We start from the raw sequence: 141,550 nt of genomic DNA, 5'->3' as shown, positions 1-141,550 counted from the left end.
AGACAATGGCGAATGGCGGAGCGCGACCGGAAGGCGACGACGAGCTCGTTTGACGGGTCGTGGCACGTTGGGGAAGACCGGGGCGACTCGGCGACGGCGGGCTTCAACAGTGGACGTTCGGCGATGATGAAAGCTCGGTGTGGTGTCTGAAACTTGATGACGAACGGTCGCAAACACGGACGTGTGGACGGAGAATACCGACATGCACTCGGACGGTGTCGGAGAGGCTTGGAGAGGCCCGACAACGACGATGGGATGAGGTGAAGCTTCGGCGAAGGCGCAAGAGCTCACAGGTGGAGAAAACTCAATGAGGTTTGAGGGTTTAGGAACGGTGGAGTGCAAAGAAGCTCGACCGAGGGATGAATCGAGGTTTTAAAGAGGGAGGAGGGTGAATTGGGCTGGACAGCGGGGATTGATGGCAGCGGCGGAAATTTAGGTTCAGTTTCCATATTCCTCATCCACTTTCCTTCGCGATTGATCTCGTCTTGATGGCGGTCTTCAACGCGGGCTTCAATAACCAAACGAATGTGGCCTCCTTCCTTTTCTCGAGCGCGAAATCAACGGATTTTTGAATGGGTGGGGCTATGAAGACGGAGAGAGGATTTGGGAGGAGAGGGAAGGAGCTGACAGGCGGGACTCACAAGACAGAGAGAGAACACAGAGAGAGATCAGCTGGAAGGGAGAAAAGGGGCGTGACAAGTTGTTCACGATTCTTCAGATGACTTACTTATAGTTCAATGTATTGAGAATCGATTGTAAAATAGACAAAACAATGTTCAAACTCTTCCTTTTCTCATTGATTGACGCTTGTTTATAGACAATGAATAGGTGCCCGTTCGGGAGGCATCCCTCCCAAACGGGTGTCTGATACCCAACGGGCACAGAAACCATCGGCAATTGGTCACATTTGATTTCTAACTCTCCCCTTGATCAATGCCGGTCCATATATATATATATATATATATATATATATATATATGGGGCGCTGCTATTCTTAGCGCTGCGCTAAGAATAGTTATTTAGCGCCCCGGCCTACCCGCGTCCCGATGGTAGTAGGGCTTTCGAGATCACTCTGACACCATACAAATATTATCCGCAACCGTAAAATTGATGCCAGCAACCGTAAAAATAAGGTGTTAGTCTAGATTCAACACCTCCAACCGTAAAACACAAAAGCCCGCAACCGTAAAAACCCAGTGTTATCCAGATTCATAACCGTTAAATTAACAACCTTTTTTCTGCTTAACAAATCTGGGTTGTACATGGATTTTGTTGTTGGCTCAGGCACACCTGTAACCATAAAAACGTATCCATGTGACCATAAAATAATTAGAGTAAAAAATTCAGTGTTGGTCCAGATTTATAACAAATAAAACACATCCATGTAACCAAAAAATAATTATGGTAAAAACACATAGTTGTAATCATAAAAACGCATCCATGCAACCATGAAATAATTATGGTAAAAATCAGTGTTGGTCCAGATTCATAACCATAAAAACGCATCCATGCGACCATGAAATAATTATGATAAAAACCAAGTGTTGGTCCAGAATCATAACAATAAAAACGCACCCATGTAACTATAAAATAATTATGGTAAAAATACATTGTTGTAACCATAAAAACGCATCCATGCAACCATGCGTTTTCTGTTTATGACTGAGGCACAGCTATAACCATAAAAATGCATCCATGTAACCATAAAAGAATTAGTGTCTTCTCGATTTTATGGTGGTGAGTCATTGGCCGTTAAAAATAATCAATTAAAACCGTAAAAGTGTAAGAATAATATGGTATGGTGGTTACAATAACTAGATGCATTACGGTTGCAATAACTAATGCATTACGGTTGCGGACCGGGCTGGTGAGCAACGTGTCTGATGGAGGGGAGGTTACATATGTACAGTCGTAATGAATAAGAATTTACTTATAGGAGATGATGCGATTAATGGTAACATCCGATCGTAAAATAAGAAACAGATATATAGTTAAAATAACAATTGAATTACGGTTGTGGGTTGGGTGCCTGGTTGGTAGGCAGGGTGGTTCGGGCCTGGTCAGGGTCGGAGGGGTGGTGTGACCGGGGTGTTGAATAACTATTTTTAGCGCAGGGAGTAGAATAGAGAATATATATATATATATATATATATATAATGAGAACTCCTCCAAAAATCCTATGGGAAAAATATGAGGAGAGTAATAGTGATATACTGTTAAAACTTCTTTAAAACTCAGTGAGAAAATAAGGAGAAAATGATACAATATATATTGATTATTGTATCTTTGTTAACTCATATGAGAAAAACCTTGTAAAAGAAAAAATTGATAAGCGAGTTTATAGAACAATAGATATGTCTTGTATACCTCCTTTAAAAACCGTGATAGGAAAAAAGAAAGAGATATGACATATGATCTTGTGTAGATATCGCCTCATTAAAAATCTTTTATGAGAAACTTTATAAGTAAAACTCATAAAGGGAAAAGAGTACAATATGATGTATGAACAAGTTAAATTCAGGAGGAGACTCCCTCTGATTCTTGCAAATCTCGAAGCCGTCGCATACAATTACCATGAACATATTTTTGTAATGTCGCAGTTGGTAAGGAGTTTGTCAATAAATCTGCGAGATTATCATAAGATTTAATTTGCAAGATGTTTATCTCCCCACTTTGTTGTAACTCATGAGGATAAAACAATTTAGGGGCAATATGCTTAGTGATATTGCTCTTTATGTAACCTATTTGCATCTGAAAAACACAAGCAGCATTATGTTCGTAGATAATGGTAGGTGATTCAATAGAACCAATACCACATGACTGTTGTGTGTAGTTTATCATTTTGCGAAGCCACAGGTATTCACGTGATGCCTCATATAATGCAATTATTTTAGAATGATTGGTGGATGTAGCCACTAGAGTCTGTTTGGAAGATTTCAATGAAATAATATGTATATGTTCATATATATTAGATGGACTAAGTATTCCAAAATTTCACTAAATTTATTTCTAAAATAGTCTCTGCGTTAGATTGATTCATGTGCTGGGTTTGAAGTTTTTATTGTTCTTTGTGTGGAGATTTGAAATTGAATGTCTCTCAATTTCAAATCCACTCTTAGGTTCTATGAAGCTCAAATCCAATTAAAATTCAAATCCCTTGATTCAAATCATCTTAGGAAGCTCAAGATTCAAGTTAAAATCACAATTCAAATATGTTTAATTGAATTGATCTCAATTCAAAGTCAAATCCAAATCCAAATCACACATTTGAATTTAATCCCAAAACCAAATTTTCTTTCCTCTTCTCCTATTTACCTTGGGCTCAATCTCTCTCTCACTCTCTGTTTTGGCACAAGCGTAGCCGGCCCGGCCTTCTTTCCTCTCTCACCCAGCTCCCTCGCTCGTTCTCCTGGCCAGCTTGCTCGCACCGCACTGGCTTGCTCCCACGCCGCGAGTCGCGTGGCCGTCCAAGTGTCGGCGATCCGGCAAGCGTCTGCGCCTTTCCTCCCTCTCCTTCAGCGCGACCCAACGCCACGCCTCGCTGTCTCTCATCATCGTGACAGTCGGCGAGCCACTTACCTCTCTCACCCATCCCATCACACGCTCCCACTCCCTTCCCCCTCTCTCATCTCTCTCTCTCTCCCGCAACCAAAAGCCCCTGGCGCCCGTGACTTTCACGACCGTGCACGCGCATGGACGCCGCAGGCCACCCATACCGCGGGGAAAATGGTGGGCGCCATCTGCCACCTCATCGCGACGTTGCCCGTCAACGTCCACCCGATGTCACATGCCCACAGTCTCTATGCTCACTTCTCTCCTCTCTTCCGCCTATAAATAGCGCACCCGGCTCTTTCTCCTCCCCCTTTTCCCCTTTCACCGCCGTCGTGCCCATTCTCTCCACTGTAGCTTTGCTGTCACCGAGCCGCCATCGACGTGCTACCAAGGAGCTCTAGGAGTCCGCCGTTGTCCCTGTGCCGCCACTCGTTCGTTGGAGGCCCGACGGGAGCCTCTCGCGTAAGAAGACCAAGCTGCTCCACCGTTTCGACATCGTCGCTCCGATGGCCACCTTTGAGTTCTCATCGTCTCAACGCCGGTGAGCCTTCCATTTCCCCCTTAAGGTCACGTAGATAGCATGTAGGCATCCCCGTAGCTCCTTCTCGTGCATAGCCGTAGCATTTTGCCTCTACCACCATGAAACCATCCGCCACCAGCATGCTTTTGCTCTGTGTTGTGGCAAGCCATCGTGTCGTGATGCCTAGAGGCACTAAGCCTCTTTTCTTTTCAGGTTGGCACCTCCCAGTGCAAGGGAGGTGCTGCCCAAATTTTCCCGAGCCACTGTCCCCTCTCTAGCCGCCATCTGGTGTTGATCTCGTCGCCGGCCGCCATCGACGAGCTCCTCGCCGCATCTGCGGTACCGCGTAGAAGCCCAATGTCGACTTCCCATCTTGAAATCCCGTTAGAATCCTAACTGTAGTGAGCTTCCCAGTGCGCGCTTCCGTGGATTCCTCACCGCCGGCTATTTTTCCCCTCCCCTCCGTCACTCACGTTGCACCAACACGCCCGCATGCCCGCGCGCTCGTATAGACCCGCCTTGGGCTATGGCTCGGCCTGGCTGAGTGGGCCATGGCTCAGCCCAGTGCGCCGCTGGCTAGGCATGCCAGCCCAGTCGCCAAAGGACGTGCCCTAGTGGGTCGGCCTAGCTCTGCAGCCCGCTATGCTAGTACTGTACAACCCAAAGCCCGGCTCGGCCCATTCAGGCATGGACTTAGCCCATCTAAGACCAGTTCGGCCCAATCCAATACTATTCATGTGGGCCCATCGAGGTACTGTTCATGTGGCCCAGACTACTGTTCATGTGGGTCCCACCCGTAGGCCCCACCTATAAATAATGCATTTTCATAATTTCCCGATTTAATTTTAGATTAAATCTTCTGGGAGCGATAACTTTTTCTCCGTTCTTTTTCCGATTTCAACGATTCCTTTCGGTGAAATTCATCTAAATTAGTGATCTACCCATCTATCATAATGTGATATCCATTAGGACTCATTTTTCTTTCCATTTGGTGTTAAATTTAATTCTTCTCTAGCATAGCTCATTATTGATCATAGTCGCAATTACAGAACAGCCAGAATTTTGCAAGTGCTACGCAGGAAGCATCAGGAGCGAGGAAGATCCTGACTATAACCAAGACTTTGAAGAAAACATCGAAGAAGGCAAGTCCTATTTTCTTGATCATATTGAACCTATATTTTCAAATAATCTACATCATCAACCTAAAACTAAGAGGAGCCAAGTATTTCTCCATGATAGATTTGAGGTCGGGATACTATCAATTGAAGATTAGGAAAAATGACATTCAGGTGACCGCCTTTATAACAAGGTATGGATTATATGAGTTCACAGTCATGTCATTTGGATCGACAAATACCCCGACATACTTTATGAATCTGATGAACTGGACCCATTTGTGATAGTGTTTATTGATGATATTCTCATCTACTCAAGGAGTATCGAAGAGCACGAACAACATCTGAGGGTGGTTCACACCAACTCTACACTAAATTCAGCAAGTGTGAGTTTTGGCTTCAAGAAGTGGCATTTCTTGGACATGTCCTCACAGCAGAGGGAGTATCGGTGGACTCTTCGAAAGTTGAAGTAGTGGTTGAGTGGATTCAACCAGTAAATATCTCAGAAATCAGAAGCTTCCTTAGACTGGCGGGTTATTACCGCAAGTTTATGAAAGATTTTCAAAATTGGCTAAGCCAATGACCAAACTTCTCCAAAAAATGCCAAGTTTGAATGAGATGAAGCTTGTGAGAAGAGTTTCCAAGAACTTAAGCAGAGATTGACTACCGCCTCGGTGTTAAAGTTGCTCGATATCTAGAAGGACCTCGTGGTCTATTATGATGCCTCACGCTAAGGTTTAGGTTATGTATTGATGCAAGAAGGCAAGGTTGTAGCTTATGCATCCAGGCAACTGAAGTCGTATGAAGAGAATTACCCAACTCATGATCTAGAGTTAGCAAAGGTTGTGCATGCACTTAAGATATGGAGACACTACCTTCTTGGAAATAAGTGCGAGATCTATACGGATCACAAGAGTCTGAAGTATATTTTCACTCAGTCAGAATTGAACCTGAGGCAACGAAGGTGGTTAGAGTTGATAAAGGATTACAACATAAGTATCCAATATTACCCAGGTAATGTTGTGGTTGACGCCTTGAGCAGGAAAGTTTACTGCAATAATCTACAAGTGCAGGAGTTAAGGCTAGAACTTCTTGTAGGGATGCAACATCTGAATCTGCACATAACACAAGGACAAGTTCACACTCTAGTGGTACATCCAACACTAGAGGATAGAATCCGTGAGGCCCAGTCAGAAGAGGAAGAGATTCTAGAAGTCAAAAAGAATCTTGGATTAGATAAAGCACTAGAGTTTAGAATAGATCAGCAAGGAACAGTGTGGTACAAGGATCGATTATATGTGCCAGATCGGGAAAATCTTAGGGAGTTAATTAAGGATGAAGCCCACAACTCCCCTTATTCTATTCATCCTGGATGTACCAAAATGTTCACAGATCTGAGGACCAAATACTGGTAGATAGGAATGAAGGTAGACATAGCAGGGTTCGTTGTTCGGTGTGACACCTGTCAAAGGGTCATGGAAGAGCACCAAAGACCAGTAGGATTGCTGCAACCATTGCAGATCCCAACTTAGAAATGGGATGAAATTGGTATGGATTTCATAGTTGGATTACCTAGAACTCAGAAGGGTAACAATTTTGTATGGGTTATCATGGATCGTCTAACTAAAGTGGCTCACTTCATACCTGTTAAGATAACCTATAGTGGAGACAAGTTGGCTGACTTATATATTGATAATATCTTGAGACTACACGGAATCCTAAGCAGGATCGTCTTTAAAAGAGGCCCCTAGTTCCCCTCTAGATTCTGGAAGAATTTGTACACAACCATGGGAACTAGATTGGACTTTAGTTCTGCTTACCACCCACAGACTGTTGGTCAAACTGAAAGAGTAAACCATATCTTGGAAGATCTTCTGGGAGCTTGTGTGATAACTTGCAGAAAAGACTAGGAGAAAAGTCTATCATTTGCAGAGTTCTCGTACAACAACAGTTTTCAAGCTAGTCTGAAGATGTTGCCTTTTGAGACCTTATATGGACGGAAATGCAGAACACCATTACTATGGTCAGAAGTAGGAGAGTGTATGCTCTTCGGACCTATGTTAATAAAAGACACCGAAGAAAGAGTTGCTAAGATCAGAGAAAATCTTAGAGCAGCTCAAAGTAGACAGAAGGGTTATACGGATAACCGAAGGAGAGACTTGACCTTCAAAGTTGAAGACTACGTATACCTCAAGGTATCCCCAATAAGAGGCACCCGAACATTTCAGGTTCATGAAAAGTTGGCACCAAGGTATGTGGGACCATACAAGATTCACGATAAAAATGGAGCAGTGGCATACAGGTTAGCGCTTCATAAAGAAATGTCCGATGTGCACAATGTGTTCCATGTATCACAATTAAAGAAATACTTGAGAGTTTTAGAGGAACATGTTCCCCTGGAAATCATGGATCTACAACAAGATCTTCAGTATGAGTAGAGACCCATCTAGATCTTAGATGTGGCAACTCGTTAGACAAGAAAAACAACAGTCAGGTTCTGCTGAGTACAGTGGAGTAATCACACAGAAGCAGAAGCTACATGGGAACACGAAGAGGATCTGAAGAAGGAATTTCCAAATCTCTTCGACGAACTTTCCGAATCTCGGGGTCGAGATTCCGTTTAAGTGGGGTAGGTTTGTAACATCGTGAGTTTTAGCATGTAAATTAATTACAAATTTCACTCCAAATTAAAACTTTATGTTTAATTAAGCTAACTAAACTCAAGGAAATATGTATATGTATGTATGTATGTGTGTATATATATATATATATACATTCATATATATTAGATGGACTGAGTATTCCAAAATTTTAGTAAATTTATAGTCTCTACGTTAGATTGATTCATGTGCTGGGTTTGAAGTTTTTATGGTTCTTTGTGTGAAGATTTGAAATTGAATGTCTCTCAATTTCAAATCTACTCTTAGGATCTATTCATCTCAAATCCAATTCAAATTCAAATCCCTTGATTCAAATCATCTTAGGAAGCTCAAGATTCAAGTTCAAATAAGAATTCAAATATGTTTAATTGAATTGATATCAATCCAAAGTCAAATCCAAGTTCAAATCACACATTTGAATTTAATCCCAAAACCAAATTTGCTTTCCTCTTCTCCTATTCACCCTGGGCTCAATCTCTCTCTCTCCCTCTCTGTTTTGGCCCAAGGGCAGCTGGCCCGGCCTTCTTTCCTCTCTCGCTCTCGTGCGCTTGGCCCAACTCCCCCGCGCGCTCTCCCAGCCCAGCTTGACCGCGCCGCGCTGGCCTCCTCCCAGGCGCGCTCCCGTGCCGCGCGTCGCATGGCCGTCCATGTGTCAGCCATCCGACGAGCGCCCGTGCCTTACTTACCTCTCCTCCAGCGCGACCCAGCGCTGCGCCTCACTATCTCTCACCACTGTGATGGCCGGTGAGCCACTTGCCTGTCTCACCCGTCCCATCGTGCGCTCCTGCTCCCTTCCCCCTCTCTCAGCTCTCTCTCTCCCGCAACCCAAAGCCCCTGGCGCCCGCGACTTTCACGACCGTGCACGTGCATGGACGGCTCAAGTCACCCATATTGAGGGGAAAATGGTGGGCGCCATCCACTACCTCACCGCGACGCTGTCCGCTGATGTCCGCCCGACGTCACGTGCCTACCGTCTCTCTTCTCACTTCTCTCCCCTCTTCCGCCTATAAATTGCTCACCTGGCTCCTTCTCCTCCCCCATTTCCCCTTTCACCGCCGCCACACCCATTCTCTCCGCCTGAGCTTCGCCGTCATCGAGCCACCATTGACGTGCTGTGAGGAGCTCTAGGAGTCTGATGCCGTCCCTGTGCCGCCGCTCGTTCGCTGGAGGCCCAACGAGAGCCGCCCACACAAGAAGACCAAGCTGCTCCACAGCTTCAACATCGTCGCTCCATCGGCCACCTTCCAGTTCTCACCATCTCAACGCTGGTGAGCCTTCCATTTCCCCCCTTAAGGCCATGTGGATAGCATGTTGGCATCCCGTAGCTCCTTCTCGTGCGTAGCCGTAGCATTTTGCCTTCGCCGCCGTGCTTTTGCTCTATGTTGTGGCCGACCATCGTACCATGATGCCTAGAGGCACTAGGCATCTTCTCTTTGCAAGTTGGCACCTCCTAGTGCAAGGGAGGTGCTGCCCAAATTTTCCCAGGCCACTATCCCTCTCCAGCTGCCATCTAGTGTTGATCTCGTTGCCGGTCGCTGTCGACGAGCTCCCCGCCGCATCCACGGTACCGCGTAGAAGCCCGGTGTCTACTTCCCGTTGTGAAACCCTATCAGAATCCCAACTCCGGCGAGCTTCCCAGTGTGCGCTATCGTGGATTCCTCACCGCCGATCATTTTCCCCACCCCTCCGCCGCTCCCATTGCGCTAGCGCGCCCGCAAGCCCGCACGCTCGCGTAGACCGACCTTGGGCCGTGGCTCGATCTGGCTGTGGGCCACAGCTTAGCCCAGCGTGCTACTGGCCAGGCAGGCCGGCCCAGGCACCAATGGCCACGCCCCAGTGGGCTGGCCCAGCTCTGCAACCCGCTAAGCCAGCACTGTGCAACCCAAAGCCTGGCCCTGCTCATCTAGTCTCGAACTTGGCTCATCTAAGCCCAGTTTAGCCCAATCCAGCACTGTTCATGTGGGCCCCATCGAGTTACAGTTCATGTGGGCCCAGATTACTATTCATGTGGGTCCCACCTATGGGCCTCACCCATGAATAGTGCATTTTTGTAATTTTTCAATTTAATTTTTGATGAAATCTTCTGGGAGCTATAACTTCTATGTTCTTGCTCCGATTTTGGTGATTCCTTCGCCGAAATCCACCTAAATTCGTGATCTACCAATCTATCACAGTGGGATATCCATTAGGACTTATTTGACTTTTTATTTGGTGTTAAATTTGGTTCTTCTCTAGCATATCTTGTTACTGATCGTAGTCGCAATTACAGAACCGCCAGAATTCTACAAGTGCTACACAGGAAGCATCAGGAGCAAGAAAGATCCTGACTACAACCAAGACTTTAAAGAAAACCTCGAAGAAGGCAAGTCCTATTTCCTTAATCATATTGAACCTATGTTTTCAAATAATCTACACGATCAACTTAAAACTGGACTTATATCACATTGCACTTTTGCAAACTGCTTATAGTAGGTAATCCTATTAAACACTTGCCATGCTATAAATGTTATCATCCAAAATACTTATCACCCTAGGATTACCTATTTTTATCTATATTAATGACAAACGACGTCTTGATATCTAGCATGTTTAGGATTGAATACGTCTCCTCAGAGACGTCGCTTTTAAAACACTTCTTCTCGGAGATAAGATTTACTATTATCAATGATAACTCATATACCATGAATCCTTAATGGCTATAAATTTTGTGATGGTTGTAAAATCCTTGATGTCGTGTGAGATGTGGAGGGTGGTATGTAAAAATAGATGAAAATTGTTTTGGCGGGAGCAGGTGGAGTAGTACTTTGGATGAGGATGCTCTCGGGGGCTTGAGTCAAATCTGTGGTGTTCATTGCCAGAAGATACCTGCTCTGGCCACTTGAGGACAGAGTCATTGCATTGTCTAGCCTAGCCACCCCGTTCAACCATGCATCCTGAATGGGTAGGACTTAACCTCTCCTTCACCGGACCGAGTTGGACATCATACTAGGAGGCCAGGAGCAGCGAGCAGTCAAGTGACCATCTATCCTTCTATTTGGAGGTTTCTAGTACCGGCCTATGCTTAAAAAGGGAACTGGCCTTCGGTACATAGACTCTGGTGCTTGTGGGTAAATCTCATAGAAAAGCCCGGCAAGAAAGGTATTTGGAGGGTCTCGGTATGATTCCCTCCTCCGCTTGCAATGGTTGGAGGCTGGACATATCGTGTGAGTAAAGTTGTACAACCTTTGTAGAGTGTAAAACTATTCGAATAGCTGTATCTACAGTCATGGATATGCGAAAGCAGCAATCGCGTTGACTAGACTCTAGGTGTGTGTGTCTTGATGAGTGAGTGTGTGGACTAGATGTCCGTTTGATGAGGTTCCTGACTTAATCCACCAGAAGCTGTGTGGTACTAGAAGTAAACCAGATGTGATGAAAAGGACTGCGAAGTGTGGTGCAGCCCCTCCTAGGATCGAAAAAACCTAGATATAGCTTGTTACTTAGTTTCGAACTATTTAAACTATTTTTAATTCAATCCTAGATGATACAATTGGATACTAGTATAAACTGCTTTATGCTTAAAACTAAACCATAAAGCTCTATCCTTGAATTACCCATTTTATGCATCTATCAACACCTTGAGGTAGACTAGGGCTTACTGAGTACTTTTCATACTCATTCTTGCTATCATTCAGATGAGTAAGTCGATACTGACTTCGTCATAGGTGAAGATAAGGATGAAGAATAGTCTTAGAAGTCGTGTCCGCACCTTAAGCTATTTGTAGCTTGGGCTTTTGCTTTCCGCTATGTTTTATTGGTCTCCTGACCATGATTGTAATATATAGTATGAGTTATAATCTTTTATACTCTGAACCTTAGTAATTATGTACGAAGTTTAACTGTGATATTACTACTGTTATACTATGCATATCAACTACTTGATCCAGGGACTGATACTAGAAGTACAAGAGATTTTGAATGTCGGAGTCTTACAATCCTCTTCGATCCCAATCATCTTGGTTCTTGCTTGCCCTTGCGGATCCAAGAATCACAGATAACCTCTCGCAAATCTTGAGCCTAGATCGAGAGGAGCACATAAACAGCTGAGGAGAGAGGGGTGATTGCTGTGCGTGAAGCTGCTGTGTTAGCAGTAGCATAACGTGGGGAAGAAGAAGAAGCAAGGCATAGAGGAGGATGAAGGATTCTGGGTTTAGGACAGGAGATAGTTCACGGCATTGCCGCTTCTATCTATTACAGCCTCCCCTAATGTCCCTTGAGTATTTATCAATCACACACGGGCCAACCCAAACATCTTGTCGTCACCCACTCTAGTCCGAATACACGTAAGTTCCTCTGCGTCTCCCTCTTAGAACGCCTGGGCGTGCTCTCGGCGCGCCTGTCTGCCTGATCTTGCCGCTCCTGCTCTTGCCACGTCTTGACATGCTGCTGGCCTGCTGGCCGTGAGGGATGGAGTAGCTGACGCCATCCTGTGCTGGACGTCCTGCTGCTCTGCACTAGTTGCTGTTGCCACAAGCTATTGTGCTGTACAGCCGCGGAGAGGAGGCAGGAGCAGTAGAGAGAGAAGACAGAGGAACAGAAGAAGGATGATGCGGCGGGGCTCGTCAGGAGGCCAATGGCCACAGTTCCTCAGGAAATAGCAACATGCTGCAGGGCTCTTGTCGATGTCGGTAATCTCATCAAATGGCCGGGCTGCTCTTACTAATCGTCGGGAGCCAGTGATTGCTGCAGTTGATAGGTATGGGAAAGTAGTCAAGCTCAAGGATAACAATAATTTGATGACTGAAGAAATCGAGATAAGTTCAGATTCTGAGAATGAGAAGAAAGCCACAGGCGGTCAGAGATCGCTGGGAGGGCACCAATCCATACTCTTACATCAATCCTGATAAAATGCAGCAGGACTTCTGATGGGGTGATCTCCAGCCCGAAGGAGATATAGGCATATAACATTGGTACCCCTGATGCTCCCAATGAGCTAGCAATGGTTGGATATGTCGACGACATAGAATCTACACTTTCTACAAGAGCACTGAAAGTATCTGCCTACCTCTCAGAAGCTATATGAACTCGCAGGTTGAGACCAATAAACAAATTAGAGCTATCCTTATTAACTGGATATATTTTTGATGCGAAACACAGGCTTATACTAATGCCAGAGACACTTTATTTGGCTGTCTACCTAATCGATCGGTACCTATCCATGGAGAGTGTGCTGAAAAAAGAGCTGCAGCTCGTCGTCAATATAATGCCTGCGGTAGAGAGCAGGTGCTGACCAAGGAGAAGGACATATCGAACAAGCTATACTGGAACTTGACGTTCGGTTCTAACAATGTACATGTTCATTATTCGCTATTCGGCATCTGAAAGCTACAATGGGTGGCAAAGAGCCTGAGAACATGGCATTCATCTACACTGAACTTGCATTGGTTCAGTACTCGGTGCTTGTTTACTCTCCGTCATTGGCTGCAGTATCCTTTGAATCATGGTGCCGATCTTGATAAAATTGATGACAAAGGATTTATCTCTCTCCATTTTTTGCAGCTGAAGAAAGTTTTAATATTTCTCAGTTTACACAATCAAGGTCATCTAATACCTCATCTTGGTAAAAGACAAGTAACATAGGGGTGTGACTAATGTTATGTTTAAATCTATGTATCACGCCATTTTAGTTAATTAAAATGGAGTACATCTCATTAAGAGAAATAGCTTGTTTACTTTTGGGTTCACACTTGGTAATTTTGGGTGGTCGATGATTATACTTATGTTAATGTGCTTATGCTTGTGCTAATCTTTATTGATTCTAATACGGAGATTGTCGTCGTGAGGTGAAGTATGGCGACCGACCGATTGTATTTATGATTTTTTTTTTCATAATACTTGGTGCACTTGCTTATTGGTGTATGATATCGTTTGCATATACATGCATAATATTGCAATCATGCTATTTCATGAGTATTATTCATGCTTTTCGCATAAACTTGAAATCAGTGATGATTAAGACGTTATGGGAATGTCATTTTGTTGTCATATGCATATTGTAGGACCGAGATTGGTGACTAGAGAGGGTAAATAGACGTCTCAACAAATTTCTTTTAAAACTGATGGTCTTGATCACCCAACGTACCTCAAAACTTCAACGGAAGCAAAAACACTAGAGAGACTATTTAAGAAGGGAAATTCTGAGGTAGCATGACTCCACAGATGTTATATGACCCATAGGTACCATTCAAAACCATTACATGTGTCTTTGTGCACAAAAATTTACAACTTTGAATCAACACGAGCTACCTAGAGAAGAACCCCCCCCCCCCCCAAGTTGATGGAATAGAGGTAAGTGAATTCAATATCCACTTGTACATATATGTGTGTAAATTTTATGTCTCTAACAATAAAGAGAATAACTTCATAAGGTGTTGAAATTTCAGCCCAAAGACCAAAATAAAAATCGCATCCAAAAGAAAAAACTTGCAACAAAACACGGAGCCAATAGAAGAAGACTAGAAGAAGATAAACTCGAACATGTGAGAAAACTTGCATTTCATTTCAACAAGAGGTCAGCCCTATTTTAGATAGATTACAAAGTATTTTCCTCTTACAAAAGCTCTAACATATTACAAAAGGCTAAGCATATCCTCCCATCTCCTCTAAAACCCTAGCTCTCAAGCATAAGTGGCTAGCTCAAGGCTCCCTTACAGCTCTACTGTGAGGAACAGTGACATCCTAAGGAGGGTGAATTAGAACACTTAGAAACTAATGGCTCCAAAAACTTCACAAGATAAATCTATCTTAATTTCTATCTAAATTTGCTCTAGATTTATCTAGTGTGTCTATTCTACCGCTTGAAAGGATTATAACTTACTCTAGCAAGGTAACTTGCAAGTATGTAAATGCGAAAATGTAAATAAGGTAGACAACAAACTCGACATAAGGGATTTTTATCCCGTGGTATCGGTGGCACACAAGCCACCCCTAGTCCACGTTGGAGCTCCACAAAGGATATGTTCTCGATCGCCAAGTCTCTTCCGATCACGGCTCTTGAGCTACCAAGTCATCAAGATAAGGTCTTAAGCACGATGAGCCACCAAGCCACCAAGATGAGGTCTCATCACTAACCTCTCTTCCAATCACTTGTACGCCGTCTTTACTCCGAAGCTTTAGTTACAAAGACAAGAGCCCCATGTCTCCACACAATCTTCTTTCCACCACTCCACACCAATTCGGAGGATCAACAAGTTACCGGCGAGTCACTAAGACTCTAAGGCACCAGCGTACCTCTCGGTACACGGTTGGATCACTCCTTGATCCACTCTCTAGATTTCAGCATCTAGCAACACTTCTCTCTAAGTCTATAAGCACTAATCACTCTCTAATGATGTGCTTAATTTCCTTGAATGAACACTTTAAGCACTTTGGTGGCTTGGATGTCTTATCAAGTGTATATGGACTTTTTTGAACTCTAGCACCTTCAAATAGCTGAGTGAGTGGGTATATATAGCCTCAACTCCGTAGATTAGCCGTTGCTCCAACGGCTCAACTTTACTGTGAATATTGGATGATCCGGTGACAACAGTAATATAATCACCGGACCATCCGGTGTGTATATCAGTGGATACTAACCGTTGGAACTACACTCAAACTTCTTCTGAACACCGGATTGTCGGATGTATTCTTCACTTTCATCATCAAACTATCTGGTGAGTTTACTTAAGCCTGAGCCAATCTCTTCACTTTTGGAAAATACTCCGGTGTTATCATTCCTTCATTGCCAGACCTTTCGGTGTGTACAACACCATCTTCTGTGTATTCTCATACACACTGTTAAATGCTCCGATGTACTTACTCTTCTAACACTGGATCATTCAGTGTACTTAACTTCAGTTTCCTTCGAAGGTCAACCCTTATGTTAAGTACTCCGGTGTGCTTCTGCTCCCATCACCGGACCATCCGGTGAGTATAACACACCCGAGAGGAATACTCCGATGTGTACAAAGTTCTAACACCGGACTATCCGGTGAGGCTAACAACCTCTAGACAAAATGCTCCGATGAGTTTAAACTTCTCTGCACCGGACTATCTAGTGAGAATAATTTCTCTGGGACTTTTCCAATTTAGTCCAAATTTTATCCCGGTTTCGGTGGCTTCTTCATGTATTGCATCCATGAGACTTACTAATATATATTCTTGACAAAGATGTTAGTCTCAATAACTATAGTCATTAATCACCAAAATCATAATCATAATCTAATAGGACCATTTTTGCTACTTCTACCCCTCTATTTATAGGCCTAGGGAGGTGCCTTAGCCCTTAAGTTTTCTTGTTCCCAGAATACCCCTCACTTACCATGGCCTCCCACTTACCACTAGGGTATTTTGGTATATTTTCCGCTCCGTCCATCGAACGGTTGTGACACCTTCACGACTTAACTTTGCCTCGACGCTTGCTTTGTGATGATGCCATGTGCACTTCGTCCCTACATGGTTTTGAGGCTAAACCGCGAAGCTGCTTCGCACGCTTCTCAAAGCGTGACTCACTGCTGCTAGCTTTGACCCCAAGCAAGCATCCCGATGTCAACGCGTGTACTCCGTCTTGCGATCTTGATCGCCAGCAAATCTCTCCCGCTCCCACTCCCTCAGGCTGTCTTGTCACTTGCACTGACATCTCCTTCGCTTGATTTTGTCACCACGTCATCTTCATCCTTCCTTACATGCTTTGCTTGACCTCCATGTACACAGCTAGGATCACCCTTGATTCTGCTTGGTCTCCTTGATCATCTAGCACCAAACTCCCTGCTTGGCCCTGATCATCCCACCATCGACCGCCAAGTTGTACCCATCACCTGCACAACATTAGAAAAGCAAACATGTTTATCTAAACCTCCAAAAACATCTCCAATTAGCCCAACTTCAAAATCCCTATCAAAGGACCAAAACCACGGAAAATTATGAACACCGGATGTTCTAGTGTGTACAACCTTTGAACACCAGACCATCCGGTGGGTACAATGATTCCTTCTCTGGAAACCTCTTGGAAAACCCTTCGATGAGTACAAGATGCATCACCGGATCATCCGGTGAGTATAACTGCATCATACCTCATTTTGCAATATCTTTGTTAAATGATCCAGTGAAGCCTCCGGTGTTAACTTTGCTCATCGCCAGACTATCCGGTGTGCATCTTCTCTCCGGCACAAAAAACAAACTTCTCTGGAAAATTCTCCGGTGTTTATATCCCCTAAACACTGGACCATCCGGTGAAATATTCAAATTTTGCCGCCAAAGAAAGAATATTTTGGCGTGCACTGCATCTACACACTGGATTATCCGGTGTGTACAATTTCCTACATACCGAACCATCTGACGAGTATAATTTCCCTGGACTTAGAAACAAAAATATAAACTCCATTTCCTTTTCACTTTAGGTCAGACATGATTATATTTGCAACATATAGACATGATCAAGCAACCTAAAACTTATCAAACCAAGACTACAATCTTGTCAATCACTCATCATAAATAAACCAAGGCATATTTTAACTTGGTTTCTCACATATCATATAGAGATAAAGTCCGGTCACCGCTATCGTGTCGTGACTTGTACCGATACCTGGAGTTTCATGAAAGGTTGGCATTGTCCAACATTAAACTCTCAAATGAAGTTGCATCATGGTATTCATACATTCCCATACCGTTTGAAGAATATGAAACCCTAGAGAATTGGTACTATGATGTATGGACACTTTGGGTGTTTGTTTGGCGGTCACCATGTCGAGGGATTGTATTAGCAGATGTTGTACTATATGGAGGAGTATTTTTTTTTAATTTCCCATGTCTTGACCCATCTTCGAGAGTAAGCTTTTGCTTTCAAGTTAGTTTTTATTCAAACCATAGATGATATATGTATTTATTTATAGCCGTTACTTGTTGAGTTTATCTCACCCCGTTAATTTTTTTTTTACAGGTGTGCTTAAGTCATTTTGATGAGCATAATGGGCTTAGGGTTAGTAGCTTACACGACCCACACTTTGTAATCTAGGTCACTATGAATTTACCTAAGAATGCGACGCCTTTGCTTGAGATAAGCTCCTGGTGTAAAGGAGTTTCAATCCCATATGCATTGTAAAGAGTTGTGCGGCTTGTTCAAGTCGTAAGGAGTATTATCGCTGCTTATTTCATATTCATGTTGCTGGGTCAGTCATACCTCAACATACAGAGGAGTTGCTGTCAATTTTTTTAAAAAAATATGCTTTTATTGAAGAGTAGGGTGTTACAATCGACCTCTAAGTACCGTCAGATCAAAGATCGAATGGCTCAGATGAGTCACGTACCCAGGCAAGGTTGTTGTTCCGGCGGATAGCGTATGGGGCTAGTTCTCCAGCTCCAAATTTAGGTGTCTATTGGCTCATCTGGATCTGAGCATGCAATGAGCTAAAATTTCATCTCCATTCACTTGCTTCATCGCTTTGGAGTGTCACATTCAGTCATTCACACACACTACCAACTCACACGCATGGTCTCCAAGTCTGTGGTTAGCTGCATGTTACTTGAGATTATGTATGTACTGCCTCACTTGTTTTTGGGCATCTTTGTTTGGACCACTTTCATGTACATCTTGGGTGTATAGTAGAAGCTTCTGATTCATCAACGACATATTGTCAATGATTACAGGTTGGAATGGAGTGTGATGGTTTGTAACTGAAGAGTTTAGTTTCATTTTGTTAATTGCAATTGCATGCCATCTGGAGGTTTACTATATCTATATATGGGTCTCAAAGTTTCCACTAAATGTAGTGGTCACAGTGACAAAACAAGAAATTCAGATAAACTCTTCTTATTGTTAGACTATATTGTCCCATTGTTGGCTAGCTTATTCCAACAGAGAAGATGGGCTATTAAAGATCACAGTATTTATAGCTAGAAAATGCATCTTTGAAGTTTGGATGTACATAATCTTGTTCCTCTGGAAATATAATGCTGTCGTCAGTTATCTGTGTGTGTAGTGATGACAAAAATAGAACACAAACACAAGGCAAAAACAAAGGGTTATATTTTTCCATACTTGAACCATCATATTGTTTTTTAACTCAAATATTATTTGATTGAAAAGAGAAAATGAATAGTACAAACAGGGGGCTGCTGCAAAAAGTTGGCATTGAACCCTCTCCTTTGGGCCATCACATTGCTGGACAGATTCTTGTTCACCTGGGCCAGCATACTGGGCTCATTTGTACAACAGGCCTGTCAAAAAAGGAAAAAAAGTTCATATCGCCTCCATCAACTATTGCTCGAGTCTGTTTGTCTCCCTCGAACCGTAAAATCATATATCCCACCTCTTTCAACTATTCAAACTGATACAATTTAACTTCTTAACTAGTTTTGATGATGGTTTCATTTTACGTGGCGATAACTCAGTCTACCATGTTGGCAACGTTTCATCGATGCGGCATCAAAAAATTCAAAAAAATCATAAAAATCATAAAAAATTCTAAAAATACTAGAGATAATTTTAAAAACTTCTGTTATTTTTTTAAAAATAATATCATTTGCATCATATTTCATGAAGAGGAAGTCTTGAAAAAAGAAAAAGCATGCTTCAAAAAACGTGCAGCTCATTTATTAACTCACATCATGGAAAATATTAAGATGCAAACACATATATTTGTGTGCAGGATGTACCTTAAGAGGATCTATAAAATTAGTTTCACTTCATTTAGAGTTTTATTAATTTCTCCATGATTTTTACAAAGTTCTCAAGCATAAAATGAACATATTAAGAAACAACACTGTAATTAATTTTTTTCATGTCTACCATTATTTTTTCTACACAAATAATTGTTTAAGTAAATTAATAAAAGTGGTTTCACTAATTTTAGGAGTGTGATGGATTAGTTATGAATTAATCTAGTTGTAATACATTTACTCAATTCTGCATGTTACAATAACTATTTCATGATTTTATGTATTTTTAGAAGATAGAGTATCTTGTAATAAGACTAAAAAATCGGTTTCATGATTTTTGAATTAGCAAATAATTAATTATGCATTTAACTAGTTTTAGAAAATAAATTTTCTGGTAGAAAATATAACTTTTTCATGAGTATAAATACGTTTATCCCGTGATTATGTTACAAGGAAACCAAAAAAAAAATTGTTTCACTTGATTTGAAGCTCAGATGAATATACAAAATTTGTTTTACTCGATTTTACATGGAAACCAATAAAAACCAACACGTTCATTTATGCTTATGAACTTTGTAAAAATCATGGAGAAATTAATAAAACTCTAAATGAAGTGAAACTAATTTTATAGATCATCTTAAGGTACATCCTACACAAAAATATATGTTTGCATGTTAATATTTTTCTTGACATGAGTTAATAAATGAGCTGCACACTTTTTAAAGCATGCTTTTTCTTCTTTTTTTTCCAAGCTTCCTCTCCATGAAATATGATGCAAAGGATATTATTTTTTATTTTGCACATAAGGTTTTAGAATTGTCTCTAGTATTTTTCAAAAAATTTGTGGTTTTTATGATATTTTTTTTAATTTTTTGATGCAATATCAGCGAAACGCTTCCAACAGGACAGACTGAGTTATCGCCATGTAGGATGAAATCATTATCAAAATCAGTTAAAGAGGTAAATTACACTATTTTTTAAGATATCTAGTTTTGCAGTTCGGTGAGGGGGAGAGGGGAACAAACAAACTCGAGCAATAATTGAGGGAGCAATATTGACTTTCTCCTTAAAAAAACTTAGAATGCTTGATCCAAATAAGTCCTTTATTTCTTAAATAATACTCCCTCCAGTCTTAAGATTTGGATATCACAGTCTGTTATACATAACTTTGATCTCTATTTTTAATTAGAATATATTTATAAAATCTAATAAATTATGATATTAAAGTATTTTTCAAAATAGATGCGTAACTTTGATCACTATTTTTAACTAGAATATACTTATAAAATCCAATAAGTTATGATATTGTGAAAGTATTTTTCAAAATAGATCCACACATATAATTTACATGTTATGAAGCTAAATATTTTAAAAGCTACTCCCTCCGATTGCAAATGTAAGTCGTTTTAGACTTGTGCATAAGGATTAAGAAAGTAGATCAAATGACCTTGTTGCTCTTTATTTATTCTGTATTAGAAAAGATAACTCATTAATTTGTGAGAGTAGTAGTATTCATTGAACAAAGGCAAGAAGGGAATAAAAGAGAAAAAAACGCATAGAAGTTTGAGAATAACTTATATTTAGAGAATAATTAAGGAGGCTAAAACGACCTACATTTACAATCAGAGGGAGTATTTATGATCAAAATTTTGAAAGTTTCAACGTATCTTGTCCAAAACGCCATGTTGTGAACGGAGGGAGTAGAGAAAACTTTCTTCTTCCATAAAAGGAACCCATATTCTCTTTTCTGCCATTGCACTTCCCTCTTTTGCCACTAACTCGGTCTGTGCATTTGTTTCTTTTTGCCACTCCGTCGACTCAAGGTCATTTGACATCAAGAAAAATACTAGAAAATCATGTTAAAATGCGAGTTGCACATGGAGCTAAAAAAGAAACCAAGAAAAAAATACTAGAAATTAAAATAATAGAAACTTTCAGCAGAGCAGGGACTACGCATCAAGTTTATAAAAGAATAACTCCCTTGTCTTTTATGTAACACATGCTAAAATATTTACTGGTGTAAATTTTGTTCAGAAGTACCTACACATATTTTGCGAATTTTCTATCATTTTCTGGTTTTTATCTTGAAGTTTCGAGCTTCCTATTTTTTCTCTTGTGATGGTTCATACGTTGTAGAAGAGGGAAGGGGAATGCAAGTTTTCTATGGCAAAAGAAATTTCTCTAATTAATTTGTGTTAGAGTTTGTGCTTAATTTTCACTTATATTTAATTATTTTCCCTACTAACTTTTCACTTATCTTGAAGCACATGAGCACTACTTAGCAGAAGTATGAAGTACGGTAATATTTACAACAGTTACTCGGATCAAATCAGAAAGAGAAAAAAAAAGAAACTTTAAAGGAAGTGGGAACAAAAGTATCGAATTAGACTGTTGAATTATCGAAAAGGAGAATGGGAAGTAGAAACTCGACACGTAAAGGCTCATGTTGTGCGTATTTAATTCAAACTAGGCGGATTGACGCGTCTACGCCATACCTATTTTTTTTGCACAGAACATGACAAAAGAAGTCTAAAACAGTTATGTTCACCAATTTTGGACATCTCAATATTTATTTATGAATTTATTAATATTTAACACATTCATTTAATTATGGAGAAAACAATATTATTTTTATGCATGCACATAATTTTAATATGTAGACGACAGTAATACGAACATAACAAAATTTGTTTCATATTTTTTTTGAGTTTTATATATTTTTTTCTATGCATTTTAGATTATTTAATCGATTTATCAATATAACTATTATACCTTTCGCTATTTTTCTGAAATTTCCCAAAAAATTATATTATACATGTAAATATATAGATACGTATATACATACATACACATATATGCACACATATACATATACGTATATACATACATATCGGTATCTATATATATACATATATACATACGTAGGACCCATGCAAACAGTAACTACAGTGCCGTGGACTCTAGAATCACTCCAATTTTTGGAGCTTTAATATATAGTATTGATTGATTGATTCCACATTCCACTGTCAATCAAAATAATATATATGCTTTTTCGCACCTTTACAAGTATTCATTATTTAGACTTTTAAATTTCGTATTTTTCCCGATAAAATGGTATATCTCCACCCCTGCTTATAGTAAAGCACGAACAATAATCCAAGAACAACAAGAGAGGCAGCTCAAAATTCATATCTCATTGGGAAAACTGGAAAGGGAAGCTAGGTTACAAGCCCTTTAATCATTCAAAGACACGGACTGGTCATTCCTAACCCTTTTCAGCCCTGCTAGAGTACACTAGCGGCAAAGCAAAACAAAACCTCTCACATATTCTTGGGAACTGCCTTGATGTAAGAACTTGGCTCGTCACCGGTCAACATCCTAACCGTCCCTTTGTCATCGGACGGTCCAGATATGGACCTCATACTTGTGACTTGTGAACACACTCTATATATAGCATGTACCATGCACGTAACGTACATGCATGTGTATACGTAGCTAGCTCTTTTAATTTTTAAGCACATGCAAATAATTAATTAGTTTCATGCATGCAAGGTGGTTTCTATATAGACTCACAACAAAATTAGGGGTGTGAGTGGTTATAGTTGTCATCGATGGATTGATGGATGAATGGATTCAGAGCCATATGGCGCCGGCGCCCTTGAGCATAGGCACGAGCTGGCCGGCGAGGTGCAGCGACATGACCCTGTCGGTGGAGCCGACGAGGTTGCCGCCGATGAAGACAGCGGGGACGGGCGGCGAGCGGCCGAGGCGGCGGACGAGCTCGCGCTCCATCTCGCGGCCGCGCGGATCCTTGTCGAGCTCGTGCACCGCCGCGCACGAGCCGAGGTCGGAGAAGAGCCTGTCCACCGTGTGGCACATCGGGCACTCGCTCCACGTGAAGATCACCACCGCCTTCTCCGTCGACAGCTTCGCCACTCTCTCCGCCATCGCCGTCTTCTTGACTTCTGAGGATCGAGCTTACTAGCTAGTGAGTTATTAATGAGTTAGGCAGCTATAGTAGCTACAGCTAGTTGTGTGTGTTGAAGTGTTTGTGGTTGTGTGCTTTGCGAGTGTAGGGTGTGAGGTCCTCTTATAGTGTTCATCCGATGGAGGAAGAGGAGAATAGTATGTGCTTGTATATATGAGAGAGAGAGAGAGAGAGAGAGAGAGAGAGAGAGAGAGAGAGAGAGAGAGAGATTGTGTCGGCATAAGAATCTTCGACGTGTGCATCACGCTCAAAATGAGCAGTGCTGTAGGGAATAATCATGTCTCTGTCATTTGGTTTCTTTTTTCATTAATATTTAGAAAAAAGATAAACAAACAATTTCTTTTTCATTCTGTTTTATTATTTCGGTGGCAGGTCGGGTTGTTAACTAGGTGGTACGTATCAATACTACTCGCACAATTAATCCGCTAATTTTGCATATGCTAATATATAGTTTGGTCACGAACTTGATTGGCTAATTTTCTTTTGTTTCAATTATTTTTGTTCACAATAGTGGAGCTAGGAATTACAGATAATTAAGGCGAGCCAAAAAATAGACCGATAATCCAAATAATTAAGCTATGTATGCAATTCAATACTAATGCTAATAAAGATTGCTGAAATATAGAGTGGTAAAAGGAAAACATTGGGACCAATCACATATGCACCCTCCATCAGTCTTTTTGTTTTTAGTTTTCTTTTGTTAACTTAATCGGTTTAGTATAAATTTTGCTACCTACACTACTACAAAATAGGCTTTCACTGCCGGTTTCAAACTGGCTTTCACTACCAGTTTTGGAACCGGTAGTACGCAAGCGATAATGATAGTTGAGTTGCTATTATTGACGATAGTTATCGACCGACAGTAATGGTATTTTTTGAAAACCAAAAAAAGAAAAAACGACTACATCCGCTCGGCCCTTGCCCCCGCGCCCGCTCCAACACCGCTGGTTTCATCCATGAGTGCTACAAGATCAAACATTCACATCATCGAAAATGAAGTCACAACAAGAAACAAGGGACCCTTATTGCAAAATAAAAACACAAAATCAATGAGAACAACTATATATTATGGAGAAGGAACTTATGACAGATGCTAAATATCCTCAGTGCCAAAACTCTACTACATGTACAAATACATCAATAGCAAAATGAAGTGAGTCCCGACGAAGGGGACACTAGTTGCCGCCGCCCGGTCCCAAGCCCCGCGCCCGTCGCCCGCGGAATGCCGCGAACACTGAGACGCACCCCTGCCACCCGCTGCTAGTCGCCCTCGCTGTCAGCCACCTGCGCATGATGCCAGTTGTGCTCGTTGGTGCTACTTGTGCCAAAACTCTACTACATGTACAAATACATCAATAGCAAAATGAAGTGAGTCCCGACGAAGGGGACACTAGTTGCCACCGCCTGGTCCCAAGCCCCACGCCCGTCGCCCGCGGAACGTCGCGAACACTGGGATGCACCCCTGCCACCCGCTGCTAGTCGCCCTCGCTGTCAGCCACCTGCGCATGATGCCAGTTGTGCTCGTTGGTGCTACTTGTGCTTGCCGCGTGAAGCCTGCACCCGATCTACACGTGAGTAAGCTGTGAATCACACCCATTTGCACGCCTATAGGAAGAGGATTCGAATAAAAAAAGAAGAAATTGACGGACCTTGGAGCGCCGCCTTGCCATCGCCCCCTTGCAACGTCGCCTCACTGACGCTGGCCCCCTCCGCCTCCCCATGCTGTCTTCCTATGGCACCCCACCCCTTCACACCCACCTCCCCATCCAGCCTCCTCCTCCTGGATCTGGAGGAGATAAGGTTGAGCGCTTGGAAGAGAAAAGGTTGTTGTGGTTCGCAAGGAGCCGCGCGAGGTGACTTAGAAAAAATAGACAGAGCCAAACGATGAAGTGAGTTGGATAAAAATTTCCGACCTAAGCTTACCTTCATTGCCGGTTCAAAATAACAACCAGCAGTGATATTATCACTTCTGATTCTTAATATGAACCGGTAGTGATATTTAAGTATCACTACTAATTCTTATTAACAATCGGCAGTGATACCATTTTTCTGACGAACCGGCAGTGGTATTATTATCACTGTCAGTTCTAGCAGAACTGGCATATAAGGTCTATTCTTTAGTAGTGCTAGCTTTTGCAATAGTATTAGAATTTACAGAAACCGTTGTTCATCGATCAGAACACTTTCTTGGATATATTACCGTGTGAGAATCGGGTTCTTATTGTATTAAATATATGTCAATGTTCCTGACATGAAACTAACATATAAACTGTTACATCATGCAATCTCCACCGGAAAATAGACGCATATTTCTCCATACATGAATGTGTCCATGTCCATTTGATAAAGTCGCTAGCTGACATGCATACTGGATAACGTTTAGAACAACTTTAAATGGGGTCGAGCAAGATATATGGGGAATATTGGATTTTTTTATGCCAACCGCTGCAAAAATATGGAATCTCTCCAAAGCTTGAAAGATCCCCATGTTTATATGATAATGTTTGAACCTGCCATTTCTTTTTCAAGACCAGGGCCACAAACGACAGCATTGATGCTGATGTATATATGTCAACATAATGGTTACTCTTCAGCAGTATACATGCATGGATTAATTACTTTTAATTACAAATGTTTATAACGAATATATATACATCGAGAGACTTGATGTATTAGGCTATATTGTCAATTAGCATAGAAGAAACTCATTTAGAAGGTTAAGAAAAGGGTGCAATTAATATACTCAAGAATTATTTGATAAGAAAACCTACCTCATAAAACAAGAAAAAGTACATGTCTTTTGGAAAAATATTTACTCAATGTAAAATATGAAATATGCGCTCATGTGCGTGTGTACGCCAAGTAACATCGAAAAGTACTCTGGCTTTCCAAAGTTGGAATATCTAATGTTTGGTTGAGTGAATATCATCTTATTGCTTGTAGCAATCCCATAGAATCATAGACATCAAAGAGCAGCAAACTCTTTCTCAACAGAAATACCTATTATGTACGTCATCTCAAAGTAAACAATAAATTGCTACACATATTTTTATATATATATAGCCAATTAACTTAATTTATTATGCATATACTCTCATTCTATTAGTAGATACTATGATGCAGAGATGTGTACTATTTAAGTAGTGCGAGGCTAGGTGGAATTGCATCTAAGGCTGTGTTTGTTTGCTGCTTCTGAAACTGCTTCTGCTACTGGCAGAAGCCAGAACAAACGAGGTTCTGGAGAAGTGGCTTCTGGAGAAGCCAGAAGTCTGTTTCTGAGGAAAATGAACTAAAGCTGAGAAGCTCGCTGAGATGTGCTTCTCTGAGAAGCTATATGCTGAGAAGCCAAAAATTTATTGTAGAAGCCAACAACCTATTTCCAAAAGCAGCTTTTTAGACAAACCAAAAGCACAGCTTTTCAGAAAAGCTCAAAAGCAGAAGCTCAAACAAACACGGCCTAAACCTGCTTTTGTCTTCTTCAGAGTTTCGTATAATGGATTTGAATTCATTTTGGTTAGGCTGTCAAAACATATTTTACATTCATTTTATACGTAATATACACCATCATATTATATATATAGTGCCTACACATATTTAAAAATGAAAAAGTAAAAGCACTGAAATGATCACTGATTATGATATCCCTCGAGAAGTCGAAGCACAAATGGAATCGATCGTACACGCACGTAGCATGACACAACAATCAGGTATCAGTACCAATTGATCAACGGGTCGTCGCATGTAAAAGCATAGAATCAATTTAGATTCCATGAGGAAAAGGAAATTATAGAAAAATACAAAAGTTATGAAAATACAAAAGTCAAAAATAAAGTTATTCCATATGAGGAGATTGAGCCCTACCCACCATATGGGAATTGAGCTCTCTCATAGCTCTCAATGTGGCACCCAACAAGACACGTCTTTGGCTGGCTTGCTCTCAGAGTACACATCCGATTGTGGTTTTCGAATCTAGAAAAATAAAGCGATGAAGTGGTCACCAAGCATCTCTCTCTCTCTCTCTCTCTCCCTCCACTATTACCTCACCGGGATAGCGAGCGTATACAGTGCATTTATGTGATGCCGCGATCCGAGACCGATTGCAATATATTATCCTATGCATGCATGTCGCCTTTATATCCATCTGTCTATCAAATTACTAGTTGCATACTTGCGTATATATCCATGTGTACGCAGCTGGGTTTCTGGTAAAGCATGCACATAATTTCAAAAATCTGCATATATATAACACCTGAGGTTAATAGCAACTTGCTAGCTCTAGCATTAACCATTCTTTTTTAGTATATTTTTAGTTCAGCTGCTTTCATCTAATTAATCAAATGACCCAAATCTAATATATTCTTAGTTATAGTAAATTAAGCATGCAGTCTTTTCTTATGTATATATTATGCTTCTTTTGCTGAATTATTGACCAATTGAATTTTGATTTGACTAGGATTTCATTAAATTTATATGGTGTCTTGTGATATTGAGGATCTACCTTAACCAATATCGATGATATATGGCTCAGCATATATATATATATATATATATATATATATATATATATATATATATGATCCTTAGTTAATGCGCATATTAGTTATTACCAGTCTGATCCAACATAACAGAAAGATCTCTTACCACTCGCAAAAAAAAAAAAAAGATCTCTTGCCTTTGAACGTACTTTAATTCCATTGGTGGGAAGAACTATAAACCTATATCTATGTGATTCGAATAATGAACTAATGAAATTAAGACTATGAAGCAACTAATTAACTATTTAGATATTTGTGGACAAGAAACAAATAGATGTTACTTTTAAACACAATAATATCATCTTTCTTTATTCTTAATATTATTACCTTTTTTTTTCAAATTTTGATCAAGAAATAAATAATGCAATTTTCCATATAATAGTATTTTTTTTCCTTTAATACTGATTTTAGTATCTTTTCTTTATATTATAGTATTTCCTTGAATTCAACTATTGCTCTGGGCTTTGATACAGAAAATGGATGTTTTGCAATGCCTCCATTTTGTGTTAATTGCTGATTTCGTGATGATGAACTATGTTCTGTGTTCGTTTAAAAAAAAAAGGAGAAATGCTATACTCTTTTTAAAAGACATTGCTTCACTAAATTGCTGACATAAACAGGAGTGGAGATTGTGAGATAAAATCGTTCTTCATGCTTAACCTTGGTTTTAATTAAGTTAAATATAGTCCCCAACCAAGCAACTTATGGAGTGCCTCACTGATCGATCTAAAACATGTTGGAAAAAATTAATATATAGGTTCATCCTTGTGTAATTTTTCAAGTTTTCAAGAAATTAAATTGCAGTTATTAGAACTACATAGGATATATATGCAACCACTATGCATGACACAGTTAACAGTAGAGCATGAAGAATTTATGTGCCACTCTGAACTCAACTCTCCTCAAAATTTTAATTAACCCTGCTGGTTTCCATTTCACACGTAGATGCAGCTCAAGGGCTTTCTAATTGAAAATGCTACGATTGTTACTACATCCATCTTCGTGATTAATTATGATATATAGCTAACTTTGTGAGAAACAAAATGGGAATGCAATATATTGCTATAACTTCCTGGGTAATTATGATATATCCATATAATTTTGTTATCAGAAACACAATGGTAATACACAGACCTGCTGTGCATCATTATTTGATGAGCAAAACCAAATTAGTTAACAATAAAAGATCACCCGAATGCATGCGAGCAATGCCAAAAATCTGCAGGAACCAGGTAGATACACATTTCTTCACAAAACTAGTTCTCACAACTACAAAACTAAAATCACAATCGATTCAAAATCAGCCATCACAGTTGGTTTCTAAAATCTGCATATAAAAACAGTTATCTCAGTCGGTTGAAAAGGTATCATCCCAGTCTGTTGGTGTAATACAGTGCATTATCCTAATCGGTTATTGCTCTCAAACGGCTGGGATAATACCTTTTTTCCAGTCAGTTGCACTTACAAACCACATCTCCGAGTCCTCAATTACGCATTTTGTTTTGACTCGGTCTTCAAAGTTAAACTTTGATCATTGTTTTCTCACAACATATATAGTTTAAAGATACAAAACCAATATAGTGTTAATGCGTTTTGAAATATGAATCTAGTTGTATAATTTTTATACACTAAAAATACCTATAATTTGACTAATTGTTGTTCAAAATATATAAAGTTTGACCTTTTCAAATTAAAATATGCCTTGTATTCTTGAATGGAGGGAATAATACTTATGCATTTTACTCTCAATTTGTAATGACAAAGACTTCGCAAATTGATGATACTATTACTACATTATGTGTAGTGCAACAAGTAGCCACCAGGCTCCCTGCACTGTGGGTTCTATGTGTGCTACTGTATGAGTAAAGTGAAGGGTTTCTATGATCTTGAGGAGATTTGTCACTGCACCAATATTTATACCAGTTTCAACTTCTTATGTGTTTACTTAATGTAGCAAGTTTATCATTTCCGCAGCGCCGACTCATGTCTCAAAGCGCACTTTAAGAGTCAGAACTCAATAGAATCTACAAAGCATGTGTTATTTCATCTTGAGAAACATCATCGACACGAAATGCTTGTTTTATGATAATAGCAAATAATGAATGTGAGTTTCGAATGATTGTATATTGTATATATCTTGCATTCTAGAATGTAACTTGTAATTTCTAACTTACTGTTATCATTTCTTTGCTTTCTAGGTGTAGCAAGGAGAAGGAAATGAGAGAAAAAAGAGGCGAGGTGAACTTCGAATTGTTGTTCAAGCGATCTTTATTTCAAATGTAAACTTTGAATATGAATGTCACAAACTTTGAATATGAATGTCAATGTGAATTAAATGAACCGTGAATGGAACCTTGAATGTGAATCTGAATACATATAAGTGATCTTTGAAATGTATATGTTGGCTATATTATGTCTGATGTGGTGAAATTGTTGTCGGTTCAATAATTATCATAGCCGGTTCATGAATAGAATCGACTGGAATAATAAAATTATCCCAGACGACTGGTGAAAAACCGACTAGAATGGCCCTAATGAATCGACTGGGATTTTGTTTTCTGTGCTAGTGCCTGTCTATTTCTTTAGAGAGTTGGCTAACTCAATAATCAAACTAGCAAATGCAACCATGCGAGTTTGCACACACATAAGACATTTCATCACTGGCTAATTATTTAACTCTCATACATATATTCATATTCATAACCCGTGGAAAAAGGGCGATCGTACACGCACGCACCGTTTCAAAGTTAGAACAAAACAGAAACAAGAAACAAAATTACATAGGCCGTCTCTCTCTTTACTTGCCAGAAGGCATGAAGCAAAGCGAATTATTAGCCTAGCTAGCTTATTCCTGTCAGAACCCAGAAGAACAGGACTGGAAAAAGCTGCTCTTGACACACACTATTCTCATACTCTTCCATCGGCTAAGTATTAGCGTCTCTTTATTTTCCCGCGCATGCATGCATGCATGCATGGCCATGCGTGCACGTATACGTACGTGTACTTAGGCCGGCCCCTTTGATCTACAGCCAGAGCGCGCCGGCCCTCTTGAGCATGGGCACGAGCTCGCCGCCGAGGTGGAGCGACATGACCTCGTTGGTGCCGCCGATGTACCTGCCGCCGATGAAGACGGCCGGCACGGCGGGCGGGCCCCGGCTGCCTCGCATCTTGAGCAGCGCGCGCTCCATCTCCTTGCCCCTGGGGTCGCTGTCCAGCTCGTGCACCAGCACGTTCACGCTGAGGTCCGCCAGCAGCTGCGTCACCGTGTGGCACATGCAGCAGGAGCTCAGCGTGAACACCACCACCGCCCGCTCCGACGCCAGATTTGTCACGCGGTCCATTTGTTTTCTTTGGTTGCACGGCTCTCGAAGCAGCAACAAACTCTCTCTCTCTCTTTCTAGATCTCTCTCTCAAGCTTCTCTCTCTAGCTCTCTCAAGCTGCTTTGTTTTTCACGTAGATGAGTGAGTAGGGATGGATGGCTTGGGAGCACAGGGGTGGCTGCCTTTTATAGAGTTTGCAAGCAAGTTGCTAGGGTTTCCTCAACGGGTTTGGGTCTAGCATCTAGTACCGCAAGCAAGAGCAGGGAACACATGTACTTTTTCGAACAGGCCAGCACGATCTAGCAAGTGATGATGAGTGAGCTGATCTTGGTGTTTCTAGAAAAATTGAAAAATGTTCCAAGGAATCTATAAGCTTGTAGTAGTGGCAGTTCGCAAGGACCATACACGCAAGCAGACACATCTTTGACTTTGGACGATATATTAAAATAAGTTCAAGGTACCATATTTGTAGATTTAGATCCAAAAAGCTCTGTGGTTTGCCCACTGTTTTGCTGAAAAGGATGGTATGCCGTATGCATGCATGAGATCAATAGGTGTTTGGTTCATGCATCGAGCCGTCTTTTCAAAAGGGCCCAAGGAATATATATTGCAATGTTTTATTGTGTTGAACTGCTGAGAATCACATATGTATGCACACACATGTCCTTTGTATGGGCATGACTACTGCCCCGTTTTCTTCTCTTAGGCTATCTTCAACAGAAACTTTAAAAATTTACTTCTATAATATTATTATAGCATCCTTTCGAATCTACGTGCATACGCTGTAAACAGTGATATGGGTCTCAGAACCAGCGGCAAATATGCCCCTCGCGACCTCAAAAAACTGTCTCCCGCAACACTGTAGCGGGAGATACAGTCTCTGTTGGAGCCGTCGCCAGACGTTGCCGAGCGGCAAACTTGCCGGCACAATATTTCCTCCTGCCAATGCCGCTCTTGTTGGAGCTGGCCTTAGATTTGCCTATATCATAGTCATTTCAGTCTATTTGTAAAACCAATCAAAATTTTTGACTTCATCATCTTCTCAAAAATATTTGTTTAGGCTGATGGGGAGTGCCTTCTCTGGTGAGTGGCATGACGAGATTTCAATGAGTTAGGGTCTAGGTTCACCGAACCGACAAAACCCTACAATTACTATGGGTAACACTGGTCCTATAGTAGCGCTGCTGACCACCCGCAAATATAACTGAACACAAGATCATTGGTGTGGCCAGACCGACGGATCCAACATGACTGGTGTAGTGAATATGATCTCCTTAGAGTATATATATACATATATACATATGTATATATATGACTTTTATGATTAATGATAATATAGTTAATAGAACTAATATGTTTGTTAAGTATATGTTTTAGTAGGTCTTATGGATATAATACATGAAGAAGCCACTGCAGCCGGAAGAAAGATTGATTGAATTAGAAAAGTCCCAGGAAAAATGACCTCACCGGATGATCAAGTGTTCAGTATAGCGCACACACCAGAGCATTTTGTATCTAAAGTGATTTTGAAGTTCAATACACCGGATGGTCTGGTGTTAAGGAGAAGTGAACACACCGGAGTGTTTTATAGAGAAGTGCAGTTCTCAAAAGAAGAATAATGAACTCACCGGATGGTCCGGTGATCACTGAGGTAGTCTCACCGGAGTATTTTCCAGGAGAAATATTCTGGTGCAGGAGATTTGTTCATACCGAATGGTCCGATGCTTAGAGAGAATATATACATCGGAGCATTTTCCAGGGGAAAGTCTCAACGGATAGTTTGGCGTGGGAGTACTTGCCGAATGGTCCGGTGTCCTGAAGATCTACACACCGAACAATAAATAGTGAAGAAGATGTGGCTCGGTTGGCTCAAGTATACACACCATATAGTCCGGTAATATAGTTCAAGGTTACACCGGGTTCGACACTTGTATGCACACATTTAGGGGAGCATATCATATAGGTTGTGATTTTGAGACTAACATGTGTTGCAAGTCATATCTTTTGTAGTCTCATAAAATAATCTATAAGTCTCGGGAGATATGCAATGCTAAAAGGCTTCAACTGATATAATTATCAAATTATTTGTATATTTAAGCTACCTCTATACATAATATGACTTAAACTTCCTATCTTGGTATATTGTTTAGTGTGCAAGTATTATCACGTACCTACAACTGATTCATCGCAAGTGGGTCTAATCATATGCATATATATTGGAGGAGTTTATACCATATTATGTGAGTTTCGTGAATTGTGATCTATATCTATTTCTACATTCCTCATTTATTTCTTGCAATCTATCATTGCATGTTTATCTTTATAGAGTAGTTTGTTAGGATTGACTATAGGTTGCAAATCTTTTGAACGGTAGAATAGATACATTATATAAATCTAGAGAACATTTAGATAAAAATTAATATAGATTTATCTTATAATTTTTTTAAAACTGATTAATTTTGAGTATTCTAATTTACTCCATTTTTATGATACCAACTATCCTTTCAAGTGTATCGTCCAGAGCTTGAAAAAGGAGAGGTGGTTGGAGGAAGAGTACTTTGATTGGACTGGGGCACAACAACAGTGAAGGGGACACTAGTGACTCGGTGAGCCACACTCACACTAGGGATGCAGGATTGGCACGTGAGGCGGCAGGCTGAGTACGTACGTGATAGCGCTACAATTTTTCTGGAAGACTACTCGTGGTAGCACAATAAGGAGTGGTAGCATTGGATATGTTCTCATAGAGTGATTTCGAATACAATTTGCATGTTAGTGATTTCGAATACACTATGTTGAATCCTGTTTATGGTAAATTTTATAAGTAAAAGTACATTAAGTTATAAGGGTCATGTTAAACAAAATTTGTGCAAGGTTGAGGGACCTAATTGAAGCACGTGTTACTCTGACAATAAGTTTGAACTTTCATTTTTGAAACGGTGTGTGTAATTACGTACTGTCTTTTCTGGCTCGATTTGGAGTTTATATATCAAACCCCGCTAGAACTAGACCCTATGTAATCTGGTAAAGGACACATTTTGGATACAGGAATATGAATATATATGTCAATTTCGTGTCAACTCCAGATGTGCCTAGCTACTGCTATCCGATAGATTGAAAGCAAGCACAATCAAGATTCTGAAGAGATAGAAAATAATCTACCGACGAAATTAATTGAAGAGAAAAAAGGGAGTGATAAGGAAAGAATCAATTGATACGATTTGGCCGTGTCGTTAGCTCGTCATTGCAAGGGTGCCGAGGCCACCTGTGCAATGTGCAAATCACATTCACAAGTGCCGGTCGGATATAGATCGATTTGGTCGATTAATCTCAGAGGATAATTTAGAATAAAATGTTTCAGATAATCTCATTTTTTGTCATCTCCTAGAACACCATCAAAATTCGTACACACTATGTTTGATCAGTTTCTTAGAATATTAGTTATATAAAGAATGGTATTAGTAGATAATTAAGTTTCTAAAAACTAGCACAAAATTAAGAGAGATGCGATCAAGGTGTGCTAAGAGACAATTTCAAAAGTTTCCATGACCTTGTTAGGAGCCACTAAACCCACCGGTTCCTTAAGGCCACTTATTTTTCTTCATGCAGCAACGTTTAAATTTCAGTAACACTTAACTAGCAATTAGAGTCCAAAACAACAAAATCAACTCAAATTCCTTCCGCTATCATCAGAATCACTTGATCGGGTACCCAGCGGGATTTCTGCCAGTTCCCGGTGGTAATCGGCGGAAGGAAATTCTATGAGATTCGGTCTCACAGAAAGGCTATTTTCTTGTGTATGTCACGTGTCTCCTCATTTCTCTCAATTGCATATGACAGCTATTGAATCAGGAAAGAACGGTATAGATCAGAGTCTCATAAAAGTCTTTTAATGAAGGATCTCATAGAATTTTATTCCATAATAGTGGGTCACCGCTGGGATTTGATCCCTGAATTGTGATACCTTAGATGTTCTTCCCATTTGACAAATGATACATGTGAATTAAAGAGTGTTAGAGAACGTACAACTGCAGTGCGGGTTGGATTGCGATGGCCGGAATCCATAGCAGCAAGGATAATGTACCGGACGTGACTACGTGTCGCAGATGCTCAATCTGATGGGATTTTAACCTCTGGAATCTCATCACCTGATGTCTGCTGATATTATTCTCGAGTCAATAGGAAAAGGAATTTCATCATGAAACTCTAAGGCAGATTGGTTCTCTTTTTACATCTCTTTGGTTACGCAAGTGGAGCTGCCAAACAATCGACAGTTACGGCCTGTCTGAAACATAGGAATTCTGCAGGAATATCAGAGTCGTGAAAGTTTCCCCATTCCAAACGGGAATTACATTTTTTTCTTTTTGTCTCTCAGTTAAATCAGACAGACCTCATCAGAATGAGCTGTTAGTATAGAGTTATAAGGATGCACAATCGTATCGACTATAATTCTGAAAGTTGTATTTACTGGCACAGCAAATTGCAGTGATGAAATTTCCTGCATTCTCCACCTGCCACAGGCCACAGTGCACGCCTACCTCAGCCTGAAAAACACCACAGACGCCGCTACTCCCAACACAACTCTACAGAAAATGCGTGTGTCATAGCAAGAACTGTGCCGAAGAAGATGGGGAATACCAGTATGGTACGGCCAATGCTTCGTCATACGACACATGGAACCGATTCTGACCTGATCAAGCCGGTTTCTAAGGAACAAGGGATCGATCACCTCAGGTTTCAGAATAGCATCCAAATAGCCAGCCCTCATCACCTCACTGACCGGCCTTATCTGTGGCACGGAATCTGACCAACTTGCCCGCGGCTTTTCTCAGCAGATTGAGCTGCTTCTGCTTGTAAACCAGCCTGACCTTATCTGATATGAGGCGTTGCGATGCCACGATCCGACGGTGCAATCTTGCTTTTTCATACCCTCACTGAATCCTTCCCTACAAAACTCTTCTACGAGCTAAAGCTAGGAAGGTTAGAGCAAAAAGATGTCGTGGCACAGTTGCTATCTACCTGTATGATGCTGCAGGCATATGAAGAAAGTCAGATATTATCTGATCTTTTCCCTTCTTTTTTTCATTTTTTTCATACATGACGCAAACACTCAGCGCAAGCACGGAAGAATGAATATTTGGATAGAGATATCCTTATCCCCTATATCTGCCTTGATACTTCACCTGGAAAAGAAAGGGAGAGAGAGAAAGCTAGTGTTCTGTAGAGCAATCTCCATTGCTCCAGAATCCTTTCGATTCTTTTCAGTGTTTGCTTAGTTCTTGACTCCTCAACTTCTCAAGGGGCACTCATGGCTCCTGCAACAAGGACGTTTGCATTCGTGGCTCCTGCAAGAAGGATGCTAGCTTAGCTCTTAACAGTTTAAATCCTTCTGTGCATCATTTCAAGTATAGAAAATTCCAAAGTTTACAAGAATGAAAGTAGGCATAGCTTGATTCATTGCCGGTTCAGTCCACTGCAATTTGTTCAACTATAGTTATAACAAATTGTCAGACATAACAATTCAACTTTTATTTAGAATGATTTCTCTGGTGTTTTCATCTTTTATACAGAAATATAGACGTGAGGGTACGTTTCAACATTGTACTCACGATTCTTTATCATGTGCTTCACAAGACCTAACCTACATGGATACACTGTTGCTATATGCCTTAAAGTTCATGATGTGCCAACACCTACGAGAATCTTATGCCTTGGTCTGTGCCATTCCCATTTGTGCAAGTGGTCTAAGTACCTATGAAGTTTATTTTTCCACAGGCATGGGCACATAACTCAGGCTCAAACCAAAACCAAACTAGCTTTAGCGGGCTCAGATCCTAAAGCCGTCTCCAACAGATACTCTAAAAATTCATCTTCTATAATACTATTACAGTATCTCCTAACACTATTACAGTATCTCCTATTTTTTTCATCTCCAACAGCTACTCTATTTCCTACATTTTATTACTCTCTTTCTCTCTTCGGGCCCACACGCATACGCTGGCTACAGTGATACAGAAGCCGGTTTTCCTCCCAAATTTGCCGGCTATCCCTGTAGAGGTGGATACGAGAGCTGTTGGAGGCATTTGCTGCTGCTCGCGGTCGGCAAAAGTACAAAAACGCGTCGCTACAGTAATCTACAGGAAGGAAACCGATTCGGTTGGAGAAGGCCTAACATATCAAAGCCTATCCATTTTAGTAATTAAAATTCCAATTTGAACATGGCAATTGGTACCAGTTGACGTCTATGACTCTATCCTACCTATGCGATGAGATCTATGCGACTATGACTCTATCATCCTTTCATCTTAACTTTCAGAGAATCCTCTTTTGATGAGCTGTGTTGATTTGGATGCTTCTTTCTTTCCTTTGTTCTTTCAAGATGCACAATGTTTTCAGCGAAAGAAGCGTGATATTTTCAGAGCCACATTTTGTTCAAAAAAGGATTGCATCGTTCGGTGTTCAAACGCATAGCCAATAGTCTGACACAGAAGCATGCGACTGCAAGGATGAAGTGGAAGGTACTGTGTTACATGGACACGGGTGCGGGTGTCGGAATCCGACTTGTGTCGGGGTGTCCGATTCAGCAAAAAAAATTGGGACACGCCAAATACCATTTGGAATCCGACACGGGTGTCGGAATCCGACACGGATACGCGAGTGTCCGACTCGGCAAAAAAAAATTAGACACGGGTGTCCGGTAACACAGGGAAGGTACAGAGAATATGGGGAAAAAACTATACAGCAATAACACAGACCGAACTGAGGCATTCAAATCCATGAAACTTAATAGAGTGACCATGAACTCTCCAGATACGATTTGTACTTGGGCAAATGGCCTAATCTCAGAGTTGATACCACTATATTTTGCACAGAATTGCCATTATGCACACCCTTATCAGCGGTGTCGTGACACTAGAATAATATGCAAGATTGTACGATAGTTGACACTGAAAGGAGGATGGGTACCTGACGGATTGATTCCATGACGAATTGTATACAGCGATGCCTCGGAAGGATGATGGTTCCCTCAGCATCGAGCATGTTGCTGTACATCAAAGTAGCGATATATCATTCTGTCAAAGGATCCTCTAGGATCAACGTGTTGCATGGTGCCACAGTAATAGAGATGGCCACCGGTGCATATTTCTTGACTTCATCCGTATACCACTCTTTTTAAAAGCACAGAAAGATAAGCAACACGGTGAGAGATATGGTTTTCTGCAGAAAAGATATGCACGATGTACGGAATGAAGGATGCATAGTTGCGTACCTCTTGCAAGTTGGGTGGTCCTCTCAGCACATATTTCTTCTATTTTTTCAGTAACTGTGGTCCTCATTAAGGCATCTGAAATGCAAAGTGCTCTTACATGGCCACATGGGTGCTCAAAGAGAGATAATGTAGCCATATAAGCGCCCTCTTCCTTCTCTAATGCAACCATCTCTAAAACCTAAGTATGTGCTATGATGGATTGGCGTGCTATCTATCAATTCGATGTGCCTCCTTAAGCATGTTAAGCACCAGAGGCCACCTTAAGCAGCGATGCTACAAAATAAGCACCTCATCTCTCGCAAGAAAAAGTAGTCTTCTTCTGCTAACATAAAGTATAATTAAGCCGACATGAACACATGCACATGAAAGGAATTAAAACAATCGACAAATCAAATTTGGTGTGTGACTTTCTTGGTTTAGGCATGGGTTTAGTAAACTTCAATCAAGATTGAGACAGCCACCGACCTCTTCTGTAAATGATCCCATGTCTGTACTCTATCTGCAGAGACAAGGAAAGAGTTATGGTGAAAATTTCAGATCCATTCTATTGTGCTATGCTACAACCTTGGCAATGCAGGACATCAACAGCAGGTTCAGAAAAAAAGAAAGAAAGAAAGAAAAAGAATCAATACAAAAACGCCAGGACAAATACTGATATAGATTCAACATGCACAAATCATTTTCTGAGACACTATCAGTACGCGCAATCTATTGGCCAGAGCAGTGGAGCTTGACATTTGGTGCATGCACGGATCATCAAGCAAAAAGGGGATTCGCCAGAAAAAGAATCAGGCAGCAGGGCACAGGTGCGCGACTGCAGAAACGACAAGCATGCATCCCGTTTCCTCCTTACCAGTCACCAAACCATTTTTTCTCCTCGGTGTACCGAAGAGGCAGGCAGGCAAAGCAGATCAGCAGCCCGGTACCGTGGCATGAACGCATGATCAACCGGACGAATCGCAACCAGCCATGGGACTACGGGAGTGCTAAGAGCTTCGCGGTGGGGGACCAAGAAACGGCCGGGCCGGATCTTGGCAATGGCAGGGTCGGGATTCCGGCAAAGCTGCGGCACGGCACTGGCGTACGAACGAACAAAAGAACGAAGAACGGTGGAGTGCGCACGTACCGGGGTGAGGACGGCTTCGGCGTGCGGTGACGGGTGCCGGAGGCGAGGACGGCGGCGGCGGAGAGCCGAAGTGAGGGTGGCAGAATCGCACGGTGGCACCTGAGGAAGCGCGTATTTGCCTGGAGAGGACACAACCACCGAGACTGTGGAAGATCAGGCCGTCCATCTCCGAACGAATGGTGATTGATCGTTGATCGGAGAGTTGCCCCGGGTGAAATCTGCGGTACAGGGCAGGCCTCCATCGATCGCGTCCGTCCATCCTCCGGCGAATGGCTTGGATGGATCACGGGAGAAGTTGATAACGTTTACTGGGCCCATCTGTCATGGACAGAGATGGTTGTCGGCTGCAGAGGGAGCCTTGTTTTTCTTCAAAAATTATATCCCCTCCAGTTTTAAATATACGACATTTTAACCAAATCCAGTTAAAACTTTGATGGTCAATAGTTTAAAAAAATTATTTTGAAAATTTAAAAATATAATATTATAAAAATATTTTTCAAGATAGGTCTACATGTGTGATTTTTATGTTTCAAAGTAAATATTTTAGAAGCTATTGATGTTCAAAATTTTAAAAATTTGATCAAATTTTAATCAAAACGTCATATATTTAAAACCGAATAAAATATTAAATATAATGACCGTGGTTACATCCCTGTTTTAAATAAAAGACTCTTGATATTAACTAAATTACAGATACACATGTACCAAATCTTATCTCCCCACCATAAGAACGATCTACTAAAACAAAACGAAGAGACTTCAAACCTTGTCCGGAGCAACAGTGGACACGGCGACGAGATGCATCACCTCTTTCCACCATGGACATGCCACCTAAGACATAGTGTGGACACATACAGTGTTGCATCCAGAGCAAAGGTCTGACTACGTAAGTTCATTCAAAAAATCTAAATTAATTTTGTTAAAATTTGACTATAGTTAGTGATCAATTAATAAATATGTGTTTTTATTAAAATGACATGTCCTTTGACGAAGAGACTTCATACTTTTTTAAGACTTCATACCTTTTTTATTTATCCATCGGAGAGAGATATGTCTCTCAAATGACACCCCTCCAATCATATATACATATGTAAATGGTTCATTCTAAAGATCCAGGGCAAAGGTCTGTAAGACTAAGTAAGTTCATTCAAAAAATCTAAATTAATTTTATTAGAATTTAATTACAGTTAGTGATCAATTAGAAAATATGTTTCTTTTACCAAAGGGACATGTCCTTTGGTGAAGAGACTTCATACTCTTTCATTGTGTCCATTGGAGAGAGACATGTCTCTTTAATTATACCCTTTCATCATGTATACAGATGTAAACAATTCATTGAATCAATACATGAATTTCATTCTCTCTACATTGCAATCATACTCGCAATACGTTATCAAGCATTTTGTTCTACCTCTAATCGGTCAGTCAAGAACATAGGCACGAAGGCCTCGATCAACAGAGGAATCTACACGTACACATCGGCATCAACATAGAAGAAATCGACCAACGTACCAAAGGAGAACGTCTCCAACTCCAACAAATCCAGAATGACGACCCAGCGGCAGTGCAGATCACCGACTCTCCTCGCCGGTGAGGCTTTTTCGGCGCCCTTCTCCTCAAAGAGGCGGCGGACAACATCTCTCCATGATGGATCATCTTCACACGGAGACAATATGACGCCTTCTTCTCGCGACCAGAAGACGACACCCTCTAGGTCCTCTCGGCGCGCAGATCAGGTGATGACGGCACCACATGCCAATGGCACTTTCGCATTTGCACCCCTTCACCGCGGCTGCAACGGCACCGCGATCATGATGGCAGTCACTTACCACACAGAGAGTAAGTGCCATGTAAGAAATTATCATTCCACGACGGAGAATTTCTCTTCTCCCGACGTGTTCCCCCCGGGAACCTCAGCCCATGGCAGCTCTCCACGGCTTCCGTCTCAGTCGCCATGGCGCACTGCTATGCACCCGACGGTGGCTCAGCCCTTAGTCCCATGCGGCTGCAGGACCCGCCCTCATGGTGGCGTCCTACCACGGAGGCGAGCGCACCTCGGCAGTGATGCTCGTCCTTAACGCAGTAGCCAGCCATGCCGGTGCATCCGGCAAAAATAGCCCCGAAGCGGTGCGAGGTGGCCAGCAAAGTCCGAGGGGGGTGGTCAACCCGCCGGCCAGTAACCCCTCCCAGGCCAATGCACAATGCCCAACTCGACATCACAGCACCCAAAGACGGCCGGCGGCACTCCCGCACGGCCCTTGACCGATGGCAGCCACTCAAGCAGCGCTAGCCCTCAAGCACAAATCCGGATCTCGATGACTCGATTTTGGCAACGACTACACTTTCGGTGGCGGCGCTCACCCTCCATTTAGGCCGATGGAGGCACGAGGACCGGCGACGCTCATGCCATCTTCTTCGGAGGCAATCCTCCATGGCGATGCTCGCCCCCATAGCCACCCTTATTTGGTGGTTGTCCCTCTCAAGTCGCGGCGGCCCTTCGGGTGAGCCGGGAGGCGGCTCTTCCCGGTGACATCGCCATCAACTAGCACCGTCCACGCCATCACTTAGCGGCCGGCACAGCCCAAACATCGGATCTCCCTCCGGCATGCCTTCCCTCCAACGGTGGGGTGGAATCCCTAACTGACCCCCATCCCTTTTATATGGGATTTTCCCCTACCAAGCTAAATGGGTCCGCCAAAAGGCCAACACGGCCCAAGCCCAGGTTGTTTGCAGCCTGGGCCACCGAAGCCTTGGTTATTTTGCAATAAGCCCCTTGGTTTCTTAATAAATTGCAAAATAATCCAACAAAAGTGTACTATGTCTCTAGTACTTTTCAGTTTTAGGCGCTTGGTGTTTTTAGTAATTGCATATTATGTTATTTATTGGTGTACAATTGTATTCCAGGCCCTATTTTTTTGGAATATTGTGCAATGTTAAATGTGCTTGCTTCACGCAATCACTATAACATGCAATTAAGTTTATAATTTTGTAATTAAGATTCTTTTTCTTGAAAGATTATACATTAATTCACCTTAATTAAGCCTAAAGTGCTTTTATGCCCGTTAGTGCTTAATTCAAGCAGAATTACAATGCAAAATTTTAAGTGACTACCTCAACTAATATCAGTATAACACAAGGTAGTGGAAGTATGGCAACTACTACATTTTTGCATATTATCCACCACTATTGTACGGTCTACACCACTTTAGGTGACTACAGTCAACATATTAATTCGCTAAATTAGAGGTCTACACCATTTGGTGACTACCTTCTATGTGATTCGCTGATATTCTAAATGAGTATAACATAAGGTAATAGGAACATAGATGTCTACTAACAAATATCAGATTATGCCTCCTACTACTGTGAGAACTACACCATATTTGGTGATTAGCTTCAACATGTTAGCTATATAATTTGAGGTTTACACTATGTAATTCAAGTCTCAACTTGACTTTACAAATTTTGCATCATTATTACAACATTACCATGATGATTTTTATTTTACTTACTATAAATTAATCAAATCTATGGTCACAATCTATGTACGATACAATGATCGGCAAAGAGTTTGATGAACTCGTACTCGATGGTCACAATTATCCAACATGGGCAACGGACATTAAGGTCAGTCTTGTGTCTCACGGAATAGTAGCGGCACTACCAATCTCCCCAAGACGAAGATCCACCGCTACCAGATCATGTCAAATATGCTACATTATACATATGACATCATATCCATCTGGATCTCAAGTCTGAGTATCTGATGAAAGAAAATCCAAACGCTATATGACTAGCTCTCAAAAGCATATATGAACAGCAGAAGGTAGTCATTATGTCCGATGCAAATCTTGGACACATCTCCGACTCTAGGACTTTAAGTCCGTCGGAGAATACAATCATGCTATTCATAAAATCTACACAGAATTACGTTTTTGTGAAAAAGAACCTACAGATGTGGAAAAGTTAGATAAAACTTTATCTACTATGTTTCACACAGATAGCATCTTACAACAATAATACCGTGCAAGAGAATACCAAGTTTATTCTGACTCAATACATGTATTACTTCAGGCTGAATAGCATGATGAACTACTTCTAAGGAATCATCAATAGTGCCCAATAGACGCTGCTCCTTTACCTGAAATACATCATAATGTTCAGAATAACAATAAGTTTGATGGCTCTATTAAACGCCATTTAAAGAACTTCAATGGTAAACAAAAACGTAACAAGAAGCAGAAGTCCTATGCACCGGATTGGGGTCAAGGTATTTCCAAACTTGGCAAATCTAATATTTGTCACAAGTATAGATGCTACAAGCACTCCACTAAGAAATGTTGCAACCCGAGATATTTAATTGATCTATATTTACAATCCATGGGACATATCCGACTTGCTCAAGGACAAAGATTTTAAGCACACTTCAATCTTCAAACTAACTCCATCAAGGAGGCTAGTTGTTCACAACAAGTTATACAAGAACCAAGTTACAACCAGACTCTTTTGCAACCAGAAGATCTCATGACATGTTTGGAGACCTTATATAGTTTTCTGATTCCTTAGATACCATGTTATCTATGTCCCATTATGTTGAATATCTAACTATAGGGTATATGTGCATAAGGAGTATACCATACACAGACAGGGTATGTACAACATATATTATGCAGCTCCAGATATCACAGAACCGAATTAGCAGTATCTGATATACCCGGAATCAAGAAAGTACATACTAGGAAGGTCTAGATTGGTTACCCAACTCGGAATGATTAGTATCCAAAACAGATCTATCTGCTTGGACGTCAAGGAAGATAACTCCCTATCAACTACGGTTGGATAGGAGTTGGTATATCACCCTTATATAAGGCGGAAAGACTGGGGGGAGAAAAAAAAAGAGGGGACTCAAGCATCAAGACCCTAGCAGAGGAGATACTAGGCAACTTTAGCCCTATGTTAGATTAGATCCGATTTACTTCTTGTAATAGTTTTAGACACATCGCTTGTACTCGAGATCATCAACATACAACAGCAACACCCCCACAGGACATAGGGTATTACTTCAATCGAAGGTCCGAACCTGTATATATCATGTGTCTCGTTTCATGATCAATCCTTGAACTCGAAGGTACCCAGTCAATTTACGGACACATTGTCGGGAACTAATCTTCGACAGTTGGTGCAACAGGTAGGGGACTTCTTCTATTTTGTAGGATTAATCATGCGTCGAGCTCACTTTTGCATCGGATTCTCCGACACTGACTTCTATGACCACTTCGAGTCCCCTCTCGTTGACCCTAAGATCATCTTCGGAACTATGGTTTTCCGTTAGGATGATCAAGGTGGACTGATCCACACCGGTACCCTCGAGTCCAAACCATTGGATGCGTACTGCGATGTGGGACATCTCGAGTGGGATCCCACGGGGCCTAATGTTCTCCACTGCATGGACATCGACAGCGACGAGGGTGACGACGGTGACTGTAACACTAGCCAGAGTAGCCGAACAGATCGATTCGTGTTTATAGCCAGAGGAGACGACCCCCCCCCCACCGGCTAACCCAATGGCGGTGGATCCAAACGTCGTGGTCGACAACGGCACGGGAATTTCTGAAGATTCGGCTACAGCCATCACTGCCAACGGTATCGGCCCCGAGTTACCACCTGAAACATCCGCAGCTGGAGCCTTACGTGCACCCGACACGACCCTCCACCGGCGGACCACAGGAAGGCATATGCCTCCTGGCCTTTCCCGATGACTTCCAGTGGGTGCGTCTCCGCCCGTGACAGCCCACAGCTCAAGGGACAAGCTCCCTCCGAACAATCACCATAAGGTGTCATCGGCTCGACAGCAACTGAGCCTCGGTAGCGACATATTCAGTACTCTGGACGCTAACGTACAAGGAGATCATCTGATTCTCAGATCCCTTCCAGAGTTGGATCCGACGAATCTACTAACTCCTACGGTCGATCAAGTCAAGACCCTACTCGATGCAGCCCAGATTCAAGTTGCTCGAGCAAACAATCCCAGCAATTCCAGCCCCCCCCCCCCAATTGGTACGGTCTCGGATCGAGGAGCCATGGGTGGGAACTCTCTCGAGTAGAGGGAATCTCATACAGGAAGCTCAGGTGGTCGACCCCGAACGTGACATTGTGGGCCAAATTGTAGCTACCCTATCAATAGGCGCAGAAATCAAGAAGACCTGAGGAACCGTATTCCTCACAACCGGCATGATCTACGTACGATGATCAAAACCCACCGTGAGTAATGTCGTGAAGATTATCGCCGCTTCTACGACCGCAGATCTATAAGACAAGATGGTCGACATGACTCCCCTGCTCGAAGAACTGGTAAACGAGCAGAAACTGACAGGTTGCATTGCTTCTCTTAGTCGATTCAATTCCAGGATGGGTGAGCGAGGGATGCCTTTCTTCACGCTGTTGAAGAAACAAGATCAGTTCGAGTGGACAGAAGAAATGGATCATGCCTTACAAGACTTAAAAAGGTACTTATCATCTCCATGAATTCTTACACCGCCTAACGAAAAAGAGGAGCTTTTTTTTGTATATTGTAGCTACCCACAAGTTGTAAGCACGGTACTGATGGTCGAACGGGAATGTCCCGAGAAAAAAGCCAAGGTCCAGAAATCTGTTTACTACGTGTGCGAGATTCTACACGATGCTAAGCTACGATACCCACAAGTACAGAAGCTGATATATGCATTCTTGATGTCTTTCTGGAAATTACGGCACTACTTTCAAGCGTATAGGATCACCGTCATGACGACGTAGCAGCTGAAGGATGTAATACGCAATCGGGAAGCTACTGGACGAATCGCATGATGGGTGGTAGAGCTAAATGAGTTCTATGTAAGCTACGCACCACGCACAAGTGTGAAATCCGGAGTGTTACCAGATTTCATCACCGAATGGACAAGCGTTGAAGAAATAAGGCCAAACATGGTCGAAGATCACTGGATGCTCTTCTTTGATGGATCACTCACGCTCCAGGGCTCAGGGGTTGGCATTGTACTCAAATATCCAACGGGCTACGAACTCAGGTACGTTGTTCAATTAGACTTTAAAGCTTCCAACAATGTTATAGAATATGAAGAACTGGTAAACGGGCTCCGCATAGCTGCATCGCTTGGAATTAGATGACTTCTTATGAAAGGGGACTCACAACTAGTTGTGAACCAAGTTCAAAAAAAGTACCAGTGCTCGGACAATAACATGGCGGCTTACTTATTCGAGGTACGAAAGCTCGAGGAGAAGTTCGAAGGGCTACTCAGAAGGAGTGATAACTCTGGTATGGATGAACTTGCTAGACTCGCTTCTTCTCGAGCACTGGTACCTATAGGGGTCTTCGTTGAGAAACTCCTTAAACCATCTGTCCTGTCAGTTCAGCGAACGGATGCTGCCCAACCCGACCAACAGTGTGGCCAGGTCAGCGAGGCAAAACCCGCAGACATGGATGCTACACTACTCGAACGCAACCCGATTTGGATGACTCTGTACCAAGACTATCTCGAGGGTCGAGACATCCCTGATGATGATCCGTTTGCAGAGAAAATTGCTTGTAAATCCAAGCTTTATGTTTTGGTAAACGGCAAGCTCTACCAAAAGAGGGGTAGCAGAATCTTAATGAAGTGCATCACTCAAGAAGAGGGCAATAAAATATTGCTCGATATCCATGGAGGAATGTGTGGTAATCATGTGGCTTCTCGCACCTTGGTCTGAAAAGTTTTCCGCCAGGGATTCTATTGGCTTATTGCCCTCCAAGATGTTTCCGAGCTGGACAAATAGTACGAGAGCTACCAATTTTCCGTAAGGCAGATCACTAGACCAGCCCAAGCCCTGCAAACAATTCCTCTTCCTTTGCCTTTCTCTGTCTGGGGCTTGGATATCCTGGGACCATTCCCAAGGGCCCAAGGTAGTTACAAGTTCCTATTTGTGGCTATCGACAAGTTCACCAAGTGATTAGAGGCCAAACCCGTGGGAAAAATAACCGCAGAAGCGGCCAAGAAGTTCATTAGGAGCATAATTACTCGATTCGGCATTCTGCATTGGATAATTACAAATAATAGTAGCTAGTTCAGAAGTGGGACCTTTATTGCGTTCTACGAAGAATTCGGTATCAAAACCTGTTTCGCCTCAGTAGCTCACCCGCCGAGTAACAGTCAAGTTGAGCGTGCTAATAGTATAGTCTTACAGGGCATCGAAACTCAGGTGTTCAACAGGCTAAAAGCCTACTCAAAATGCTGGGTAAAAGAATTTCCCTCGGTACTATGGGCCATTCGTACTTCAACAAATAGGGCTACCCGTGAAACTTCGTTCTTCTTGGTTTATGGAGCAGAAGCGGTGTTCCCGACTGAGTTACAGTTCGAATCACCTCGAGTGGAAAGCTACTCCTAAGAAGGGCAAGAGCAAATACAAGTGGACAACATAAATTTACTCGAGGAGTACCGAGATCGAGCATCTATTCGAGTAGCTAAGTATCAGCAGGCATTGCGTGATATCAAAGCCAAAGAATCCAGCCCAGGAAACTCGTTGCTGGGGACCTCATCCTACGAAAGGTGCAAAAACAAGCCCAGCGCCACAAGTTATCGCCTAAGTGGGAAGGACCTAACATAGTAGTCGAAGTCACTCAACCTGGATCAATACAACTATCTACTCCAAACGGCGAGATACTCGAGCACTCGTGGAACATCAATCAACTCCAAAAGTTTTATTCATAGAAAATGTAGGTTACAGGTAATTCGATTACATTTGATTCTGTTAGCTACTCGATTACATAATTTTTTCTTTTTCCCTCTAATCCGTGTGGCTAGTGCAAAATTGACAGAAAGGATCCGCTTAGCTCTTGTAAATAATGAAGATCCACAACCTTCAAGAGTTTGGAAGTGTATGGGCACCTATTCGCCCTTGAACGAGTCGAGGAACCTTTTATACTCCTCCCTCGGGTGGCAGCTAATCACTCCAGGAACCGGTCGCCGACCAGGAAAAGTGGCCGAGGCGAAGATCCTGTTGGAGCTGTTGGCCGGCGCCGGTGATGCCGAGTAGTCTTCTGCATGGCGCGAAGGCGATCTAGCGGTTGTCGACTGTCACGTCCCAAATTCCGTAAATGTGTGATTAAGCTTAATCATGTGTCATTAGCATAATAATTAAATTTGAGGCAAAATATTTTGGCACACTAGAGCACTTCATTCTGAGTCATTTGGATGAGAGAAAGAAATTCGGGAGATGGAAGAATTGAATTCGCAGTTAAAACACATGATTTTAGAGCAATTTCTAGAAAGTCCGGATTCTCCTCACAAATTTGCGGATAATCCGTAGTTACTGTTCATCATGTGGTTTGCGGTTTGTACAATTCATAATAAATTATCCGTAGCTCCAAAAATTATGAAACCAATTTTTTTGTTTTATAATAACCTCCTCTAACTAATAAAAATGTTCCCAGCAATGAAATAGTTAATTAACTTTCTGAGATAAATTAATTATGTTAAGGCTTCATTAATTCACCGTTAATTCTTTGTTAGTCTAAAATGCGTGAATTCAATTTTGCTAGTCTTCATATGACTTTTTCTAACTAGGAAAAGATGTTCGTGCAATTTAAAGTATCTTTCATGGCTTTTCTTCATGTGCCTATTATGGCATGTATTGTTGCACTCCATTCATACTCATCATTGCACGCGCTCTCCCTTTTAGTGAACGAAGAACTGGAGCGTGACGTGGGTGTGAGTGAAGGCGGCAGCAAGCTTCCACATTTTTATGAATTCTGTGCGGGGAGTGTCAGGCAAACCCAAGTGTAGCAAGACAAGCAACTAAGCATTTTGTACCTTTTGTTCAAATGAATGGAGTCTAAAAATTGATAAATTATGCTTATGTATGTTTGTATATGTTTCGAGTCGATGTCGGGCAAATGGGTAGAACCTGTGTTGTTTGCATGATTCGTCCACCTTGAATTATTGTTCATCCATATCCTTGTAGCCATAGTCACATGGTCAATGTCTAAGAGTCGTCCGATATGCTTAGTAATGCTTATGTCATCAGTAGAAGTCGAACAACGGTGTCAATGCTGTTCACGATCCTATGGCTTACTACTTGGTTTACAAATACTTGATGATGATGATGAGACGGTTGGATGAGTGGTGAGAATGAGGCGAGATGTGGGCGGTGTTAGGGGTGTATCTGCTCCAGAGGAAAGTCCTAGGGGCAGTCTAGGGGAGGAACCCAGGCACCATAGACCGCTTGCATCGGTTAAGGCCATCCGTCATTGCCGTTGGCTTTAGCACTTTCCTTACTCACCACATGCCGGTCTAATGGTAAGGCGAGCCGAATACCTTTGTAGATGTGGTCTTTTAGGGTCTGAACATCAACGGTGTGAGCGGGCGGGCTTGTAGTGGTACTAGTTTGCAGTTATTTATGTTCAGTTGGTTATTGTCGAATATCTAACTATAGGGTATATGCGTATAAGGAGTACCATACACAGACAGGGTATGTACAACACATATTAGGCAGCTCCAGATATCACAGAACCGAATCAGCAGTACTTGATACATCTGGAATCAAGTAAGTACATACTAGGAATGTCAAGATTGGTTACCCAACTCGGAACGATTAGTATCCAAAATAGATCTATCTACTTGGACGTCAAGGAAGACAACTCTCTATCGACTACGGCTGGATATGAGTCGGTACATCACCCTTATATAAGGCGGAAAGGCTAGGGGAGAAAAAAAGAGGGGACACAAGCATCAAGACCCTAGCAGAGGAGATACTCGACAACTTTAGCCCCAGGTTAGATTAGATCTGATCTACTCCTTGTAATAGTTTTAGCCACATCGCTTGTACTCGAGATCATCAACTTATAGCAGCAACACCCCCACAGGACGTAGGGTATTACTCCAATCGGAGGCTCGAACATGTATACATTGTGTGTCTCATTTCGTGATCAATCCCTACACTCGAAGGTACCCAGTCAATTTATAGACACATTGTCGGGAACTAATCTTCGACACATTGCATATTGCAATACAATATTGTATCAGCACTTATGATACTACATAAAGTTGTATGTAGTCTATATATCTGATAAGAATTTCATACTAAATTCTTCATTTCTACATATAGATTTCTACAGAAGTCAATCCGATGGAGAAAGATATGTGCCTAGTGGACATATGCACCACAAATTCTATACTTAGGGAAACCAAAATAATTCTAAACTCTTACTAAGGGACAATCGCTAGATGCGATGCAGTGATTGTTGTCTCTAGTCATGCCATAATTACTCTTTCTTTGGGTACACAAGTCATAATCGATTATGCTCTATTGTATCTCAATTCAACTTGTACTTTACTAAGTTATAGATATATCCATTAGAATGGTTTCCATATTGAAACCCATAATCAGAAGAATGAATATGGCAAGCTTCCCTAAATATAATATGAATTGTACTACACATACATCAAATTGCTACCATATATTGCGTACAAAATAATTTTTCTATCTTGATCAAATCAAGACTTGACATTATTGTCTTGGTCACTCTTCCTTAGAGATGATGAGAAAAATTATTAACAATTCTATCGGTCACAATATTCTCAAAATCATTAGATTTGTATGCACCACATGTGTCACAAGGAATTTAATTTTAAGGCCTCTTACCTTAAAATTCAAAATGTGTCATCCAATTTCTTGAACACCTTCAAGAACATACATGTGGCTCAATTCAACAATTTTATAGACTACCTAGGAACTCTGCAATGTTGATTGATGTATCTACAAAATAGTCTCATGTGTGTCCCTTATACATAAAGTATCACACTTATGCCAAACTCGATGCTCAAATAATTAAAATTAGAGAAAATTATCATGGACACAGGATCAAATCTATTCACATGGATAGTGTCCTTCCTTAACGTGCATTCAATTATTATTTGATTTTGGACACTACTACATTAAGTACCCTATGTGCACATTCATAATGGTCTAGCTGAATTTCTTATCAAAAGAATCAATTTATTTGCATGATCGATAATAGAATTGTAATTTGCTAATATCTTATTGATGACATGCGACTTTACACACCGTATTATGAAACCAAATTCATCCAACTGCAATTATACGACTCCCTCTGTTGCAGTTAATACGTGGAATTTGGTCTCAGCCAAGTATTTTTCATCTGCGAATCGGTTATGTTTTGCACGTGCCGATGTCACCACCCAACAGCATACATTGAAGGGCATTGAGAATTCAAAGAGGTATAATTATCCATCAATCATTATGGGGAACCGTCCAAATAGTAATCTAATTTTAATCACTAAGTCAATCATTAATATGACCACGACTGTAGTGATTAACCATAATACCACCCCGGTAGTTCTGGTATGTGTTTACTTCCAGGATCATAACACACGTCTTTACAACAAGCACATCATCACAAGACATAATAAAGAGTGAGTAATTAAATTGAGTTATAAGTCTTTAAGCATATTAAGATTTACATCAAAATACATAACTCGAACATTTCTAGAATAGCTACGCAGTGGATTAAGTCACATAACGACAAAAGATGGGTAGTGCCATTGCCCTAAGGTGACACCCCAAAATATCCATATACGAGTAGTTGGCACTACTCCTGTCCGTCGCCAACATCGACGGGCGTAAAGTAGTCAAAAACTAAATCTTCCTCACCTGAAAAACAAACAAAGCACGTGAGTGCAAAGGTACTCGCAAGACTTAATCTATAATGAGCATTTATAAATAGCCCGACTCTAAGGAGAATGCAATTGAATAAAGTAGCAAGGACTCGGTCAAAAAGGGTCAAATGAAATTTATAATGCAAATGCGATTTGGACTCAAGTGTAAGCATCTACACCTAACCAAAACACCCTGGTATCCAGATATCATCAACATATCTTAACTGTAACTTGTACCATATCAACTCTTCATCAACATCACCATCTATGTCCCAATATTCCATCACAATATCCCAGTAACGAATTCTATGATCGATGTAAATGGACAAAATCGTGCTCATGACCGAGAGCGCGATATTTCGAATTGTTTTTACACCTTGCATAGGGGTACATCTTTACCCACATGACACAATGACCATTTGGCTTGTGTCACCCGCTAAAGTGCACACAAGGGGGTACCCGTGTCAATCTTTTCCAATTGATCCCTGACCATTTGAGCATGCACCTATAGGTGTAGAGGTCCACTAAGGCTACTCCTGGAGCACCCTAGTTACGTCTAAAGGTGTGGAGGTAACTAGAACTACTCCTCGAGCAAACTAGATACCTCTATAAGTCTATTATGCCCACAACACTATGATGTTACCTCTACAAGCCTATTATACCCACGACACCATAGGCCCACAAGCCAAAAGGTCACAGCTACAAAAGGTATTCAGCTTATCTACCATTATATCGTCATGTGGTAAGTACGAAAAGTGCTACAGCCAACTACACAACGAACAGTGCTTAAACGATTCAAGGGAGCCTATGGCATCCGAGACTCCCTTCTCGAGCCATCCCTATTGCCCACCTGAATCTATTCTCATCCTCACAAAAATATGCATCCCATCATCATCATTGTCTTTGTGAATAAAAATAAGCCCTAAGCTCATGAACGATGGTCGAACCACCGCTTGACTTCTACCGATGACCTAAGCCTTGCTAAGCATAATGTATTCATTTTAAGTTATACCATTGAGTGCTATACCTAGGGTTACAATGGATCAAAGGACAACAATACCAAGAAAGGGTAATGCAACAATTAGGATCTACTCCCAAAAACCCGACCTTGACTAACTATCATGCAGGACATACATATAGTATACTTTATCAAATTAAAGACAACATATGATCCAAAGTAATGGGTAGAGTATGTTTAGATGCTTACCTTGGTGCTCAGCTTGATCACAATCAACAGCAACGAAATCCGATTCACCTTCGATCACGCACACATTACCCTTCGGTGCTTCGTTCACTAAAGAAGAACGCGTGCAATGATGAGCATGAAAGATATACCATGAAATATGCTATATGATGCATAACCATAAAGGATGCATCAATAAAACAAGCTAAGAGCACAAGACTCATGAAGGAAGAAAGAAAGTTCACGAACTAAACTTCATTGGAAAAACTGATAGGCATCCGAAAGTTCCGGGTCAGGCCAGAACCTCCAGGTTGGGCCGGAACCTCTGGGTGGGGTTCCGAGTGGGGGTTCTTGGTTAAATCCTAACTCAAACCAATCCGGATCTTTCGGGCTAGACCAGAACTTCCGGTTGGGTCAGATTTTCCAGGTATTACTCCAAGCAAGGGTGTTCGTTAATTCTAAAATGAATTACCCGGAACTTCCGGGTTCAGGCAAATATGAACTTCGCGACGATTCTTGCGGTCGATTCAACGTGCATGTAAAACCTAACCCACCTAAACATATATAAGCACTAGTACCAGTGTTCTAAACTTAAATTACACGCTAAACAACATGAATCTTGGGGTAGAAAAGACTGGGCTCACCCGGAACCTCTGGGTTCCGGCAAAAAGGGGTTTTGCGACGATTTCTTTGCCAATTCATCTTGCTTGTCGAAATCCAACCACATAAACATGCAAGGGTACTAAAGCATTGGTTCTAAACCTACCTTGCTAACTCCACAAGCTCGATTCACTAGTTCTCATTCAAACATCTCTTCTATTTCTAATGCCTCAAGAACACAATGCTACTTCGCCATTCCTCGATTGTAGCCCACAAATCCATCCAAAAACCAACTAAGACGTGCATTGCTACCATGGAAACCCTAGGGGCTTACCCAAGGTCCTATACCCAAGTTGGTGACTGCCGATTGGGGAAGTATCAACGGGAAAGCTCGGAGAAGAGGGATTCCAAGCTGCTGAAATTTGCTGTGAAGATCAAGTGATGAAAATGGATTCAACTCCTCCAAATCTTCATGCATGTGAACAAGAATTAGATGGATGGGAAGCTAATGAGCTGAGGAACACCATGGTGTGACATGCATGCCTCAAATCTTGTTCTTGAGGGCAGATTCTTGAGGAGAAAGTGAGAGAGTTTGAGAGAGGGAAGGGGAGCAGCAGCTCTGCTGCTTGTGCTAGCTGGTTTGGAGTGAAAGAGAGAGTGAGTGTGAGTGAGTGAGGTGGGGATGGGGGTGGGGCTGCCGGCACCCAAGAGAGGTAAGGGTGAGGTGTGGGGCCGACTAGTGGGTCCCATTTGCAAGAGAGACAAGTATTTTAGAAGAAATTATATTCCTTCTCTCCCTTTTGTATTAGTCTAAACGAAAAGATTTAAGCTCCAAAAATTCTAGGAATTTTTGTGACGTGATTACAATATGAGATGAAACCTTATTAATTGGATTCATCTACAACGTGTAAGCAAAACTTAAACTAAAAGAGAACTCTACGGTCGGATATTTTCAAAACCCCAAGAAAAATTAAGTCACCGCTAGAATTAACGAGCACTCAACAAAACTCATAATTAAACATGATGTTTATGATGCATGATTATGATTAAGGGCATGTTTAAGGATTTGGGATGTGACAATCATATAATACCTCGAGTCCCTCAAAATGGACTTATTCATTGCTCGTATGCTCATAATATTTTGAGAACAATTTCAGGCATTAGAGAGAGATTAATACCACAAAGAATGTCAAGAATCATAAGAGAACGTCATACACGTTCACATTCAGTCATCATATCCATGTACCTAATATCTGAATCATTATTCAGAACATCTTATATTTGCAACATATTGCAAATAACCTGCCAAGATGCATTTACTGACAACAAATGTATCACAAAATCCTATATTTGTACTAGGAATGTGCCGGAAAGAGTGGATGTACTAAACAAAAACACTAAACTCCCAAATCAAAATAAGAGAAGAAGAAGTATGGCTATAAAGGATAAAATTTCTTGCAAGCTACCGCGGAAACAGAGTAATCCCTCCTCCAAGACAGTAAATACAAATCAGCATCTAGTTGATCAACAAATTAATAGATACCTTATGGATATTCACTATCCAAATGCATATGGATGTTCAGCATCCAAATGTCCAGCACAAATATGTACATAAATTCAAACGCTAGGTCATGGGAACACCCTAACTCCATTGTTTTGAGAAATACATATAGTTAAATGGGATAATATTTTCACAAACTATATTGATTCTATATAATCAATTAATACTAAAGACTACAAATTGTCGACAAATATTTCTCCTTGAAAATTACAGAAGATATTCAATTAGATCCGGGCCAAAGTCCATAGCCATGGAAGGGTGCCTCAAGCACTCGGATTGGACCAAATAGAAGGAAGTAATTGATCTAGAATTGCACTCACTTACAAAAAGAGAGGTATTTGCAAAAGTAATACCTACACCTCTAATGTCTTCCTTACGGAAGAAAAATAAATTTTTATTTTATAAGGTGGTGAAATAGTTATTCTAGTAGCACAAGGATCCACGCAGAGATCCGGCATCAATTATGATGTTACGTACCCCATGTTATATGTGAAAATTATGTTCTCATATTCAATATCATTGGCAGATCAAATGAATTGGATAGATTCGGACATATAAATCCCTAATAGACTTCGCATTCTGAATCTAAATACAAATCGCAATATATATTGTGTACAACTTAAAGTCATTCCGTGACTTCAAGCAGTTAAGTTGATTATGGTACAATTGAGTAAATGAGTTTCTTTCACAGAAGGGTTACTCCAACAATTACATATGTGTTCATAATGAAATCCTAATTGAATATTATATCATCTCCAAACTACACACGAGAAAGTATGTAATCATCTTAAGACGGAATTTGAGATGAATGATTTGGTTAAAACCAAATTTTGCTTAAGTCTTCAACTTAAGTATATTTCTTCATAAATATTTATCCATCAGTCTACCAATATCCAAATGATATTGGACAATCATATCTATCAAAATACTTATGATCATTCAATCCCTAAATATGAATCAAGATCTATTCATACCTTGGGTTGACAATGAAAAGATATTGAACCTAAAATTATATATCTTAGTGACATCAAAGCGCTCATGTATCTTGAAAATCGCAACAGGTCTGATATTGCATTTGCAGATAACTTGCTAGCTTAAACAGCGCAGCCCTAATAACACCATTAGACGGGAGTCAAAGAGAATATCCATAAATATCTTTATGACACCAAAGACCTAGGTTTTTCTATCAGAAGAATCAAGATATAACCATAATGAGATATCCAGATTCTGGTTATATAATTGATCCCCATAACGCTAGCTCACAGATTGATTTCATGGTAATATAGTCACCTCATAGGAGTCATCAAAACCGATTCTAGTGGCTACTTCCACCTATCATTCTGAAATATTACATACATATGTATAGCTTCGCAGAATGATCAATATTGCACTCTTTTCCTTTATGAGTTTTTCCTATATAGTTTCTCATATAAGATTTTTAATGAGGCAATATCTACACAAGATCATATGTCATATCTCTTTTTTTTTCGGGGTTTTTAAAGAAGATATGAAAGATATATTTATTGTTCTCTAAACTCGCTTATGGGTTGTTTCTTTTAAAGGTTTTCTCATATAAGTTTACAAATAGACAATAATCAATATATGTTATACCCTTTTCTCCTTATTTTTTCACTAGATTTTAAATGAGTTTTAACAATATATCACTATTATTTCTCCTATTTTTCTAAGAGATTTTTAAGAGGTTTTTAATATGATATATATGTTATAATTATTGTTCTCTAAGCTCATCAAATGAGTTTTTACTATCTAGGTTTCTCATATAAGCTTACAATAAAATAGTAACCAATATATGTCATATCATTTTCTTCTTACATTTTGAATTGGGTTTTAAATGAGTTTTAATAGTATATCAGCATACTATTTTCTTCTCATATTTTTTTTCACAGGATTTTAGAAGAGTTTTTAATAAAAAGTTTACATTACGGATAATTGATCAAGAGTGTTAGAATTTTATTACAGTTAGTGATCAATTAACAAATAGATATCTTTACTAAAGGGACATGTCGTTTGGTAAAGAAACTCCATACCCTTTCATTATGTCTATTGGAGAGACAATGACACACCTTCATTATATAATATATATATATATATATATATATATATTGAAATAGAAAGGATTTACATCGAGCACACTAATTCTGACCGAAGTGTCATATTTCTGGCTCCGCTCCTGCATTCGTAGTTAGACATGTGAAGCTCACTGTTCTCCCTTCACAACACAACATGGTATTTTACGGAGAAATGCATCTTCGTACTTATATGCGGGTATATGCACTATCCTAGCCATCAAAAGTACATTACAATGAACACAACATAGGTTGGTTGGTTTGAATGTAGATCAATTTCTGGACATATTTGATGGTGGTGACACCCCCAAGTACATCGAGCCATTCCCCGGTTTTCATGTACTTTCCCAACCAGTAAAAAGCAGAAACATCATTCTGGCCTCACTGGACTGGAAGGCAAGTCAGAAACAGTTGAGCACAAGCACACGCCAACCAACAGTCAGGTATACCCATGTTCTTCCATGGATTACAGTATCGAGATTCAAATCCTCAACAACATGTGCTACAGTCACAGCTGCAATCAAGACTCGAGAGACGGCAATGATGTTCGTCTAGATAGCGGCAGTAATGCGGTAGCTGAAAGTTCCAACATACAAAGATTCAAGGAATGAATTGAATCCTCACAAAATGATTATGCTTGATGTCTAGGAGTCAACAGTTGAAAGGCACGCCGCAAAAGAATATTCCTTCTTCTACTGTATGGTTCTGGCATTGGTTTTGAAGACCAGGTGTACACCGACACGAAGAATTCTCTACATGTTGTCGGAAGAGTCTGTTGTCGGTGAACTGCTTCCTGATGAATCTGCAGGCCGCGATGTAGATCGAGTATTGTACGAGTTGCAGTGGCTGCACTTGTGCCCAATCACGTGAAAGTTCACTTCCGAGACTTTGTTGCAGTCATTGCAAAGCACCCAAATCTGACCATTTTCAGCACAAAGAGAAAAGCACTACTTAGATGAAATCAATTAGCCTGATAATAATATCTTCTGATCTCTTCAAATGGTTAGACCAAATAGAACAGAACAACAATGTAAGGGAGCTTCCTCCTTTGGGGTGCTTATTCGGTTATTCCATTAAAATAGCTGATTTGTAGGTAATAGAAGGCAGCATAAAAGTATTCTAGGCACGTTATGAAGTGAAGGTGTTCTGAATTATATAGCTTAGTTGTGAGTTGTAACTAAGATAGTTATGGGTTGGACTGCATAGTCAAGTCAGAAAGAAATTTACCTTGTAACGATATACAGGAGGCATGATTGTTGCTTCAATCTACAAAATAACAAGGAACAAACTATCAGTCATTCAGCAAGCTCCAACAAATGGCTGAATATGACTGCCCAGAGCATCGCAAAGTCAGCACATATGTATATTTGTGGAGTGAGCCTTTTCTTTTCCAGCTAATACTATTACTAATGTTATTGTATCATCTCATCTGAAAGAATGTGTCCTGATAGAAGAGAGCTTTGCTTTGCTCTGACAAAGTTTCCAATCATTTCTTGTGCAGCCCTCTGCTCCAGGCACACACATCCTATCTTCTGAAGTAACTACCAAAGTTTGTTTGATCAATTTGAAAGCTATTATAGGTAGAAAAGAAATATGGTACCTCTTGATCCAACGCTTCCCAGTGACGGGTCATGTTAACAGCTGTCTTAGAGCATATTGGACAAGTGTATCTGTAGCATCAAAAGGCCGATACAAGTTACCATAAACGCCACTGCCTCGGATAGAAGTTTGAAAGAATGATGATGGAGTATCAATATGCCTCGAAATGAAAACAGGTGTAGGGATTTACTTGTTATGCTGCACCATATCAGAAAAACATTCCATGTGCATCGTGTGTCCACAGTTAAGAACTCTTGTTCCTTGTAACGAATCAAATAAATACTGCAGACAAATTTCTAGTTATAACATAGATAGTTCCAGAATCGGTGCAAATTATCAAGGTTACCTCATAACAGATTGGGCAGTTCTGTCTCATTGAGTTCTCCACACACTGATGGTTATCTTGCAGTAAAACAGAATAGCAAGACCCTGTTTATTGCAGAAAAGAAATGACAAAGAAATAAAACATATAAGCATTACCACACAAAGATTTGGAAACTGTACGTTTTACCAGTGAACCTACAAAATAAAAATTTATTTGGGGTGCGCTTTTCTCAACAACAACAAAGCCTTTTGTCCAAAAAAGGATATTATATAAAAAAGAAAAATAGCATTAGTAATAGTAATAATAATAAAAGAAGATCGATTTCCTAGGTCATGGTTCGGGCGTGTGGATTGCTGATTACCTGACCCCTGTCTCTCCTTGTATTATCAGCGCGCCTTAGAATTCCTCTATGCACCAGAGGCCTCTGGAGGCTTCCACTGGTGTGTGCTTTCTTTGTTGCTAAATTTTCTATCACCCAAATATTATATGGTTAACCCTAGACAGTGGTCTCATTAATGTCACACTGGTACAGTCTGCAGATTTCACTTTGGGAGCATGGAATATTATAGTTAGAGAAAAGAAATTACTGAATTCCTATTTCCATTTATTCCTCAGTATTTCATTTCTATCAGACAATGTAGTGCTAGCTAAGCAGGGACCAAATGCAGAACGGGGAAGAACTAGTCCACTAAACTTTGCCACTCTACCATGTGGATCGCTCAAAGAGAGCATAAATCAGAATAGTATTGATGCGAGTACAGAAGAACATTTACTCAAAATCAGCATAATCAAATTGGTGCACGCAAAGCATACCACACTTGACACAGTGGAAGAAGTTATCCTTGCCACCAACCCTGGTTGAATCAAATAGATACAGGTTAAGCAGTTTGCTTGATACGATATTGGTGAAAGATATTTTCATGCTCACCTGCATATGCCACAATCATAGCAATGGTACTGCCCTTTCTCTGTCTGTAGCAAAAGACAAATGCATCAGTTGATAGGAATGATACAAAGCACATAACAACAGAATACAAACTTAAAACCTACATCATCGTCATAAAACTTGCATATATCACAGAAGTACTCGCCCATATTGACTCCACAGCTTACACACACTTGTGCCACCTGAGCCAAAAAAATAAATAAATAAGTTTCAGTTTAAGCAAAACAACAACCTCAAGTGACATGAGTACTAGATAAAAAAAATTGAAGCAATTTAAGTCGTACCGGCTGTTCAGTATCACAGAGTAGACATACTACCTGCAGGAATGAAGGAAGCCAATCTTTCATAATTATGAAGTTATGAACCTACTAAAGTAAACTACTTGTACAAACTAGAAAAGAGAATGAGAGGTTTACTTTTTCAACATCCTGGCGACATATTGTATGCCGATCTCCCGAAGCCTACAATGACGACAGTGCCACCGATATTTCAGTTAAAACAATGTTCTCATTGGATGCACTTTGCACAGTATCAAAACCCAGTAGTTGAATCAACAAGGCAGAATATAAGAAATCCATTATCATTGCTCTTAAGATGACTTTGAAACTTTTGAAGTATCGAGTTGAGAGTTCCCATGTTGGAAATTGCACACATATAACTTTAATCTACCAACATGATTGTTCATTTTTTGTGAACACTTCATTTATGCTCTATGAACAATTAAAAACTACCCTGCAAGAGATTACTGCCATCGAATTGTACATACCGACTTGCTGTGCGCAAGATCTTACCGAACACGTTGATCCAATCGAGATCTATGAGCCAGTTATACAGCCAAACTACCAATTCAATTTGAAGGAATCAAGTCAACTTGACAACTTACGACAAACAAAAGTACAGGCTGGTAAGTGAACTAAGGGCGTGTTTGGATGCTCGGTTCTCCGCGTGCTTGCATCCGCGCGTACAACCGTATCCGCTCAGCGCGTGTTTGGTTGGTTGCTGGCCTGCACCCGCCCGTGCAAACGCATCGAGCGAGCCTGGCTCCGCGCGTACGCCGGAATCGGGCGTACGCGCCAGGGCTGGCTCGCTCGGTGCAAAAAATACTGTGCATAATAATTTTTTATTTAACTTTAGATTTTATTTAGTGGTATAAAAGTGATCCAAAAATTCTAAACATTTTTGTGAGCAAACTAGAGCTCACTAGCAACCCATTTTAATTAATTTGATCTAAAAAATCTAAGTCAATATCTAATTAAAATTCTTCAAAAATCATAAAAAATTCACTAATATTCTTATCCTATGATGTACTAATTTATAAAAATATTTCTAACCTAGGTTATTTGGTAAAAAAATGAGTTTCTTTGTAATACAACGTATACTCATGCGGGCAACCAAACATAATCTTTTCTCAGCCAGACTCACCACATACAGCTAACCAAACAGACCCTCATGCTTCAACTCAGCCTGACTCAACTCAGCCTGCATGACTCGTACGAACCAGGCTGAGGACATTCGGGCAACCAAACACACCCTAACTGATCGCTCAGCGCAATGAAGGCGCCTTCGGTAAAAACTCTACAGGGCTCACGCAGCATAGATAAGTTGCCTTCTACATGAACCATGGTTTTCGACGCTACAGTATCATACCGTGGCCTCGTTGTGGCAATGGCGGCAGGGGAACACCTGGCTGCAGCACGGCGCCACGATCTTGCACCTCCGCCGGTAATGCTCGCACCTGCACAACAGAACGGGGTGGGCAAGTTTCCTCCGTGAGATGAACTTAGCAAAACTAGCCAGGGATCACGAAATCCAAAGACGAACGGACAAAATCCATCGAGCGAAATCAAGAGCACAAGATGAGCACCAAGGACAAATCAACCAATCGCGAGGAACCAACCCCCGAAAGGAGCGAATCCGAAGCAAAGAACGGGAGAAAGGGGGAGGAGGCGACGTGTGAGAAGAGGGTAATTAAGGCGCACCCGTGCTCCATCCTGCCCACGTCGCGGCGACCGACGTCCCCGTCGCCGGCCACGTCGCGGGCGACGTCCTCGTCGCCGGGGAAGTGCGCTCCTCCCATCCCCCGGCGGCGGCGGCGGCGGGGAGGGGGAAGGGCGGGTGGCAGGTATGTAAATACGAAGCGGGCCGAGGGGCCTCCGTGTAAAATGGTGCGATAAGGGAACAAGGCGAGGAGGCCACGGCTCCGATTTCTCTTCTTTTATTGGTCCCAGAGAGGAAACATAGATAGCATAAAAGTTTGCACTCAAGTGGCTATGCTACAAAGTTATTTGTGTATTACAGCAATATTTTTCAGCTCTGAGTACACAGGCACGTTTCAGAGCAAACTTTCAAATAGAAACCAAAGACGATATGTATGTACGACATCACCAGAGATCAGCCTAACAATTCACTGAAAAATTAGTACCGCCAATACCGTGTAGTCAAGATTTACCTAGGTATCGCGAAGCAGGAGAATTTATAATTTATGCAGAGAACACTGTTAAAATTGTTTGGTAAATACCTTCTAGTCTACGACCCTGTGGTTTCTTTGTAACTCCAATCCTACGCTGAGAAGTGAGTGCTTGTAGTTGATTTGTTGGTGACATAAGGGCAACCACCTCTTGATGTCACGGTAGAGTTGTAAGGGTATGATTTTACTCATTAGAGTTTAAATCGTGATGCTCATAATTTATATACATGAGTATTTTTAATAGTATTATATATAAGCGTGTGATAAAAATATATTTATGTGAATACATTTACGTGCGTGTAGTGATTGTCACCCTTATAATCATAAAAATGGGAAGAAGATAGGATAAGACGATGAGATGGGCAATGGGCAATGGCATGGGCTTAGTAATTAACCCACCCACCCCACACACACTCCAACCTCTTTCGCCGCTTCTCTTCTTTAAATTAAAAAAAAAAACTCAGGGGACAGCTGGTTGGTATCAGAGAGAATAGCAACACTCATCTGTTATGTCTCCACAAGATGACTTATCATAAATTCATAATAAATCAGTTCTTCGTTAAAGAAAATGTCCAGCCAGCCATGAAGCGAACACAATTTGTATATTATCAAATTATTGTTCAGGTTGGACACACTCACTCTACAGCATCTAGGTATGGGCTAACAATGAACAGCTAAAAAATTGTTGTGCAAAACATACAAATATCTGGTGATGATGTGCTTGTATACATTGTAGGACCAGAAGCGCAAATATGGAACGAATTCTCGACCAAATAGATTTTCGCAGCAGCCTCTCATCACTGAGTGAAGATAACCATGCCTTGGTAAAGAACTTGGACAGATAAAGAGAGGTCCAAACTACTTGTTTGCTGGTAGGCTGCTTTGCGCATCAGCGTGAACTGGTGAAGCTAGGGTTGCAGCATCATTATCGACCACTGGCCCTGGTCCATCAGCTGGAAGCCCATTATCGGTAACCACCGTCCCAACACTCTCAATGGACTGCTTTCTTTCTATGCCTCCCGACTGCCTCCGTTCAATGCTTCCTAACTGATTTCTTTCGATGCTTCCTGACTGCCGCCGTTCAATGCTGATCCCTGAACCTGAACTATTAGATCTAGCATGTACGGTCAATAGCTGGCTGACAGCTTGGAATGTGCTCCGACACTCTGTGATCAATGTTGCACCATTCGGGTAGCATCGTCCAAAACATGCCGTGCAATAAGGGTATGCAACCTGAGATAATAAAAAAAAATAGATGTGAGCCCGAATCGATGTCAAAGAGAAAGATTTCTTAGTATAATTCAGATTTGACGTGCTTGAGGCCCTGAGTTCACATCCATTTTCTTTTGTGTCCAGAGGCAACATACTAGTTTCCCAAAAAATGATCAGCTTAAAAGGTAGTCGTCAGTCATAGAAAGCACAGCCCACCTCAATAAATGCCTGGCAGAGAGAAAGGAAAAGAGAGGACTCATTCGCACGCAGCATCCGCATGGCGTTGTATCTAACTAGGGAGTCAGAGACTGCTTGTAATCCCTTGACCACCTCCTGAGAAAGGACGTGTTTCAAGCTCAATGGTGCACATGGTCTTAGCTCATTCATTGCTGCTGAAACACCTGGACACAAGAATTTGAAAACATGACATGTCAATTTGTACACACCAATTAATACGTACAAAACATGCTCAATTAGAGTCAACATGTGATGATGGATACTTGGATAGAAGTTAAATACGGACAGTGAGTTGATAAAACTTACCATTAACAAACACTGCAAGAGGCGGATGTTCCATTAAAACAGAAGGTGGAGTCACATCATCTGAAGTCTCATCCACAACTCCATTTGCTACAAAGCCAATCGATGGCATTGGAACCCAACGGTGTGAATCCAAAACAACCTGGCACGGTATAAGGTATAACAGTGTTACTATGATGATATACTAACATTTAAAGGCATAAAGAGTCCAAGGAACTACTAAGTCATTTGAAAAAAGCAAACATAATAAATAGTAAAGTGAATTCAGTTTATATTTAATCTAGACAGGAGCTAAATGGTGTGAGCAAACAACATAAAATAGTTCAGGGAATTCAGATTATATTTAATATAGACAGTTTATATTTAATCTAGAAATAAACAGTATACTAACATTAATGGAAGTTGCACAAAATTATGTTACCTGAAAATTTTCAACCGCCGTGCTCATGTTCTTTGAGAACAAATTTAAGACCGCGCTGCAAAAATCCATAACATCATCAATAATAGAGTCTTAAATCTAAATAATAAAATTCTATTACTTAAATTCCAATTACTTTTCAAAGATTGGAGGAAGCAGACCACGGAAATCCAATCCAACTAAGCCAAGACCCATTGCACAATACTGCAACATGAACACATGCTCAGTTCATGAACGATTCCAAATATTGGTGGTAACTCTTGTATCAAACTATAATTCAGATAGGAAAAAGGATAGAAAGCCAATTCTTACCATGCAATTACCAAGGATGTTGGACAGCGACCCACCTTCAGTTATATTTGGCAACATAACTTGAAGAGTGGTGAGGTGATTGCTAACTTGTTGCATTGCCCAGCTGAAAAGCAGCCCACCATCATAGTTCTCCTCACTTCCAGATTTATCATTGGTGAATATTGCCCGATATTGATTGACAATATCAAATAGATGCATCCTGTGGCAAGTCACCATGCCATTCAGGTAATCATAAACATTCCTTTGGTCCAGATCATCAAGAATCCCAGAAAGCCAAGCTTCCCTGCACCTCAAGAACTATAAATTATATCAGAGTTAGGAGATGAAGATGAAGATGCTCAAATTATATGATCCATAAAAGTTAATTGTACACTATAAGAAAGAAAGCAGAGCATTATCATTACTAAATTTCTGCATTATTATTTCATTGAATTAATGAACATTACTAGAAAACAAACATATTTGGGGACATGCTGACCAAAAAAATCCTACCATACGAGAAAAGCAGTATCTCTTGAAACATAACCACATAAAAATTACATGGAAAAATTCAGAATACCTGTAAGCGCAATTCTGATTCACTGAAAACTCCAATTCGGCGCAAATGTGCAATTAGACGGAGGCACTCAGGTAACTGCAGACAAGGAAATGACTCATACTTGGATAAGATGTGAATCAAATATTTTGGGGGTGAGAAGTGAAAATATTGATGACAAGGAAATCATAAATATGCAGAATATAATCTCTACTATGGTCGGCTTGCATATAGCAATCACGGCAAATGCAAAATATAAATGTGGTGCCAGTCATAATAAATTTTATTAGACCAACATCTTCACCTGAATATTTGATCGAAGTTTCTGGAGAAGCTGAGAAATTAGTGATTGTATTGTCCTCTTGACTTCAGCAGCTAATCCTTGGATAACAGGCAAACTCCAATTGAAACAGCAAATGGTTAAAATATAGTCAATGTCAGGGGCTGCAAAAAGTATATGTTACATGACTTACTCAGGGTGCAACTTTGAGATTTTACTAACAAAAGCTTCAAGATCAAGTGCCTCGTCATAGTTCCCATTTCGTATGCATCTGCAAGCAGTATACTGTTAATTGCCATGTTTTATTCATGAAAAATACAACTACTGAAACTATGTACTACAGAAGAAAAAAAACATAGGTCTATAGTCTACAAGAATTAAACAAGAACCAGATGATATACCAACAGCAGACAACTCAAAATGGAAGTGAAAAAGCAAAAGATATGGTAAGAAAATGTCACATACGTGTCCATCAGTTGTGGAATTTCAAGCAGGTCAAGCAAGGTACTATGATTGGCTAGTAATGTCTGATTGAGCTTCCTCTCTTCCAAAATTTGCTGAGCTAACTCAACAAACTCAGTGCAACCAGATGTTAAATTTGGTATCTCCTCTATCTACAATGGGTGAATGAATAATATGGTCAAACATTCACATCATACTTCCAACGCAGCATGAATCACATAAGAATATAATGTAAGTATACCAAACATAAAGAAGAAAAACCTGCATTATAAGGACATAATTAGTTTCACCTTGCACTGTTGCTAGTTTGCAATCAAGTAGTACTAAAATAAATTCCAGTGTTATTGAGAAACATTATTTCAGCATCTAAACAGATGTTGGCGGTTTTCAGAGGTTGATGCATAGCATGTTAACATCCAACAAATCTTTTTTGTGAGAGCTACAACCTATAGATTTGTATTTCAACTTTTTTTCATTAAGTGCATACAAACATATATTTGGTTATACCTGATGATGAAGATCACAAGCTTATGCCATCCTATTTTAAGGGCAGTTCCCACCTGAAACACCACTCAACAATCAACTTAATGCCAACTACACACCAAGATGTATTTCTCAGTTGCCAACACATGGAATGGCACGAACAAGATCCTGAACCACGCTAGCTTATACTCTTTTTCTCATAATGCAATGATACGCAGCTGGCTTATACTCTTTTTCTCCTAATGCAATGATACGCAGCTCTCCTGCGTGTTCAAGAAAAAAAAAACCACGCTGGCTTATAACTTAACAAGGTCAGGAATTAAGCAGGGCCAGCCTTGGATTATGTCATCAAGTCTCTCAAATACCACACTCACAAGGCAGAAGGCACAGCAGAACAGCATTTTCACTTGAACATACAACTACACCTTGCAATTCTGGATGACACAACGAGATCCAGCGATCCACTAACTACCACGTAAACCAATATATTAGAATCACTCCACCAAGCATCCCCACCTCACACCAGCATTCATCCAATCAATTCACTTCACATTGACAGCACAAGATCTACTTACCACGTGGAGCAATGGAGCAACAAATTTTGACGCAAAGGGGCACAAAAAGGTCATGAAGCACTAAATGCTGCTACGAGCTGGGAGGGGATCAGCTGCATTACCAGGGCCTCAAGGTGGCTGTCGAAGCCCTCAAGCTGCGCGCGGACGAAGGAGAGCGCCTCCGAGGCGGCGATGAAGGCGCCGTAGTTCTCCACCGCTACCTCCTGCATCTGCCGCCGCACCCGCTCCGCGTCCACCCGCAGCAACTCCGGCTCCTGCGCAACCGACACCAAGAGATCACCATCACCGCCAATCAAGTTGAGGATCCGGGGCGTCGCGAGGGGCGACCGCCGCGCGCGCGCGCGCGCGTACGGCGTACCTTGTGGAGGCGCTCGATGGAGAAGGAGAGGAGCTCGGAGACGTAGGGCTGATAGGCGGCGCCAGCGAGCGGGAGCGCCATGTCAGCAGCGTACGAGGGGGCGGGGCTTGGCTCCGGCGAGGGGTGGTGGCCAGCGTCTAGGAGGTCCATGGCGAGCGAGATCTGGAGAGAGAAGGGGGTAATGGAAGGAGAACTGGAGAAGAAGGTCGGGACGGTTTTAGCAGTTGAGCCCTTTGTTGTTTTTATTGTTGCGAACAGATATTCCAGAACAACGATGTGATAAATTAGATAGACTAACTGTCTCAAATTATCAACTAAACCAAAGGACATCCATTCAGATAGAACTATCAACCGAATAGACATGTTTATATCGTTTGAATATGTATATACTCATCAATCAATCAATAAGAAAAAAAATTCTACTCTACTTCCTATTTCTCGTTTACATTCTACTTAAACACGTTATCAGCACCTTTTTGTTCTCCCTTAGCGCCAACAAGAAGAAAGGGGCCGACCGACCTCAACAAGAACCAACAGAGAAGGCACGAAGGTCTCTCCCAGATCATAGTAAGGATGGATTCATCACCTCAGACTATCGGAGAAGTTCTTCGTTGCTTGATGGACTTGGAGGCAACAATTCCCCGTCACATCTCGTCGCTCGGTCACACCCGATGCCCTGATTGTTCACATGCTCTTCACCGCACTCGTGCACATGGTCGTCGCCGTTGTCATCACCACCGCGGACCTTCAAGGGCTCCAGCCGCCCCTCTAGTGGCTCCTACAGTCACTCTTGTTGTTGGACCACCGCCAACGATGGTAGCGCCGTAGTGCTGCTCCTCTCTTCAACGCTCCACCAGCGATGGTGGTGCCTTCGCCTTCCTCAAAGGAGGAGGAGGATCCAGAGGAGCGCGTTTGGTTTTACTCTCCTGAGTACACTCCACTATATCCTCCAAGGGCTGAGGCCGCTCGCTCCATTCCAATGCAAGCCACTGGAGCCTCCTCTGAGATGGCAGAACCGGCTTCGGAGCCCTCCAATGCGATGATCACCCGCCGAAATTGGATCTTCAGAGTTCGTCACGGCAGAAGCCTCCCAGGAGCCATGGCGGACTACAACCCTATTTCTTCTTCCCGAGGCATCGACCTCAACTTGCCGGCCGAGTCGTCTTCCGACGCTCTAGCCTTCATCGACTCCAGTTTTGAGGTTGAGGAGGCCTTCTCCGATGACTCATCAACTTCTGTCTCCATGGTCGTGGCGCCGCCCACCTTAACCGAAGGTTCTCCGACCTCAACCGTCAGATCCAATGTTGCTGCCCCCACTGCACCGGCCCGCCGCACACTCCGACGATTCACCACGCCGGTGGCCAATCATCGTTCGGGCCTCTGCCCATGGGCGTGGGCCCCTGCGGCCTCTGAGCTCCCCTCCAATGGCGCCTAAGCATGCCCGAGCACGCCCGCGTGCTTGGGGAAGGGGCTTCACAGCTCCTCACGGGCTTGTATGAGAGGGGAAGGCGACGGCACACCCCCTCGCATGCGTCCTCACTGGCACCATGGAGACAGCGACGAATCCGACGCCTGCATCTTCACTACCAGCTTCTCAACACCGGAGGGACCAGCTTCTCAACGTCGGCGACACGATGGCGCTCACAAGGCTCGGCTTTGGCTTCCCCGGTGGCACACCTTCCTGCTCGACTCAGCTCCGGCACTGCAGCCCATGTTAGCCAGCCACCATGGTCTGCAGCACCCACGAGCAGGGACAAGGCTGGGCCTGCGAGGCCTCCTGAGCCTACGACTTGAAGTTGGTTCAAAGGTGGCACCCTCATGGACCTTGTTGCGGAGCGGCTTTGGTCCGAATGTGCCCCCGCATGGGCCTCGTAGTTGGGGGCTCCAGGTCGGAGGCGATCGATCGCACGGGCCGTGCAGTGAGTTAGCTCCGGCGCAAAGCCGACCACTCTGATGGGCCTTGTTATGGAGCGATCGGGGCTGAGGTGATCCCTCGCGGAGCCATCGTACTATCACCGTCAAAGCGTGACATTGTTGTTGAAGCCAATCACGCGATGAACCCACCAAGGGTTTGCGAGGTACCTTAGCCCGCCGGTGATTGAAAACGTGGGCGTGTTTGATGCACAGATTCCTGCATGCATGGTTAGCGGGACAAGGTACACAATACGTCTTATTGCTAGGGGACACAGTGGTCAGTGCAAAAAAGGCTAGGTGTGGGAGGTGGCTACATGGTCAACAACTCATCACCTCTGTGTAATTTTCTGTGTTCATGACATTATGATGCATAGCCGGAGTATTTATATCATCCACGTGATAGTGAGTGCCACATGCAGAGCACCACGGTGTGCTTAACACGATAACTTTTCAGTTGTTCACACACTGTAGTACACACAATGGGTCTTTTGACCGAGTCTATAACTCACCTGACCCTAGCGCATGCACAACACCCCCATTATTAAAATAGGTCTAGGGGTAGCTGGCAGCTAACATGCCTCTCTCACAGTGCATGTGAATGCATGGTGTGGTAGCTATGCTGACAAGCTAGAAAGTTTGCGTACAAACGTACCTATAACCGGCCTCGTAGGGCATGTAGCCAACCAGGGACCTCTCAAGCGTCCATGAAGGGCGTTGAAGTTGGAGGTCAGCTTCATGCGGGTCCTCGGCCATGGTCGAGGCTTGGGCCACATAGGTTGCAAGCTCCAGCTCAGAGCCCGCGGTGGTGATGAGGCTTGCCCGGAGCCGGAGGTAGGCACAACTGTTGCCGATGCTCGGGCCACATGAGCTAGAGTAAAACCTTGGCGAGTATGTGTTGTTCTTGTTCCGACAGAAGCAGTAGCAGCAGATGATGAGCAGCACAACACCGAAACTGATCAACCATAGCATTGCGACGAGGAGGCGGGCCGAAGCTAATGTGTGGCCTTTGACACAGAGCGCAGAGGTGGACCAGAGATCGGCCTCTAGCGCGAAGGGGGCTCCGGTGCGGAGCGCGAAGGGCCTCCGACACTCCAGCAACAGAGGGCCTCTGGCCAGCGGAGCATGTAGGGGCTCTGGCGTGGAGCACGGTGGGGCTCTGGTCTCCGACAATGGAGGGGGTCCTACAGCGGAGGGGCTCCTGCAGCAGAGGTATCTGGAGCGCGAAGGGCCTCCAGCACTCCAGCAGCGGAGGGGCTCCAACAATGGAGGGCCTCCAGGCAAGCGGCCTCCAACACGGATCTGGGTGACGGATTATGATGCAGAGGTGGACCATAATGCGACGCTCCTATGCTGGCGAGCGGCCTCCAGGTGGAGGTGGACCTCCGCCACGGAGCTAGACCTCCGACAAGGAGGTGGAGCTCCAGCGCGTAACTCGGCCTTCAAGCGAGTGGCCTCCAGCGCGGAGGTGGAGCTCCGACATGTAGGTTGACCTCCGGGGGAGCAGCCACGAGCGCTACAAGCGAAGGCTCGGCTGGACGTCACCAAGTTCCTCTATGAGCTACACATGGTTAGTTGTCTCACAAGTAACTGCTGGTAGATATTTTTAGTGGGCTCGCTCTACATGTGCTACATTTAAAGCAGATAGTAAGGTAGATAAATTCTCAGTATTATCCTATTGTAGCCAGTTGCTCCTGGTACCTGCTAGGGGACATCTAGCTGACAGGACATGTCGTGACATGATGTCAACTAATAAATATGGTAAATCTTTTGACCACGCGCCATGCTCGTGTAATATTATATTGATATAAGTGAGCCACACTTTTTGTAAAGTAGCCAGCTTGATGCAATTTTAATGCTACTGCACACTGCTTTTCTAGGTGCCCATACAGATACATAACTACAACGAGATCAGGAGAGGCGAAAAGCGGCCTTGCCCCTGAACGAGTAAGCTAAACGATGCTATCCTGATAGGATGAAACACTGCTAGGCTGGTTCACATGTCGGCCTGACTAGTGCTGTGTAGTATTAGCATTCTTAAGGCAACGACACTGGCTACTTGAGTGCCTCGTCTCTCGTGTAGCTAACTGACAAGCTAGCTAGCGTGTAGGAGCATGGCTAGGCTACAGGTTTCATGGATCACTCCCTATTTATTTTTGCTGACATTAAAGGAAGTGCATGAGCTTACCTACCGAGACATGAACGGGGCTGCGCTCATGTTCGTCACCCTGAGATGCTTGGACTCCGAACCCTGAGGCCGAAGTGGACCTTGCAAGTGTGGCCATGAGTGGCCTTGACACAGGCTCGCAATGAGTCCATTGCCAAAGTGACACCACGAAGGTGACTACACCTTAGCTTCCTATGCGTGGGGACAACGGCAACTCCCCCACGCACGAAATGGCGTCGTGGCTCCTGCCTACTTGGACCAACGAGCCCACATGCATTGGAATGATGTTCGGCACTCTCGTGAGACGGGACAGCGTTAAAAACGTGCGTGTGGAGAACACAATGGTATGGTGCCCGTTTGCCTGAACGTCGTTGAGCCGACAAACATGAAGTCACGCAGCAACGTCCCCCTGCCTGGTGAGGCGACGGTGACCTACCCTCGCATGCCCCAATAGTCTATCCTGGGCAAAGGTCTCAGACTTTGTGCCTCCCTCTCATGTCTCACCGTGCATCTCAATATATAATCTTGCATGGCTTCTCATGCATGCTCCCCACTGACGACGCCATCTGTTGGGGCGCAAAAAACGTGCCCCAGAAAGAATACAGCGAGAACCTCCAATAAGGAGACTCAAGCTTAACGATGAATTGAGAACAAAAAGGAGAGCAAGAAGCTGGAAGAGGGTTATATCATGAAAAGGGAAATCTTTCTCCCCTCTACTTGCCCCTGTGGGGCTTATTTTATAAAAAAGGTAAGAGAAAGGTATCATCCTGTCCTTAAGATATTATGTTACAATCATATGCATTGAGATATTTTGGACATTTTACCTTTTTACATGCGACGTAGTAACTAGGATATTATGACAGCTATAATAATATCACCATACGCTGTCTAATATCTCAGGACTGTGGCGTCTTCCCAATAGTGTCTAAGTAAGGTGAAAATTTCTTTCAGTGGTAGGCGAAATTCCCGTCGACAACGAGACATTTATGATCCAAGCTCCTTATCTCCGGTGCTCATCATACACTATATGAGCGCGTGTGTAATAGTGTGAGTGTGTGCACGTTTGTGAATCGTATTGGTGTTTTTAAAGAAAATATGGATTCGATACAGGAAGAAAGTGGATAATATCTCAGCATGAAACGCCATTTCAACACTATATCGGCCATCGAAACAAACCAAATGACTTTAATGGGACACTTAGGTGAGTTCAAAAACAAAATACACAGTTCCTTAGTTTATTTACTACTTCCTCCGTTTTTCAATACTTGTCACTTTTAACCATTTTATTTGTTTTCAAATACCTATCACTTCATGTTTTTTAGACGCAGTTTACAATTTTATCCCTACAAAATATCTTTTATCCACTTATTTACGGTAGGTTCTAGAATATTTTAGCTAGTTTATAAGGGCATTTTTGTTATTTCAAATTTAAAATTTGTAGTATCTTTGATATATATTGGTATAAGTGTTTGATCAAAAGTAACAAGTATTGAAAAATTGAGGGAGTATTTGAAACAAAACCTCATTTCCCTTTGGACTTTTGTCTCACGTTTCAGTCATCCTTTCCAGTCCATTTTCCGGCCCAAAAAGCCCACATCTAACTTTTCAGGCCCACAAAGCCCACGACAGCCCACTTTCGGCCCAAAGAGCCGAGGTTCTGGGCAAAAACCAGTGGAAGCGCACAATGCTGCCGCAAACAGCTCACAGCTCGTCTTCTTCCGTGGCGCCGTCGGATCGAACGCCTAGGGTTTCGCTGAAATCTTGCGCACAGATGAAGCGGCCGCCATCACGCGGCGACGGCGGAGGAGGGTCCGACAAGGGGAAGGGGAAAGGGAGGTGGGGTGGGAGGCGGCGGAACGAGCAGCGGCTGGGCGTCGGCGGGGGCGGGGCGCTCTCCCTCGCCGCCTTCGCCAACGCCAAGTCCAGGAGCACCGGGTACAACCCGGCCCTCATCAGTGAGTACCACCGCCACCGGCGATTTCCCTTGGTTAATTTGCGACGTACCGTTGCGGTAGACTTCGGGGTGAACCTGTTGTTTCAGTTCGATCGGAAGTTGTGCTTTTAGGCACAAAATTAGCTTAGTTTGCTTCGATCACAAGCTGGGTTGCGTAGCTGATGGCTAATCCCCTCGCATTCAGGAGGCGTCCGATTGAGTTCACACTGAGATTTTGGTGTCGGCACTAACTCTGCTTTTGGTGATGTAGTCTTTCAGCCATAATTTTTCCAAGCAACTGATACTTTTGCCATTTGATTTCAAATATATCAAGGCCACTACCAGTGCTAGTGTCTTAGGCATTAATTAGACATCCACGTAAGACAACAAATGATGTGACAGGGTAGTTATGAAAGAGAAAATAAGTAGGATTAATATCCAAGATACTAGAAACCAACAAATATGCATTGAGGGGAAGCTAGTGCCCTCGAACTGTGTTCTCCCATTTAACTATTGGTCATGAGAAGTCATATAGACATCACACATCGACACTATGCATTGGGATGCTTATTTCTGCAAACCAATTTTGTGCACTCTCTCAGCTCTAAAAAATAAGCATAGACACTATGCATTGGGAGTGATCTAATGTATCCATTGCTCTGGTCTGCAGAGAAGCAGAAAGAGTTCTACAGGAATGCTAAATTAATTGGCAAGTACAAAAGGTCAAAGAAACAACAAAATCAGACAAACAGTCGTCCACAACTTCAAATCCGTGAGGTAATTCTCTTTGACGCTAAGACTGGCTTCAATAGTAGTTTGGCCAAGTGGAAAATATTTTAGGGCTGAAGTTTTGATGGACTTCTACATTTATTTACATTTTAAAGTATCAGAATATGCACATTGGTTTTGGACCATACAAGACAAGGACCATAGCTCAAACCTATCTTTACGTGATTTGAATTTACAGGATGGAGGTGATGATGCTCAAGATGCACAAAAGCCTCATAATAAGAGGAAGAAGCGCACTGCACAAAGCTTGAAGGAAGAGTATGAGAAAAAACATGCAGAGGATGAGAAGGCCAAAATGGAGCGGAATGCGATAATTCAGGCAAAGAGAGAAGAGCGGGAGAAGTCCGAGGCAAAGCGGAAAGAACTGAGGGAGAAGATGTTCAAGAAGACGAGATCCGGCCAACCTGTGATGAAATACAGGATCGAGCATCTCTTGGAGACTGCAATAGGAAGCTCAAGCAAATAACATGATGCTACCATTACCATGCAAATTCTGCAGTTCAGTGCAACCATCTGTTTATTTTAACTGACTTTTATTTCTTCGTTGTATATATATTGGTAATGCATATTTGGATTTGATCACTCCCTCTGGTTTTCCCTGTTAGTCAGTACCGTTTGTTTCCATTTTTGCAAGCGATGTAAGATGATCGGTGGAGATCCCAGTGCTAAAAAATAATTGGATTCATGGGTCATGAATCCATAAAATGTCAAGCTGATCTTGTTGAGCAAAATGGTTTCTAAACTGCCGGTGCCCTCTGTTTCCAGTAAAACTACAAATACAACTATCGTATTCAGGGTTTTCTTTTTCTCTTTTGCGAACGATTCAGGATATAGTCTAATTAACGATCCTACAGATTAAAGAGAAATGCACCCAGGAGTACAAGTAAACTAACACAATCCAACAATCATATTCAGACCACGTAAGCCTGTCCAATCATGCTTCCCCCTTGATCCCCATCGTCGACACCGTGCTCCTCTCCGACCAAGAATGGCATCCCACGTGGCAAGAACCGAACCGGTGCACAGCTCAGCCAGCGATTAGAATTTTAGTGAAATTTCATGAGAACGAAATATCTAATTTTAAAATTATGTTTTTATTGATACATGGGATCCATATAGCAGAGGACAAAATGATCAAAATTTTAATGAAATTTTGTGAATTTTGATCTTTACACCGTGAACGAAAAAGATTGTAAACAAAATTGAAATCCCTAGCCCAGCTCGCACACGGATCCTTTAGAATTGTTCCAGCATATTGTTTCTACCCTTTGGAATATGGTCTTCTTCTCCTCCATAAGGACACCTTCAATAGTTAGATAGTACTACCTCTTAGATGAGGGAGCACACTTTTTAAAACTTATATAGGTCTCACCGTTCACAAGTTTCTATATCTCACAAAGGAGAGAGGTGGTGAGTAACTCTGCAATTATTTTATCAAGAGTTAGTACTTCTAGTACAGGTAGATCTCACCTTAGTACATCTTTCCTTATGGAGAATTATGAATAGAAATCATATAAATTTTAAAAAGTATACCCTCCTAAAAACTACTATTATCTCTAACTATTAGAGACAAGCAGTTCAATAACCAGTACTATCTCTAAGTCATGGATCTAATGTAGAGACATTTTTAGTCTCCGCGTCGAATGCATATAGAATGAAGTGGCATTGGAAAATTGATAGCAATAGAGTCTGCAAACAATAGTCATTAGAAAAACATAAACCACAGCACCAACGGACAATGGAATAAACATTGCCAACTTGCATTACGAAATGTTGTTGTTCATCCCGGTCTAGCTATCAAACATTTTTTTTTAAAACCCATTGAATGTCAAACTTCCCACGGCACGGCGGCTCTCGTCTGAAATCAGACACTAACTACGATATTAGGAAAGCTTATAAACATGAGTAAACAAAGTGATTATGCGAATCTAAGAACTTACACAAAAGTATCTCGCGCCACGTCCATCGTCGTCTCCGTGCAGGCCGCGGGTACGCGAGGAGGCGAGCCCGCCGCCGCTAGCTGCGCTGGTGCGAGCGCGCCGTCAATGAAGCAGGACGCCCCTCCACCGAGCCGCGCGCGCACCTCCTCGAAGCACGCCGCCGCCCACCGCAAGCCCGTCCGTCCGGAACACGCCCGCACACCTCCGCGGGCGGCAATGGCAAGGAGCCATGAAGCGGGACGACGAACAGCGGCGCCCGGCGCGCAGGAAGACAGACGGGGCGCACCAGCACGTGCTGGAGAAGATCAGATCACGTGGAGAGGATTGCAAGAAACGAGATGGGAATTCAAGAGGGGAGGAGAAGGGCGACCCGTCTCATCAAGTACGGACGAGAGGGAGGGAGAGACCTGCAAATGAATGCAGCATCGGTGTACTAATTTGTGTTCCGAAAGTAGATGCCGGGTAACTTGCTTAGAACATTAATACAGACAATTAATTTATCTGTATAGATGTAATAATTCATTCTTCTGTAGGGACATGATGGTTTTTTTATCAACTTCTTGTGTGAGAGGACTGGGTTGTGACTATTTTTCGCTGCACATTTATTTATAGTAAACATTTAGGTCATATGGTTGTACATTTATTTTTCTTGACAATAATATATAATACGCATACAGGATGGATATAAACCAAGAAAAAAGTTATTTATAGGCTCATTGAGGCATAATTGAAATGAATCTAACAACATGTCTGAAGTTGTTGTGGAATTTTTTAAACATATTATTTGCTATTTTATTTTTACACGCAACTATGTATTTAATCATATATTACTTGTTGTTTGTATATTTTTTCTTCTTACGTCATAAAACCATCTTACTATATGTTAGCTTATGAAACACATTCATCGTTGTGGCAGTTATTTGATCTGCGTTTGGTCTAGTTATAATAGGTCTTCATAAAATTTGAAAACAGTAGTTTGCCTCCCAACATGGTGATAGTAGAGCTGCACTTATGTCACATGTGCAAGGTTACTGGTATACGTTTAGGTGACTAAAAGTGGGCTGCGGATCACAAATGAACACGCGGGCAACCTTGCACATGTGGCAGTGCCACGTCAGCATTGGCAAGGCCCTTGTGCATCTTTTTCTTTGAAAGACCCGGCATTGCCGGTATTACATTAAAATAAGAGGGAAAAGCAGAAATATGCGCAAACACAGAAGAAAACAAACCGCATAGCAGGAATGCTAAGGAACTAGGAAAACATTGCAAGAATTGATGGATATTGGTGGCAGTGCTGATTTTTGAATCAGTGTTTTTTATCACACAGATTCGAAATCTCAAATCCCAGTGTCTATTTCCAATTGGTCACCACCTACCAAAAGTCCAAAGCAGTCCTAAAAGAAGAAGAGTCAAAAGCAGCTCCTCCTTTCTCTGTGAGCAGTCAGCACTGAGCAGCAGAAGCTCATCTGAACCTGACAAGCTCAGTTCAGAGAACAGGATCCTATGGATGCTCCTGGCTCTGGTAGCCAAATCTTCGTCAAGACCATCAAAGATCACTCACTGGTTGGCTGATAATTCAGAATCCATGATGCTAAACATGCTCAGCTTTTGACAAAAGTTTTTTTTTGGAGATTTCCAAAAGGTTTTTTATTTGGGGATTTTCAATCACATAGAATTTTTCATACGAATTCGTTTTGGAAACTGGACCATAGGATCCACGATGCCAGTTTCCCTTAAATGATTTACTATGCCCACGATTACATAGAATTTAACATGAGCGCAAATCTCATTTAATTTTATATTTCCTTTTGAATCTTCGAGTATTCTCTCTCTTTCTCTCTGATTCTTTCGCTCTCTTGTCTCCGTTCTCAATCTCTTCTCCTCCAAATTTCTCACGTGTTTTCCTTGTGAACATGCATTTTTTTCCAAAAGCATGTGTTACCCCCACTCTACCATCCAAACAGGAATGGCTCCTTGTGAAGACCCTACAGAGCTTTGGGCTTGACCACTTTGAGGGGGGCTCAACAATTCTTTACCATAGATGAAGGAGAGATAAAGAAAGAGAGAGAGAGAGAGAATGTTGGATGAGCCACTACCTCTTCTGCATCCGCCACTGTTCCCGAAGCAGGCAGTTCTTCCGGTCTCTCTCCTCTGGCCCCTGCCATGAACACCCAGCTGCAGCTTCCATTCCTGGTTAACGACCACCAACCAAAAGCTGCACTGGCCTGCAGCTGCACTTTGGTCACATGGCCACGGCACACCTGACACCACCAAGGCCATGCGACGCCAAGAGCCCAAGACGAGCAGCACCGCAGCAGCCGCTTCTTCAGTTCTTCTCCTTCTCAAGACAAGGCCAAACGCTTCTTGCAGAAGCAGCAGCGCGCGCGCGCGAGAGACCCACTGCTATTTCCGCCATGGCTGGAGGAGGGTGGATTCCGCGGGAGCTGTCCCTGGCGACAGCGGCGGCGCCAGGGACGTCGGCGGGGGCGGGAGAGGGCAGGCGACTTCGGGGGTTGTCCGGCCAGCGCGCGCACCGGCGCACCGTGTCCTCGCTTTACGCCGAGCTGGGCGCGCTGCTCCACAACCTCCCTCCCACTCGGGTGAGTGCGTGCGTGCTCTCGACGGCCGCCCTTCTCCTCCGTGTTCTTCTTGGTCGGTTCTTTCATGCCAGCAATGGCGACTCTGGCTGACGCGTCGTGCTGCAAGATGAGGGCTTTGTTTGTTTAACGTTCTTTCTTGGCGACCGACGGCGGCAGCCGGCGAGCCGGGAGGAGATCGTGGACGCGGCGGTGGCGCAGGTTAAGGTGCTGGAGGACACGGCGGCCGTGCTGGAGGCGTGGCGCGCGGTACGGGAGCCTCGGGCTGCTGAGGTCGCCGTGTCCGGCGCGACGGTCTGCTTCTCCGCGCGGCTGCCGGCGCCGAGGGCCGGCGCGCTGACGCGCGTGCTGGAGGCGTTCCACCGGCGCGGGGTGGAGGTCCTGGTGGCGACGATGGCACGCCACGGCGGCGGCGCTGTGGTCACGGTCACCGCGGCGGCCACGGCGCCGGAGGTCCTGGAGATGGTCAGGGCGGACATCGCCCGCATCGACTGATCAGTGCATTTGCCTCGCAGCAATGAAATTTTTTGGCATCTTTTCTATCTCACCAAATGGCCTCTCCTCATGTTTTCGGAGCACAAAATTAGGTCTTTTTAGCACAAGATTAGATAGAAGAAACGGTCGGTGGCGTAGAGCACCAACACGCACTGACATAATCTGCGCAGCGATCGATTTGCAGCAGCCTCATGAACATTGTCTCGCAACTCTGATCGATTGAGACTTGAGTTGGTGTTGTTCTTCTGAGATCTTCATTTGCATTTGAATCTTTATCAAACTTCGCGGTATTTCAATCAAGTTATCAAGATCCTACTACATTCCTACCGCAAGAATATACCTTTAGACAGCCATGCTATAGATGAACAGGGACTTCTTCAAGCAGCCATGCCAAAGACAAAGGTCAGGGTCAGAAAAACCAGCCGAGATACCTACCGGCCACCGGATTTACGGTAGGTACCGGTAGCAGCAGATACATGTTGGTTTTCAAAGTTTTTGATTAAGTTAATGAATACCATTTCTATATGTTGTTTGGTGCTAGACTAGAGAAAGAAGAAATTTGAGTGAAACCCGGGGTTTCAAGCTCTGGCTGAGATATGCTGCTGCTGCTGCTGCAAGTTTCTTGCACCATTCAGTTTTGTGCCACAAGGACTGCAGAACATTGCCTGAAAAAAATTGCAGGCGCACCACCAGATCGAAACATCAACGACCAAAGCAACCGCAACGCTCGTCTGGCAAACCCCAGCATCAAACTTGCCGTGACTCCGGCCAGGCCTCGCCGGGGGTGAAACTGAAACCTCTCTGCTGCAATCGCCGCTGGGCCTCACTGCGGATACCGTGTGTGCCAAAATTTGGCGGTGGCCAAATTAGAGCAATACCAAAAATTGGGCTTGAAAACTAGTGTTTGATTCATGACCAAACCAAAAACTAGGTAGTATCAAATCTAAGTATGATACATGGGTCTACATGTCATTTTTTTTCTTTAAAAATATAGCTAACATGAATCTTGTTTCGTAGATTAAATCGTAAGGAATACAACGGTTCAATCCGATACGTAGTTTAAAAACTATAATCGTTTAAAATGTTGCTAATCCAAAAAGTACTATTTAATGCAACCAATAGCCTTATGCCACGCCATTTTGATATGCTACAGTAGCCAAGCCAAATCAACCGGATGCTCTGTTTACTGTAACTGGACAGGTCAAATTTTATTAGGACTGGCCAGAACTTACCTTGCTCTGTTTACTGTAGCTAATCAAGCCAAATTTTTTTGGACCTGGCCAAAACTTGGCTTCAAAGCAAACACTAGCCAACTTTTTTAGCATGACCAAAATTTAGCTTAACTACAGAAATAAACCAAACAGGCCCAAAGTGCGCTGCCTCCTTTCTTTGAAGCCGAAGTCTAGAGTCACCCGTCAGGGCACACAGCATCTGGCAAAATGCTCAAAACCTGGAGCAGGAGCCCGGCCAAACGGCTCCAAATTCAGACATGCATGGTTGGTTCCCTTCTGTAACTTTTTTTCATTTTGGGCTATGTTGGCAAAAGATACCCAAGAGCTCTCCTCCACCAGTAAGGATTTCATTGCCCACAAGCAAGCTTGGCTTAGGGGAAGAATCAAACACGAGAGAGCGAACACAAACACATGATTCGGAAAAGAAAAGAGCTATATTGAAAATGTTCATCAGGTCACAACCTTCTGCAGCAGGGGAGGGGGCAGGAAGAGAAGGCCTTCCCGGCCGTATTTACAGGTAATTCCATCATCAGTGCTAATATTAGAGTTGTTAGCTTGTACCAAGAGTCAATGAACCTGCGAGAAACTGATGAAACAAAGTTAGAGCTTAATATTGTCTTTGGCTTCAATTCCAGAGTCTTGACTTACCAAAATGATCTTGAATTTGGACCTCCTAGTCCAAAATCATCCTGACAAGAACCAATTTTCATTTGAAAAGAACAAAAGGAGGCTGTCCACCGGTGGAGACACTACCACTTGACCAATAAAATACATGTGAAATCAATCAGCATAAGCTCGTTATGTTGATAGGCGAATTGTGTGCCTAGATTGAAATCCAAAGTGAGTAATGCCAATGGCGGAGTACCTATCAAATAGCTACTCTACTGAGGACTTGATCACATGATCACGTCCATTAGGTTGCTGCTGCGTCTTCTTGTTGCCTAGAGAACAAAATGCATAGTAAGATAATAATACAATACATCCTTTTTATGTCAGAAGGTTTCTAGGCATCGCGTAAGGTAATGGTGCCGGAGCCTTTCAATAAACCAAAAAGTTAAGAGCTGAGGTTTTTGCAGAGTGGAAGTCTTGTAAATAACAGGGTAAATAAGATATTTTTCGGAGCGGAGGACCATGATAAACTACTTAGCTTAGAACATAACTGAAGGATGAGCTATCATTGTTTTTTTTTTCCTCATAGGGGTGCTGTTATTTTGTTGAATTATAGTTGATATGCCTGAAATAGTTCCATTGGAACACTCAAGTGCCCTGCCCTCATTTACTGCTTGCAATTCTTTTTGATGGGTGTAGATGACTAACATGATAACTGATTTATCATTTAACATTTAACAAAATTTTAAGGAATCGAGTCGCTTCCTACAGGAAGGAGAAGATTAAAAGATTCTGTTCCAACCTTTGTTTTTCAAATCACATCTGGATCGTGAAACTTCATTTTTAACTGTAGATGCTATCTCAGTTTTGGTTTCTTGTGAATGGTTAGGCCCGCTTGCTGATAATTGCTGAGGGATTCCTGAGCACGATTGAGATGTGCTTGCAAGAAGCTGATCCTGATACTGAGAAGCGCCATAAGAGAATGCATAATCAGTAAGAGAACATGTTAAGATATCCTGTCGATGCTCACAGGGTGGCATCAAACCTTTGTTTGAGGAACAAGGTTCTTCTGAGCTGACATGTTGCATGGCGAAAACCGTGACACCATCATTTCATTCTCCTGTGACAAGTTTGGAGTTGTGAAGCTGCCCAGATGCTCCGCACATGTTTCACGGTAAAGCTGGCCAAGCTCTAATCGAAGGCGGTAGTTGCCCTGTGAATGATATATTTTTGTTGCAAGAGGAACCGGCGCATCTGATATAAATTAAATGAGAAAATCAAAACACTATCTGATCAGATGTTACAACGCAGCGAAAATTGAATAAGACATTATTCTCAAGTGAAAGCAACATTTGGGAGAACATCCTAATTCAAGTCTCAGGTAGAAAAAGAAGATCATTGAAGGTGAGCCTTTTGATTACTGCTGCACAGCTGTGCAGGGAAGTTTTCGTTATGGACAAACTTAGGGTAAACATTAAACCTTAACTCAGTAGGCAAAACCCATTTTCTGGAAAAGCTACTTTTTCCTTCTCATTTCTCTTGTTACCCTAATGGAGATCTTTCAAGAATACCCTATCACTTGCTTCTCATTCAAGTTCAGTCCAGCAAATAAAAAAAAACTTGATTACTCTCGCATAAAAAACCTTAATTATTATAGCCCCTACATCGCAAGCAAATTATGAATATTGACAGCAACAAATTATCTGCAGCGATGTGTTGAATGGATTATACTGTCAATACAAACTCATGTTGTGTCCTCATGCCTAGTCGAACGTTTGAAGTCATGGTTTTGTGGTTCGGTGTTTCCAATGTGAATTATCGGTTTTCCGACCGATACCAACGTGTTTCCGCTCCAACAGCTCCGTTTCTGATATGTCCAACAGTTTCGACTTCGCATCCGTTTCTGGCATTATTGTTTTCGATTCCGGTTGAGAAAAAATGTGAAAGTGAAAGTGGTTTGGGGCTTTTCCCGATCGTTTCCGGCCATTTTCACCCCTAACAACAATATACTTTCTGATGATTTGAAGATCTTTGCAACTCATAATTTGCTACTGGAAAAAGGAGAAACCATAATTCCACGTGATAATCAAGCACTCCATAACATGCCTACTTGTCTGCGCATGCAAAACATAAGCAGAGGATAACCTGTAGTCTGACAATCTCTAGGAGGAAGCAAGCATACTGACAACTGAGAAGCAATTCATACCTCTAAGGCGACTTTCAGGCACATTGGTAGTAGCTGCATTATCAACAGATGTTTTCAACCCTAAAAAACAAAGCAGCATGTAAATAAACCCTACCATAACAAAACAAACCCAACAGTATTTTGGTTCCTGCTGAAATCAAAATATACTGTTATAAACTGAAATGTCCATTTCTGGCAGAGTTGAGTCGCACACTATATTGTTTCAATAAAAACATATCCAAGAGTCAATGCATTGGTTTCCTATGCATAATCCCTGGTCGTATATAATAGACTCCAATTATTATATGCAAATGAAAATGGGCCCGCAAACTTATATCATTAGATGATCACAAGCTAATATGAACACACAAAACTTCTTGGTGGCCATAGTGATTACATTCTTCTTTCTTGGATTAAAGCTAAGCAACAAGCAGTTAATTTAAATGTGGAATGCTAGCGTTTTTTAGTTGTAACTAGATACAGTCTAATCATTTCAATGATCTTGGCTTCTTTATTGATGCCTATCCAACAACTTCTCTCCTTTTTCTCTTCTGGGTAGGATTCCAGCTGCTTGAATATACTAATAATATAATTGAAGCACCAGAGTCTAGATGTAAAGATCAAATGTTCCTAGAGAAAATTCAGCAAAAAACAAAAGCAGTACAGTAGGATAAAAAAGTCACCACATTCATACCAATATTTAGAAAGAAAGTAGCACAAACTTTGATCACCTGTGGAATCTATAGGTTGTACTCTGACATGCCCATTGTCCAACTCGAAATTATTGGCACTCTTCTTGCTTTCATGTTGAGACTTTGCTTTCACCTTTATGTGTACTTTCTGATCTATCAGATGTCAAGGCAGCAAAACTTCGAAGCTCCACAGCATTTAGAGCCTATTGACGAAGGAAGCTTAACAAGGAGAGTATTCCATAGGGAGAATGGAGAACACAAACAGCAGTAAGTAGGCATTAACAATAGCCTAAACAAGAACAAACAGGCTGCCTCATAACAATAGGATACTTCCATTACTTGTCAACTTTATTTTTCTGCCCTTCTTTGGGGGCTTCATAGGACTGGCATGATCTACTACACCCATTGAATCATTTGTGTTTACTTTGCTTGAACTACATTGCTCTGCACAAATAAAAAAAAATGTCTCAATGAAAAAGCCAGAAAATACTGAACATGTCTGATGATAAATTTATTGATACCATATTCATGCGAGATGTATATTCATCGCCGAAGTTTCCAAAGGTTAGCTACACTTATTCTAGGATGACATTGGGTAGTAATATAACAAGTAGCAAAGCTATAGGTTTGTATAAAAAAGGATAATCAAATAACGGATTTTACTATAATCCCATGTTAATTAACATTATTGGCCAGTTGTGCAATTGATGCTTTGAATGGGAATGCCATCAGTTTTTCTAAGCAAGTGTATCAAATAGTAAACAATTTCTTGATGTTCTAAGAAGAGCGAGATACACTAGTCATTGGTTAAGTTAAATTGAGTATATAGTAACAAATTGGGGCTTTTCGCACGTACAAATTGCAACTATGTAGTTTATGCATTGACAAGTCTGGATTCTTGCTAAGTTATGAATTTGAATTTGTGGATTAAATGTTCACAATAAGATCACTGATGAATTAAGAAACATGACCAGATTGAACTTAAGTGGATAAACCTCAAACATGAGCAGATTTTTAACTTAAGTAGTTAAACCTAAAACATGAGCAGATTTTTTACTTCAGTAGTTAAACCTAAATAATGTCTATAGCAAAAATGTTGAATAGCACCTGCATGAACTGCATATTGGCTAGCCTTGACTGGCTTCTTGCAAGTACTACAGCAGACCTTCAGTAATAGATAAGTTTTTGATCTAATGAATCAGCCATAGGTGAAAATGGGAAATCATACAGGTAAATTCATCAAAGTTACCAGGTCCAATGGATCGGCCATAGGTTTTGATCCAAATATATGCATATCTGCACGAAGTTATTGAATAAGTTAAAAAGCTAAGTTGTGACATCAACAGATAAGTTTTACAAGTGAACTACAATAATCTTATATAATAGAACCATGTGTCACAAATACAAAGTACAACATAACATAGCATACATAGCAGGCAAGTGCATGATGTCAGTGAACTACAATAATCTTATATAATAGAACCATGTGTCACAAACACAAAGTACAACATAACATAGCATACATAGCAGGCAAGTGCATGATGTCAAGGAACAAGTACAAAGAAACAGAGAAATCACGATTTAACAAATAAACACTAACGTGGCAGAGCTGGTAGCAATAAAAAATGTCTACCTGTGCTACCTGGTAAAGACTACCCAAAGTCATAGAGAAAGTAACAGAAATATATCTGTTCGGCAAGGGGAACTTACCATTTTCATCCAGTAAATTTGGTTCGTGTGCATCAAAAAGTTGCTTTTGTAGGACCTGTGCAGCAGTCACCTCATCGATCACGTCATCTGCCAAAAGTTACAGAGGAGATTCTTTTCATTCTCAAATACCCAGCACACATGAATTGCATCATTTGAGTACCAAAGTCCCTTTGTTTTATTCTCTCAAGAGAGACAAAAAATAGATCGAATGAATAAAAGATGGATCACAATCAAGTGATCAATCATAATTTAGCTGTCAAGTGTTCACACATGACAAAAACCACGCCATTTTTGCTTTGCATGCATATGTTAAATATCTTAAGGTTATTAAACTACCATTAAACCAAGATAATGCACACATAATAGTTATACAAGTTAGAACTACCTATTGAATACACACTTATGATGGAGCCGTTAGACCCCTTTGGCGACTGCACAAGCGGCACCACGAACCACCACCTAGATCCACCAATCCAACCCCAATCCGTCGATTTCTCGCCCTCCCATCTAGGGATCTTCAACATCCAGCCATCCTCCACATTCCTCCCACCGGATTTCGCCCTTTTCCCCGAGTTGTTTGTCCCTACGAGAGAGCAGGCAGCCAGCACCCAATCAGATATGCGTGCGTCATCTCAAGATGAGGACCCGATTCCTCCCCAGGAGGTGGAGGAAGGCACGACGGACGACCATGGCAAGGCGACGGAGCAAGGACACCGGTCTGAGTTGTCTCCTGGTGCTTCCACCAGGAGGCTCCTTTTTGCTCACAGCGCTCCTGCCGAGGGAGTAAAGAAGGCAGCGTCAGTAATCTCTTCCTAAGAGCGGTGTGGAGGCGAACGAAGAAGCAAGCAGAGAGCCATCTTCCCATCAAGTCTAGACTCTAGATCAGATGTTCCCGGCATTCTTTGCAAGCCGTATGCGCAACGCGGGGGGGGGGGGCTTTGTGGAGGAAACTAGCGCAATACATGTAGTTTTGCAGGAACATCGACAACACCCCACCATGAAGAAGCTTCTAGTCCACCTTCCAGCAGTGCCGCTTTTACCTCAGGCAGGCAAGCATAAATCCTCCCTCCCCCCCCCCCAGCTGTCGCCCCAGTCATCTATACAGCCGGCGGCTCGCCGAGATTTCACATATCTCAGCTGGCAAAAGATCAATCTTGTTTTCAGAGGGAGAGTTCGTTATCAATCGCCGAAATTCCTTGACAGCCAACTGGGTGGGCATGCTGCTAAGTCCATACCGCGCGTCGGGTCGACTTTGCGGCGACGCGCACGGCTCGCAATGATTTGGTTCAGAATGAGGCACTGGAAGGTTGGATTACTATGAAGCCGAGGAAATGGTGGAGGAAAGGAAGACCTCCTTCAAAGCCAGCCCTGGTTGCTCACCAATTAAGCACTTCCAAGGCCAGCAGAGAGCTCTACTTAAGAAGGATGAAAGGCAAATGTTTCAATTGCATTGCTGCGGACCACAGAGTTGCTTCTTGCCGAAAGCCAACAAAGTGCTGGAAATGCAGGGGAGCAGGACACAGAGTTGATAACTGCCCGCAAAAAGCTCACCAGCACCAGCCTACCATTGCCAAGCCACCACATAGCCACAACCACTCCTCCAGGAACCTCTCCTATCTTGAAGCCCTCATGATCACCTCCAACCTTAGTCAGCCTCTCTTGGCGCAGACCCCGGCTGAGACATCTCCTATGGCGGATTTCCCAGGAGCCTTGGCAATGAGACCGCTGGAAGACTACGCGGCGGTGTCTGGCTCTAGGGGCTTTGCAAGACGGTGAGACCACCTGCTAAGCAGAGGGGTGGTCTGTTGGCTAGCTGAGTTCCGACCACCCACCGAGCTGCAACTACTGGCAGATGCTCTTAGCAGGGAATTCAGTATCAAGGTTCATGAGTGCCAAATCATCAAGCACCACTCGGAGGACTTCTTCATCTTATTCGACAACCCAAGACACCGAGAGGCAGTGCTGTAGCACCACTGGCTGCCTTTCTCCAACCGGGTCTTCCGCTTCGAGAAGTGGACAAAGAGGAGACCAGGCGGAGACCAGGCGACACATGCCGAGGTAGAGATGATGAGGATGATGACTATGGACGTTATAGGACTAGATGCCATAGGAGCAAATCCCTCTGGTCCCGCACGCACCCCTACCGTGACGCCCGGGACTATACTGACAGGTGCCGCAACAACCACGGTAGAAGCGACACTAGGCACTACAGCCAATGCGACTGCTATGTGAGCCCATCGCTGATCAAGAGCCCGGTCTCTCCTAGCAAGATGACATTACGCCGCCTCTCCTCGGCGCTGCCACAAAATTTGAAGAAGCACAACAGCAGGCCGGGCCAGAGGCGCGTCAGCTTTGCCTCACCTGTGGCTGTGGTCATGGACACCTTCAGGGGAAAGAGGACCAGGCTCATCCAGGGCCCATGGATGCATGCCACAAAAGACAATAGTGTGTCGTTGCAGGCAGCAATCCCCGACAACAGATTTAGTCCGAGAATGCAGTTCATTCTCTCTAACCCCATGTGCTTCGAGGCTACCTTTGGCCCATCCTTTACAGGGAAGCAGGCAGCAGGAGTGGTGGCTCCGGAGCTCTCACCGATCGCACATCCTGAATACACGCCTACTCAAGAGCACTCCAATGGATGCAACATGAAGAGGAGGATCTGAGGATCCCAAGCAATGACCATGGGCTTGGACTCCCAGTTGCAGAAGTTGAACAAGATAGAGGAAGAAGTTCAGGCTACTGCCAATAATAACAGCACTCCCATCTTGACTGTCGGACCCACTTTTGACCTTTTCACTAGCTATGTAACCGAGCAGCCTCAGCCGGTCTTTCCTCCGAATCCCATTTTGTCTGATGAATTAACAGCGACCCAGCAGCAAAGCCCACAGTCTCCTCATAGTAGCAGATGGCTAGCAAACAAATTTAACAACACACCGGGGGGGGGGGGGGGAGGGAGGGGGCTGGGACTATGCATTTAACAAAAGAAGCGATGGATACAAATCAAAATAATGTCGCCCCAACAGTCCTGTTGCCAGTCCCGGGTGCCCCAGTGGTTTGCATCAAGACTGCTCCTAACCTTTCTTCACGTGCTTTGTGCATGCTTGATCGTTCAGCGGGAATTGCACAGGCCGAGGAGGAGCTTCGCAAGGCTATTTTCGTGAAGATCGTTGGCTCCACGTCAGTAGTCACATCAGAGGAGGTCATGGAAGCCATTGCGATCAAGTTCGAGCTTAGCTCGGAGCTCCTTTCTATTCATCGTTCTTCACCGGAAGATTTCCTCCTCATCCTACCGGACGACTCAACAGCAACCAGAGTCCTAAATGGCGATCAGCCAGTCCACACATCACATTTTCACCTTAGTATCGAGCAGTGGACTCAACAAGCTCACGCGGCGGGCGTATTCTTTCCGTTCAAGGTTGAGGTCGCGTTGCACGGAGTTTCAGCTCACGCTTGGGGGCTCGCTTCTGCAATGCAATTGCTGAGCCCTTACTGTTGGATTGAGAGTTTGCACCCATCAACAGAGGATCTTTCCGACCTATCTATGTTTAAGCTCACTGTGTGGACGTCTAATCCGCATTTGTTCCCGGCCACCAAGGATCTTCTGATCGCAAAACCCATGGAGATGTTGCATGATAAAGGTTTCCGAGGGAAACAGTTCCTGGCCTACCCAGTCGGCTTCCAGGTAGCGGTGATCTCAACGCCGTCTGCTCAATAGCAACGTCTACCTCCTCCTCTTGACGTTGGCGACGGTGGCCGACTTCTCTGGAGGTGGCTGCTTCATAATAGGCCCCATGACGGTGACCCCGATGGCTCCCTTGGCGGCGCCAGCGACCCCCGCAGCGGCCGCTTGGCCTCTTCGTGGTCTTCGGTGCCCAGTTGGTGCGAAGGGCTCGTTTTGGGATCGGTGCTTGAGGCGTCTGCTCGCACGATCGTTTCTCGCTGTGAATCCTCAAGGCCCTTGGTTGACCTGGGTGATCTCTGCTCCCTCTGCGTCCCGGCTACATGATCAATGGATGCGTGCACTGCTAGCAGCGGTGGCGGCGCTGTACCCTCCCCTCCTATCTCGACGGGTGTTCATAATGCGTAGTTGTCAAGGCGCCCATCCTCAAAGAGGCGACACTAGGCGGTGTACTGTTTGTGTGCTCTGGGTCCGATGCATTCGCTGCACAGATAGAAGGGGCTTCTTCAGTGTCCACCATCACTACGACAATTACAACTATCGCTCCAGCACAGGAATCGATGCCCGAGGATGACCATGCACCCTTGGAGTTGGGTGCCCGCGGACCCGATTCACTGTGGCATGTCAGATTGGGCCCATGCCCCATGGGCTGTTACAGAAAGGACTGTTCCTGTGTCTATACCAAGAAAAGACGTAGGCGAGAGGCGACTCCCGTACCGGATCGATGCACCAAGCTGCCGGCAACTTCAGAGCCGGCCACCCCAAAGGCTTTTGTGAATAAATTGTCGAAGAACACGAATGGTCTGCAACCGTTTCCCCTTATTCCAAAGAGGAGAAATAAAACCTTACCGCCTGACTTCCTTCCTAGTCGCAGTCGCAGTCGACGTCTTGCTAACCATTCAGCACCATCCCCTCCCAGCAATCAAGCCTCTACCAGAGTGATGCATGCTTTGGGTTTCCTTGGTGAACATGCACAAAGCTATCAGGAAGCACATGATGATTTTGCGCGGATGTTCGTAACCCCTCTGAGCATATCACATCTGATGGCTTTAGCTGCGCTTTTTGGGTGGCCAGTCCCTAATGACACACGGGGTGCCTCGGTTGGCCTCGTCGCTGTGATGACATAAGAGTTCTCGGTTTATCTTGGTCGTTGTTTTTTTGATTTGGAATGTGTGTGGGCTTAACAAACGCTCACATCATGATTCGGTACGTGAGCTGGTTGATTCGGTCAAGCCAGATATTGTGTGCTTCTAGGAAATAAAATAGGCGGCTATCACTCTGTATCTCCTCCTTTCCTTGCTGGGAGTCGAGTTCGACCAGTTTGAATTCCTCCCTGCAGATGGAACAAGGGGTGGTGTTCTGGTGGCTTGGAGAGGTTGGGTTTGTCGGGCACTCTCGACTCATGTCGACACCTTTTTTGTCTCAGTTTTGTTTTCCGGTGCGGACTACCCGAACTGGTGGTTCACAGGAGTTTATGACCCTTCTCGTAATATTGTCAAGCGTCAATTCCTCCAGGAGCTACGTGACATCAGAGCTAACTGCCCTGGCCCTTAGACTATAGCAGGTGACTTCAATCTCATCTATCATTCGGAAGACAAGAATAATTCTAACCTTAACCGGGCACTGATGGGGCGTTTTCGACGCTTGTTGGACAATCTCGAACTCAAGGAGCTTAATCTGCTTGGTCAGCATTTTACATGGTCCAATGAAAGATGTTCTCCCACGTTTGTGCGCTTGGATCTAGTGTTTTACTCCATAGATTATGAAACCATGTTTCCTGATAGTCTCCTACACAGTTTGGCTTCAATGGCCTCTGACCATTGCCCTCTTTTGCATGGTCTTAAGGATAATTTACAAGGAAAACGCAGGTTCCATTTTGAAAGCTTTTGGCCAAGGTTGGGTGGGTTTCAGGAAGCTGTTGCCATTTCGTGGACAGCCCCACTTTCTGCTTCCTACCCCATGGAACTCTTCTCTGCCAAGCTCAAAAGAGTAACCAAAGCTATTCGATCCTGGAGTCAAAAGAAGGTTGGGCATATCAAGCTTCAATTGCAGCTTGCTAGGGAAATTCTACACCGCATTGAAATAGCCCAGGATGCCCGATCTCTATCTGACGATGAAGATTGGCTACGACGTAAACTGAAACTTCTCTATCTCGGTTTGGCTTCGCTTCAACGAACGATCGCGCATTTACGCTCACATATTGGATGGCTTAAGGAGGGCGATGCCAATATTGATTTTTTCCATCTTCATGCTCGGCACAGAAAACGTAAGAACTTCATTGCACAACTTCAGGTTGGTGATCGGATCGTCAGTTCACATGAGGATAAACACTAGGTGATCCATGACTTTTATGAGGGGTTACTCGATACCGCCGAATACCGAGAGACGACCCTAAACCTCGACGCGTTCTATCAGCCCGCTCAAGACTTCTCAGAGTTGGAGGCACCTTTCACAGAGAGTGAGGTCTAGGATACTATCAAACACCTCCCGCTTTACAAGGCGCCTGGCCCTGATGGTCTCACAGAGAGGTTCGATCGTGTTTGCTGGCCGATCATCAAATCTGATTTAATGTGTGCTTTGTGCACATTACAGGGAGGGGATTTTCGAAAGCTGCACCTTCTAAACTCAGCCCTAATAACCTTAATTCCTAAGAAGGCTGATGCTATTGAAGTGAAAGACTACAGACCGATAAGTTTGGTCCACAGCTTCGCTAAGCTGGTTACCAAAATTATGGCCAACCGGTTGGCTCCAAGGCTGGGCGCGCTAATATCTCCTAATCAGAGTGTATTTGTCAAAGATCGCTCAATACATGATAATTTTCTTCTTGTGCAACATATGGCTAAATTTCTTCATCGACAGAAGGAACCGAGAATTCTCTTGAAGGTAGACATATCTAAAGCATTTGACTCCGTCTCTTGGTCCTTTCTTTTGGAGGTGCTTTCTCATCTAGGATTTGGTCCGTGTTGGTGTGCCCTCCTCTGTGCTCTTTTATCCACCTCAAGTACTAGAGTCTTGCTCAATGGAGATCCAGGGGATGTAATTGAGCACCGCAGAGGCCTCAGACAAGGGGATCCTCTCTCCCCAATGTTGTTCATAATTGTGATGGATGTGCTGAATGCAATGATAGCAAGGGCTGCCGAGGAAGGTTCACTACAACCTCTTGCATCAAGGCCTCTTCCTCACCGGGTCTCACTTTATGCGGATGATGTGGTGTTGTTCTTTCGGCCATGGGCTAGCGAATTGAACCTAGTATTGAGTATTTTGGAGCACTTTGGTGAAGTGTTGGGGCTGCGCACTAATCTACAAATGAGCTCAGTTCTACCTATCCGGTGTCTTGATGAAAATATTGAGGAGATAAAGGAGGTGGTGCCTTGTGAAGTATCCAATTTTCCCTGCAAATACCTAGGCCTTCCCCTATCTTTAAACAAGCTCTCCAAGGGAGATAGTCTTCCTCTGTTGGAAAAGATCGTAGATAGATTACGAGGATGGAAGGCTGGGCTATTGACTAAAGCAGGACATGCTACTCTGGTTGGTGTTGTGCTCACGGCAATACCTATCTATCTGCTCTTCGCAATGGACATCCCTAAATGGGCTATCAAAGCAATCGATAAAATACGTCGTGGATTCTTGTGGAGAGGTAGAAAGGAGGCAAATGGAGGCAACTGTGTGGTAGCTTGGCTGAGAGTCTGTCGCCCACTTGAGCTTGGAGGTCTTGGTATACATGATCTCCAAACTTTGGGTTGGGCTCTTCGCATGAGATGGCTATGGCTACGGAAGACAGATCTAGACCGTCCTTGGGCTGGCCTTGACCTGCACGTGCACACCAACTTGAGAGCGATGTTTGATATTTCTGTCACAACCGTTGTGGGAGACGACAACAACACTAGGTTTTGGATGGATAGATGGATTAATGGCCACTCTCTTTGAGAGTTGGCGCCTGCGCTTGTTGACTATGTGCCCAAACGTGCACGATCTCAGAGAACGGTTTTTCAAGCCCTGCAAGATTGTACCTGGGTAAAGGATATCAAGGGCGGCCTCTCAACGGTGGCGTTAATTCAATATCTTCAAGTGTGGGATTGTCTTCAAAATTTTGCTCTAAACCCTGAGGAGTCTGATCAACATATTTGGCAACGGTCCTCCTCAGGGCAGTTCTCCTCCAAATCGGCCTACCTCTCTTTCTTCATTGGAAGCACTTGATTTGAGCCTTGGAAGCGACTATGGAAATCTTGGGCACCGCGACGGTGTAAATTCTTCCTATGGCTTGCGATTCTTAATCGTTGTTAGACTGCGGACCGGCTTGCGCGTCGGGGCTTACCGCATCCCGCACACTACCCTTTCTATGATCAAGAGGAGGAAACAATCCAACATATCCTTTGCTCTTGTGTGTTTGCAAGAGATCTGTGGTCCCAACTCCTCAATCGGTTTGGTCTGCAACATCTTGCTCCCACCGCTGCAGAGATCTTCTCAGTTTGGTGGAGACGGGTGGCTAGAAGGGCTAGCAAGGAAAGATGCAATGGTTTGGATTCCTTGGTCATTCTCGGGGCATGGTGGCTATGGAAGCATCGCAATGACTGCGTGTTCAATGTGTTGACTCCAAACATCGGTTCTGTGCTGCAAGAAATCCTTGATGAGGCGCACCTCTGGATAATGGTAGGGGCCAAAAAGTTGGGGGACCTTCTGCAGGGGTAGGGAGTGCTGTCTTGGGCGGGTTCTTCCTGCTTAATGCCAGTGTTGTGATGCGCGTGGTGTGTTTCTATGCGCGCTCTTGGTTGTAAGCTTTCCCCCTTGGGGTGTGGCGAGTGTCTATGTGTGCTCTTGGTGTTAAGCTTTGCCCCTTGGGGCATTGTTCTGGACCGGTTCTTTCTTTTCCTTCTCTAATACAAAGACACACAAGTCTCCTACGTGTTTGATAATAGTTATACAAGTTTTAAGAGTTGGTTGATAAGGAAATTGATATTGCACTATCCAAGGCACATTGTCGAAATTTTGCAATAAATAAATAAATAATCCTGAACTGAGTAAAAAACTTATGGACCTAAAAATGCCATTTCTGCTCCTGAACATAAAATAAATGTGATTCACTGAAATAAGTACATCCCTGCATCAAGCCATCGAGTCAAAAATAATACAGTCCAGTAACAAATCAAACTGTCCTTTCAATACATAGAAGATTCACATATGAATACAGTTGTTTTCATTTTCAATGCTCTTCTGTTAGTGACTTTTTTCTAAAGTTTGATGTTTTCCCCTTTTCTTTGCAAGGAACTAGGTAAGTTGAAATATTGGGATCTATCCATGTTACAAATAAGAAAAAATATATAAAAGTTGCACAAAATTCAGGTAAAATAAAAGACAAGGTGCAAAAAGAACATTCTATCTGAATAAATCATGAATATAATTTTGTAAATGGATTAATAAACTGCACAAATCCAATCAAAGCAGGTGAGCACATAGGAAATGTACAGTGCATAAATACTAAATAGAACTGCACTGTACAACGGATTTACCCAACCACAACTGCAATATAAACTGCTCTTTGTTTTACTCTGGACTCAGGTCTCAAAGACTATCTATCGAAGTATTGTGAATGAAGTCGACAAGCTAAATGGAAAGTCAAAATAAGCTAAAATATTGTCTTATACTTCACCTGGTGCTGTGTGATTTTCCATCATTACAAGCTTCAGCACAGAAGCCATTTTAAAATGTCCTGGCATGCAAACCATTTTGGAAAAGCAACCTACAATGCAGCCACATGCGTTACATGCCAGAAGCCCAGAAGTAACATATCATTCAAACATCTGAAGTAGTTGGAACTAAGAGATATGGCGGAGCACATTATCAAGCATAATCGTTATCACATAATAAATATGAAAATGATGACCACCAAACTACTTTCCAAAGGTCCAATTGCTGGAATGTCGACAAAAATCACCATCTATATGGCCTTCTTATTACAACCAAAGTCAATTGCATCTCAATTTTTTTTATTGAGAGGACCCTCTCATTTTGACTGCTGAAAGAAAATGCCTCTAAAACCAAAATTAATAGAACCTTATGTTCTGCAGAAAGAAAGATAACTTATGATTTTTTTTCACAGTCTAATGATACCATATAAGGGGAACCACTAAGGAACAGCCTGCATAAACATCATTATCTATGTCCTTAAGGTTTTAATGACCCCCAATGATACAATACTGTGAGATCTTGGGGAGACCATATGACAATATTGTTTGCTATCATTCATCAGCAGCAACCATCCACACAAACAAGCACTTCATGCATCTGCAACTCTTGTTACATGTTAATGGCAAAATAAGGATCAGAGGTTACCCTGCTTGCTTACCTTATACAAAGTCCAAACAAGTATAAAGATAAAAAGATGTTAATCTTAGCTGCAAGTTGAAGAAACTTTAGAGATTCTGTGATACAAGTCCTACTCACCTGCTCAAATTTCTTAATTGCATATTGGCCATCTATATAAAAAAAAGTAGGCTTAACTTGGGTACACTGTTCCCTGGCCTAGCTTCATCCTATATATCCTATTGTGTTCAGTTTTCTGTGTTTGCAAGTCCCACCATGGTGCCATAGCACCATGTAAGAATAACTTTGTTGCATGAGTCTAGGGTTTTCTCTGAGAGGATAAAATGCAGTGGATCAGTAACACACGAACTGAACCATGAAAGAACATTTTTAACTATAAAGGTTTGAACTTTAAAATGCAAGGAAATACAAAACCATACATTTGCCAATAAAAAGCATTCATTTGGTACTTTCAGGAATTTCACTAAGGTATCAAAGCATAAGAGCTCCCAGGTGCAGCATGGGATCTTGCTAAAGCATTGGTTTTATATGCTTATAAGTTCACTTCAAGATTACAAACCAACTGGTGTGCGCAGCCATTGGGATCAAAACTAGATCCAATACCTCCAATTTGATATGGCAATCATACGCGCACAAACTGCAAATTTAATATCCCTCAAAATTTCAAAATGTAATTATAACCCCAAAACTTATATAGCAAGCATAATCACACACATTTGGACACTCCAGAATCTTCTGGTACCTCAATAACATCACAATGCAACCCTCAAGCTGGGCCCACTTGTCAGCCAGTGTTTTTAAGTGTTTCATTTGCATGCATGTCCTGAGGGCCTTCAGTCTATTCACGCATTTGAAAACCATGCCAAGAATGCGAAACCCCGAAAAGCCCTAAACAAGTCCTGAAGCAATGGCCGTTCCACTACCACATTGTACACTTCAGCATCTGAGATGAAACCTTTTAGTCCCAAGAAGTTGGGGGTAAGCTAGAGATGAAACCCACAAAATCCAACAAAAAAGATGATGAGAAAAATAAAATAAAAATACAAAAGTACACTCCATCATCTGACTTTACCGCAAATTAAACAGCATAAATCTACAGTAGCATTGGTACTGCAACTTTGCAAGTTGTGATATTACCACTACAGTCAATAGCGTCACCTACAAATTTAAAATAAAGCAATGCTGCGCACATTACTAATAAGTAATGCTCCATCACAAACGCGACCATCTACCATTAGGCAAAGATACGAAATTTCCACTACATCATGCGCAACATTTCCGAATTAGAGATCACATGCCCCACCAAAAAGTTTCCAGGATCGATACAAAAATTCTGCAAGTCAGCGCCTCTCCAGCAGATTCCCCCCCCCCCCCCCTCCAGCCCAAAAAAAATAGATGGAATAACGGCAGGTATCAACGAATTAACCGAGTAAAAAAAACCAAAGGAAAACTACTTTTACAAGTGCCTCACCTGGAACAACCGAATTCCTGGAGGAGCGGTTCCCTCAAAAAAATCGCGAGAAAAAAACCTGGACAAATCAATCCGTCCCGCGCCGCCGCCGCATCCTCCTCCGCCGGCGGCGCCTCCTCCCCCTCGCCCCGCGTCACATGCCAAATTCCGCGGGAAGAGGGACCCCCCCCCCCCAAGGAGGAGGACACCGAGACCGGCGGGGTGCGGGAGAGGGGAATCACGAAGGAGGGAGCAGGAATCGATGGCGTGCGGCCGCAGCGGCTCCCCGGCGGCGAGGGGGGCGCGGCGATCGGGGCAGGGGGGGCAGAGGCGGAGCCAAGCGAGCGCCAAGCGTTGCAGATTTGGGGGCTCGGGCTCGGTCGGTTCTTGTAGCGAGCGAACCGATCGGGTCGGAACCTGCGTCTTGGTCCGACCCAACCCGCTCCGCCAGCACGCGGCATCTCGCAAGCAGCAGCGAGAAGAGCAGTGAAGAATTTGGAAATATCTAAATTTGATAATATATATAAATATATTTATCAAAATAGGTAATATATCGTCATATTTATTAATTTAGTACCTATATTTAACATATGTGTATTGAAAATGGATTTTCAGTACATTCTATATAAAAAGCTATTTTTAACGTATGGTGTGTCGAATACGGTATTGTTACCTGTATTCGACATACCGTGTGTCGAAAATGGATTGTATTCGGCATATGATATGCTGAATACGAGTAACAGTGCTGTATTCGACACATCATATACCAAAAAACACTTTTTCAGTATCAACATGATTGTAAAAAAACAAACGCAACATGACCGTTAAAAAAAAGAGCTATTTTCAGCATACGGTATGCCGAATACGGACAACAGTGTCATATTCGGCATATCACGTATTCAGCATACCGTGTACCGAATATAGTCTATTTTCGATACACGGTGTGTCAAATACAGACAACAATGCCGTATTTGACACATAATATACTAAAAATGGCTTTTTATATACAGTGAACCGGTATGTGTATTGAATATGAATGCTAAATTAATAAATATGAGAACATATTTAAGTATATTATCTAATTTTAGATTTTTACGGGGGAAGCAGCAGAAAAGGCGCTTTACGGCGGCGGCGATGGCGGCGGCAGCGGGGAGGGGGCCGAGGAGGAGCCGTGTGGCGTTCGTGCTGGTGGACGGGATCGGGGACGTGACCGTGCCGTCGCTGGGCGGGCGCACGCCGCTGGAGGCGGCTGCGGCGCCGCGGCTGGACGCGGTGGCGGCTGCCGGGGTGGTGGGGCTCATGGACCCCGTGGAGCCAGGGCTCGCCTGCGGCAGCGACACCGCGCATCTCTCCCTCCTCGGGTACGACCCGCGTGTGTACTACCGCGGGCGCGGCGCGTTCGAGTCCATGGGCGCTGGGCTGGCCATGGCGCCCGGCGACATCGCCTTCAAGGTCCCCCTCCGTTCTTGGAGCACCACATTACAGCTGAATTAGCTTGTTCTGTTTAGATTCTTCATCAGCTATAGTAGTTAGTGCTAGTTCAGATCATAATGTGTTCTTGATGTGGTGTTACTAAACTTGATTCTTTCTGCTGTGTCACTTGTCTAGACTAATTAGTAGTACTTGTTCAGATCAGATCATGGAGTGTTCTTGCAGCACTAAATTGGGGCTGTCTTGTTAGATCTTGTGATGTAGTTATAACCAGCTAGCAATGGCTCAGATCATTCAAGAGTGTCTTTTTTTTTTTTGAGTACATCATTCAAGAGTGTTCTTGCAGTGCTAAACTGGACCTTTCTGTTAGATCTTGGGCCGTTATGCTAATTAGTTATCTGTGGATCAGATCATTGAATAACACTTTTGAGCTTGTAGAACGGAAGAAGCATGTTCCGTTCGTATGCTTTCTTACTTCCGTTAGTTCCGTACGTTTCTATAGCAGTATATCAGAACTGATGAATGTATTGTTTTCCCATCACTGAATTTTCTGCACAATTTGCATGCAGTCGAACTTTGCTACATTGGATGAGAGCTCAGGGGTTATCGTCAGCAGGAGGGCGGATCGGCATTTTGAGGAGGAAGGCCCTATCCTCTGCGCTGCGTTGGATGGGATGAAACTTCCGTCGTTTCCCGAATATGAAGTGAGAGTCAGGTGCAGTACATATTCCCCATTCACGTTTAAGTCACTGTGTTGTTTAATTACTATTGTTATTTACACCTCCTCTCTGCAGGTATGCTACTGAGCACAGATGTGGCGTGGTTGTCAAAGGACCAAGGCTGAGTGGGAACATTTCTGGAACCGATCCGTTGAAGGACAGCCGCTTGCATCTTAAGGCTGAACCATTGGACGATTCAGAAGAAGCTAAAAACACGGCAGCTGTGGTCAATGAGCTTTCTAAGGAGATCACACGCATACTGGTTTGTCACCCCATCAATGCAAAGCGTGCAGCTGAGGGGAAGAACATTGCAAATGTTGTTTTGTTGCGAGGCTGTGGTATTAGGATTGAGGTTAGTGCAAAGGACATAATATTAATCCCATCTGGAAATAATTCATTCTTGAACTCAGGAGTAGCAATATGAAAAGATTGGTTTGAAGAGATTTTTGCAGTGCACCTGCTTATTGACATTCCATGGATTTGACACTTTTTTACCAAGATTTTCCTTGTTAAGATTTGCCATGTTTTTACCCTTCTGGAACTTGATACTACTGAAACTTCCTTTGTAATGAGGGCTCATGTGGCTATATTAGGTACCTGCCTTTGAAACCAAGCATGGACTTGCACCATGCATGGTAGCTCCTACTAAAATCATAGCTGGCCTGGGGCTGTCACTGGGCATTGATATCCTTGAAGCACCTGGAGCAGCTGGAGATTATCGTACTCTCTTAACTTCTAAAGCTAAAGCTATAGCCAAGGCACTCTCTGCTCCTATGGGTACACCACCTCGCGTTTTTGTGCCTGGAGAGGAAGAATATAAAGCTGGAAGACAAAATGGATATGACTTTGGGTTCTTGCACATAAAGGTAAAATGCATATTCCAAGCTCTCTTCATACTAAATATTGACTCTGTGGTTCTGATAGCTCCTCTTATAATTTCACTGCAGGCCATTGATGATGCTGGTCATGATAAGGCTGTCAAGTTAAAGATGCGTGGTCTAGAAGCTGTTGATCGAGCTATTGGTCAGCTTGCAAGGCTCCTTTGGGAAGCTGAAAAGGCTGGACACTACCAGTACTTTCTTTGTGTCACTGGAGACCATTCTACTCCTGTTGAGTATGGTGACCATAGCTTTGAGCCCGTCCCATTCGCAATATGCCGACTGAGAGATTATGTGGGAACCATTGGGGAGGATGATGTGATGAACACCCCTCTTGATGATTTCCCGCTCCCTTCAATAAAATCCGGAGAAGATTTAGCGGAGAACATAGAATTAACCGAGCGCAAGTCCTATCAGCTTAAAGCTTTCAGCGGTGATTCTGTGTGTGAATTCAATGAGATCGCTGCTGCGAGGGGCTGCCTTGGACGATTCCCTGGAAGTGAGATGATGTGCGTCATAAAAAAGTTTATCAAAGCGAAGAACGACTAATGCTGGTTCAAGTGCAAACCTTTTGCTTAATCTATTGACCATGGCTCTGTAATAAACTAATAATGACAAACGGAGAAACGTTGTAAAACCATCCTAATCTGAGATGAATAAGGGCTACCATGGTTCCTTATCTTGCATGGAAAAACATATAATGGGGCTCCCCTAGATGCTCTGGGTCAAATACAACTGCTGGTCGTCTTCGGCGAAGGCTGGACCGAGATGATTACCTTCTGCTTGTTTACTTTGTGTACCCAATGTTCACTCTCTTTGTACTGTTAACTTCATCTTTCTCCCCATGTTTTTTGTAAGAAGTCCAGCTTATGAAGCTTCTTGAGATGCTTAGCCGTATCATGCAGAATCTTCAGATACATTTTTATGCTGATTTCGGATTCGTCCAACTCAAATGGTGCAGCAGTTATCGCTCTAAAAAGTACCGGGATATTACATAGATTTTGTGGGATGGCAGAAAAAAAATCTGCTCTTTGGATGTGACTACAATTAAATGACCTGCCACTTTCATCACAAACTATAAGGAACATGATGCATGTTTGGTTTTACCGTTCTGTTCATAGCTGAAAAGGCAAACAGATATGGTGCAGAATTACACAAGGAACAGAAATGTTTACCATTGAACTGCAATTGCTTGAGCTTATGGCATTCAGCAAAATATTAGCATAACTTCAGCATGAAGTCGACACTCTGAATACCCAGTCCTTGCTATCCATCACGTTGAAAGAATGATTGAATTGTACAAATATCAACATGAACCAAGCAAATAGCATTTGCACACATTTGACCTTGAAAAAAAAAACTGCGCAGGATTCAATTGTACAAATTTAAGGAATCAAAGCTGTTGCAACTAGCATTTGGTCAAAGAACAAAGATAAGTTGAACCACACTTTTTTTATGTCAATTATACAAGATAGAATACTCCTACTCGTTACTATCCCCCTGTTATCATCAGAGCAACAAGAACACAATATAACAAGTTGATAAGAGAATAACACACTCCACAGATATAAACATGAAATGTCAGCAAAATGATCAGTCACACAGGTATTATTTATGAAAAGAGAAGGTATAGTCTGCGCATTAATGCATTACTTCTAAGAAAATAAGTCTAAATTGCACAGGGTCTGGACAATTGTCACAGCAATGCAGAGGCACTGCAGCCAGGCGGATAGATGAAATCCGTGGAGCGGCCTGCAGAATTGCAGATATCCTTCAAAGGAGACCCCGTCGCCTTTTGTAGTCGCTCACGGACAGGGTCAAAGCATGCCTCCTTCCATCATTGTCAGGAACCTTGTACCCCATTGTTGCTTCTATCTTCTGCTTCCTCGCCATGTAGCCATCAAACAGACCCTTGGGTCCACCATATTCATCGAGAACAGACAATGATATAGGGAGTTCAAATGTATGCATCGCATTCGATTCTGTTCCCAGATCTACAGGTGCATTGGTATCGACTAGCTTCCCAGCATCAGCTGCTGCAACTTGAGCTGCTGTTGTGGCTGCTGTACCAGCTTGTGCCTTGTTCTTCACATTTTCGTTGCCGGCCACTGAATTATTACCAGCAGACCCGTTGGTGACTTCTTCTGTGTTATCTCCTGCTGGCTTTGCAGCATAATAATTTCTTGATCTTGTCCACCTCCTTGAGAAAGGGTCATAACCAGCCTCTCCAGCCTTCAGACTTGTATTAACAGGTTTCAGTTCCGATGCATTTTTGAAGTTGTCAGCACGATTCTTCTTGTTCATTGCCTCCAACTTGGCAGCCTTCACATTGTTTGACATTGGCTGCGACATCTTCTGCAGCTGATTCAGCTTCGCACGGATCCTTCCTGCTGCAGCTTCATCCCTCCGGCTGAGGGCCATCTCCAACTCATTCCTCAACCGATCCTTCTCAGCAGCAACATTGATAGGACGTCTGACAGCTGATTTCTTCTCTTGCAGCATCTGCTGCACGGTAGCCGCTGAATACACAAAGGTGTAGGCCTTCTGAATGGCTTCTTTCTTCTCCAATACTTCCTGCCGGGTTGGTATACGCACACCATTCTTCTCAGCTTCTTGCAGCCACTCCTTGAACTCTTCTTCTTGGGGTGGGGAGTCTGATACCTGAGTCATCTGCCACCGAGCAGCATTAGCCTCACTATCCCACACAACATTGAGATATTTGCACGTTGTGTAGCTCTCTAGCTTGTACTGCCGATCAGGATCGCTTGCATCCACGTTCCTCACTATGCACAGCCTGTATTTCGGGATCCCTGACTTTGTCTTGCCAATGCCAAGCCGCACGAAGCACCCAGATATGAGCTCTTCAAAGAATGGCTCCATGAACCACTTCACCAGCTTTGACCTCCTAAGGGTTATACTCTTCACATCATCAAACTTGAGAGGGTCAAGCCTACTCGGCGACTCATCGAACTCATCGTCCCTGCCATCATCAGCAATCCTCCCATGGTCATTCATCCTCCCCCTATTATCGCCATCGTTGCTCCCATCACTCGGGGGGCTTCCAGCCCTGCGCCTAGTTGGTGAGCCGCTCTGCGAGAGCAGATCCTTGAACCTGTTGCGGTACGCCTCCGGATCCTGCTTGCTCATCCGCTTGGCCCTCAGCTCATCCAGTGCAATCTTTGTGGCAGAACCTCTGTCCGTCCTGGTCGACGACCGCACCCGGCTCGGCGGCGGGGGCGGGCTGCTGTCCTTCCGGGCCGAAGCCTTCTCCGTCTTGGACGACGACGATGCCCTCGCGAGCTGCTTCAGCCTGTAGTCGTCGATGCGGGTGCTCCGCTCGGCCAGAATCATCTCCCTGTCTAGCTCCGACATCTTCTCCAGCTGCTCCTTGTCGTCCTCGTCCTTGTAAAGGTCACTCCCGACCGACGGCGCACTGTCGGAGTCGTCGCCGCTCCGCCTCCCATCGTCGTCGTCGTCGTCGTCATCATCATCATCCCGCCACCCGCCGCCCCGCTTGCCCTTCTCCGGCTGGTGCCGCTTCTTGAGCGGCACCTGCGACCCCGACGTCGGCTGCTTCTTCCGCGAGTAGGTCGGCGCGGCGTCCGAGGAGTCGTCGTCGTCGGAGCCGCTCCCACCGGAGTACGACGAACCCCGCCGCCCCCTCTGCTGCTGCTGCCACCGCGGGTTGCTCGACCGGGACTGGTTCTTCCCCGTCCGCCCAGCGGCCTGCAGGAGCAGATCATCCAGGTCCGACATGGCGAAGAGTGCTCTTCAAGACCCCTATGCACACAACAACAGCGTCAAGAAACCTCTTTCCGCAGCGTCCCAATCGATCGGGAAATCAAGAAACGCCGGCCCATCCCGGATCTGGGGAGATCAACCAGTCCGGGACAGCGGCGAGGAGAAAGAACAGGATACGCACCTGGAGACTTTGGTTGGCGCAGGAGAGGATGACGGCTCGGTGCTGTTGGTCTTCGGACGCCGGAGGCGATTGGTCGGGAGGCGCCGGTGGAGGAGGAGGGGAGTGTGCGCCGGCCCTAACCGGGTCGAAGCGTAGAAGAAGAGGAGGACATAGAGGTGGGCCGTAAGGGTGGAATGCTAGGCCGGATAAAAACCCAGTTGAATCCGGGCCGTCTATGTCCAGCCCATCTTGTACCATAGGGCAATTCAATTTCCTTCAAAATCCGGGAATGCTATACGCCGACGGACGGCAAACCCTCCGGGGAGTTAGGCTTCGGGATAGGGTTCGGGTTTGGGATTGTTTGTGGGGACGGGTTTAAAAAAATGTCCGGGAGGTAGGCTAATCCAGTGGTGGTAGGTGGGGCGTCGAAGATAAGGGTGAGTGATGTAGGTGGTGAGGAGGCTTAGCAATAGATCGGCACCATTTGGTTAAGGATGTAGGGGACGACGATCAATGGAGACGAAGGAGGAGGGCATGGCGGGGCAAGCACAGCAAGAAGATTTTTCTTAAAATGACAAAGGAGGAGGTAGGGAGTCACAAATGCGTCGGAGGGGCTTATCGACGAGCGGTGGGAGGCGGTTAAGGAGCGGTGGAGGCATGGAGGGTATGAAGTGGACATGTGCGGTGCATATGCACAGTACAGCCTATAACAAGTCCTAAACATTTATAGTCCCTTCAAAGATCTCAGTTTTCTAACAGAAGTCCTAAAAAAATGTCATACAACAATTTGGGCTAAGGGGGACTGCAAGCAGCCATGTGGCACTTGACTTTCTTCTTCTTTTTATGGAGACTATTTCCTCCCACCTCTTCAAACAAAATTCATCTAGAATTGATCAATTTCCAACACGATCTAAACAAATTCCAACTCGATTTGAAGAAAAATGGCAACCAATCTGAAAAATTTCTCTCTTGATTTGAAAATTTTCACCTTGGCCGAAGAATTTCCATCAAGATTTGAAATATTTCAACTTGATCCAAGAATTTCCTTCTAGATATGAAACTTTTCACCTCAAATCCAAAAAAATCTTCAACTTGATTTCAAGGATCTCCACTTCGAGTTGAAGAAAATTAAAAGTGGATAAAGAATCAGGGTTTTGTACCATTATGCATCGCCGCCATCAATGGCCACTGAACGGTGCCACCCCCATAGGTTTGGTGTGGCACCTCCTCCCTCTAGCTCATGGCAGCGCCTCCTTTGACATAGAGGGTAGCAAGTGGCGTGGCTCCCCTCTAATACGGTGGATGGCGAGTGATACAACTTCCTTCAACATGGTGGATGCGGAAGGATAAGAGATAGGGAAAGGGAAGAGAGAGAATGAGAGATAGCAAATGGGAAAAAGGCACACAAGTCATTAAAATATAGGCCTCATCCATTTTTTGGCTGTTAGAAACTGACCGTCATAACAGACGCCTGTGAATTAATATTTTGAGGCCAAGGGGTGTCATCTGGCTGATGGGTTGATGTCAAGGTGCAAGTGTTTTTTTCCAAGTGTTATGGTGCAACCGCTGATGGCTGGAATATGAAAATTCAAGATTGCTAGATGTGGTGGGGCAATCGGTTGGGTAGCTGGAGGGGCATGTTTTGATGCTTCTCGAAGCTTGCTCGCCTCGCTTAGCTCACCTCTCCAGGCAAGGAGTCACAAATGCAAGGAAGGCAAAAAAAATTTGGTTCCCTTACCTTGTCATCTCCTTTCCTCTCCCGGGCCATTCGCGTCTTCATCCATTGATTGTCGGTGCTAGTGCACATTTGGCTCCCTATCTTTGTTCCCAAACAATGAGGAGGGCAGGGGCATCATAGGGGCAATGTACTGATGTCAAGACGTTGTTATGCGTTTGCTGGAGGTCGGGATTTAAGATCAGAAGATTTGAAAGGACAATGATGTCGCATATAGGAGGGTGAATAGGTGTTTTTTAAAAATTCATCCTCTTTATCGTTGGTCTAAACTTGCAGCGAAAAATAAACTAATAGATTTTTCATAAGTGAAAATCCTAAATATGATAGACTCAACTAATGCACAATTACCCTAAATAAGTGTGGAGGTTACAATTCTAGGGTGACAAAGATTACTAAAATTTAGCAAAAGATATGCAAGAAAATATTAATTGAAAAACCCTGAAAACACTGTTCACCCATATACTCCGGGTTGAATCCGGAATCTCCAGGTTCAGAGCTGATTGTACAGTATCAAGAGTATTCGGGTTCAATATGGAACCTCCGGATTCAACAGAAAATGAACTCGAAATTGAAATTAAATAGCGCCTAAAGGCTTCCAACTCAAACCAAGTGAGTCATGTGTTCCAAGTAGATCCAAGTAGAACCTACAATCAAATACACACGAACAAGTAGATTGAGTAAAATGCACAAATATTAAGCAAGAACATGAAAACAAGAGAGGAAACACAAGATTTGTTTCCTGAAATTCGGACACCTCCTCTAGAGGTTTCTACATCTCTGTTGGGGGGCTCGGTCACACTTGAGCCGGATCTATCTGAACCCTTTTCCTCTCCAAGCTTGATCACACTTGAGCTTGGGTTTCCACTCTTGATTTCTTTCTTTTTGGAGGCGAAATTGAAGCCTTCACAAACTTCCGCGGCACACCACAACCTTAAGTGCTCACCGGCGACGCCTATCCGCATAGGAGCTCAAAACTCCAAGAGTAACAAATGCGACAATGAATTTTTTGCCTATGAACTTAAATGCTCAAGATGAGATTTAGCTCACTAGCACTCAATCTTTCAATCTCTCAACATAACTCACTTTTATTCTCAAATCTCACGCTAAAATAGAGTGGGGAGAAGTTCTTTTGGCTCTAGAATGTTTTTCTTTCGTGCCCAAACAATAGCAACAAAGGATGGGGGTGAGGGGTTATTTACACCCTTTCCCCAAAATTAGTCGTTACACAGCTTTTTTTTACTGACCTGGAGTATCCGGGTCAACCCGGAGTCTCCAGGTTGGTACTAGAATACATAATCGAGAACTCTGATCGGAGTACAACTCGGAGGATCCAGACAACTACCAGAACCTAGAGTCTTCGAGTCAACCCGGAGTATCCAGGTCAAACACTTAGGCTCTAACAAACCACCTGGCTCGAAGCTGAACCTAGAGACTCTGATCAACCCGGAGTGTCCGAGTTCAGCACAGCCGACCCTTTGAAAACGGCAATAACTTTTGATCCCTAAGTCCGATTTCGACGATTTTGAACTCTACATAAAGCTTATTCAAAGGGATACATATCCCAATTGAATTCATAATCCCAAACATATTTAATCAAACTAGGAACACTCTGAAATCCAATTCGGACACTTCCACACTTTTCACACCGAATTCCTAAAGCGAACTCTCACTTTGGGTTGATTAGAAACTCCTGAGCATTGAGACACGTTAAATATCTCACATTGTATCCTTCTTAATAGTGCGGCATACCTATACTCAAATTTAATTGTAAAACTCGTTTGAACTAATTTGAGCCTTTGAATACCTTCAAGTACAGTTTCTTTCTTTCAAACCTTGAGGGTTGTAAACTTTCATATAATCTTCACTCCATCTCTTCTTGATTCTTCATATGATTGATGTGAATAACTTATAGCTTCTCATGGCCTCACACGGTCCGTTGGTGCAAAGCCTTCACTCGCTCTTTACCACTACCTTGGTCCTTCAGCATCAAGCCATTTGCTTTTTCTTCACCACTGGATGGTCCATCGCAGTCGAGTCTTGCTTGTCCTTCACTATCTTGCCATAAAAAACCATTTTGTATTCGACATCTTTAATAAATTCACTTTATCATATTTGGAGTCCACTCTTATTCTTCGCTCTTGGTATATTGGATTTCAATTCAACTTTTGCCTTCTTATGTATTCTAACCCTTAAGCATAAAGCACACAGGTTAGTCCATAAAACTCTATTGACGATGACGTACCTTTAGTTACTTGATCTCCATAAGTGACTTAGCATTCACGCTTATCGCCAATCTTATATAAGCTTTTCTTTTTTCTTATGGGAATCACTAAGAGCTCATTCATCTTGATGCATATGTCTCCTTTATGCATCACATATGGAACAACTTACTAACAAACTCAACAACATTGTTGTCCATAGGTATTATCATTAATTACCAAAATCACACATAAGGGCTAGATGCACTTTCAAGATTGCTTTGCGTGGTGGTGAGCTTGTTAGTTAGGTATTTGGTGGCTTAGAGTGAGCTTTTGTTCTTTTTGGCTTAATTTAGCAATTTTTCATATTGTTTGGGGTGCAGGAGTTATATCCCATGCATCTATGCTAGTATGCTAGCTCCACCATTGATTTAATAAACAATTTGTTAAAACTTTTTATAAGGGCATGCCCCATAACTTGCGTCCACATTATTTCAATACTCTCCAAAGCGTTGTCCCTATCTTGTGTATTATATACCACAGTTTCTATCTTCCCATCATGTTTTCACATCAAAATATTTGTTACATGTACATTCTATTCCGATTCAAGTTCACTTCTACTCCACCTGTGTTTTTACAACCCAAGCTATCTTTTCGATACAAAATGACCCAATTCTCTATTATTCTCTTCTCTCTCCTCCATGTCACCGGATCTTAAATAGCAAGGCTTAAAAACAGTTGAGATCTCTCTTATTACGATCTATTAGTTTATGACTTTGTCACTATAGTCTTTTCTCGAAGTCAATCTACTGTCATGTAAGTCCAACATGTGTGAAATTTTACATGAAGCTCCATGACTGGATCTGGAATGATATTCTTACCAATGGGACAATACCTCAATTCGGACCATACCAAGCTTAGCTAGAGGAAGAGGTACTCTTGTCCACACAAGCATATATAGACATTGATACTCATTCCAATTTCAATACTGCTCCTGGACATTTAGGAATTTGTATTCTGGGGGTTTGCTTCTTTTATTTTGCCTCTTGCACAGAGCGACATACTTTTTTCCACCATCAACTTCAGGCTTTTTTCCTCCATTAGCAAGGAAGAATTTCAAAATCATGGATCTCTATAACACTCCTTATGGCGCTTTAGTAATTATAAGTTTTATCTATTATAGAACACCACATTCCACAATCCTTGTTTTTTGTAAAATAGAATGACCCACTGAATAGAACTGGTATTCCTCAAGTAAAAAAATGGTGACGACAGAGAATGCGTGCATGCTATTTATTTTAATCTTTGCATATGAAAATTATATGAGTAGACTTCTCCTAAATGAACTTTTTTTTTTGATATTTTTGATTGATTAGGTTTTACAGTTACTATAGAAACTAGTGGTAGAAGCGATATTTTTCATGTATGTTAATGTTAGAAATGGAATTTACTTGTGATTGAATAGAGTAATTGTGCAATTTTGTTGTTTGTAGTTTTGTATACATTAATAACTCTTCTTTTCTGTAGTCTAGTTGAACTCACTATGTAATCACTTCAGATCTAATGCTAGAATCGATGTCTAGATATCTTTCTTTTGTGACCCGCTCAACATCTTGCGAACTGTTTTCACGGCAAAGAAACAAGCAATTAAGATTCCACATTCAACAATTGTGTACATAGAAGGGTGGCAGCCAGGCCTGATGCACTGGTTATGCCCGGTGCATCTCGTATACCCACATACATTTTCTTATGATGTGGCAAATACATGTTCAGTTTGCTCATGCTATATTATCTTTGTCCCAGTAGCCCATCTACATTATAAGTCTTTTTGCCACTGCAGATATATATGTGCATACATTATGTAACTATCCTTACCGGCGGTGGATCTTTAGGGGGTGGGAGAGGCTCAAGCCCCACTAGCTACTGGAACACAAGGGAAAAACAAGTGGTGGTGGAGGAGGAAGAAGAATAAAAAGAAAAAGAGGAAGAGGAGGGGGAGGAGGAGGAGGGAGAAGAAAAGAGCCCCTGTCACATTAGCTCTGGTTCGCCATTGATCCTTACATTTGGTGATTTGTAATTTTGTAGGTTGGTAGCCTTCTACAATCATGTTGCCAGCTAAATGGCCAAGGGGGGCATGGACACTTGGTAATCAATCACAATGGAAGATGCAGGTTGGCAGAAACTAGTAGGGTAAAGAGGAGGATGGCAAGAGATTTGAGAGATTACATGGTGAAAATGAGAAAATGATTTTCTAAGCAAATGTTTGCTGCTGCTGCTGCAAGGAAGGGGGATTGCGGCACACAAGGGGTGGATAGCTACTAACAAAGGAAGAAAAAGGAAAGTGTCATATTAAGAAGGTCAAAGAGGAGTTGGTGTGGGGAGCAAAGCTGCTAGGACAGGTCACAGGTGATACATTCGAAGTGAGCAAGGGATAGCGTCCAATGGTTTGAAGACTACAAGATTGATGCTGATGAAGTGTCTTATATCTCTAGTGTTGGTGGTGTGTTAGCTAAAGGTTTTGATTTTAGTTTCTACTATGTTGTTTCTTCAATCAAAGAATGGCTCTCATTGGTCCAAAGATTGCAAGTCCAGAGTTGATGAAGTGTTTGTCATATTTGTTTGTTTCGGTGATGTCAGTGATCTTGGAGGCTTTGGGTTATTTTAGCTTTTGGTGCTGGTGTGATTGTATGGATTGCCAGGATAGTAGTTATTTTGCTTCTAGCTGTTGCAGTGGGGGTTAGTAGATATACGAGTTGTTGCATCTTTTCATACCCCAGCTTTCTTTCTTTGGTTCTATTTGTTAGCTGAGAGACTGCTATGTAAGAACTTGGTTTCTAATAATAGAAATTGGCATCGTGCCACCTTCTAAATAAAGGTTAATTTATAAGGTTATTGCTCCATAGAATCAATAGACTTTTGATCAAAAGGTCGAGACAACATATGTATGTACCATAAAGTTAAATACATGATTCAAATTGGCACTAACGGTCACCCTCACTTAGAATCTACAAAGATTTACTTAAATACGTATAACTTAGACTTAGACGGGAAAAAAGTGAGCATGAGTTATCAGCTAGACTTCAGCTAGCAGAGATGTCACGAAGTAGCTCATGCAAAGAATGGTACCAAAGATGTTTTTTTCCCTCTGTGGTGTTTTGTGTGGGGAGGCGAGAATAAGTCTTATTGAATTGAAACAGTGCAATATAAGTGAATAAAGATGAAATCATTTGTGCCGAGTAATGTAGTTGATCATTATAACATTTTATTTGGGTTTTGGTTTTAAGATTGAATACCCAAGATATGCGAAACCAACTCACTTACATAACTTTAAAATGTTTGTGTTTTTTTCCACTGAAGACTTAAGATTTGGTGAAATAAAATTCATTGGTACCATGAAAGTTGCTAGCTAGCATTTTGATTCTATTACACACTATAATTTTCGACTATGATGTTATGTATCACTAGTATAAAAGCTAATAATTCAAATATAACTTATGGACTCAGCACTTTTCAGCTTTCTATTTGCTTCTATGAGCTGCAAAACCAAATTTAATTATTTTTGGCACAAAATTTTGTGAAGTTTGTCACAGTGTCGTGTGAGAGAGGGACCGAGATGGTCCCTCCTGATTTAGATGTTCTACTTTTTTTCGAATAAGATAAAATGTCGCAATTGAGACAAAATTATCACCTTTGTGGACTTTTCTTTTTTGCTAGCAATTTAGATGATGCGGTAAAAACAACTTGGATTAATAGATTCACATTAGTTGACTGACACATTCTAATGGACACATAATAATCTATATTTGAGTAAATTAAATCTGGAAATTGCTACAATCAGTACAATTAAATTGGACATTTCACTTTCAAAACTAAATTGTATCTCCGTTTACGCGACGGCTTAGTTTTGCTATTGGATACACGATACAGATGTATTCCACGAGGTGTGAACTTGTCTATTTGTGCTACCAAGTATACCAATCAACTTGTGATGCTAGCAGGTGCTTTTAAAGGAATGAATCAAAGCTAACTTAAAACAATTCATTACATGTACAATTGTTTGCATCCACGCTATGTAAACAGGAGCATGATCTCGCCAATGTGTTGCCTCTAACTTATCTATGATATTTACTACACAATTTTCAATTTTCTTAGCCCATATCCTTATAAAAATATTTGTTAGATATAATATTCCGTCTCAAGTCAATTTCATTTGTCTCTTCTGCATATGTTCTTCTTCTCCCAAGCTAAAAGAAAAACTAGATTCTCCTTTATCCTCCTCCTCTCTATCTTTTCCATGTCAAAAAAAATCTAAAGTAGTCAGGCTCAAAAACAATTGAGATGTATCTATCTCTATCTTTTTCGTATCAAAAAGTCTCAAATAGACAGACTCAAAAACATGTGAGATGTATCTATCCCTATCTTTTTCGTGTCACAAAAACCTCAAATAGACAGACTAAAAAACAGTTGAGATATACATATCTCTATCTTTTCTGTGTTAAAAAACCTCAAGTAAACAGTCTAAAAAATAATTAAAATGTACGTACCTCTATCTTTTTATATCATCAAAAACCTTAAATAAATAAGCTCCAAAACAATTGAGATGTGCCTATCATACAAACCCTGCCCAGCATCGAGTCACTAGCAACCTAGAAATCTAGGAATTTCCATTTCCCATTTTGTGGTTGGACTGTTGTAGCAAGTGTGCGTCAGCAGCTCCTGCTGTGTCGGACGCTTTATCCCAAGCCTATCTATTTATCTCCTCGCCCGCACTACCCTGCCACCGCTGCGTCTGCGTGGTAGCTACCTCACCGCCTCCCAGCAAGCATAACGCCCCCCCCCCCCCCCAAGCCTTCCCCGCCGCCCTCCGATCCGAGCGAGTAGCTCATGGCTCACTCCCTCGCCGCCGCTTCCGCCTCCTTCTCGCCGCTCGCCGCCCGGCGGCGGCCATCCAGCAAGGTGCTCACTTCTTGTCTTCGTAGCTTGCCCTGTGACTGTTTCTTGATTTGACGAGGAGAAAGCTTCGTTACAGATTTGTGGCTCTTGGATTTGTGATTCATGAGGTTCTTGGGTGGTTTGGTTTGGTTGGATGGGTGTCTTTGTTACTGGTGAGGCTTTGGGATGCATTCTTGGGTTTGGTTCGGTGGTTTGGTGCGATTAGATTTCACTTCGCCGAACAGCATAAGGATTTCTTGGTGAGCTTTCTTCTCAGCTCGATAGAGGGGATCTTGTCTATGTAGCTTACATAATCTTTTCTGAGAAATCTGCCTGTGGTTAGCACTTGCTGAGTACAGAATGACTTGGATCAGTGCATAGTGTTTTACATGTTCAGGTGAAGAAGGTAAACAGTTAATTTGAGCTGCTAGCCTGCTACCGGTATAATTTGACTTGCCTTTGAATTGGTATGAAAACTTTGAATTATAGTAGTAATTTATGAGGTAAAACCGAAGTTAGATTACTGGGAGAACTCTCGAATGTTGAAATTATGAGGAAGCACTGAGAGTTTGTTGTCATGCGCCATGATGAATAGATGTTGAGAATTTTGTATATTTTAAACTGCAAAGATTCCAAAGTTACTATGATTAAACAAACCGGCATTGTGGCGGATCGGATGGTTCATATGGCGCTTATTTTAAAACAAGCCTTAGTATTGTATTTGAGGCCGGTCCAGAAGAAAGCAGAAAAGGTCTAGGTGTCACTAAACACAGCATATGACTCTACATGCTTCAGATCTTGCCGAAGTTAAGCAACATTTATTTACCAATGCTTTACTTCTCCACGTCAATGTCTATGTGTTAAGCGAATATAAAATGCCAGCTTTTCTTGTTACAAGTGTACGCTGCCATGTGCTTTCTTGCTGACCTGGAGTGTCCTGCATCATGGGATTCCAAATGTGTACCCCCTCTATTTCTTTTTATACGGCATATTAGGATTTGAAAAAGTCTTTCAAAGTATACTTTGACCATTAATTTCTCTTACAATATATCATCAATTGCTACAAAACCAATATCTTATTAAAAGATACGTGAAATACGAATCTATTGGTACATCTTTTGTACACTAAACATACGCATAATTTGACTAATTGTTGGTCAAAATTTACGAAGTTTGACTTTTCATAATCCTAATATGCCCTATATTTTGAAATGGAGGGAGTACTTGAGTTCCACACAATTAATTTGATATTAGGCCTGGTTTGAAAAGCTTGGTTGATATATGGTTGCATCTTGATCCTTGTGTACTGCACTGATTTCCTGGTTTAGGCATTTCAAAGCCCTGGACTAGATCAGTTCATGAAAAGTTTCAATTTCCAGTACACCTTGTCAGTATATTTTAGATCTTGTACAGGGTGGTATAAATAACATAAACAAAACCTAATATTTGAATGACAAACCAGCTACCGGCTGGCTCTCAAGTCTAAAGGCCTAGTTACTTGTAGGATTTGGAGATCATGTGAGCATACTTGATAGGCTTAGCAAACTCGTATCATGCTATCAATATGTGAGCTCTATTAGCTTCACAATGTTGTGTTGATTATGTACACATTGTTAGTATCAATTTTATAATGAGTTTCCATGCCATATCTGTTGTTTGATTATTTGATTGCACACAGTAGGAGCAGCTTGAACTATGTTTGAGAAAAGGGGTTTTTTGCAGTATATGTAATGTCATTTATACTTTCTCATTGTAGTACTCTATGTTATTCTGTGCATTTATACAATCCAGTTATGGGGACAATTTCTTGGTCCATTTCAGGTGACAAATGTAATTTTGAGTCGGAGCTCGGTTTCCTTCCAAAGCCAGGGGATGAACTTTGTGTCCATCCGTTCAAGGCCAAGTCCTCTTCGGTTTAACATTTGCTGTTCGGTATGCATCGCTTTATTCTCTGTCGCTAACAATGGTTGTTCCAGTTCTAAAGAATTTGTTGCCATGTTTTTGTGATATCCTACCATTGGTGAATGAAGAAGTAACCTATCGGAAATAAACTCTTTTGTATATTCATCAAGGCTATCTTTATTCTGAAATGTCATACTAAATTCTTTAAGTTAAGCAAAATATACCTGGATAATGGCCTGTGGTTAGTCAAATAAAGATGGAAATATTTAAGTATTTATTGTAGAAAGTACAAACTACTAGATTTATGTGAGGAATGCCACCTGATCCATGAAAGCTATATTATTCTTTCCTTGGACTTGTCGACATGGTGCTTGCTGTACTGATCTGAAGTAACACCATTTGTTGGTTTATTGAGCAGGCTAAGAAAGAGACAGTTGACAAGGTTTGTATGATAGTGAAAACGCAACTGGCTCTTCCTGATGGGACTGCTGTCACAGGGGAATCGAAATTCTCTGAACTTGGTGCTGATTCACTGGATACAGTAATCCCCCTCTACCGAAAACAACTGTTGCTCCAAAAACACACCACCACTATAACAACACCAACTTTCTCCTGCAGGTCGAGATTGTGATGAGCCTTGAGGAAGAATTCAACATCACTGTCGATGAGACGAGTGCACAGGACATTGCAACCGTGCAGGATGCAGCAAACCTTATTGAGAAGCTTGTGGTGGAGAAGACTGCATAAGCATCTTAATTCCTCGGTCTGTTGTAAGTCGACGGATTTGGATAATTGGACCTTGTGATGGACACAACATTGCATTCAATCCTTGTTGTATGTTCAATTGTTCATGTTACCCATTCGTTCTTTCTTGACCATTCAAGATGAGATTTTGTATTGATGCTGCTGAGGTTAAATTACCTTCAGAGGCTACGTGAAGCAAATTAAGACAATGTATTCCACTTTCAATTTGTATGTTGTACTTCTGTTATAGAGACACTAATGAACTTATTAAGGGTCAGTGCACATGTGTCTTTTGGGTTTCTGATAAGTCTGAACCAGATGATGTAATTGTTGACCCTGATACAGATTTACGAACACCGGGGGGCTGTTGTGTAACCATAACCTGGATGAGCTGTGTAGCTGCTCATTATCAGATTTAAGTTCTAAACTTAAGATTCAGGACAGTATTAAAAACAAAGTTTTCAAGGAAAAAAAGAGCTAAGGCCATGTTTGGGACACAAGGGAAAAAATATTTCATTTGGAAATTTCACTGTTTGCTATGAAATTACTGTGATATTCTTGAGAAATGGCTGCATCCCGAATGGAACGGGATCCTCTGACAGAAGTCAGTGACTTTATTCCGCTGTGAGCCATTGAATTGAAAATGGATGGACCATGTCGAGCGCTACAGTACCATTAATACAGCAAAAATGGCACGGTATCTGGCGCCGATGGTACAGTAAATTGCTGCGGTATTTAACTTTCCGGTACTGTTCAAATCGTCACAAAACATTGTCCTCCATGACTCGAAGTTAGAGGATTTCGATCCCATCCCAAACAAGCCCCAGCAGCAGTCAGGAACTGTCACAGGACAATTGTGGCCACTCTTCTCTTGGAGAATCCAAGACATGAAGAAAATCTGACAGTTTGGATTGTAGAGAAATGAAATTACAAAAAAAATCAAAATCCTCTGAATAACATAAGCTTCTGAAAAATTAAAAAAAAGGAAAGGAAAAAAATGTCATCCTCTACCTCCTTCGCCGCCCCTCTTCCCCTCCTCCATGGCCGCCTCCCTTCTCCCCTTTCCTCAAAGCTGCAACCTTTCCTCACTTCCCCCAGCAACCCTCCCCGATTCCCGGTCTCCGCCTCCGTCCTAGCCTCCTCCCCGACGCCTCTCCGCGCCGCCGTTGCTCCCGGCGGCGAGCGGGACAACCGCGTGCAGGAGCTGAGGGTGCCCGGTTCTTGGCTGACGCCTGCAGGTGCAGCCCAGGTTCGGTCCAAGATATCGTCTTTTCCCTGATATTTCCCCTCGCTTCTGCAGCAACTTTGTGGCGATTTCTGTAGTTTCCTCCAGTTCTTGGGTGCCAGTAAACAGGCTGTGCAGATTCATGGTGACCGCAGTGTGTAGGATTAGCTGTTTTCTTTGTAGGATGGTAGCAAACTGTCACAGCAAACCATTGTGCACGGCTCAGTTTGTGTTGCTCACATTTCGCACCTGTTTGGGTCATGCCAATGCTCCTTTTGTGTTACCTGTGATCTCTGAATTTCACACTGTGGATTGGGAGACTTGAAGCTTAGATATCCGATGGCCGTGTTCCGCACTTGCGTCGAAATTGCTCAGTAGAACTTAATTAGCTGAATCCAAGTAGAGATGTTGCGTAACACACAAGGGAAGGTGCTTATGTGCAATACGCTGATGCTTTGAATAGGGCAGGAAAAAAGGTAGATGAGCATGAACTGAAACCTTACCATGCAACTCTGAAGCTCACCTGTAGACTTTTGCACTCTGTTGTCGTTACGTATTCGAGTATAGAAATCGTCATGAATTCACCTCCATTTTCTGCTGATCGCCAGGAATCTGAATGGCTGAGGGAGACACTGCACAAGTGGCTCGACGACGAGTACTGCCCGGAGCCGGCCAACGTGGACATCAGCAGCACCGCTGCACGGTCGTACCACGAGTCTCTGACGGCGGGGCAGTCTGACCTGGGAGAGATCTTGCTGAAGATGGCCGGTGACCTTGAGAAGCTGTCCTACCGAGAGAGCTTCCATGGCCCCTTCTCGGCTGCCAATGCTGCGGTACGTCTGATCACGGAGAGGATGGAGTTGTCACCTGAAGATGGTCTGTGACCTGTTCCATCGGATTGGATTGGTCCATTGCGATTGTTCATGGGTAGGCAGGCTGTTAAGTTTCGAAAAATGTTGTGATTCTGAAACTGTAGGTACTTCTAAAGAACATACTGAACTTAAATGACGCTGTTGTTTGCTGGAAATGGTGAAAGTAGGCTTCGGAGCAATCATTTTTTTGTTGAAATTTGACAAAGTAGAGTAAATTTTAAAAGACTAGACCTATTTCGATATTACTGTTAGGAAACTACATATTTCCCTTTCACAACTACACATGCTTTAGCAGAAAGTTTCAATAAACTAAACATTTGCCGGTTCCTATTAAATGTGACGGGATTTGTGTGGGACCTAATATATAATTGTAAATGACATGTGGGGATCCACAGCCAGCGGCAAAAATATGAACGTTCGTTCAATTTGTAGTTTTTTTATAGTTTGCAAAATATGTGTATGTTTATGAAATTACAAAAAAGTTATAATCAAAGCATATACAACTACTTGTTTAAAATATATAACTAACAGATTCAAGTACCAAAATTAAACTTAGGGGCATACATAGTCTAATTTACCATAATTCAGGGACTACCAAACTAAATGTGCCAAAATGAAACTTTCTTTATCTTATTTCTCCTAAATCACTTTGAGTTTAAATTTTAGATACTCATAATCATATATTAGACCATGGCTACATGTCTTGTCACGCACGTCAAATATACGAGTGACAAACCTACAGATCCTCTTTTTTAATGGGAAAACAGTAGGAAAGCACCCTAGATTGCTTATATATATTAAATGTTGTGTAAATTTTACAAAACCACGTATGTTTTTTAGACTACTAAAGAACTAGACATTTCAAAGAATATTTTGACAATTGACAGGTGGATTCTATTTTCCTGATTCCATCGCATGCAATAGGAGTCAACGAATGTGAAGTTTACAAAAAAAAAAAAAAAAAAACGTGATACCAAAGTAGGTGCAGTCATATATATGGAATGCAAACTAAAATGTGTAGTTTTCTAGTGGTTATCTTAAAATGGAGTCATGCTAAATTTAATGTTGTGTCCTTTTGCCCTGAGATGGATCATTACAATCAGAAACAATAGATTCGGGGGAGACATATACAAGGGCCGCTTTGGAACGCAGGTTGAGAACACAATAACAGGGAAAACATAGGAATAATATGTATGTACTCTTGAATCCTACAAGGTTCCGAAACACAGGAATGGAGGGGTGATGTGTTTGGATGGCCTGTAGGAGACGAGACAAAAATTTGAAGGAACTAGAAGAGATAGTAGAGACAGGAAGAGAGTGTTGGATTGTGGCATATTTAAAGTTTATTCATGAGAATGCAAAATAAGGAGGTTTAGTTTCGTATTATATTGTCAGGCAAGGGGATATAGATCAACTTAAATACTTGAGTTCTCTCGCCTCTTTGAAATAGAGAAAATGAGAAAGAGAGAGTATACTTTGCTATATTCACACGCACACGCGTGCGCGTATTCGCGTATTTTTCGCATGACTTGTGGCAGCACAAAATTGCAAGCTCTTTTGCTGCTCTCCCTTTTTAATTATGATCAATGTCATAATCAACCATTTTAATCACGATCAATGCCTTAATTCTGAGAGTTATTGGTCAGTTATGGAGGCAGCAATTAGTAGGCAATTTATGAGAGAAAACGGCTTCAAGAGGGCAGTCATTTTCCTATAAATCCTGGAGACGTCCAGGCTTTTGAGAAGACATCTCTCTGCTCCATATTTTCTTCTCCATCCATCCAGATCACTGTCTTGTGTGCTGTGCTGCCAGATCTCGCCGGCCCTTCTCCTTGCCGTGCACAAGGTTGGAGGGTGAGCGGTATCTCCGAGCCTCTGCTGTTGTGAAGCTCGCACGAGGGACGGCAATAAGGTTTCTGGACAGCGCACCTGCACGACCGCTCTGCACTGCTTCATCTACGATCTGCACGGCAGCGAATCGACACATCGTCAACTTCATCCCTTCATCAACCCGACTGTGAGTTCTTGATGAAACTGATGGATTTTTGGTACTAGTGCTTGTTGCTAGGGTTAAAAGTATGTTCATCTGTTATAGATTATGAAATATGCCTTTGTATAAAATCTGGAATTAGATTTTTACACATATTACCAATAGAGAGCACATGTTTGTTTTCTTAAGGAATTGGGCATAGGATGATAGGAATGCAAATGCATAGGAATTCCGACTACTCCATTCCTTTGTTCCACGGAACCTTCCATTCTATATAAACTAGTTAATTGTTCATGTGTTTTCATGTGTTGTAACAAAAATACAAATATTAGACGCAGTATAAACTCAAGATATTGAGATATGAATATATTATAGAAGTACTGCCGAATTAATATATCAGGAGTATGTCGTAGTTTGATTTTATATAAGATAAAAAAAATAAGAAAGAGATTATCTGCTAATTTTTTAATTAGTAAAACGAGGTTTTATATTTATAGTCGATAAAGAGATGAAAAGACTGAAGAATCAAGATAGATGATAAAGTAAATAAATTATTTGAACTTTATTAGATAAGAAGAGAGCAGAGAAAGTGAAGGTGCAGAACTAGTTTGTGTTTTATATAGTAGAGACTATTCTAAATGGTTAGATCTCTCAAAATTTCTATGAAAATCTTACGGTCCAAATGCGGCCTCAGACATCGAAAGGATGAATTTCGGTGGAGAAATCAGAGGAGTTCTCTTAATACGAAACGATCTTGAAAAATGAGAAATCAGAGGAGCATAGCTGCATAGGGGTACAATAATTCAGCATCCACAGGGGCACAAGGTCTCCTCTCACACTGCCCATGAGGGCACCCATGGCTCACTTCACACGTCGGCCCCACCTGTCGGTGCCTGCCCATGCCTTCCTGCACCCACGCCAGAATTCCACCGGCCGCCAGCCCAGAGGAAACGCAGCAGCGCTTCGAGATACGCCACCAACCAAAGGCGCAGGCAAACCCCCTTCGGTTCCCACCAACCACCGCGGCGACGCCGGGCTCCCCGATGGCGACGGCGATGTCAGTGTCGGGAGTGGCCCCGGGGGCCGCGGCCGTCGCGCGGCCGCGGACGCTCGTCTGCGTGCCGGCGACGGCGCGGGCGCCCCGGGAGATGGCGGCGGAGCTGGCCGCCGCCGCCGCGCTCGGCGCCGACGTGGCCGAGCTCCGGCTCGACCGCCTCGCACGGTTCGCGCCGCGACGGGACCTGCCCGTCCTCCTCGCCGAGCCCCGCCAGCTCCCCGCCCTCGTCACCTACAGGTGGGTCCGGTCCCAGCCGCCCCGCTCCGGGTTTGTGGGAAGGGGATTGGGTTCTTGCTTCTCGTCCGTGAAAACTTTTGGCGCGTTCTGAGAGAGCTGCTTTAGTATAATTGAATGGAAAAATTGGATTTTTACTTTAGAGTGTGTTGTCATCGTGCCATCAGATGAACAATTCGTATTTTTTTGGGTTAATATTTTATCAACATGTCAGGATGTTTTCAGCGACCCTAGGCTAAGTATATTGCTTGATGTTGGTTGCACAGGCCGAAGTGGGAAGGAGGTGAGTATGAAGGCGATGATGAACCGCGGTTCGAGGCGCTCATGTTGGCAATGGAGCTGGGAGCTGAGTACGTTGATATTGAGCTCAAGGTTGGCTCTGCTCTCATTCCTTGTCATTTGAGGAAGTTAATCAGAAGACTTGTCTGTGGTGCTAATTTGCAAAGAAAAATGTCTTTGTTTGATTCCAGTATCGTTTCAAGCTTAGTGAAATGATAAATATAAGTTTGTGCATAATGTCAATTAGATATGTCTTTAAACCAGTGAATATGTTGGCAGTTAGTCACTATAGCCGTGTCTTGTGCAGGTTGCCGATAAATTTATGAAACTTGTCTCTGGGAAGAAACCTGAAAATTGTAAGCTCATCGTTTCATCTCATAACTTTGAGAACACTCCATCGACAGAGGTGCTTGGAAATTTAGTGGCTCAAATACAAGCAACAGGGGCGGACATAGTGAAAATTGTAACAACTGCTACTGAAATTGTTGATGTGGCAAGAATGTTTCAAATACTTGTACATTGCCAGGTGAGTTTAACGTCTGACTATATTGAAGTTTCGTGAAATTTCATTTTGCATAAAGAGTTTAGTTCATCTCACTGTTGTTTATTGCTTCATAGTTCATAGCATGTAATCTGCTGCTGACCCTTAGTTTAGGGTTTACTATGATAATGTTCTCCATGAGAAGACTGCTTTAGTGAGATCCAAACTTTTGTCGCCATAGTCTAACTTTGGTTATAGATGATTCATGGCACTCTATTACTCTGCTAATCTGAAAAGTGAAAACAAGCGGGTAAACTCTCAATCTCTGGCAGGTAAGTTGTACTAGGATAAAACCACTGGTACTGCTTGTATGGAGTATAATTGGATAGCTAGACTGAAATTACACCCTTTAGATTTGCTCTGGTGAATTGATCAAATTTCCATGCTGCAGTATGAAACCTCTGATTTATTATACCTTGAATTGAAGATCATTTGTTTAAATTGATCCAAAAATATATCTTATAGGTAATATTATCTATGATTTCGTAATTTTTAGCACAACAGAATAAGTTGATCCAAATTTTTCTTAGTTAGGACTTAGGAATGCACTTGTGATGCACAAATATTGGGTTAGAGCTTTTCACTTGAGAAATATAATGTGCTATTTGTTGGTATCCATTCTTCATTCTCAGTTGCTTTAACATGATTCCTAGTTCACATCATCTTGTTTTTGAATAATGAATTAGGAAAAGAAGGTGCCGATCATTGGGCTGGTAATGAATGACAGAGGTTTTATTTCTCGGATTCTTTGCCCAAAATATGGCGGGTACCTTACTTTTGGGTCTCTAGAAAAAGGAAAAGAATCCACACCTGCACAGCCAACAGCTGCAGACTTGATAAATCTGTACAATATTAGGCAGATAGGCCCAAATACCAAGGTCTTTGGTATTATTGGAAAGCCAGTTGGGCACAGTAAAAGCCCAATTTTGCATAATGAAGCTTTCAGATCAGTTGGTTTCAATGCTGTGTATGTGCCGTTTTTGGTGGATGACTTGGCTAAATTTCTTAGTGCCTACTCGTCACCAGACTTCGCTGGTTTCAGGTAGTTAATCTTAGTGTAGTGTGCCAAATAATCTGTTGCAATGATGTTATTCAATTATATAGTCTATTCCTTCATGTCTGACCAGACCTTTATTCTTTCCATCCAATTAAATGGACTGCAGTTGCACAATTCCCCATAAGGAAGCTGCAGTTAGGTGCTGTGATGAAGTCGACCCTATTGCCAGGGTAATTTAATTCCCATTTTTTGTCTGTCATTTATTGGATTGCTTAACCCTTTAGCGCACCCAGATTAACAAATGGAAGCATGACATTTGCTTCAGGACATTGGAGCTGTTAATACAATTGTTAGAAGGCCTGATGGAAAACTTGTAGGCTACAATACTGACTATGTTGGTGCTATTTCTGCTATTGAGGATGGAATAAGAGGTTTCTACATGCCGCTACTTTATAATATTGTTGTATTATCGCCGATCAACATTCAAATCTAATTACCGGTTGGTCCAATTTGCAGCATCGGCTGCATCGCAACCAACAGATCTGACCACTTCTCCACTGGCTGGAAGGCTTTTCGTTGTTATTGGGGCTGGTGGCGCAGGGAAAGCACTAGCATATGGTGCAAAAGAAAAGGGAGCAAGAGTTGTAATTGCAAACCGTACTTTTGGTATGCACTTCTTCTGGACCCTTCTTCTCCACAGGTTTTATCATAAACCTGCACAGATTACATGCTACACACACTAGAAAATGCCCAAGTTATCACATTGGATATTTACATTGTTATCACATTTAATCATTCCAAGTGTGTTTTCTTGTGTCTCAAAAGTCAGCATTCACTTTGAAGCTCCTTCATGACAGCGCTTTTCTAACAAATAAATACAGAGGTTATGTCTTGTAGGTCAAACCTCGCAGCTTTTAACCTTTCGCTTATAGACTACTACATGCTTATTTAAGATGGTCATTCATTTGGTTTTGAAATTTTTAATTGTGTTCTATACATCCAGTAATAGAATGTCTTTGTTCTGAATCTTTTCTTGATAACTTATTGCGCTGTTATGATAAAAACTTGTTTGAGAAATATGTATAATGTTGATAAGTCAAAGTTTCTTTAACTTTCCAGCGCGTGCTCAAGAACTTGCCAACTTGATTGGCGGGCCTGCTTTGACTCTGGTGGATTTGGAAAACTACCATCCGGAGGAAGGGATGATTCTTGCAAATACAACAGCCATTGGAATGCATCCAAATGTCAATGAAACTCCTTTATCTAAGGTTTTAAACTCACTTTCCCGGTTTATTGCCGATTGTAATCGATATATTCCGCCTTTCTAGTTTTGTCTAATGACAAATATAACCTTGCAGCAAGCACTTAAATCCTATGCTGTTGTCTTTGATGCGGTCTACACACCAAAAGAGACCAGACTACTCCGAGAAGCTGCAGAATGTGGAGCTACAGTTGTTAGCGGTCTGGAGATGTTTATAAGACAAGCAATGGGTCAATTTGAGCATTTCATGGGCATGCCAGGTACATTGATTGTCCTTTTCTTATTCTGTTTCTAAAGCAATAGCCATTAGTACTTCTTACATCATTTCTCCTATGAATCGCTGTACAGCTCCAGATAGGTTGATGCGTGATATTGTTCTGACAAAGACATAGTAAGGTGTGTCCAAAGAGCAGCCTTCTCTTCAATCATAATTTCTGCAAAGTTGATTCGAGTTGTGTGTCCTCTACTCCTTTTAGCTTCTTACTAACTTTTAGAAACCGCTTTCTTGAACACAGGTGCAGATATAGGTTTCATCTCACTACGTTTCTCCTATTGCTTGCCATGATTCAGTGTCGTGACATTTGCATTTTCCCAAAATTTCCAATTTGCTCATTGTTCAGTAGAGAATCATAGATTGACATGATTTTTTTTCTGTCATCAAGGTTGAAGAACCTGTTTAATCTTTGGATGGGTGCAAGCGGTGCTACCTTTTGAGTTTCAGCTCCATACATGTTTATATGAAATTTGCTTGGCCATAATATGTACAGTTCTACCGGTCCCCATTGGCAGCAATTGAATAACTTTTCTTATTTTCAGTAAATGACGATAAATTTCGAGGAATTGCAAATTCGTTGGACAACCCAACCCTAACATCATGAAGCCTCGTCTTTGAGCGATTCATCCATGCCTGCGGCTTTCCACTTTTTTTTTTCCCTTTCAGATTTGGATTGAGCGATCAGTTTGCTATTCAGCCGTTGTAAATGAGATTGTGTCGACTGAAACATTTTAGTGTATGTTATTTGTATTAGTCCAAAATTTTCCTCTCCCAATTGTGTACATCAAAGAACAGTAAGGAAGCTTGCATGGGATTTTGTAGTAAAAATATGCTGTTGTGGATCAAGCATGATATGCCCCATTGTCCCATCAGGATATCAGATTTGCTTCCCTTTCATCTACGGGTTGCTTCTTGTAGTTATGCTGCAAGATGCTCCATTGCCATTTATCAGAGTGAAATGTTGTGGCGCCAGAAGTAAATGCTGGAACCTCGCGTCAGTTCAATGAAATTTGCGGGTTTTTTTTTCTCAAACATGTAGAAGAGCTGCGTGTTATTGTATTAAGAAGAAGAGTGATATAGTTTATAAGGGAAATCGGGTTCAAAAACTTTACAAGCAGTGTAATATAGACCGCGGAGCCGAGCTCACGCGCAAGACAAAAAGAGAAAGAAAGAACCCTAACAAATTGGGTTCGAAAACTTTACAAGCAGTGTAATACAGATCGCGGAGCCGAGCTCACGCGCAAGACAGAGACAGAAAGAGAAAGACAGTGGTCGACGAGGGAGTAGCGCTCGAGGGTGAGGAGGACGAGATCGCGCCACCAATTGTAGTGCGAAGAGAGCGGGTCCAACACGAGCGGCACGAGGGCCTTGATGTTCTGGACGGACGCAACCTAAGCGTGAAGGTTGGCAACGGTGGCAGCCTCGTAGAGGGTGTTAGCGTCGTGGTGACCATCGCCATCGTCGTCAGGAAGGCCGTCGTCGTCCTTGATGGGAGGGTCGACGCGGTCACGAGCCGCGATAGCCGCACGCTCAAGGTTCGCGGCGACCGCGTGTTCCTGCTCCAGAGTGTCGAGGGCGGCACGCACACGGGCCTGCACATCAGCAGTTGCTTTGGCGGTCGCATCGGCAGCGACGACGAGCGCTTCATGCTCCTTGGCAGCCTCTTGGTCCCGAGCTGCGGCGGCCGCGCGCGCCTTGGCAGTGGTGGCATCAGCCTCGCGCTTCTGCGCAGCGTCAGCAGCTTCAGGGGGTTCGGGCTCCATGTAGCGATGGGTAGCGATTGGTGGCGGCGGCGCGCGCAGCAATATAGGAATTAGCAGAAGTGGTAGGTCACGGGATCGTGGAAGCCTCGTGATACCATGATAGCGGAGGAAATCACGCGTAATTAAGTTATGTTCCTGGTGATAACACATGTTACATATATAGGCCAACAATCGATGCTATCCTCCTCAAGATTTATGGAAACAGGATCAAGGGTAGGCACGGTTGGAGGCCAAACGTGATCTCCGCATGCAGGCCAACAGAAGGCGGCGCATGCAGGCCTAGGCATGCACACAGGGCACAAGCCTGGCATACTAATCAAGGGTTGCTAACACCAAACCTTCTAAACAACCGGTCGACAGAGGCTCGTCAACAAACAACCTGGCTAACACATAGCAAACAGGCCGGCACAGAGACACCATCCGACACATTAGGTCAACCAAGGGCACCCACAGCAAGCAATGCAACCAAGCAAGTAACTGCGCCTAGCTAGCACCTCGATCAAAACACTCGGACAACCTAACAGGCGGAGTCCCGCTCACACACCTGACAACCCAAACGATCGGCAGCTCCACGCCGAACCATAAGCAAAACGGGTCCTGGGATGGTTTTCTACAGATGGAACAACTATTTTAACAAGAATTGCAATTGGAACAATTATAATGTTATATTGTAAGAATATGCAGTGCAGGTATCAGTTTACACTTTGCAGGGATGGTCTAATTGTATCCTCTCTCTCTGCCAAAAAAAAAAAAATGGAAAACCGATATGGCAATAAGCATTAACTGATGCTGAGAAGCCAAGTGTACAACTTGCTGGGAGAAAAAAAAAAAGGCGCAGGGAGAAAAATAGGAGCATTCCTAGAATTGAACAAGTGACCTCTCGCACCATAAGTGAGAATCATACCACTAAGGTAACACGTTTAAAAGTAACGCAAGTCCTTCCGGACCCATAGAGTACTATACTAGACTGGAGCAGTAATTGCAGAGGACAGATTAGTAAATAAAGATCCAACCTTTTCGTTCCTCATTTACCTCCCCCGAATCTTGCAAAAGTCGTATCTATCTTCGCATTCGCCTCCCATCAAACCCCTATCTTTTCTTCCTCCCAATGACTTGAATTCCGTCCTTTCCCCAAGCTCAAATCTTTGAAAGTTCTACGCCGCTGACTCAAAAACAACAACAAGAAGAGGAAAACTGAGCAAGCCGATTTGGCGTGACTCAAAACTCAAACGCCCCATGTACCTCCCCTGTTTCAGCAATCCATGTGATGCTTCATCACTTTTCCGCGCATAACAATCAACAGCACCTGGGCAACACGTGAGAAAATCCCAAAGAGAAGGAGCCCTAATCCACAGCGAGCGCATGCACCACATCGTTGTCGGATTTCACCTTCTGGCAATCTACTGAAAATATACAAGTAGCCTTGTGAATGAATCTAACAGATGCTCTAAACCACATTATGAGGGTCCATTCCATCACCGGTTCTTGGATCAGTAGCTGAGATCACAGGTCAGTTGGCGATTGTGATGTTGTTCAGGGCGCAGAACAACATCACCACCCTCTCCAAGCCCACCCCAAATCTAGCCGTCATGAGGAGGCACACCATGGCTGCAATGGGGAACAACATACATTGAAATGAGTACCAAAAGAAGGGGTAGAGAAGATATATAACTGATGATGGAACGTTGGGAGATTGTGGACATAACTAATGATTCGATATACGCCGGGATTGTACTCACGTCGATCGTTTCCACACTCCGCTGCGCCCCTGGCCAGCAGTTTCTGGCGTGTGTATTCTTTGCGCTCCAGAAATTATCTCCTCGTCTGTCGCTTCGGCAAAATCGGTTTAGGTCGTTATTTTTTTTTCTCAAATGCGCAGAAGAGCCGCGAGTCATTAAATTAAGAAAATAGCCATCTACTTACAAAACCGTACCAACGGTCGGGTTAGTTGTTTGTTACATGCGCACCACTGTTTGTGATTACAAAATGACCGAGACACTCACGCCAACGCCATGCAGACACGCAACCCCTCTGCTCCCCCTATACTCCATAACCTAGGTCGTTATTTGGAAGTTGATGAATTATGTTCCGACTTCAAAAGCAACAAGCAAAGTATTCTGAAAGAAATGTTAGGAAATATTCGCAAGTGAATGAGACATCAAGGGGGCCATATATGGGTTCAGCCTACAAGTGTCAGTTTTGACAACGGATCTGCAACAGCATGGTGGTCAAAGGAATGAAAGCAGAGTAATATGAAATTATTTTTCATGGTGAATGTATTAGTATTACTTCACTTGGGAAGTCTAGGTACGCTTGCTCATACGCAAACTTGAATAGCGAGGGAATTCATCTTTTCGTCAGAAAAAATTACTCAAGTATCATTTTCCTTGCCAGACTACGCAATACGAAAAGAAGTGGACATCCATTCCTGCATACTGAAATATTACTTGTACGGCTCAAACAAAAACAGTACAGTTACAGGAAAAAGACCAAATGAAAAGTTTTTGCTGCTATTGTTCCAAAAAAAGTCTTTGTTGCTCATATATTTGCACAGCAACAAGATATTAATATCTTGGGTGCCAATGATCCATCCATCTACGCACCTGTCTAATAATGTGTATGGATGATCCTAATCATGGATTACAGGCCCCAAACTGCAAGTAATGCAGAAACTGTTGGAATTTGAGAGGGGTTTCCTTTGAAATTCGAGTTTAAAATGAAGTCAAATTTGAATTTAAAAAAATTCCAGTGAAATTGGAGAAAAAATATGGGTTGGAAACCCCAAAGACAAACCAGACCACTACTTAGGCCAAATGGCCGAGCAGCCCAACTAGTCCAAAGGGGCACCACCCTTATCCCTTCCTCGTGACTGGGGGCATCGGGAGAGCGGTGGTGGCGCTCGCGTGCCCTCCGCCCTAACCGAGCACGACACAATCGTGCGGTAGGTGCGGGGTGGTGCCCCTTGCTGGCTCCTCTTTTGGCTCGATAAAATGGAGCCCTCGGCTCCTCTCCGATCCATCTCGAGAAGCTCCACCCTCACCTCCTCAATCTTCCACCTCGCTCCGCTCGATCTCACTGACAGCCTCCATCACAAGAAGCTCCAACCCCAGTTCATGTTCGCCATGAAAATCGATGAATGCCCAGATACACTAATATCTAAGGCGCCGTTTGATTTGCAGAATTGAACTCGGAATCGAGGAATTGGAATTAGAATTGGGGCAGGTCTAATTCTATTGTTTGGTTGTGCTGGAAATTGGAATCAGAATTAGAACTCATTTCCAACTGAATTGAAGAACAACTAGGAGAGTGCTTCCACAATTCGGACCTATACCCCTCCGATTTGGAGCTCGACGCCCTGATTCGCATCGCTCTTTGCCTGCTCCCGATGGAACCAACGAGTGTGTGAGCTCCCATCACTAACCACCGGACTCCATCGTCCACCGTTGCCGACAACTGTCAGAAATTGACCCGACTGCCACCGCCGTCCACCGGACTTCGGCGTCAAGCACCACCTCATTTTTCGCCAACTCTGGCCCGAAGCCTTATCGCCGGAAAAGAAGGCGGAAGCGGCGGCGGTAGGCTTGTTCGTGGCGAGTGAGCTTTGGAGGCCGAGGTCCCACTCCTGTAGCGCCATCTGAAGGACCTCGACCTCATCGGTGCCACCACCCACCTCAAGATCTCGTCGCCTCCTTCTACCCCAAGCCCGACGTCGTCACGAAGAGCCATGGGATCCCTCCATCGGTCCCTTCTTCCCCAAGGCCAGTAGCCACGAGATCCGCCTTCTTCCCAATTCAGGTGGCCACGAGATCTCACTGTTGCGGCCACCTTCTTCCCCAAGCCCGAAGACCATGATCTTCGGGTCACCTCGTGGACGATCTCCATGTTGTTACAGTGCCGGAATCCATGGCCGATTTCCTTCTCAACAATTTGCTTGCCAACCAAACAAAAGCATTGGATTGGTGCCCATTTCTATTTCCACATGGATTCGGATTTGAAGCCCAATTCAATTCAGTTCTTCCAATTCTGAGAACCAAACAGACTCTAAGGGGTGACGTGCATTTATTGGATAACTGCATGTACTTACTCCCTCCAATCCGAAATAAGTGTTATTTTAAATATTGACATGGTCTTCAAAATATAACTTTGACTACTATTTTTTATTGCAATATTTTGATAAAATATAGCAAAAGTATACTATTATGAAAGTACTTTTTAGACAAATCTACTCATGTCATTTTCAAGTATCCAAACTTAATATGTAAAAAGTAATTTGTAGCTAAAGTTTGAAATAGTCAACACTTATTTTGGACTGGAGGGAGTAGTCGATAAGCATGTAGTCAATGAATTTAGAGAATTGATCATATGTCCCAAAGTTGGTATGGTGTGACTTTGATAATATGTCATAAGTTAATCATTATTTGATCGTATGAACTAGTTTGTAACAAAATTTTGTGTTGGATATTGCAACTAGACTTTGTACATCAAATGACTCTTTTTTCCTTTATGAAAAAAGAAAAAAAAACCTGCTACATATTACCCGTTCACTCCCCCCCCCCCCCCCCCCACAATTAGTCATGTTTGCTCGCTCATCGCTGCCTCCCTGATGCGGCTCAGCACGGGCAGCTGGCGGCGAGGAGTAGACACAACGCTAGGTAACCTTTCCTTCTTCTCCTCTCCTCTTTTCCCCCTAAATTTTTATTGAAGAAATTTCTTGGAACCCTAAGTTTGTGAGATGCAATTTCACTGAAATTCAGAGGGGTTGAGGAGGAGATTCAAAATGGAATCAATCTGTGATAGGTAACATCACAATTTTCAGTTTTGTTTTATAATTTCATTGTGTATTACATTGATTTTGCGAGGGCTCAAACTACCATGTCCCCTGCCAAGACTCCAGCCAAGTCTCCTGCAAAGTCAAAGACAAGACCTTCCAAAAAGTTGACTCCAAAGAAGAGAAGAGTCTACCATCTTTTATCTAAATGGAGTCATTTTGTCATTTGCAATACTTATGTTTGATTCATGCAACACTCAAAATTGTCATATGTTGGAATCATTTTTTATGTGCGTTATCATATTTGTGAGATTCGTTTTGCGCCAAAAATGTGTTCTTTACGTATACATCAACAAGTTTAGTATTTGAACTAACCATTTTTATGAAAAGAATTGAGAGAGTACGAAATAGAAATGAAGAAAAAATGCACTGGAAGTAGCTAAGGAGGATGATCAATCCAGAAAAGAGAGGTGAAAGGTAAACTTGTCTTTTCTAAAAGAAATAATGTAGATATATCATCAAACTAGACAGCCAACTTAGAACATAGGATCAAAGGGTGATCAACTTAGAGCATATTATCAAAGGCACACTAACTTTGGAACATATGATCAATTTGCCCGTGAATTTATGCATACGCAAGTGCAAATTTAGAGCCGTGCGTAGGCCCTGTTGAGGCCATAGGCAGATAGCCACGGCCGTGCGCATGCGCGCAGAATGGTCGCCGGAGGACACCATCGCCGACGGCGACTGCGAACCCACCGAGGCTGCGGCACGTCGTTGACTACAGATCGAGGACGAACTACCCCCCTTTCGTGCTCCTAGTGCTGGGCAATACAGAACTAAGATGGGGAGATGAGCAAGGTCTGCTCTAAGATTACAAAATCACATGTGTCGCGTTGGAGAGTAAGGTCATACAGATGAGAAAAGGAACCTGTCCATATTACGATTACAAATCGAAGATGCAAATGGTGTGGTGCAGGCCAGGAAACAATTATGCATGTGTTAGTTGAGTGCACTTTCGCTCGATATTTCTGGGAGATCATGAAAGAGGTAACAGGTGTGGAACTCCCCTCTTTGCACCCTCTCTCTCACCTGGACAAAGGATCTATTAATTATTTGACGAGATTTGCAAGAAGGATGGTGCTACCACTATCCTCTGTGGTATGTGGTCGTTATGGATGGCTAGAAACAAGAGAAAGCACAGAGAGAAAACAATTGATACCAAGGCTGCAGTTTTCTGGGCAAGAGATACAGTCATGAACTTAATTCAAGCAAAGGAGTCCCCTCGAGCCTGCAATCTGCAACCTAGCAGCAACACATGGAAACCTCCTCCATCATGTTGAAAGCTCTATCCTTCAATGAGATGAATTAACAGCTGATCTCTATCTGCTTGAAAGCTCGAGTTGCATCGCTGGAACAGCTGGTACTACTGTGACTGCACCTGTGGACATGATCAAAACACGTCTAATGCTGCAGAGGGAGTCCAAAGTGTCAGAGTATACAGAAACGGATTCCATTGTGCTTACTAGGTGTTTATCCTGACCTTTTGTTTTGCTTAGCTGCTGAAGGCGCCACCAAACTGTTGCGCTGCTAGTTAGTGGTGGGCTAGTAGCATAAGATGAGAAAAATGAGCCTATTAGAAGACTGGAAATTCATTACTTTGTTGAGTACCAACTATTAGAAACGTGTTCTTATATTTCATGCCCTTTCTTGGTTCGCAGGTTGTGCTGAAAAGAGGGCGTAAAATCACTTTACAAAGGGGGAGGGCCATGCATAGCATATATACTGTTTTATTATATTTGACAGTCCCTATTTACTCATATGGTTGTTTTGTTCAATATGCTATCTTGATTTGTTATTTTTCACCTCTCCACACCCCAAAAAAACATACTATTTACCAAGATACTTGTTGTAAATTCTGGGTAATTGAAGATCAGTAATGCCTTGCAGATTATCAGCAATAGTTTTTCTTTATTCAGAACTGAAAGTTTGAAATTTGAATTTCTGTTTTAATGAAGTACAAGTATTTTCCTGAAGGATTTAGGGCACTTGCAGCAATCACCTGCTATTACGGTTAATATAGATATTACCATCATTGATCTTATGTATTTCCCTCCTTCCATTAACTTCCTAACAAGCTCTCTCAATTTTTCAGTGGATTGCCACCTTAGCGAAATTAGGCCCTCAGACAACAATCACCTTTGTTGTGTGTGAGAAACTGCGTGAACTCGCAGGACTAACTGCTATTTAGTACCACATGGCAATGCCAAATATGCAGTCCAATAGGGGACCCGAATCCTCTTACGTTGAGAAGGAATATTACGGGTGAACAGTGTGAGAAACAGTAGTTTGCGAGTGGATGAATAGTAATTTGCAGGGAAAGTGGTTACTGTTTTGTAGAACTACTGTTCATATTTCACCGTAGCATAGGTACCGTGGCATCAAATCTAAGTGATCTATTTCCAATCCAACGGCTCTCAATGGAGGAAAAGTTACAGCTCAGGAGCCGGTTCCTCCAATAGGCACCTAACTAGATGGCATACTCTAGCTCTTAGTTTTTAGCAACATTTTTTTTACATTCCTTATCTATGACAACAACAACGCCTTTATCCCAAATAAATTGGGTGGACCATTTGCCATTCATGACAAGGCATCGGAAAAGATGCACCTATAGGGATCTGTCAGGATTGGGAAGCCCAAGGTCCTTTCAGATTCGTCATACGTCATTCCAAATTTCTAAATCGATAATGCTTCACGTACCACTGATCATATAGTTTTCTTTTTGTTTCGGAGAATATATATTGGATTGAGAGTAACACAGGAGACCGCCAAAACTAGCTCAGTTCCCCGATTCAGCATTCTGGCTCTTGTGCTACGAGGAGAAATCTCCTTATTGTACAACAAAACACAAGGATCAGTGAATTCTTTAAACTGCTTGGACAAAACATACATATGGACATAAATTCAACTGCGGTGTACGTAAAAAGTACATCTTATTGCACACTAACATCAGCAGAAATTGAGAGCAATGTACATCATGTCTTATCATTATGAGCTGCAAAATGTAATGAATGCCAACTCGAACAGAATGAACCCAAGGATCAATACAGAAACAAATGAACCCACTTTCTCCATAGATCAATAAATACCTTTCCAATGGATTTACATATAAAGACTGGCAAAAGTTAGTTCTTGGTATAACTCCTGAACTAGCTCAGTTCTATCTCAACTCAACTTTTAATTTACTTTTCACAGTTTCCCTGACGTTCCACTGCAATCGAATTGTACAAATGATCAGATTCCAATCAAGATAGCATCTAAAATCATAGGAGTGCCATGGGTGTTGTCACATTGCATGTACCTGCAGGTCGTTAATCTCCTCATCTGTGAGTGAACGTTCCATCGACCTATAGGCTATTCTGTAGCAATGACTCGTCATGCCTTTCTTGTTGGTAAAATTATCGATGAGCTTTACCTGCAAACAAAAAATATTTAATCTGATTCTGAAGAGCCAAATTTCATTATATAACCAAATTACTAAATGCACAGATTAGGCTCCTAATAATATTTACCACATGGATGCTAGTGTTTTATTATTAAGAGATCAAAGCACCTTATCATGTCTCGAAAAGAGTTTCCCTATACTCATGCATGTATGTGGAAATTGAATGGAGTTGGTTCATGAAAGTATATCGAACCCGTACCAGAACTAGCGAACAGAGCTACAAATAAACCTAGGAAGACAAATCATTGCCAGCAGGAGTACAGAACACGGACAATAAGCTTGTAAAGACCAGAAGGTATACTTTCACTTAATCTGGAGATTTATTACAAATTATAAAACTGAAATGCTTCATTTAAACCTAAATACTAATGCTATTGTTTGAAGTGTCATTTTTAACATGAAATTACAACAGGAAATGTGAAGGATCATACAAACTTAACAAACTAAGCTAAGGCAAGTGCTAAACATAAATTCAATGTTAATGATGCACCAAAAGCACTGAGATCATACCTCCTCTACAAGATCTCCAGCAATTCCTCTGACAACCTCACATAAATTATTCTCTGTAAATGCATCATTGATCCAGAAACTCATATCCTTGTAACAAGGTGGGAACTGTAGAAATAATAAACAGTCAGCCAGGGTATATTGACACCAAGGTGAAAACTATTTTCTCAACAGATGATGGTAGATTACACAGGGAAAAGAAACATAGTGACTACATACCTTGGAAAATGGCTTGAACTTGACACCAAGCTTGCCTTCTGAGAACTGGGTAATAAGAATGTGTACAACTTAGAAATCAAAGTTGATGACAGTAAATACAAACCAATATAGACACAACACCTCTGTTAATCCTATGTTAGGCCAACATATGAGGTAAATTTTGAGCAGTTACACTAATTAGATCTTGTAGTAAGTATTACTGCAATAACACTAGAAAGATGCATTAACTAATTAACTGAAAGTACTGTAAATATTTGAGCGTAGGCCAAAACCAAGCCTATCAGTAATCATTTGTTAGCTACATTAGGTAACACATGTTTTCGAAATAACAGTTAATAAAATCCATAACCCTTCTTAAAATCAATGTCATGATTTTCATTTTGAGAACTTCTGCACTCAATTCTTAAATTTCATAAATTTATAATCCATAAAAATTGAGATAAAAAAGAAGGGTCGCAGAAAGAGTTTGCAGAAAAGTAACTTAGGTTGAGCATATCTTGCAGCCCTATAGAATAGGGTAAATGGGGCACTATAAGCAACACAAAATATAACGGCCCAAGTAGTGAGATAACAAATAGTAGCTATAGTAGGAATACCTGGGATGTGAACCGTTGATCATTTGACCAGAAGAGTCGGATATCTGGAATATCAAAAAGGACCATTGCAAGGCGCTCCAAACCTAGTCCGAAGGCCCATGCCACGTGGTCTGTCCTACTGTTTCTTTTCAAAATTTCCTGCTCAGTGACTCCACATCCCAAAACTTCCAACCAATCGCCCTTAGAAGATGAGAAACTTAATCAGAGATCCATCATATCAAAATAAGTTGTGTGACATGCTTTACTTGGATTTGAGACTATCAAAATACTTGAATACATCCAATACAAAAACCTGAAAATATATTTCGAGCTCGAAGGATGGGTTGGTAAATGGGAAGTAAGTGTCAACCCATCGCATCTCTACAGCACCTGCAGACGACATGTTTGTCTATAATTTAGCTGACATGAGCATCTATTTAATCGCTCCCTTCAAAGACAAGGACCAAGCTACAAGTGCTTTACCAAATAGATGTCTAGCCATGCCTTCCAGCGTTTTCTTGAGGTCTGCAGCTGCATACGCTGTCCCATCCATATCAGAACCTGACCATTCATCTGGAGTGAAGACACGGAACCCTTCCATCTGCATGTGTTAAAAATTATGAAAAAGAACTTCCTTGAGAAACATTTAAGTGAATCTGGCAAAATAAAGTTACCTGATGGAAGACAGGATAGTGAGTTGAATCAATAGAATCCCTACGGTAAACATCTCCAGTAACAAGAAAGTGCGTATGTCCATCTCTTAGCAGCTCAGCTTGATGAGCACTGGTATGACACCTCAAGACTGTTTGACCATCAACATAGTACGTGTCATTGTAACTACGGCTTACATGGTCAGCAGGGACCAAGACATCGTCAAAATTCTGCAGGAAGCAACACTTCTAGGTCAGCGACAAACCAATAACCACCATACTATTTTCACTGAAGATGTATGAATCTGGAGAAGAAACACACAGCACCTAGCCACCTACACATGCTCAATTCACTCATATAAGGGAAGATGCCATGACAGAAGGAACAAGCCATTGAAGTATTGAGCTCTACAACGTTTGTACTGTAGCATAGTGTTTTCACCCTTTTCCACCTAGTATTGTGTGCTGACTTGCTATTGCTACTTTGTTCATGCTATACTACTATTGCAGTTGAACTTTAGCAGAATACGGAATAGCAGACATCCATTCAATATACTACAAGCAATTTCTACCTCATACCTGCTTGACAGAAACAAGGGGGCAAAGGTCATCTAACTTGTCAAACTGCCCAGTGAAGTTCTTGTCAAAGTAATCGTAAATTGTGTTCTTCAGAATCCCTAGAGGGTGGTTACCCCTCCTGTGCAGCTGCAGGCCGATCTTTGAAAATATAGTGTCTGGCACGTTGTTTGTCGGGTCATCTTCCTTCACAACGTCTACAAAGGCCATAAAAAATTGAATCAATTCATGTCAGGAAGAATCAGAAGCTACTAATTTCACGCAGTGTGGTACACTGAGACTCGATTCGCACTCTGGAACGCCACTGTAACACGCTACTGTAACGACATCCGGTTTCGGGATGACAGAATGCAACACTCTGGACAATGCAATGCAATCCAATGACTGTCACGACGATTCCACTGCCGAGAAGCTACCTAATAATGCAACCAACCATTCAGGAATTTTAACCCAAGCTACCAATTCATGGTACACCAATATACTAGCCATTTCAATGCCGCGGTTGCACCACCGATGAATGGAGCCTCCCAAAACCCTACCATTATTACCCAAGTTAATCCTCCTAACCTTACAAAATGCTATCTTTCGAACAGTGCAATCAAACCCCGAAACCCAGAGCAAACACACCCAAGATCCCGCCTTTGCATCACACCTTCCGACCCCGAGCGCTCACTCACCCTCGCGCGCGATCTTGACGCCGCCCACCTCGACGGCGGAGGCCGCCGCGGCCGCGGACGTCCGGAGTGCCCTCGCCCCGGCCGGCGCCGGCGCGGCTGGGAGGAAGCGGGCGAGGAGGAGGCGGTGAGGGAGTGAAGAGGAGGAGAGGGGGCGGGTGGAGGAGGAGGAGATGGCGGTGGCGGCGGGGGCGGGGGCCACGGAAAGCGTGGCCATGGCGCGAACACGAGCGCGGAGGCAGCAGCGGGCGGTTCGGATAAGCGGTCTCATGGCTGCGGCTGCGGCTTCTTGTGGGCTGGAGAGGAGAGCGAAAGCGAAAGCGAAAGTGCGAGATGAAGACGGAGGAGGGGGTTAAGGGTAGAAGAAAGTGTGGTTTTTTTAAGTGGAAAACACATTACATTACAGATTACACCCAGTCTTACCTAAATCGTCGGTCATAGTTACAAAATTCGAAAAATGATCCGACTATAAATAAGGATCATTCCCCTTAAGCACTTATAAATAATGAAGAAAAAAAGAAATTTAGAACATAAAAATATCACTAAAGATAAAGATCTTTCTCCGGTATCTCCGTAGAAGTGTTCTTCTAACAAAACATAATTTATCGAAGAGACAACGAAAAGATAGTTAAAAATGTATATTAAGCATCTCTTTTTTTTATTGCCGATTTGTGAAATCTATGTGATTTATCATTCAAGTGTATTCCAACTTATACCCACCGAGAAGTGTTCCAAATATATTTAGCAAATAATTTTATGGGATTAGCAAGCAATAGAGAGACAAAATAATGATAGCGACGGCAGTGTTTTGCTGATCATTGTGACTATACAGAAATGACATGACTTTTAATTAAAAAAAAATTAACTTTCATTTACAAGTTATTTATACATGTACACGATTGTTTCGTACATGAACAATGTTACAGCAATATAAGCACCAGCATATGATGATATCGGTATGTACTCTTATAAAATAAACGGTCAAGATAGATTTCAAATTGAAGCTCTACCATAGATCACGAATTGCTAGGACTTAAACCCCTGATCTCTTAACTCCATGCAACTCTCTGGCCAACTCACATAACACACATTATTGATTGCAATGGGATATATATTTTTTTGACCTTTGTTGTTTGAATCTTTTGATAACTATTTGGATAACTAAATGGCTTGAAGTAAAAAAGTTGTTAACACAAAGTTATCGAGATCTATAATTATCATATTTATGTATGCTTCTATATGAATATATTATAAATTTTTGAATATCTCACTAAAAAACGTAAACCAACATTTGTTTTCCACTGCTTCTTTATGAAGCAACTTAAATATTAAATATATTGTCATTTTACCATATAATTACTAATATTAGAGATTATCCTTTATCTAACCAAAGGAGTGTTAGTTACTTCCACGAGTGAAGCACGACGAACGGAGTCGAGCTGATAAGATAAGGGTGCTAAATTGGTTGTGAACAAAATTTTGGTACAAATATGATGACTTCAGATAAAAGAATTTGTCGACTACAAGATTATACATATATTTGAAAGCTATCTTTTTCATATAAATATTTTCACTATGCTATTATCCTACTTAACCACTTCATATTTAGGTACAAAACCACACATTACCACTCCATCACATATACACAAGTCTGGAATCAACGGCGGCGCTTAAGAACGTGCTTCGTTTGAACATCCGCCTCTGGCGCCTTATGCATCTCACAGCTAAAAATGTAGCTATAGTGCGGTGGTATGGAGGATCTCCACGCCGGACATCAAATTTTCCATGAGGTACAACTTTCCCAGACCTCTTGGAATGCTATCATCGTCTGAACTTCGTCCGGAGCAGTGTTAGAATTATTAGGGTTGATTCATATAATAATTTTTAATAAATTTTAAAAGCTTATATTATGGAGAGGTAACTCATATTGAGATCCACCTTTTATTAGTATCATATTGCTAATAAAAGTAGACGAGGAAGGTTTTTCCCATATATATATATGTAAGGACCCCACCTTTTTAGAACATGTACAACCTAGACTACTAATTGAGAGTAGTCTTAAAATTGGGAACTCTCTCATTTAGTGAGTCTATATAAGAGTTAGGGTTTGCCTCTTTCTCTTTCTATTGTGCTGTCGCTGTAGTCTACTCTATCCCGACATCGACGTGCACCGGTAATCTGGAGAGCAGGTCTCCGAAACCTTCGCTCTTGAGATCTTGTACCGGGAGAGGACGAATAAGATTTTTGAGAAGCGCTCCGCGCGACTGCTCAAGTTCTTCACCACGTCTTGTCTTCCTGGTCGCTTGGGCGCTACCGGCTGTCATCATCAACAATTTCGGCGTGTCGTCAGCATGATCGATCGTGCCATCAACACGGTACAACCAGCATCTTCAGTAACCTTCACCACGCATGAACAGTACGCAAAAATCATGTTTCTCGTACTTTATTTCCTGCAGTTCCTAATTTTGAGTACAATAAATCTAGTCATGTAGTGATTTCTTATATATATCTAGATTATGCTATGATGATATGATCATATCAGTTTATCAGTTTCTGCTTATATATTATTATAGATTAAATTTAATCTATAAGTGTCTTATATTCCATGAAGCAGAAGCTATCTGATAGTCATTGAAAACAGAGCAATACTCTGCCTTAAGATCGAGCATGTGTTGCTCCGAATCTTGCAATCTTGTTAGATCGACTATCGATTATGATATTATTTCTATAGTTCTGTTTGTTATATCTTATTACTAGCTTCTATTTCTCAGAAAGCTATAAATTAAAATAAACAGGTTGAGTTACTGTTGACTTTTGAAAAACAGAAAAATTTAATAAAATAAATTAAAAATTAATAAGCTAGTTGAGTGTAACTATTTTAAAAAACTGGTATGCTGATAACCTAAAATTTTCTTATAAAAACTAATAGTTTTTAGCATACACTAAACTCATAAGTTTCAACTATACTAAACATAAATTATAAACTATACATAATTTTAAAAAACTGTTTTTCAATAAAAACTCAT

General features: G+C 42.5%; 13 protein-coding genes, 1 long non-coding RNA gene and 1 pseudogene across 24 annotated transcripts; 7 read left to right on the top strand and 8 right to left on the bottom strand.

Moving 5' to 3' along the window:
• The first annotated feature begins 12,459 nt into the window (after window positions 1-12,459).
• On the top strand, window positions 12,460-13,342 carry LOC133906035 (cyclin-B1-3-like; annotated as a pseudogene).
• Window positions 13,343-22,696: 9,354 nt separating this feature from the next.
• LOC133905765 (glutaredoxin-C15-like) lies at window positions 22,697-23,618 on the bottom strand. Its single transcript, XM_062347526.1, has one exon. It carries the CDS (start codon window positions 23,466-23,468, stop codon window positions 23,154-23,156), a length of 315 nt encoding a protein of 104 aa, XP_062203510.1. The 5' UTR covers window positions 23,469-23,618; the 3' UTR covers window positions 22,697-23,153.
• Window positions 23,619-30,695: 7,077 nt separating this feature from the next.
• On the bottom strand, window positions 30,696-31,532 carry LOC133906313 (putative glutaredoxin-C14). The gene has a single exon (XM_062348181.1). It carries the CDS (start codon window positions 31,382-31,384, stop codon window positions 31,067-31,069), a length of 318 nt encoding a protein of 105 aa, XP_062204165.1. The 5' UTR covers window positions 31,385-31,532; the 3' UTR covers window positions 30,696-31,066.
• Window positions 31,533-35,679: 4,147 nt separating this feature from the next.
• LOC133906403 (uncharacterized) lies at window positions 35,680-39,913 on the bottom strand. The gene is made up of 5 exons (XR_009907769.1): window positions 39,761-39,913; window positions 39,100-39,133; window positions 38,635-38,953; window positions 38,331-38,533; window positions 35,680-36,709 (listed from the first exon to the last, which is right to left on the bottom strand). It is a non-coding gene; the product is annotated as an uncharacterized LOC133906403 (long non-coding RNA).
• Window positions 39,914-58,250: 18,337 nt separating this feature from the next.
• LOC133906248 (E3 ubiquitin-protein ligase MIEL1-like) lies at window positions 58,251-62,953 on the bottom strand. Of its 2 annotated transcripts, XM_062348094.1 has the most exons (13): window positions 62,824-62,934; window positions 62,745-62,793; window positions 62,413-62,500; window positions 61,182-61,226; window positions 61,050-61,082; window positions 60,870-60,947; window positions 60,748-60,791; window positions 60,633-60,673; window positions 59,841-59,923; window positions 59,685-59,776; window positions 59,496-59,565; window positions 59,123-59,161; window positions 58,251-58,812 (listed from the first exon to the last, which is right to left on the bottom strand). In XM_062348094.1, the coding sequence occupies exons 1-13, from the start codon at window positions 62,840-62,842 to the stop codon at window positions 58,648-58,650; spliced, it is 846 nt and encodes a 281-aa protein (XP_062204078.1). In that variant the 5' UTR covers window positions 62,843-62,934; the 3' UTR covers window positions 58,251-58,647. The 2 variants fall into 2 exon arrangements, with proteins under 2 accessions (XP_062204078.1, XP_062204077.1); XM_062348093.1 differs by having other exon boundaries at window positions 62,745-62,953.
• Window positions 62,954-63,815: 862 nt separating this feature from the next.
• LOC133906308 (conserved oligomeric Golgi complex subunit 8-like) lies at window positions 63,816-68,652 on the bottom strand. The gene is made up of 12 exons (XM_062348177.1): window positions 68,408-68,652; window positions 68,151-68,303; window positions 66,995-67,143; window positions 66,723-66,800; window positions 66,554-66,647; window positions 66,274-66,348; window positions 65,715-66,011; window positions 65,539-65,606; window positions 65,406-65,460; window positions 64,988-65,126; window positions 64,661-64,845; window positions 63,816-64,465 (listed from the first exon to the last, which is right to left on the bottom strand). Exons 1-12 carry the CDS (start codon window positions 68,555-68,557, stop codon window positions 64,091-64,093), a joined length of 1,818 nt encoding a protein of 605 aa, XP_062204161.1. The 5' UTR covers window positions 68,558-68,652; the 3' UTR covers window positions 63,816-64,090.
• Window positions 68,653-74,174: 5,522 nt separating this feature from the next.
• On the top strand, window positions 74,175-75,789 carry LOC133905648 (rRNA-processing protein FYV7). Its single transcript, XM_062347423.1, has 3 exons — window positions 74,175-74,440; window positions 75,089-75,195; window positions 75,386-75,789. Exons 1-3 carry the CDS (start codon window positions 74,257-74,259, stop codon window positions 75,671-75,673), a joined length of 579 nt encoding a protein of 192 aa, XP_062203407.1. The 5' UTR covers window positions 74,175-74,256; the 3' UTR covers window positions 75,674-75,789.
• A 3,772-nt stretch (window positions 75,790-79,561) lies between these two features.
• On the top strand, window positions 79,562-80,273 carry LOC133906034 (uncharacterized). The gene is made up of 2 exons (XM_062347831.1): window positions 79,562-79,747; window positions 79,904-80,273. Exons 1-2 carry the CDS (start codon window positions 79,562-79,564, stop codon window positions 80,237-80,239), a joined length of 522 nt encoding a protein of 173 aa, XP_062203815.1. The 3' UTR covers window positions 80,240-80,273.
• A 1,610-nt stretch (window positions 80,274-81,883) lies between these two features.
• Window positions 81,884-98,486, bottom strand: LOC133905814 (uncharacterized). 7 transcript variants are annotated; one of them, XR_009907698.1, is made up of 13 exons: window positions 98,139-98,486; window positions 95,994-96,083; window positions 86,668-86,754; window positions 86,207-86,253; window positions 86,065-86,122; window positions 85,288-85,401; window positions 84,997-85,110; window positions 84,287-84,346; window positions 83,126-83,334; window positions 82,883-83,042; window positions 82,337-82,412; window positions 82,120-82,226; window positions 81,884-82,057 (listed from the first exon to the last, which is right to left on the bottom strand). XR_009907698.1 is itself a non-coding variant. In XM_062347580.1 (12 exons), the coding sequence occupies exons 2-11, from the start codon at window positions 96,067-96,069 to the stop codon at window positions 82,348-82,350; spliced, it is 990 nt and encodes a 329-aa protein (XP_062203564.1). In that variant the 5' UTR covers window positions 96,070-96,083; window positions 98,139-98,486; the 3' UTR covers window positions 81,884-82,226; window positions 82,337-82,347. The 7 variants fall into 7 exon arrangements, 2 of the variants coding, with proteins under 2 accessions (XP_062203564.1, XP_062203565.1); XR_009907699.1 differs by having other exon boundaries at window positions 81,884-82,047; XR_009907700.1 differs by having other exon boundaries at window positions 82,120-82,220.
• Window positions 98,487-99,210: 724 nt separating this feature from the next.
• On the top strand, window positions 99,211-101,824 carry LOC133906643 (uncharacterized). The gene is made up of 5 exons (XM_062348595.1): window positions 99,211-99,569; window positions 100,118-100,263; window positions 100,343-100,619; window positions 100,861-101,133; window positions 101,215-101,824. The coding sequence occupies exons 1-5, from the start codon at window positions 99,252-99,254 to the stop codon at window positions 101,692-101,694; spliced, it is 1,494 nt and encodes a 497-aa protein (XP_062204579.1). The 5' UTR covers window positions 99,211-99,251; the 3' UTR covers window positions 101,695-101,824.
• An 863-nt stretch (window positions 101,825-102,687) lies between these two features.
• LOC133906285 (protein RTF1 homolog) lies at window positions 102,688-105,206 on the bottom strand. The gene is made up of 2 exons (XM_062348148.1): window positions 105,068-105,206; window positions 102,688-104,925 (listed from the first exon to the last, which is right to left on the bottom strand). The coding sequence occupies exon 2, from the start codon at window positions 104,899-104,901 to the stop codon at window positions 102,919-102,921; it is 1,983 nt and encodes a 660-aa protein (XP_062204132.1). The 5' UTR covers window positions 104,902-104,925; window positions 105,068-105,206; the 3' UTR covers window positions 102,688-102,918.
• Window positions 105,207-113,765: 8,559 nt separating this feature from the next.
• Window positions 113,766-116,834, top strand: LOC133906132 (acyl carrier protein 1, chloroplastic-like). Its single transcript, XM_062347924.1, has 4 exons — window positions 113,766-113,935; window positions 115,733-115,843; window positions 116,232-116,354; window positions 116,432-116,834. The coding sequence occupies exons 1-4, from the start codon at window positions 113,864-113,866 to the stop codon at window positions 116,558-116,560; spliced, it is 435 nt and encodes a 144-aa protein (XP_062203908.1). The 5' UTR covers window positions 113,766-113,863; the 3' UTR covers window positions 116,561-116,834.
• A 685-nt stretch (window positions 116,835-117,519) lies between these two features.
• LOC133906131 (uncharacterized) lies at window positions 117,520-118,809 on the top strand. The gene is made up of 2 exons (XM_062347923.1): window positions 117,520-117,806; window positions 118,391-118,809. The coding sequence occupies exons 1-2, from the start codon at window positions 117,555-117,557 to the stop codon at window positions 118,664-118,666; spliced, it is 528 nt and encodes a 175-aa protein (XP_062203907.1). The 5' UTR covers window positions 117,520-117,554; the 3' UTR covers window positions 118,667-118,809.
• Window positions 118,810-121,528: 2,719 nt separating this feature from the next.
• Window positions 121,529-126,133, top strand: LOC133906230 (bifunctional 3-dehydroquinate dehydratase/shikimate dehydrogenase, chloroplastic-like). 4 transcript variants are annotated; one of them, XM_062348066.1, is made up of 11 exons: window positions 121,529-121,938; window positions 122,202-122,307; window positions 122,522-122,740; window positions 123,442-123,797; window positions 123,919-123,982; window positions 124,078-124,183; window positions 124,269-124,418; window positions 124,872-125,020; window positions 125,111-125,273; window positions 125,362-125,409; window positions 125,830-126,133. In XM_062348066.1, exons 1-10 carry the CDS (start codon window positions 121,544-121,546, stop codon window positions 125,403-125,405), a joined length of 1,752 nt encoding a protein of 583 aa, XP_062204050.1. In that variant the 5' UTR covers window positions 121,529-121,543; the 3' UTR covers window positions 125,406-125,409; window positions 125,830-126,133. The 4 variants fall into 4 exon arrangements, with proteins under 4 accessions (XP_062204050.1, XP_062204051.1, XP_062204052.1 ...); XM_062348067.1 differs by having other exon boundaries at window positions 125,676-126,133; XM_062348068.1 differs by having other exon boundaries at window positions 125,529-126,133.
• An 8,661-nt stretch (window positions 126,134-134,794) lies between these two features.
• On the bottom strand, window positions 134,795-138,849 carry LOC133906519 (phenylalanine--tRNA ligase, chloroplastic/mitochondrial-like). The gene is made up of 10 exons (XM_062348445.1): window positions 138,528-138,849; window positions 137,854-138,047; window positions 137,299-137,505; window positions 137,108-137,225; window positions 136,938-137,014; window positions 136,646-136,825; window positions 136,050-136,094; window positions 135,834-135,938; window positions 135,180-135,293; window positions 134,795-135,089 (listed from the first exon to the last, which is right to left on the bottom strand). The coding sequence occupies exons 1-10, from the start codon at window positions 138,793-138,795 to the stop codon at window positions 135,039-135,041; spliced, it is 1,359 nt and encodes a 452-aa protein (XP_062204429.1). The 5' UTR covers window positions 138,796-138,849; the 3' UTR covers window positions 134,795-135,038.
• Between the last annotated feature and the right edge of the window lie 2,701 nt (window positions 138,850-141,550).

This window comes from Phragmites australis, chromosome 23 (genome assembly GCF_958298935.1).
Source record: "Phragmites australis chromosome 23, lpPhrAust1.1, whole genome shotgun sequence".
NCBI classification, from domain to species: Eukaryota; Viridiplantae; Streptophyta; class Magnoliopsida; order Poales; family Poaceae; genus Phragmites; species Phragmites australis.
The sequence above is the reverse complement of the archived record's forward strand: the minus strand, read 5'-3'. Positions and strand labels throughout refer to the sequence as shown.

Bases quoted from the DNA above. Each gene is read 5' to 3' on its own strand.
- LOC133905765 (XM_062347526.1), bottom strand. From the start codon at position 23,468: ATGGCGGAGAGAGTGGCGAAGCTGTCGACGGAGAAGGCGGTGGTGATC.
- LOC133905648 (XM_062347423.1), top strand. From the start codon at position 74,257: ATGAAGCGGCCGCCATCACGCGGCGACGGCGGAGGAGGGTCCGACAAG. The intron at 74,441-75,088 runs GTGAGTACCACC...TCTGGTCTGCAG, and splicing joins GTACAACCCGGCCCTCATCA to AGAAGCAGAAAGAGTTCTAC. The intron at 75,196-75,385 runs GTAATTCTCTTT...TTGAATTTACAG, and splicing joins CACAACTTCAAATCCGTGAG to GATGGAGGTGATGATGCTCA.
- LOC133906230 (XM_062348064.1), top strand. From the start codon at position 121,544: ATGCCTTCCTGCACCCACGCCAGAATTCCACCGGCCGCCAGCCCAGAG. The intron at 122,308-122,521 runs GTTGGCTCTGCT...TGTCTTGTGCAG, and splicing joins ACGTTGATATTGAGCTCAAG to GTTGCCGATAAATTTATGAA. The intron at 122,741-123,441 runs GTGAGTTTAACG...ATAATGAATTAG, and splicing joins AAATACTTGTACATTGCCAG to GAAAAGAAGGTGCCGATCAT.
- LOC133906034 (XM_062347831.1), top strand. From the start codon at position 79,562: ATGGCTGGAGGAGGGTGGATTCCGCGGGAGCTGTCCCTGGCGACAGCG. The intron at 79,748-79,903 runs GTGAGTGCGTGC...CGACGGCGGCAG, and splicing joins ACAACCTCCCTCCCACTCGG to CCGGCGAGCCGGGAGGAGAT.
- LOC133906131 (XM_062347923.1), top strand. From the start codon at position 117,555: ATGTCATCCTCTACCTCCTTCGCCGCCCCTCTTCCCCTCCTCCATGGC. The intron at 117,807-118,390 runs GTTCGGTCCAAG...GCTGATCGCCAG, and splicing joins CGCCTGCAGGTGCAGCCCAG to GAATCTGAATGGCTGAGGGA.
- LOC133906313 (XM_062348181.1), bottom strand. From the start codon at position 31,384: ATGGACCGCGTGACAAATCTGGCGTCGGAGCGGGCGGTGGTGGTGTTC.
- LOC133906285 (XM_062348148.1), bottom strand. From the start codon at position 104,901: ATGTCGGACCTGGATGATCTGCTCCTGCAGGCCGCTGGGCGGACGGGG.
- LOC133906132 (XM_062347924.1), top strand. From the start codon at position 113,864: ATGGCTCACTCCCTCGCCGCCGCTTCCGCCTCCTTCTCGCCGCTCGCC. The intron at 113,936-115,732 runs GTGCTCACTTCT...GGTCCATTTCAG, and splicing joins GGCGGCGGCCATCCAGCAAG to GTGACAAATGTAATTTTGAG. The intron at 115,844-116,231 runs GTATGCATCGCT...TTTATTGAGCAG, and splicing joins GGTTTAACATTTGCTGTTCG to GCTAAGAAAGAGACAGTTGA.
- LOC133906643 (XM_062348595.1), top strand. From the start codon at position 99,252: ATGGCGGCGGCAGCGGGGAGGGGGCCGAGGAGGAGCCGTGTGGCGTTC. The intron at 100,264-100,342 runs GTGCAGTACATA...TCCTCTCTGCAG, and splicing joins GAATATGAAGTGAGAGTCAG to GTATGCTACTGAGCACAGAT. The intron at 101,134-101,214 runs GTAAAATGCATA...ATTTCACTGCAG, and splicing joins TTGGGTTCTTGCACATAAAG to GCCATTGATGATGCTGGTCA.
- LOC133906519 (XM_062348445.1), bottom strand. From the start codon at position 138,795: ATGAGACCGCTTATCCGAACCGCCCGCTGCTGCCTCCGCGCTCGTGTT. The intron at 138,048-138,527 runs GTGAGTGAGCGC...TGGCCTTTGTAG, and splicing joins CGTCAAGATCGCGCGCGAGG to ACGTTGTGAAGGAAGATGAC. The intron at 135,939-136,049 runs GTATGTAGTCAC...TTATTTCTACAG, and splicing joins AGTTCAAGCCATTTTCCAAG to TTCCCACCTTGTTACAAGGA.
- LOC133906308 (XM_062348177.1), bottom strand. From the start codon at position 68,557: ATGGACCTCCTAGACGCTGGCCACCACCCCTCGCCGGAGCCAAGCCCC. The intron at 67,144-68,150 runs GTAATGCAGCTG...CACCCATTGTAG, and splicing joins ACAGCCACCTTGAGGCCCTG to ATAGAGGAGATACCAAATTT. The intron at 64,846-64,987 runs GTAAGTTTTATC...TCTTGTGTCCAG, and splicing joins TCTTGCAGTGTTTGTTAATG to GTGTTTCAGCAGCAATGAAT.
- LOC133906248 (XM_062348093.1), bottom strand. From the start codon at position 62,842: ATGGGAGGAGCGCACTTCCCCGGCGACGAGGACGTCGCCCGCGACGTG. The intron at 62,501-62,744 runs GTGCGCCTTAAT...TCTGTTGTGCAG, and splicing joins GTGGGCAGGATGGAGCACGG to GTGCGAGCATTACCGGCGGA. The intron at 59,566-59,684 runs GTAAATCCCTAC...TTGATGCTACAG, and splicing joins GATATGGTGCAGCATAACAA to ATACACTTGTCCAATATGCT.
- LOC133905814 (XM_062347580.1), bottom strand. From the start codon at position 96,069: ATGGTTTGCATGCCAGGACATTTTAAAATGGCTTCTGTGCTGAAGCTT. The intron at 85,111-85,287 runs GTATCCTATTGT...GACATCTGATAG, and splicing joins AAAGTTGACAAGTAATGGAA to ATCAGAAAGTACACATAAAG. The intron at 83,043-83,125 runs GTTTGATGCCAC...GGCGCTTCTCAG, and splicing joins ACCTTGTTCCTCAAACAAAG to TATCAGGATCAGCTTCTTGC.